At 43.8% G+C, this 144,179-nt stretch overlaps 2 protein-coding genes across 4 annotated transcripts in view; one reads left to right on the plus strand and one right to left on the minus strand.

Moving 5' to 3' along the window:
* Positions 1-14,478: 14,478 nt before the first annotated feature.
* Positions 14,479-91,024, plus strand: PLEKHN1 (pleckstrin homology domain containing N1). The gene is made up of 16 exons (XM_068240723.1): positions 14,479-14,669; positions 20,890-20,989; positions 50,603-50,746; positions 55,198-55,278; positions 58,069-58,162; positions 61,612-61,736; positions 72,266-72,412; positions 77,730-77,810; positions 78,306-78,381; positions 80,062-80,213; positions 81,846-82,040; positions 83,403-83,663; positions 84,957-85,088; positions 86,004-86,234; positions 87,885-87,933; positions 88,927-91,024. Exons 1-16 carry the CDS (start codon positions 14,590-14,592, stop codon positions 89,148-89,150), a joined length of 2,172 nt encoding a protein of 723 aa, XP_068096824.1. The 5' UTR covers positions 14,479-14,589; the 3' UTR covers positions 89,151-91,024.
* A 30,610-nt stretch (positions 91,025-121,634) lies between these two features.
* The window catches only part of PERM1 (PPARGC1 and ESRR induced regulator, muscle 1), a 619,718-nt gene continuing 597,173 nt past the window's right edge, over positions 121,635-144,179 (minus strand). For 2 of the 3 annotated variants that reach the window (XM_068240725.1, XM_068240728.1), the window contains 3 exons: positions 130,616-131,032; positions 130,378-130,494; positions 121,635-122,715 (listed from right to left, as the gene is read on the minus strand). In XM_068240725.1, the coding sequence (XP_068096826.1) occupies positions 122,618-122,715; positions 130,378-130,494; positions 130,616-131,032 (632 nt within the window). In that variant the 3' untranslated portion in view covers positions 121,635-122,617. The remainder of the gene's footprint in view (positions 122,716-130,377; positions 130,495-130,615; positions 131,033-144,179) is intronic. The other variant, XM_068240727.1, reaches the window with a different exon arrangement.

The following is a 144,179-nucleotide window of genomic DNA, read 5'->3' on the forward strand; positions in this document are numbered from 1 at the left end:
AATATAGAAATATTTCATCTTTACATTGATATTTAAAAAGTTTAGACCCTTCGGTAAATATTTACATGTTTTTTTTTATTGTAATGTTTTTTGTTTTTTTATATTAAACATTTTATTTGGGTAGTTTTGGGAGGGTGGGATGTAAACAATAGATTTATAATGTAAATGTGTGTTTGAGTTTTATTTTTTTTACTTTTAGTTGTAGTTTTACTTTTTGGCACAAGATGGCGGCCATGAGTTTGTTTACATGACATTACTCTAAGCGTAACATACGCTTAGAGAGATGCATGGGGGACGCTACAGCCAGAAAAAGCGCATCTTCCGAGAGAAGCTGTTGCTTTTTCAGCGGGGGAGAGGAATCAGTGATCGGGCACCATAGCGCGATTCACTGATTGCCTGGCTAACGAGCCGCGGCCGGGAGCGAGCGTGCACGTGCACGATCGGCCGCGGGAGCGCGCATGGTTCCTGGACGTAGTTTCTATGTCCAGGAACTAAAATAGGTTAAAAAAAAATTGATGGAAAAATTTTTTTTTGCATTTCTTGTTTATTCTTCTTCACTGTCTTCACCTTCACCTTCTTCTTTTTCTTCTCTCCATCTTTTTTGTCACCTCTTCTTTTTGTGCTTTACCATCTTCTTTCTCATCACCATCATCTCCATCATCTTCTTCTTCACTGGCACCTGGTTCTTCTTCTTCTTCACCTGGTTCTTTGTATAATTCTGTGGACCCTGGTGGTGGGAACACAGACAGCAGGAGGTTAAATACAGCAGCAGGAGGAGGAGTGACGTGTGGCAACAGGCAATGTAACGGGCCATGGTACTTATCGGGGGTACCACAGCTGTAAATAAACACCAACAGCAGGAGGTTCCGGACAGCAGTCGTGAAGCCCACATTGTGTCCAATACACAACTGGGACAGCACAGTTTTCAACCCAGACACCTCAGAATTTTTTTTAATTTTTTTTAACAACAAAATGCATAGCTAGTGGTGCATGGCAGCAGCGTATAATTCTGTGGACCTTGGCGGTGGGAACACAGACAGCAGGAGGTTAAATACAGCAGCAGGAGGAGGAGGAGGAGTGACGTGTAGCAGCAGGCAATGTAACGGGCCATGGTACCTAGCGGTGGTAACACGGCTGTAAATAAACACCAACAGCAGGTGGTTCTGGACAGCAGTCGTGAAGCCCACATTGTGTCCAATACACAACTGGGACAGCACAGTTTTTAACCCAGACACCTTAGAATTTTTTTTTTTACAACAAAATGTAGCTATTGTAGTGGCGTAATAGCTAATGGTGGTGGCACCACATAGTGGACAACTGGTGCCGCTGATGCGCCCGAGGATGGACCTGCTGCCTCCTCGCTGGCGCATTCCACCAGGCTGACCCAGTGGGCCATGAAGGACAGGTAGCGGTCTGTCCCAAAACGGCTGCTCCATGAATCCATGGTGATGTGGATCCGCTCACTCACGGCGTGATCGAGCGAGTGGCCCACGTTCGCCATAGCAAAGATGTGCAGTGTTGGGATAGTCGTGTGGGAGAGGTAGTGGCGGCTTGGGATTTGCAACTCCGGGATGCCGTATTTTAGCCTTCTCATGTCACTCCCTTTCTGCACAAAGAAGTATGGCAGGAGCTGGGAGCACATGGCCCGGGCAAGCAACCCGTTCAGAACCCAGATGCGCCTGTTGGTGGGAGGCAGAACCTTGGTTACACCGGGAAAGGACTCGCTGAGTAGGGTCTGGCGGCGTTTGCCTGCATGTGAGGATGAGGAGGCGACTGTGGAGGGAGCAGATGAGGCCACTGAGGACTGGCTGCCTGGGGGGGAGGGTTGGTTGCTGCTGATGCTGCTGAAGTCTGTGCAGTGGCTGCCTGGCTCTAACCACTGCCTGCGCCACAGTCCTTCAGCTTCAGAAACTCACTGTAGTCCTGAAAATGTTTGGTCTCCAAGTGGGTCTGCAGGCACGAGGTACCCAACTTGTTCAGATCGCGACCTCTGCTCAGGCTGGCACCGCAACTGTGGCAAATGGCTTGTCGTCAATGCACACAGTGAAGTACTGCCAGACTGGGGATTTCAACTTGTCCTTCAAGCTTGAGGGCTGGGGAGTTTTTTTGCCTTTGGAGGGCTGTTTTTCTTTCCCTTTGCTTGGAGGAGCTTTGGTGTGGGTGGGGGTAGCGGCTGAAGCAGCAGGCTGTGGCTCCTGCCTTCCACGCCCTGTGCTGGCCACCATGCTGCTGCCGCGCCTCTGTACCAGAGACCCCTCCTCCTCCAATGATGAGCTGCCTTCACCCAACTGTGGTGGTGGCACATAGGGACGGTCCCCCACCTCATCATCATCATCATCCCCAAACATCTCCTCTGAGCCCTCAACCAACTCCTCTGCCCCAACATCCCCTACATCAGGCCCCTCCTCCACCTCATGAAATTTTGGTTGTTGTGCGCCAACAACAAACTCCTCCACCTCCTCCTTGCATGCCCCATCATCTCCTCCTCAAACTGTTCCACAACATCCCTCAAAATGCTGGCGGTCCCTGGGGTGAAGAGCGAGCTCAGTGATGGCAGGCTGGTCGTTGGGGTCGATGTGACCTCAAGCGGTGGTGGAGGCCTGCTGTGGACTGGAGTGCTGGTGGTGGCACTGGTCTCGCTGGTGCTGGAGGTCTGGCTGGAAACGGTGGCTTGCTGCTCCGCCATCATTTCCACGACAGCCTGCGCCTGACTCTCCGCAATGGGCCGGGGGCGACGACCCGTCTCAAAGATGGGCGCAACACGCTGCTGCTGCACCTCTGCTCCCTCCTCCACAACTCTGCGGTCAGTGGCTGGCAGCGGACCAGTCACAGGCCTGCTGGTGCTGCCAGTGGCTGCAGCAATGGCGCTGCCTCTCCTGGTGGTGCCTCGCCCTCTACCTCTGCCAGTCATTGTGCAATAATATACAAACACAATTAAAAAAACAAATATATATATATATTATTTATATATATATATATATATATATATATATATATATATATATATATATATAGCGGGAAAGGATGTAAACTTTAATAAAGAGTATGGGTTGGTGGTGACTGGTGGTGAGTGACAAAAAAAAAAAGAAAGTTTTTTTTTTTTTTTTTTTTAATAGTAGCAGTACTAACAGTAGTGCAGTCTACAGTAGTGGATAACTAACTGGTGTGACAGACAGTGACAAAAGTCTGTCACACACAGACACAATCAATAGGGTCGGGCAGATGACAGTCACAGATCACAACAGATGCTGGCCTGGCCTAGTGGCCACTGGCCTGAGAAGTAACTATTACACAGTAGTAGTGAAACCTGCGGCACTAAATAAACTCACAGACTATAGCAGTACAAATTAAGTAAATTGTACGTAGCTAACAACTAACTATAACCCCTAGTAGTAGTCGATAACTAACGCGTGTGATTGTAGACAAAAAGAGGCAGTCCTCGATATGTTAGGATCAGAGTTGGAATGTATGACATGAGAGCATAAGGCTCCTCATGAAAAACACAACTCTTTTGGGCCCTAAAAACTAAAGTACAAGACTTAGTAAACACAGAGCAAACAAGTTTGAAAACAGGGCCTCAACATGATCCAAGAAAATGCAAAAAACTTTATTATGGACCAATTCACAATAATCAACATACAGTTAAAATCAATTAAAAAATTGAGGCTTTGATAACTAACGCGTGTGACAGACGGTGGCAATAAAAGTCTGTCACACACGCACGCAATCAATAGGGTCGGGCTGATGACTGTCACAGATCACAACAGATGCTGGCCTGGCCTAGTGGCCTGTGAAGTAACTTTTACACAGTAGTAGTGAAGCCTGCGGCACTAAATAAACTCACAGACTATAGCAATAGCAGTACAAATTAAGTAAACTAGAATGTAGGTAACAACTAACTATAACCCCTAGTAGTAGTGCAGTAGTCGATAACTAACTCTGTGACAGACAGTGAGTGACAATAAAAGTCTGTCACACACGCATGCAATCAATAGGGTCGGGCAGATGACAGTCACAGATCACAACAGATGCTGGCCTTTACAGTAACTAACACAGTACTGAAGCTAATAAATTCACAGACTAACAGTACAAATTAACTAAACTAGTACTAGTACACAACTAACTATAATCCCTAACCTACCTAAGCTAGTAGTAGGTGTAACGATTGTGGAACTTTCTCCGTGATCAGTGCACAACGCGTGCGCTGACACGGCGGAAATCCTCCACAAGCGTATATTTGCAGGCACCCAGCAAAAGGTGCTATGCACCTGTAGAGGGAAATTCCTGTCGGCAGATGGCGCTGGGGAGTGCAGAGGAACCAATCCTCTGTACCTCCACAAGTGCCAGACAGGAATTGTACGAAGCGCAGAACGCAATCGCAAGAGAGGCGATTGCGAATGAGATTGAGCAAAGGGACAGGTTGTATGTGTGTGCGCCAATCCAGTCGCCACCCCGCGACCGCGCACACACAACAGCAGATACGAAATAGGAACACGATCGCGAGAGGTGCGATCGCCAGACGTGACACAAGGCAGAACAGAATAGAATACGAGAGTAGCAAAGGCACAGCAAATAATACAATAAGGAGATACGGAAAACAACAAACGCTAGATAACCGCGAACACCGCACTCATTCGCAACAGTGCACGCGGTTATGCGCGATCTCCACGTGATAAGCACAATAGAGACAAGCACGCCTAACTAACCATTAACAGACAAACATGAAACAGAGGACACGAGCGCTTGCTTAACGGTTACCTCACCGAGCCTCCAGCAAGCGTAGCAGACGAGACAGACACACGAAAACAGGGACAAGCGAGAGATAGGATCCACAGCACTAGCGAAAAGTGGCTAGCGCGATCCAGGTACAGAGTAGCAGAACAGAAGGATCCCCAGTGCTAGCGAAAAGTAGCTAGCGCGATCCCAGAAGACAGAACAGAAGGATCCCCAGCGCTAGCGAAAAGTAGTTAGCGCGATCCCAGAAGACAGAACAGAAGGATCCCCAGCGCTAGCGAAAAGTAGCTAGCGCGATCCCAGGAGACAGAACAGAAGAGATAGCTGGTAGCAACCGCTGCACCAGCTACACTCCAAGAACAGAGATCAGAACCATTTCCTGTCGACCACCATTGGGACAGGACAATGGCAACAGGCAAGACAAGACAGAACAGGCAATACAGATAATACAACCTGACTGGGCTAGAAGGGGAGCCTAAAGCAACCCCCAGGAATTAACTATACTAGATAGCAATGGCTGACACTCCAGCAGTGTCCATCAGGAACAGACCATGGAAGGGAAATGACCAGCAAAGCCTTCTGGGAAACATAAAGCTCTTATAGTGCCAGTCATCAAAGAAGGCAGGTAGGGGATTTGCATAACGAATGTATGCAAATTCCCCAGCAAGAGAACAGACCAGAAACTTGCAATGGAAAGACAGGTCTCTGTTCCAGAGACCTGCAGCCCACAGACTAGAGGAATGGACAAACAGCTGTCTGCCTGTGCAGCCAGCTGAGCGGATCATCACAGTAGGCTAAAGCTACCTAGGCTAGCAGGCCTAGCCTGCACACAGACCTAACACTAGCCTAGCACAGTATACAGTATATACACTACACTAGCTGACTGAACTACAACAATCAAATCACTAGCTATCTATAAATGAGTACAATAAAGGTGTTAAGAATGTGTTCAGGAGGTAAAGCGATGTGTTAAACAGTTGAAAAGCATTTGCTAAGACACACAGCAGCACTGGAGATGCTCTCAGGACCGCAGAGTCACAAGCAAGGACGCGCTCCATAAGATGGCCGTCTCCTTATATAGAGGAGGGGAGGGCCAGGCTCCCCTCCTCTGATTGGTTGCAAGGGTCTCGACTGGGGGCCTTCTGATTGGCCCAATGACGTCATCCCCTGGATACTGAAGCCGAATTCGTGATCATGCGTTAACACCCGTGATCACGGCCGAATTCAAGAGTGACTATTCGGGTACATTCAAATTCGGGAGCAGTATCGCTCTTCGAATTCGAGTTCTGCAATCATGAAAATCTACCCGTGATCACGGGTAAATTCGAATTTGCGATCTCTGGCGAGCAACCCTGGTGCTGGTATTTAAAGGGATGAGGTGGCAACCCTGTTCACACAGCATTGTGAGTTTATGCGACATTCAGAGTGCATATGGTGGGATGTGATCCAGTGAATTCCAGTACCACAACATGCATCACGCAGAGTGTTTCAGCATAACACATGTGGTAAAAGTGGCAGGGAAGTATATCTTTCATTGACTGTATGCTTCACTGTATGCAATGTGAAGCAACATTCAATGAGACTTTTCCCCTTCAGGGTAGGAACACACTAGGCAGAAATGCTAGTGTTGCGGAAAACACAGCGCAAAACACACATAATGCAAGTCAATGGGTCGCATGAAAAAACGCATATGCTTGCGATCTGTTTTGTGCGTTTTCAAAAACGCTGGTCTTGCTGCATAGTTTTCCATAACGCATCTAAAACGCACATAATAAAAGTCAATGGTGACACAGAGGCATTGCTTTTTAGTATTTTTTTTTTTTATGCGTTTTATATTGGAAGGTAGGTAAAATGTAACATTTCTCCCATGCCAGGCCCAGGTAGACTTTAAGGCTACTTTAATGTGTACCAGAGATCTGATAAAATGAAGATTTGATACTCACCCGCGGCTTCCTCCAGCAGCATAAAAACACTGTCTTCCCATGGTCTGCCATTCAGCCGCGATCAGCCCCGGTAACAGGCTGAGTCGGGTTCAGTATGGGTCTTCTGTACATGCATGGGAGGTCTGCGCACATCAATTGCGTTCGGATAACCGTCGCAATTGATGTGATGTGGTCTAGTCCTAATTTGGATTAATGTGTTTGTATACTGAATTCTTGTAAGTAGACTTCTTTTTTGTGCAATAAAGTCCCCTGTGATTTTATGCTACGGTGCGCTTTTTTATATTCTAGTATTCACTCCACTCCAAAGCAGAACAGTGCCATCATAGAATACAGGGAGATCCAGCAGGGCACAGCTTAGGGAGCACAGGATGCATTGGTCTCTTCCTTTTTCAAGATTGCACTGTTACATGATCATTCTGAAGACCATTAGTAAAATAAACATGAACCTTGGAGTAATCTGAGCAAGCACTAAGTAGATCTATCATAAAGTTTATCTAAAAATAATAACAATAGCAATCACCTGTACAAATCCATTTTGAATTGTTGTTTTTCTTTCCCCCTCAATAGGAAGTCAATAAAAAAAAAGAAGAGAAGACAAGTGCAATGGATGCATACTGCCCATCCGCACAGGAACACCTGATCTTGTGGTGATATGGCAACAATGCGCACCTAAGGGTCTTACCCAACAACTCATTTAGGGCTGGTGCACACCAAAACCCGCTAGCAGATCCGCAAAACGCTAGCAGATTTTTAAACGCTTTTTTTTATTTTTATGAGGCGTTTTGCTAGCGTTTTGCGGATTGCTGCTGCGGTTTTCAGTATAGTAGATTTCATATATTGTTACAGTAAAGCTGTTACTGAACAGCTTCTGTAACAAAAACGCCTGCAAAACCGCTCTGAAGTGCCGTTTTTCAGAGCGGTTTGCGTTTTTCCTATACTTAACATTGAGGCAGAAACGCATCCGCAATCCAAAAAATGCCTCACCCAGGCATTTTTCGTTTCTGCAAAACGCCTGCCGCTCTGGTGTGCACCACCCCATTGAGATACATTGACCAAGCAGATCCGCAGCCGCAAGCGGATCTGAAAACGCCCAAAAAGCCGCTCGGTGTGCACCAGCCCTAACCTTGCATTCTCACCCTTTGTTACATTTCTTTGGTCAGAGTGTGTGTGTGTGTGTGTGTTACTGATTAGAGAGGCCATTAGAGAGATCATTGCATGCTAAAAGTCAAATCAGCAGGACCATCACTAAAGTATAAAGGGTCAGATTGTTTATTGTCCATAATTTGTTTACAATGGTCTTATTATCTCCTTGGTATAATTAATGAAGAAAATTTGCAAACACCCAGAAATCCTCTCTCGATCGTGTCTGAATAACTAGTGGACAGTAATTATAGCTGATGTGAATGATGGTGTGATTTTGCAACATTCAGCATATGTCATGAATGTGACTAAGCCATCTGCTAAATACTGTAATCAGGTACAGTCAATCAACAGGAAGAATTGACAGTTAAGCAGTGTTGGGCAGAAAATTTTCAGTGATCATGGATTAGCCGTGATTCACAAGCATTTTTTCACTATTCGGCTATGGTATTTGACGCCGTGATCAGTTCTGGATCACGGAAGTCGGCCACGGCAATGCCGTGAATAAGAATATTCACAATGCATTCACAGTCATGATCGTGTTGTATTTAACTACAAAAGTCTGAGGTCCCACCAGTAAGGGGCCATACTCTTCTTCTGTGCTGCCGCAGAGTGCTGCTTAGTCCTCCTGCTGCCGCCTCTCATGTCATATTTAGCGACAACAGCAGTCTGTGTACCCAGCCACCACCAGGGTCCACGGATGCTACAATTTTTGGGCTGATTTATTGTGCTGTGGTGCCACCAATGAGGTGCCATACTCTTCTTCTGTGCTGCTGTAGAGTGCTGCTTAGTCCTCCTGCTGCCGCCTCTCATGTCATATTTAGCGACAACAGCAGTCTGTGTGTACCCACCACCAGGGTCCATGGATGTTACAATTTTTGGGCTAATTTATCGGACAACTTTGCTACATTGCTATCAATGCAAGAAAAAAAAAATTACAAAAACCTCTCTGGGTGTGTTTGTGGCGTCGCCCACTCATTCTCCTCCAGTGGTACCACCACCGCCAGTGCCATTGGGACTGACCATCACCTCTGCGATTGCTTAACCCATTCGCGTTCCGTCATTTTCACGTGAGAAATGTTCACCTCCCATTCATTAGCCTATAACTTTATTACTACTTATCACAATGAACTGATCTATATCTTGTTTTTTCCACCACCAATTAGGCTTTCTTTGGGGGGTACAGTTTGCTAAGAGCCACTTTACTGTAAATGCATTTTAACAGGAAGAATAAGAAAAAAATGGAAAAATTCATTATTTCTCAGTTTTCAGCCATTATAGTTTTAAAATAATACATGCCTCCATAATTAAAACTCACGTATTGTATTTGCCCATATGTCCTGGTTATTACACCATTAAAATTATGTCCCTATCACAATGTATGGCGACAATATTTTATTTGGAAATAAAGGTGCATTTTTTCCATTTTGCATCTATCACTATTTACAAGTTTAAAATAAAAAAATATATAGAAATATTTCATCTTTACATTGATATTTAAAAAGTTTAGACCCTTAGGTAAATATTTACATATTTTTTTTTTTTTTTTATTGTAATGGTTTTTTTTTTTATAGTAAACAATTTATTTGGGTAGTTTTGGGAGGGTGGGAGGTAAACAATAGATTTATAATGTAAATGTATGTTTATTTTTATTTTTTTTTCCTTACAGTTGTAGTTTTACTTTTTGGCCACAAGATGGTGGCCGTGAGTTTGTTTACATGACGTCACTCTAATGCTGGATACACACGGTGCGTTCGTGCACTCGATTTTCCCGTCGATTCCCGTCGATTCCCGTCGATTCGTTTATTTCCAACATGTCCGATTTGGATTTCGATGGATCGTTAGGTCGATTCGCATGCAAAGTATGCCGAATCGACCTAACGATCCATCGAAATCCAAATCGGACATGTTGGAAATAAATGAATCGACGGGAATCGACGGGAAAATCGAGTGCACGAACGCACCGTGTGTATCCAGCATAAGCGTAACACACGCTTAGAGTGACTCATCGGGGAGGGAACAGCCAGAAAAGGCACAGCTTCCGAGAGAAGCTGTCGCTTTTTCAGCGGGGGAGAGGAATCAGTGATCGGGCACCATAGCCCGATACATTGATTCCTTGGCTACCGAATCCGCGGCCGGGAGTGCGCGTGCACCCGCGCGATCGGCCGCGGTAGCGCGCATGGTTCCTGGACGTAGTTTCTACGTCCAGGAACCAAAATAGGTTCAAGTGTATTTCCCTGTTTAAAACCAATTATTACCATGCACACATGCAGGGAATCCCAGACATGGCGGCGGGTCAGCGGTTCATATTGGCGGGCGTTCGGAAGTCGGGATTCCCTGCCTTTGCTGTATAAGACGCAGGGATTTTTTCTCCCCATTTTTGGGGGAGAAAAAGTGTGTCTTATGCAGCGGCAAATACAGTAAGTGAATAAAAAAACCAATGTGGTTGATTCACAAAACTCCAGTAAAATTTCAGCGCACAGACAGTACATGGCAACTCTACTGCTAGTTATGCCATTAACGTTACACCCACTGTACATATAACATAACTTGTGTTATGTATACAATGCGCACGCTGGTTATATAATACGTATTACACAAACAGTGTTGTGCACATTATATGACCAGCACGTGTATTGTATACATAATGTGTGTTGAACTGATCGTTCATGAACAGCCTTATCAGTCCGCCGACAGTGAGTACACGCGCACTACACTCTGCTAAAAGTCTGCCCAGCTGGAGGGTCTGACGGACCCGTCGTTGGCTTCTGTAGTGCGTGTGTACACACCTTTAGGCCTGGAACCCACTGCAAACCGCAAACGCTAAACGCAACCGCTAGCGTTTTGTCTGAGCGGTTTGCAAGCGGATTCATGCGCGTTTTGGGTTGTGTTTTGCAACATTGTATTTTTTTCCCCAGCGGGTGCCTAGCGTTTTGCGTTTTGCGTTTTTATCCTGATTGGTCCTGTGAATTATTTTTCATTTTGTTACAGTGTGCTGAACCGCAAAACGCTAGCAGAACCGCTCAGTTTAGGTTTTGCTGAGCGTTTCTGCTAGCGTTTCAATACTTTACATTGAAGCGCTAACGCTCCCAAAATGCTGCATGTCCTGCGTTTGCGTTTCTGGGAAACGCAAACGCTCCTGTGGAAGTTGCCCCATCCATTAACATCAGCTGAGCGTTTTGGCAAAACGCTAGCGTATCGCAGCGCTGCCAAAATGCTCAAAAAAACGCTCTTGTGGGTTCCAGCCCTTAGACTAAAGGTAGCCATACACTGGTCGATTTGCCATCAGATCGACCAACAGATAGATCCCTCTCTGATCGATTCTGATCAGAGAGGGATGGTATGGCTGCCTTTACTGCAAACAGATTGTGAATCGATTTCAGCCTGAAACCAATCACAATCTGTGAAGCTGCCGCCCACCGTCCCCCCCCCCCCCCCCGACTATTCATTACCTGCTCCGGCTGACGCGACTTCCCCGATCTCTGCTGTCTTCTCCGCGCTGGGCTCCGGGTCCAGCTGGCTTCACTGAACTTCCTGTCAGGGGAAGGTTTAAACAGTAGAGGGCGCTCTACTGTTTAAACTTCCTGCCGGGACAGGAAGTTCAGTGAAGCCAGCCGGACCCGGAGCCCAGCGTGATGGTAAATAACAAACTACACGGACTATCCATGTGCAGCTATAAATTGGGCAGCACAGTGGCATAGTAGTTAGCACACTCGTCTTACAGTGCTGGGTCCCCGATTCATATCCTAACCAGGGCCTTATCTGCACAGAGTTTGTATGTTCTCCCTGTGTCTGCATGGGTTTCCACTGGGCACTCCGGTTTCCTCCCACATCCCAAAAACATACAGATAAGTTAATTGGCTTCCTCCTAAATTGGCCCTAGACTACGATACATACACTACACGATACATACATAGACATATGACTATGGTAGAGATTAGATTGTGAGTCCCTCTGAGGGACAGTTAAGTGACAAGACAATATACTCTATACAGCACTGCAGAAGATGTTGGCACTATATAAATACTAAATAATAATAATTTTGTGTACAACACCGATTGCCTAGTATGCAGGAAATAACGCATGCCGCTGACCGAACGATCACAGCAGTAAATTTGGGCTAAAACACTACTGGCTAGCTTGACTGTGGAATTGCGATCCTGTGAATTTCAGCTATACCGCATGTCCCACAGGGCAGGTGGACGCTCTCAGGAATCTGGCAGCCGCAGGCACCCAAAATTTCTGTGACTTACAATACATTAAAACGATAGTGTTTTTCGTGGCAGTTATCAGCGGCACCATGCGCCATTTTTCAGCCGTGCCATTTTGCACTGGACGTGTGTGTGTGTGTTTTTTTTTTCCAGTGGGACAGGACTTCTTTCCTGGAGTGACAAAAAGGCTAGAAACGTCCATGCCTACCATAGTCAGTCTAATGTGCTTGCACAGGACAGGACTCTTGCACAGGACAGAAGGAAAACGTAGCAAAATGCACCCTGTATGTATTTAGAGAGTTTAGCCTGTTTAATTCCTGCTAATTTGTGCGTAATCACAAGTTGTAATTTGATCCTCTCGTGTCACATGACTGCCTATGGCAGATACACAGTTAACCCCATTTGAAAGCATAGGTTGTAAACAATATGTCTGCTTCCATGAATCAGGAAGTAGAAACTGCAGATTTATTTTAGTATTTGTATCAGCTGTAACAAATAAATGTTCTTTGTTTAAGGGCCCGTTTCCACTAGCCACCGCACGCGGTTGGGAGACGAGCGGCAGCACTTCCGGGTCGGCGGGAACGCAGACGAATCGTAGAAGCTGTACCATGCACGGCTATGGGATTCGTTGCCTCCCGTGCGAAAACTGTGGGCAATGCCGGCCGAAATGCTAGGGCAAGCGATACGGCCGGCGGCGGCATTATTTTTATACTTTTTTCTACCATCCTACAAGTTCCTAAACCTATTTTAATGTGCTCTGGCTTACTGCAGCACTTTCTACTATCACCGTCTCTGTAATAAATCAATATATCTTTCCCCTGTCGGACTTGTCGCCCTGTGTCTGGAAGGCTGCCAACTCTTCTGTGCTGATCTGTTATGCACACCCCTCTCCAGGCCCCTCTATGCACACTCCCATGTGTGTGTGTTATTTACATAAGCCAGCAGCGTCTCTGCTCTCTTATCAGTGAGAGAAGACAGCTGGATAAATCGTCCTCTGTAATGGCCCATACCACGTGGCACGCGCGTTTTGCGGCGACAGGTCGCCCGTGTGTATGACGCGCGCGCCCCGAACTGTCGCCCGTCGGAGCTGTCGCCAGACGATTGGTGCGGTCATTCGCCTGCTACAGCTGTCGCCGCAACATCGCCGCAAGTGTCGCTAGTCCGCCGTGTGTATACGGACTAGCGACAGCAACACACTTACCATCGACTGCGCTTCCGGCAGGGGGAGGAACCTTCGGCGACAGTATCCGCCGCATCTCTTTCCCTCTGTGAGCCGTGTATACGGCTGCAGCACGGAGGGACCTGGTGACGAGCTGTCGCTGCTTTTTTTTGTTTTTTTGTTGCGACTGGCAACATTTGCGCCTCGTGTGTACGAGGGGGTTGTGAAAGGAGCTGGCTGACACATACTGAGGAATTACAGACATGGGCAGAGCTGTCTGCAGGAAGAAACGATCTCAGCCTGTCACTATTCAGTGCATGAGGGCTCTTTCACATCAGATAACGCGTGCAGGAGCCGTTCTCCTGCACGCATTGTCTGCCTGCGGCATGACGTCGGGTATCTGCGGTGCGACGCAATCAGCGGCGGTAGCTGGTAATTAAACCCGACAGAAACCGCCGGCTCGCGGTTGTGTTGGACGAAAAACTGCGCCCGGGTGCGTCGGAACCGCAACGCATCGAAACACAGCGTGGGCTGTGAAAGGTAAAATGAAAGTCTATGGACTTTCATTTTACCTTGGTTAACGCAAACGTTAGCCGTTTGCGTTAACGCACAAAATCTGTGCAGGTGTGAAAGAGCCCTGAGAGCTGCAGGGGGAAGAAGGTAAACACACAAATGACCTCTTGAGATTCAAAACGAAGGGCGTATACAGCCTGCTTGTGTATGGATGTATTTTCTATGTGTGGACATACCGTACATCAACCTACTTCCTGTTTTGGTGGCCATTTTGTTTGCTTATAAACAAACTTGTTAAAACTGTTTTTGACTACTTTTAATGCGGCGGGGAGCAGCGAAATTGTGACAGAGGGGAATAGGAGATGTCCCCTAACGCATTGGTATGTTTACTTTTGTGTGATTTTAACAATACGGATTCTCTTTAATTTACTAGCTTGTCAGCACTATGTCCTGGTATGTCCCATGCAATGGTTGTCATATTTCTACAAGACTATAGTAAAAAAAATAAAAAAAAATCAAGCCTACATTTACTGGATTATCACCGTTTCCCAGCATTACTTTATAATGTTCTCTGCCCTTCCTGAATCAACCCCAATCTCCGTGTATTTGCATAAGGCGGTTATCTGCATTCTTCCTGCAGGCTTTACAGCAAGGGAGGATATTGGGCAAGCGTGAGTAAATGTAGCACGGCAGGGATTCCCCGGTCCTCACCCCTACAGCCGGCCTTCCGGTAGGGGGCGCTGAGGCGCATGCTGCCGGGGGCATTCAGTGATGATTGCTGCTCGCCCAGCACAGGGTGACACCCACATGTGTGAGCGGAAGCGAGGATGAGCTGGGAGCACACTGCAGCCTGTGCTCTCAGATCAGATCAGCAGTGCTAGTGCTTAGGATGGGGAACTTGAGCTGTGTCCCGCAGCCTCACCGCCAGTTCAGATACTCCTTCAGCAGAAAGAACTCCGTGCAAAAAGAGTAAGTGCCGGTGGCCACCATTCATTCACACTTTTCCATTTTTTTAATCTTAAAATATTATGATAATTATTTCATATTTGCTAACGTATATATTTTGTAATCCCTTTTTTTACCTTTGCAATTTTGGTATCAGTTTGCAACTTTGGTGATAGTTTTCTCAGACCCTTTAGCTGCTGGGTCGGAACGTGCCCAGGCAGTGCTCTCTCTGTAAAGTGCTTGGGAACTCTGGGAAGTGGTTTGGATGCTCGCCTGTTCGGTTGGGTGAGCAGTTGCAGACGTTGGGATTTTAGTACCCCCCATTTACATATCCATTGTGTGTGTGGGACGACTGGAGCGAGGAAACTTTTTACAAGAGTCTCACCCAGGAACACTTGTGGAAGAACAAACAGCTGCTGCGGGATGTCTTGGCAAGCAGAGCTGTCACTACTATAGAGAATGGATCCTTTGTGGAGTATTAATGGGACACTTGGTTCTTGCATTCTCCATGTGAGCTCCACTATCTCACACACCTAGTAAACCTCTCATTCACTTTGTGTTACATTTCTTTTAATGATTAGTATCACGCTGCAATAGTAAGTCTATGCGACATTCAGAATGCATCTGGTGCGACGTGAGCCAACAGACTACAGTGTCCGAATGCAGTGTGTTACCACATAAAACACGCATTAACATAGGCAGTGAAGCATACTTTTCATTGATTTGTACATTTATTCATTGTAGGCTTCACTGTTTGCATTGCAATGGCCGCATAGTGTACGATGTGACTTTTCAGCTGCATTTGAGTTTTTACCAGAATCGCAACATAGTTCACAATGTGAACCTAGTTTAAGGCTGGATACACACTGGACATTGCAGAATGCACGTGTTATAATGTGTAAACTGCAATGGAGACTGGACATAAACTTTAATAATGCGATCCGTTACAACACAGAAGAGTGAAAAGACCCATAGAATTGCATGGGCAGTGAGTTGTCATGCAGAATTATTCTGCAATAGAACGTAGTGTGAAAGGGACTTTAACAGACTACACTTTGGATTGGAATTTGTTTGGAACATATTGGTAACCGTACTGTGTGCATGTCCCAAATACCTGTAATTACATTGGAAAATTTCAAGTAGACTTTACATTTTTACCTAAGGGCCCATTCAGACAGATGACTTTTTGTTTTAAAGAATTTATAAGCCCTCTTTATGGGGCAGTTGACAACCTAACAACTGTTGATCAACTGCCTCCCCCAGGCTGTACTCTTGAAATGAATAAGAACGCTCATAGAAGTTGTTTTAAAAGCTGGCTGTCAGGAAGATGCTGTGCTTTCAAACACCTCACGAGAATCTGATGGGCCCACCAAGCTGACACCATATGAATATGGACTGCTGTGGTGTAGTGTGGCGCTTGGGCGAAGTCTCCCTATTTCTGCTACAGCTGACGTTGAAGCGTTTGTGCATGTGTGTCCCAAGCAGTTATCAGTGCCTGGTTACAGGTGCATGTGAAGAGGTAACCATACTGCTCCCTGACCGTGCATCTGAATGGGCCTGTGACATGACCTCTCCTCTGTACTGGTGCATTGCTTTTTATCAGTAATGTATTTGATAGAATAATGCACAGTTGTTTTTTTTTACAGAAGTCCTTCCAGTAATGTAGTAGAGGTCTTTCGGGTTCCCTAAAAGCCTCACAATCTTATGTTCTTGCTCATCATGGTCACAAATTTATGCTAAATCCTATTGGGTGAGCCTTTTGTGCACCTTTTTGAATGTGTTGGCCGGAAGCCATGGAAACATATGGCCAACCTACAAATGCCCATTTGGGGTCTCATATGCAGGATCTCTGCTATGTAGGCAAAAGCATTAACTAAAGTGCTGCTATAGTGAGATCTGTATTTATTCAAAACTCAGTGAACTTTCCATAAGCTTACTATCTTTAGAGAAAAAAAGTTGCTTGTCCATGTTTGGACATTTCAGATATCTGTTCCTGGGACCATGTATGTTTTTTTTTGTAATCTCCATGCCAACCCTTTCAACTCCTTTCTTCTGTAATCTGTGCTGCGGACTGCAGAGCATGCTATACTGATCCCAGCATGTCTTGGGATTACTTCTGTTGAGGTAGTTGGAGACATTGCCTTTGTTGTGGAAGGGGGCAGTTTCGGTGTCAGCATTCCAGGAGGACAATGCTGAGGGCAAAGTCTATGGGTAGTGTGCAGTGAAGGTGTACAGCCTGCGGAAGACCTGCAGGCTAAAAAATGCTTCTAAAATGTAATAGTGTCATCAATTTAGCTATTAAAACACTCCTGTTAATGCATGGACCAGTGAGGAACAAGTGGCAAAAGTCTAATGCCTCTGCACAACATAATGCATTTACCATGCTGACAGTTTGTAATTAGGTTTCAAGCAGTTAGAGTCCAGGGACAATTAACCCCTGGGGGGCATTCCCTTCCCCCTGCAAACTGTTACTGTAAACAGATGATTTATTGGCCCTAATGGTATTTAAGCTTGTTACTCTGTCACATGCAGCTCACAACTCTATTAAGCTTGTGACACACACTAGACCTTTGATGTATGTGACAATAGTTTGCAATCGATGAAAATGTATCCTGAGCGCAGGTGTCCCCTTCGGTGTCTCGCTGCGTTGAATAAATCTTGTGCTCAGTTGTAGTTGTGACAATGGAGCATGTCTGCTCGTCATCCCCTTTTAAAGTGGACCTAAACTGTTGCACAGGACAAAAGGAAAAAGTAGAGATATGCAGCCTGTATGTATTTAGGGGGTTCAGCTTGTCTAATCCCTCCCCCCTACCCCAAATCTGTGACAAAGCACTAGTTGTAATTTGATCCCTCAGCTGTGTCAGCTGACTGCCACAGCAGAGGGTTAATTGCTAAACACAGGATGTTAACAATGTCTGCTTCCAGGAAAGCAGGAAATGGGCAAACTGCAGATTTATGTTCAGATCATTTATTTCCAAAAAGTCTAAACTGATTTCCGATTGATTTTTCATAGAAAATCGATTGGAAAAGAGATTGGACATGTTGTAAATAATGGATCTGACAGTAAATCTGTCAGAAAATTGCATCATGTGTACTTAGCATAACAAAGAAATGTTTTTCTTTAAAGGGTATTATGCTGTTGCAAATCTATTAGAGCAGAGAGGAAGTTCTGAGTTCAGGTCTGCTCTAACAGTTAGCTGGCAGTTGGGCAGAAAGCCGAGCTTGTGGTAAGCAGAAAAAAACAGAAGGCTGTACAATTTCAAAACGCATATTGCAAATCGTGGAGCTATGCGTTTTACTAAGCGGCCCACAGACATTGTATACACATGATTTCTTCATGTGTCTTATGCTGGGAATACATGTTTCGTTTTTGCCTTCGTTTTAGCCTTCGTTTCGATTGTGCCTTTTGTCCTTTTCGTTCCCGAAATAATCGAACGTACGGTTAATATCACCACCCACGGTTTCGTTTTTTTTTTCGATTCTGATGGTTTCGTTTTTCCAATAATCGAAGGCTGCAAAGAAACGAAACGAAAATCCCTTTTTACAGGGACGGACTAACATAAACGAACATATAATCGATCTGAACAGCCATCAAGCCTACCAATGGCTCCATTTAGATGGATAAAGAGAGATAATATCAAACATGTTCGATCACTAGTCGTTCGTTTTTGGGGTCTATTAATCGAAACTATAATGAGATTATGACTATTTTCACATACGTTTTCAACACTCGATTCGTTTACTGAACGAATCGAAGGCTAAAACGAAGGCAAAAACGAAACGTGTATTCCCAGCATTACACTATGCTGCAAAGTGGCAAAAAAGGAGAAAGTTCCACACAAATTCCTTAGTTAAATGGAATCCCAACTTTATTGATACAGGTAAAAGCTGTTTCGGACTCGCAGGTCCTCAATCGTAGCACCATTTAATTAAGAAATTTGTGCGGACTTTTTTGCTGTCTTTATGGGTCAAGTCGCCTAATTCCAGCACTTTCCTAGTGTCTGAGGAGCAGCGGATTTCACCTACTTGTTGGTATGCTGCAAAGTGGTTGCGATTTAAATGTGTGCTCCCTGCCTGAGGGAGGGATCACATTTGCATCTGCGGGAATTGCAGATATCACCGCAAAAGTTTTGCCGCACAATAGTGCATTTTGCAAAGCAGTTTTTTTTCTTACAGTGGCCATTGATTTCAATGTAAAACCACATGCATTCGGGAATGTAGTGCAGGTTGCGTCTCTTTTTAGACACGGACTTGCATGTCTGCTGGGGTATGTGTCTCATGTGCTTCCTCAGTGTGTGAATTCTTATGTAGCCACTTTGGTGTTGTCAGTCTCTGTAGTAGATCTGTAGTATCAGTAGTAGCCATCACTTAAAGGGGAACTGAAGAGAGAGGTATATAGAGGCTGTCATGTTTATTTCCTTTTAGACAATACCAGTTGCCTGGCAGCCTTGCTGATCCTCTGCCTCTAATACTATTAGCCATAGCCCCTGAACAAGCATGCAGCAGATCAGGTGTTTCAGTGGATCAGACTTATAAGTCTGATCTGACAAGACTAGCTGCATGCTTGTTTCTGGTTTTAATCAGATACTACTGCAGAGAAATAGACCAGCAGGGCTGCCCGGCAACTGGTATTGATTAAAAGGAAATAAACATGACAGCCTCCATATAACTCTCTCTTCAGTTCCCCTTTAAAAAGCTCTTGTAGAGCATCTGAGGTTTGCCACATGATACTTAATAGCTAGAAGTGGTAAGAAGTATGGGTATGAAATTCTGTTGAACTAGCAATGACTAACTTGCCTTGGCAAGCATAGAGCCTGAAAGAAGTTGGCTTGTTTTCTGTCTGCATATCCCTACAACCCTACAAGTCGATCTCTCCTATGGGAATTGCTGGATCTTTGCATTTCAGGGCATGGCTGAAGTATGCAATTTTATCTCTGCTTACTCAGTCTGACCTGTCTGTTTGCTACTACCGACAGAGCAGACTATGATATTTGGCTTTGACGTATTCTGTTATAGGTGTGAATAAAATTGCATTGCTAGCTGATCTGTAGTGGTTATTTGTGTAGGGGAAACAAATACATTTGTTTCCGTTCAGATCAACAGGAAATTTTTAATTGTCTGATAATTTCCAGCATGTCTGATCTGCTTCTGACTGAGAAATGGATCAATTTTGAGATCAGTACAGCACAAAATTGATCCCTTTTTAGTTTGGACATTCTAAAAATTATCGAATGAAAGGAGATTTTCTGTCTGACTAGAACATTGCATGGTGTGCACCAAGCATAATACTGCCCGTACAACGGAGTATGCAGGGGTGGGCAATGGCTTCTCTCAGATGGACATCTGCTAGAACAGACGTAAGCAGGGCACACCCTGTAAACTATTGTTGCTCCATAAAAAATTGTTAGAGATTGTTTAGGCCGACTGTAGCAAGTGCTGTGCAGCATACTGTGTTCCATTGAGACGAAACGTTAAATTTGTCTAAGTTTAAGGGAAAGGAGCCACGTTGGATTTTTCTAAGGAATGATGCATTACAGCCTCTTGCCATCATTTGACAAATGTACCTTGAACAGTGTTCTCCTCAGAAGCCCAGGTGGGGTGCGATGGAAAAAAAAGACTGGCATTTCTCTGCGCAGCTCTGCTTACAGCATAGGAGGAGGTGAGCGATGACAGCTGGGTGCTCACCAAAACTAGCCAGGTGGAGCACCCAGCTATAATAGCCTGGGGAGAACACTGCTTGAAGTACAAGACCATAGGCTTATGTCCAGTTCTTTGGAATTTGCCATGTCAAGTCACTCTAGTGTTTGGTTTGACTGGCCTTCTTAATATCCATGAAAAATTAATCAGTTGACTATCCCAACCTTCTCAGATGCATTGGTGGACATTTGTTTGAGCTCCATCTCCATTAAGTCTTCCTCAAATCGGCTGGGTTGTTCTTGTGTGGCCACCATTGCTCTTCTTATAATAATATGCTGTTTTGTCCTCTCAGGTGTAAAGTGAGGCCATTGAATGTCGTATACAGCCAGCCACTTCTTGTGATGAACATATCTTTATTATCGCGGCACTGCTATGATGGTTGTTGATTTACAAGATCATAACACTTCAGCACACTGCAATTAGGTTGTAAAGCGTTAACATTTCTGTTGCTGCCAGTGTCAGGCTGACATTTCATAACATGGCTGATGCATGCTTAGCGGTGAAAGCATTCCATGCTCTTGTTTCATCACTCGCTCTCTCTTCACAGACAGGACAGCAGAACAAAGTGGACCTATTTGTTCGGGAATGAGAGTGGGGCTGGAAGAGCGACACACTCGGACAATATTCTACACTACATCCCGGGGAAGGTAAGCACTTGTCTCCCCATCTCTCAACAGAAAACCACATTGGCCTATGGGCTGTCTGCAATGACTGATATGTTGGTTCCTAGTAACAAGGGTTAAGAATGTTTCTGGATAGCAGGCTTATCAAATGGGCCTGCTGTTATGTACATCTGCACCTTAGGAATTTGGGATCGGCTGCCAGAATATCTCTCGCTCTTCTGTTTTCCCATGGTAGGATCTGCTGAACTGAACAGATGACTGTATTAAAAAGGATACACATGGGCATATACACTAGTGTGCAATTTTAGTATGCCTTAAAGTTGCCAAACATTCCATAGAAATCTGATTTTTTTCCACTTGATTGAGTTATTTGTAAATTGACCCAATACACCATAAACAAATTAAATTTTTTTTCTTTTAAATGATCAAAAAAGATGCAATTATTTTAAATCTTATTTTTCCAATATATTTGATCATATGTGACAATATGATAGTTCCTCTTGATTGGAAAAAATATATTTGATTTCTCTTTCCTATTAATTTTTATTGAAAGGATGGGAAATTTGATTTGAGTTGAATTGTGTATAGTCACCTTCAAGTGACCCAGAGACTAGCGTTCTTAAAGATTTTGACTGACGCAGGGCCTCCTCCAACCCCATAAGCACGGATGCGTCCCTTGCTGTCCTCCCACATGCCTCCGTTAAGCCGCTTTCAGTCGGACCCAGTCTGACTCAGTGACGTGAGGCCCCCCTGCTGACATCACTTAGCCAAATACCGGAGCTGATTGCCAGTCAACGGAGGACTGCGGGATGACGGCAAGGAACAAATCCGTGCTTATGGGGCTGACGGAAGCCCAGGGTAAGTAATAATCTTTAATAACGCTCGTCTCTGGTACACTTTAAGGCTCATACACACGGTACAATTTTCCGTTAGATCGATTAGATCATTTCCGACCAGTCCGATCAGATTCCGATTGATAACGCGACCGATTTTGGGTAGTTATCAATGCAAAATCGATTACATTATTGATAGGGAACATTTTGGATGTCTACACACGATGCAACTGCTTATCAGATCACCTGTTGATCTGATGGAAAATTGTACCATGTCTGAGGCTTTAAAGAGATACTCTGCATGAGCCCGCCCCTTTTTTCTCATCCTTCTGCTCCCAGGAATCAGGGGTGGATGTACCCCTCAGCTCATTTCATTCATGACCCGTTCACACTTGACATTGCAATGCTAGCGCTAATAGCACTGTCGATTTATTATTTTTAAAAAAAATTTCACATGATTAACGTGTGTATTTTACAGCACAATTTTTTTGCTTTTTTTTGAGCGATCGCGATTCATGATTGAATTGAAATGACTATCACTCAATAAAGTGAAAAAATTCTGCATGTAGCATGTTTTCATTTTTGCGCTAATCGCGATTCACTGGTGATCGCGGCAGTGAGATCACTGCCATATACTTAACAATGTGCTAGCGATTAGCGGTAAACGCCTTAGTGTGAAGGTTCCCACACAGAGCATTTATACAGGAGTCATGTTCATGCAACAGTAATAATGATTTATAAGACACCATTGTAAAATTGAATGTAAAGCTGTTGAATTTCACCCTGGTCCCACACTGAAAGTGATTGTCTCAATTCTGCAACGGGCAAAACACTTTTTTATTTTATTATCGCAGTACTACTTTTAGGAGTTTGAGCTCACATGTAGCACAGTCCTTTCTCATGCACACTGCTGCTTTCCCTGCATTGTTCTTTCACTGTGGCATTTGTCATAACAGGGTGGGGATGTACACAAACATGATTCATAAGGCCTGTGACATTGTGATGATTGCCACAAAGCTCCTACAAATTGCAGAATTGCTGCAATTTCACCGCAATTCCTGGACAGAACGCGATTTGGCTACTGTAGCCACTGATGTTATCACTCCGGGATCGCTCCCAAAATGCTGTGATTGCAATGCTGCCAGTGGGACCTCCCAGATAGGGATCCTCTGAAGTAGCATTTTACTGATCGCCAAGCGCTCCTAGTGAGTCACAGGCCTTATACTGTACTTAATGAGGGAAGAATCCCATTCACTTTCATTGGCTGTAGAGCAGCAATAGATGTAGAAAATGGCTACATAGAACTGCAACATAAACTTTGTGAAGTTAATACTTAAAGAGAATGTCCAAGCAAAATAAAAAAATGAGTTTCACTTACCTGGGGCTTCTACCAGCCCCATGCAGCCATCCTGTGCCCTCGTAGTCACTCACTGCTGCTCCAGTCCCCCGCTGGCAGCTTGCCGACCTCGGAGGTCGGCGGGACGCATTGCATACATTTTTACACATTCCCGCTAGTGCAGGAACATTAACACATACATTTTTACGCGTTAGTGGTGCAATGCGTATATTTTTACACGTTGCACCACTAATGCGTATAAATGTATGTCTTAATGTTCCTGCATTAGCGGGAATGCGTAAAAATGTACGCAGTGCGGCCCGCCGACCTCCAAGGTTGGCAAACTGCCAGCAGGGGACTGGAGCAGCAGTGAGTGACTACGAGGGCACAGAATGGCTGCATGGGGCTGGTAGAAGCCCCAGGTAAGTGAAACTCCATTTTTTTATTTTGCTTGGACCTTCCCTTTAAGGATGGAATGGACCAAGTTTTCCTTCAAAATATTCACATTTAGTTGCCTGTTTTGTTGTTGCTTTGCATCCTGAAGGACACATACCTAAAAAAATATTTTAGCTGTATTCACTCAGTGCCCGCTGTACACAAAAGTGGTCATCGTGTTTTTAAAGATCCTTTATTTTTCAAAACAAGACGGACAGGAGGAAGCACTTGCATCATAAGGCATACAGTAATGAGAAAGACAGCTCTAACCAGAGGTGACTATTTCTAATACTTTTAGGCCTTCTTCACAGTGGGACGTTGCATTTGATGCAACGTTAAAGTCGCACAACGTGCCCCTAACACAGTGCATGTAGATTATGAAATTGGACGTTATTTTGCACTGCATTGTCTCTTGGTGCGCCGTTTTTTCGTCGCATACTGATGGAACAAAAATGGCGCATGCGCTACACGTTACACACTAACGCAACGTGTGCACTGTGAATGTCGCACAGACATTGCATTGCTGTGCGTTACTCTGCATTAAAGTATTTTATAACGTGCGACTTTAACGTCGCACTTTGAAAGAGGCCTAAACCACTTCGCGTCCCTGGTCATTTTTACAGTTCATCTTAGTTCTGATTACTTTGGCAATAACTTTATCAATAACTATCACCACTCAATGATCTATATATTGTTTTTTTCAGGACAAATTAGGCTTTTTGTGGCTGATAGTTGTTTTCAGTAATTACCTTATTTTCTATGCATTTAAAATGAAAATAGGGGAAAAAAGTGAAAAAAAAATACTTTATCCACTTTCATACATTATAACTTTAATGTAAACCGTCCTATTGTACATTAAACACACACATTGTATTTGTCTACCTCTCCTGTTTATTTATTTAAACAGTTCTTTTGTTTTGATAATGTATTAGTAACACGTATACATTACCTAATTTAATTGTTACATTTGTCTGCTCCTAAAGGTGTGTACACACGCACTACCAGCGACAAAGACGGGTCCGCCGGACCCTCCCGCTGGTCGGACTTTTAGCCGACAGTAGCGCATGTGTATGCGCTGTCGGTGGACTGATAAGGCTGTTTCTGAACGATCCGCTCAACGAATCGTTCAAAAACAGCCTTATCAGTCCACCGACAGCGTGTACACACACACTACTGTCAGCTGAAAGTCCGCCCAGCGGCGTTGCCGCTGGTAGTGCGTGTGTACGCACCTAAAAATCCACTAGTTAATTCATTAGGCTTGCCATTGAATTCCCTAGGGGAAGGAGAGTGCTTTGCTTTCATTCTGTTACAACTGTATAGCATTTTTATCAGCTCAGAGAGAACTAAACCGTGTTATCTAGGATTTTGTAGGGAAGAGAGTGCAGAGCATTATTTTAATGTCATGGGGCTTCAACTGGTTAAGATACAACATCCACAGCCAAAGAACAGTATCATATTAATACCCAGAGCATCACAAACCACTTTTATGAGTAACATATTCCTAAGATTACACATGGCTTCCCCCATGTGAGCCTATAAGTGCCTCCAGCACCCCACCCAGCTGTGTAATGCTGGGCATACATGGTGCGTTTTTGCAGCTGAATCGAGCCATTAGATTGATAATTTCCGACGTGTCCGATCACCCGCCGGATCGATTTCGCACTCAATACCGCGGGCAGGACAAAGGGAAAAACGAGCCAAAGATAAGAGAAGCGCCCGCGGGGATGAGCGGTAATCAATCCGACGGCATAATCGAGCCGCAGAAACGCACCATGTATGCCCAGCATAAGGGTTACTAAATAGGTTGAGGACCCCAGGGCACCTCAGATCCCCCTCTAAGAATAATTTTTACATCCACTGGAGGTTATAAAATATCTTATCCACAATCGAGTCAGCACCATCTTCCAGTAACAATAGCTCTTTTATTCAATCAATAAAAGCATGATGTAGTCTGTAGTCGACGACAGCTCCATAGTTTCGGGCAGTATGCACTTAATCAAGCCTTACAGCACAACATAAGCTCAAAGACTGAACACGTCTGTCTGTTAAATGGTTCCTGGTTTGGGCGCAGCTAGAGTGTCATTGATGATGCTGTGGAATCGTGAAGGGGTGGGCTGGTGTCAACCATGCTCTGCTCTTAGGATATGAGGCAGTAGTAATTTATAGCGGCTTTGTTTATACGTTTTCTGCATTAGTGAATGGTGGTTTTGCTACTGACCTAGTGGGAGGTGCATACATGCTTTGGCCACATGCATATTTGCATGTTAGGGGAGATAGTTCCCCATCAGTTCAGCCTGTTGCTGTCAGTCATTGATTGGCTAAACAGGCTTACTCCTGATTGGTTGTTCATTCAGACTAGGGTATTTAAACAGACAGCCTGGTTCATGTTACAGCGCATAGATTTCAGGTCACCCTGGAACTACTGCTAAGCTTGCATCACGGTTTTCATTTCTAGAGAGTTTCATGACTTGGATTGGATGTTTGAGGAGTGAAAGTCCCTTTGTACCAGCATAATGCCCCTTGTATCACCCAGTTGGTGATTTCATTCTCCTATATTTCTGCCATTCTTCATCAAGATCATTTTTTTCCCCCCACGTTTACAAAACTCAAACGTTAATGATGCGTAACACTTTATGCGCAGTGACACTGAAATAACCTATTCAGCAGAAATCAACAAAAGGAAGCAATTTCTCAATGCTTTTGGGAAGGTGTGACGAAAACAGGTCTCGTGGTGGTTTCACTAGAATAATGACAGGTGATTAAGCAAGCTGTGAGCACTAATGACAATGCAGGCTCACAATTTATGAGCCCAAAGATGCTACATTCTCAGTCCTATAGAACAGGAAACCTGTGTACTGTATATGCTGGAGGACATAGAGTGCCGGGACAACCAGGGTAGCTTGTGAAAGCTGGTCCGGGGACTTGTGCAGTCTTACTGCACGATGAGTAGAACAGAATGCAATGCATTACGCTTTACTCATCATGTGTACGACAACTGAAGCAAGAGGTACATTATATGGAGGCTGCCATATTTATTTCCTTTTTAAACAATTGTTACCTGGCTGTCCTGCTGACCTTTCTAGCATCAGTAGTGTCTGAATCACAAACAAGCAAGCACGCAGCTAATCTGGTCGGATTTTTCATTTACGGTATATAAGTATTTATATAGTGCCGACATATTACGCAGTGCTGTGCAGAGTATATTGTCTTGTCACTAACTGTTCCTCAGAGGGGCTCACAATCTAGTCCCTACTATAGTCATATGTCTAGGTATGTATCGTGTAGTGCATGTGTCATAGTCTAGGGCCAATTTAGGGGGAAAGCCAATTAAGTTATCTGTCTGTTTTTTGGGATGTGGGAGGAAACCAGAGTCGGGTCCAGTCTGGGTCTACTGTGCATGTGCGGACCTCCGTTCAGCCGCAATCACCCCTGGTTTCTGGCTCAGTCGGGTCCAGTCTGGGTCTGCTGTGCATGCGTGGGAGGTCCGTGCATGCATAGAAGACCCGACTGAGCCAGTTACCAGGCTGATCGCGGCTGAACGGCAGACCGCGGGAGGACGCAGAGGGGCTCACACTTGTTTATGCTGCTGGAGGAAGCCGCGGGTGAGTATCTGCTTTATGACAGCTCTGCTACACTTTAAGCAATACCAGTTCCCTGGCTGTCCTGCTGATCCTGTCTTTAATACTTTTAGCCATAGACCCTGAACAAGCATATGCAGATCAGATGTTTCTGACACTATTGTCAGATTTGACAAGCTTAGCTACATGCTTGTTTCTGGTGTGATTCAGACACTACTGCAGCCAAATAGATCTGCAGTGCTGCCAGGCAGCTGGTATTGTTTAAATGGGAATAAATATGGCAGCCTCCATATTCTTCTCACTTCAGTTGTCCTTTCACACAGTTTTACTGCATACACCCCATTGTAAAGTGTGTTTTGAGTATTGACAGCACATAACTGTACCATTTCGGTTCTGTATATGTTTCTGGGCCAGTTTGTCCAGCGTGGAGAATTAGCATTGATAGTAAGTGCTCACCCCAGCTAGCTGGCTCTGACTGGGTCTGTAAAGCGTGACATTAGATCAGCATGTTTTTCCAGAGGCTGAATTCATTCTTTGTTGTTGTGACTGCTGCTTTGTACAATTCAGCATTTGTTCACAAGGTAAATGGGGCTCCTCCATACAACATCTGTATTAGAGCTTGTAGGTTATTAGCCATACACTGTTAGTGCATGTGATTAGTACACTAATGCTCCCCCCTGTTATTCCGGTCACTGAGCCTGAGGGAGAGGCAGCAGGGTCATCAGGCATCATCAGAGTGTAGCTTCCCATATACAGGCACTTCCAAGGCAAAGATTGCTAACCAAGTAGCCAGTCTTTTCAATGGGTTTAACCGTTTGGTTCTTTGTTGTTCGCTGACTATAGCAATTTTAGAGAAGAGAAACTGAGCATATGATAAAAAAATGACATGATCTGAGGTAACCTTCACACACGGCTGTCTGGAAGAAAGTGGCCTTTTCATCATAATTGCTGGGAAATGCTATCAAGCCATGATCTCATTACGCCTAGAAGTAATTTTTTTTCCACGCAATCTGTTAGTTTTACATCAGTGCGGGCAGATTTTTAGAATGATCATTAGCCAAAAAGATACAGGCTGCCAATAACTCCTTCAAATTAAAGTGAGATAAAGTTCTGAGTTCCTCATAAGCCAGTTAAGCTTCTTGCTTTGAGTCAAAACTCTAGGTAAACTGAAGTGGGTCCTCAATATGTTTAATAAGGACATTAAGGTTCTTCAAGACTCCACACCAAGATATTGCAGTTGCAAAAACTTAATTCACTTTTATTGACACGCAAATACAAAAATGATCCTTTTCATAGTATGCTTCATCCAAAAAATTCAATCTTCTTAAATAGCAAAGCATCGGAGGCTATATTCAGGATAAGACAATCCTTCATGAGGTTGACACAGCATATGATCTGACTTGACGTAATGAGCAATGTCAATAAAAGTGAATTAAGTTTTTGTTGCTGCAATATCTGGATGTGGTGTCTTGAAGTATCATAAGTCCTTATTAAACATATTGGGCGTAGTGGACTGCCCTTTGAAGGACTAAACATTTTTTGCCCTTCCATTTGAAAGGACTTTCCTGATTTTATATATACATAAAAATGGAATTGGGTGATGTACAGTACCCACAAGCAGGCTTGGATGGTGGAAGAATCAGAGAGGAACTCAGTTTTGGAGGCAATGTAAAAATATGCTTACATGCAATCATTCTATGTGTCATTTTCTCTGAAGCCAACTTTTGACCTGTATATTTTTCTTCTTGTGCCTGGCTGCCAAACACGCCCAGGTTTTTGGAAGGTGTACTTTAAAGAGAAGCAGTAATGTATTTATAGTAATTTGAAGCTACACTATAAAATGACTGATTTGCAGAGGTTTACCAGCCTATAACTGTTTTTTGTTTTGTTTTTTTTTGTCCTGTTATTTAGTTATATTCTCCATCTTAGCCACTGTCAGGCAGAGAAGTCCCAAGAAAGGGCTTATGTACTTTAAATGCAATTAAAATATTTGAATTGCTTGTGACAGTAGTTGCTAAATGCATGTGTGGCTGAAATGATTATTCACTTAGGCCTCTTTCACAGTGGGACGTTGCGTTTGATGCGACGTTAGTCGCATAACGTGCCCCTATTGCAGCGCATTTAGATTATGAAATTGGACGTTATTTTGCACTGCGTTGTCTCTTGGTGCGCCGATTTCGTCACATACTGATGGAATGAAAACTGCGCATTCGTTACATTTAAAAAAACAAAACAAAAAAACACATTACTGAGCATGTGCAACACACATAATGCAGCAAATGTATTGCTAAACGCACAGCATGCAGCACTTTCTAAATATTGCTACACGTTACACACAACGCAACGTGTGCACTCTGAATGTCGCACAGACTTTGTATTGCTGTGCGTTACTCTGCGTTATAAGTTTTTATATCGTACGACTTTAACGTCCCACTGTGAAAGAGGCCTTAAAGCCCCATCTACGCCATACAAATTTTTTTTTTGTCAGATTCATTGATTCGATTTAATCCGACATGTCCAATCGGGATTCGATTCAATTTGCCATTGTTTTGCAACGGCAAATTGAATCGAAGAGTAACGCTTAAGACCTGAGTCAGTCTGCTGTACTGCTGCCATCTGAATTCTCATGTTGGTTACTGTCAATAGAGAGGCCTTTATATATTTTCCTAGGTAATGCATACTTGTTATCGGCAATATGCACAGGTGGCAATAATATACCTATCACCCACACCAGGCATATGGAGCAGTGTCTCAGATGCAAAAGGGCAAGAAAACAAGTGTTCAAGGTAAACAGCTGTGCCTGACTGATTAAACTTCACTGTACCTTGAGTGGAGATAACCATTCATTCAGATCTTTCTGTGACAGGTTCTCTTCCATTTGTATGTACATGCCTCAAAAGATGAACAGCAGAGCCATGAGAAAAATATATGATGCTTTCTTTCCCCATATTTTGTACTAACTTCTACTCAAACTTTTTTTGTTTTTGTTTAAATTGATGGCCTTACATATTTAAAAGTACAGAGGTAAAAGAAACCTGAACATTGGACTCTCATTAGGTGAATAAATGGTGTTCCCGTTGGTGTCTGTTTATGCACAAGTCGCTTGCACAGCACACGTCTGGCCACATCTATTTACTCAGTCACCTGTGCACAGGTACAGACCATAAGTGGCAATTGAAATAATTGGAATGCAGCACCTGGACTGGTTTCTGCGTATGAGTCACCCTGTCTGCGCTGTGGTGGTTTATTCCCTATCTGTCACAGCATCGCACATAGCTGTGCTGACCTGGCTGTCTCTGCATTATAAACCATCAGTGCTGGTAGGCACAACAACCTGCCATTAGAAGAACCTGGCGGACTAATAAAGTTTGAAAGATTTGTGTGATGTTGTTGAGCTGCATGCTCTAGTGTTTCCTTTCAGCTTGATGGACAGCTGCTGTCTAGTGGTGTAGCAATAGGGGGTGCAGAACTTGCACCTGCTCCTATAAACCTACATGGTGCCCTTCTGCTGCGTTTGTTCTTCATAGGTGCCTTATGCTGGAATACACCATGAGATTTTTTAACATATAGATGGTTTGATAATTTCCGACAGGTCCGATCTTATTTTCGATCGTTTTTCTGATTGAGTACTCATAGAAGTAAATGAAAAACAATCGGAAAATTGATAGGACAGTAAATCTGCTGAAAAATCTCATCTTGTATTTCCAGCATTAGTGTCAGTAAATGATTCTGTATGTTCTTTGCAGTCATGAACAGTTCCCCTCTCACTCATATGCAGCTCTCACATTGTGGCTTGCAAGGCACAGCAGGCTACCAGTAATCCCCCAAATCTATAAAGATTCCATGTGGCTGCCCGCCACGCATGCTCCCCCTGTTATTGCACAGGCAGTTGTTATATGCGCTTAGCACTGAGTTTAAGCCGTGCATATTACAACTGCCTTTTAGATATATACAGTAGATGGCACGTGTTTATAGTGTTGATGGGGTGGGTAAATTTATACTTGATCCTATGGTGTATCTGCGCCTCTGCTATTGGCAGAGTATGGCAAGACACACAGTGATAAAGTTTTGCTCCTGTTTACTCTTATGGAGACAAGGGATTGGTCAGCGATGGGACACGTTTGATGCTCGCTGGTTCTTGTTGGGCTTTTGTATAAATTGATTTGATTAATTTCTACTGCTTGAATATATTAGGTGCTTATGGCCTCCCTCCCTTCTGTACATTCTGGATCACTGCATTTCCAAAGCAAGACTAATGTCAACCTACAAAGCCGCAGTACATAATTACTGTGGCTTTACTATGTGCAAAGTCCAAACTGGCACTGTGTTTTGTTGTTAACCATAAATATGTTGGACAGCTTTTGAATGAAACTAGTGTCTGGGAGGGACAGGGATGGTGCACAACATAAGCAGAGCTGCACTTTGGAACTGTGATGGGTGCGACAATAAACCCAGTTACAAGCCACTTTTGTCTTTCTTAAAAGGCTGAACTTTAAAGAGGAACTTCACCCTAATAAGGTTTGAACTTTGAAGTTTTGTAGATGTTTAGAACAGTATGATAAATCTGTCAGACCTCTCCCACTAGTAAGATTAATGCTTGGAGTATGTATGGCCAATTTTACCACTTCCATGCGGTATGAGGGCTTACCTACACAATCTGGACATAATATTCAAAAGTTGCTGGCCTTTATACTACATTGGGGTGGAGAAATTGGGCAGTGATTGGCTGTGTGCGTAACCTTGCATGACTACTTCTGTCATCTCTATGGGAGAGGAAGTGAGAAGAAATCTCCCCAGTGAAGCAAGACCGCACTAAAAACCTGATAGAAGTGCCAACCCTATCACATTGTTTGAGCGGTTATTTTTGCTTGTAAATGTGCTGAAAGGTTATATTTATTAATTAGGTGATAAATAAGTCATGTATGAGAAGTTTTGTGAATAGAGCCCATTCCATTCAAAAGTTGAGTAGACTTTTTTTTTTTTTTTCTTTTTGTTTGTTAAATTTCACTTTTCATTATAAAATTGCCTTACATATAAACAAGTGCTTTAGATGTCTTGCTGGCAGTTTAAAATAGAAAGATCACTTTCAATAACATTAATGTACTGTCTGAAACTAAAGGTGCCTAACAATGCAATTTTAGCAAATGATTGACCTTCTGATGCGATGATTGGATTGGAGAGTGTTGATGGTGTCAGTTGACCACAAATGATTGTATTGAAGTTCTGTTTTGCAGATTAATTGTATCTGAAATGATCAGTTTATATTTCATGTTGTTTATATTTTCAGTACCATTAATGAGCCGATCTATGATTTACGATTATTTCCTTCTGATTGCAATTATTGGATATGAATTATTGGTTGAACATTCACAAAAATTGTTTGTGCGGAAGATTTCGCTCAATCGCCGGCGGGTCGGGAGTGCGTCGACAGCCGCATTCGAATGTCCGACCGACGCTAGCGGCAATAAATTACCTGCTCCGCCAGCGCGTATCCCCGCTGTCACCGCTGCTCCTTCTCCGCTGGGCTTCGGCAGGCTTCACTTCTTCCTGTCCTGACAGGAAGTTTAAACGGTAGAGCACCCTCTACTGCTTAAACTTCCCTGGACAGGAAGTACAGTGAAGCTGGAGCCCAGAGCGGAGAAGTGGAGACTGGGGGACTCGCGCCGGCCGGATCAGGTAATGTATGCAGGGGGGGGGGGGGGGCAGCGGCAGTTTCACAGATGGTGAATCGATTTCATTCTGCAATCGATTCACAATCTGTTTGCAGTAAAGGCAGCCATACGATCCCTCTCTGATCAGATTCGATCAGAGAGGGATCTATCTTTTGGTCGATCTGATGGCAAATGGACCAGTGTATGGCCACCTTTAACTGCAGTAAAATCTGTGTGTTTATGGTGTGTAACATTAGTAGTGCAAAACTTCTTAAAACAGAAGCAAGGGCACGTACACACTAAGAGCGTTTTTGCCCTTTTTTCCAGCGCAGGTGATTTTCAAAATCGCCCTAAAAACGCTTGTGCAATGATTCCCTACGAGAGAGTTCAAATCTGAGTGGTTCGTTTCCGCTCAGCGAAGCGGTGGCTGTAACTTTTTTGAGGCGATTCCGCCTCAATGGAAGGTATAGGAAAGATGCAAAATGCTCACAAAATCACTTTGTGCAGCGATTGCATTCGCGTTTGTAAGAATAAATACATTGTATTTATTCTTTTCCGGGTCAAAGTGTTCACTTTCTGACTTGCGCTCTGGAAAAGATCTTAGAAAAGCGCTTTTAGCAAAAACGCACCGCCCAAAAATGTCAAACGTCCAACGCTAACATGATCGGAACGCAATGTGAACAAGGCCTAAGAGGGCTTTTTGGTCCTTTGCAGCCCCTTACACAGGCCCAGTGCACACCAAAACCGCTAGCAGATCCACAAAACATTAGCGGTTTTGGGTGTGGAGTGCAAATATTTGGGGCAGTGCACACCGAGCGGATTTGCATGCGATCCGCCGGCCGCATCCGCCTGAGCATCCGCTTGGGTAAAGTAATTGAATGGGCTGGTGCACATCGGCGGTTTGAGTTTTTTTGTAAACCGCAAACGTGCAGCAAGAGGCACGTTTGCGGTTTGCTAAAAACCTCAAACCGCCGGTGTGCACCAGCCCATTCAGTTACCATTAGCCAAGCGGATTTTCAGGCGGATCGGCTCGGTGTGCACTGAGCCACACTGTTAGAAGTTATTGTTCACCATGAGCTTGGTAGGCAATGTGTAACATTAGTGGTGAAATGCTATTATTACCTTGGTAAATCTAGCAGTTGTGTGGGGTGTTCAGCTAGAACACCCTGGATGTAGACTTTTTACAAGGAGATGAAGGATTAGGTTGAAGGAGAACTTCATAAAGTTAGCATTCATTAGGAATAATTAGATGGTTAATGAGATGCTAGTAATTCCACCTTGCATATAAATGTCATGCAAATTGTTTACAGTTTGGAATTAGGCCAGCCATATGAACGCCTGTGGAATCTGATTGTTAGCCAGTTCCAGGTTACATGCTATTTGAATTACATCTGCAAGCAAGGCAGAATGATTTGACCATTTCAATCATTGACCTTCTCTAGGTTTAACAACTACTCATGTTTTTTTTAATAGAGGGGTTCAGTGAATTCCAATTTTATGCAGAGTTTGTTGCAGTTTAAAAACACTGAAATAGGATCAGTTTAAATAGACAGCGATTGTATTTGATTGGTCCAGTTTCTGTCTGCATACATATTGCAACAAAATGTGCATCAAGTAAGAAAAAAATAGCATCTGATTGATCATCCTACTTGTCAGTAGTAGTAACCAGAGCTCTGCTGAGGCATCTAAAAGTTTTCCTGGTATGTAATTTAAAGCGGACCTGAACTCAGAACTTCCTCTCTGCTCTAAAAGATACGCAACAGCATAATGACCTTTAAACAAAAAACATTTATTTGGTACAGCTGATACAAATAATTCTGCACTGTTCCTCCTTCCTGATTCATGGAAGCAGACCTATTGTTAACATCCTGTGCTTTCAAATGAGCTTATCTGCCATCTCTGCTATTGCAGTCATGTGACACAGGGGAGAGATCAAATTACAACTTGTGATTAGACACAAATAAGGGGGAATTAAACAGGCTAAACTCTCTAAATACATACAGGGTGCATTTCTCTCGGTTTTCCTTTTTGTCCTGTGCAAGAGTTCAGGTCCACTTTTAACTAAACCATTCCCCAATAAATAGGTTTTATCTTGGCATGTTCTGCTGGTCTGAAAACCAGATGAGTGAGTTTATCTTTAATAGAAGGCACTCCTATCTTCATTACAGCCAATTAGCAGATGCTTTCATGGGCGGCCAGAGGCAGACTGATGATGCTTATCATGAGTGTGTTTGTTTTTTAGCAACACACAGTTGCCTGGAGCGTGGGGTGTCAGTATTACCTGCTGCCTCTGACGACATCATCACCATTTTTCACTAGTCATCAAGCTGTCATACAGAGGAGTGGTATGAGAACTTACCTGTGTGTCTGCAGGGGTCACTCACCTCTGCTACACGGAACTGATTCATTGCTCTGGAAAGATCCAGTTTCCATCATATAGTCCCTCTGGGGGATGCAGTATTCCCTGTATTCTATGAAATGTAATCACCGAGGCTTTCAGAAATAAGGGTGTGAACACACAAGTAGGTTACACCCTTTCCCAATAATTCAGCTCTGGAAAATGGGATAGCGAAGGCACATCTAAACTTGAAACGTGGAATATGAGCTGTATTTTGTTTCTGGGACATAAGTGGGATATATCATCACACTGGCCTGGGGCTTGTCCTGGGAGGGAAGTCACTCTATTGATCAGCTGAATGCAACTCAGTCCTCATAAATGATGTAACAGTTTAACAAAACAGTGTCTAGAATTGGGAAATGAAGGGCAGAAGGAAGTATGTCAAAATTGTGATGTGAATAAGTTACATCCAGAAAAGAGAGAAAAGAGCACTTAAAAAGAATGGATTTCTACCCGAGACAGTTTTTGTTAATTTTATATAGCGCTAATATCCCTTGAAGCACTTCACATAGTGTGTATAGTCATGTCAGTAACCGTCCCTCATAGAAGCTACAGTATAATCCCTACAACAGTCATTGTCTTCTGTTCCTATTGTAGTCTAAAGCCATTTTTTTAAAAGGTGAGGGGGGAGGACAGAGGGAGGGTCAGATAACCTATCTGTAAGTTATGGTGTGGGAGGAAACCCTTGGCCCTCATATCACACATGTAACAAGGAAAGATGTGGGGCTATATCAGCTGATTGGTTGTTGCTGTCTTAAAGAACAAGCGACACCCATGCTAACCTAGAAATAAAAAAAAACATATATAAGTAGATAAATACTACTTCTACTTACATAACAGATGTATTGTGCTATCCATGTAATGAGTCCTGTGAATTTTATAAAGGAAAAGCAGAAAATCCTATTCTAGGCAGTGGCCATTTGCCAAGCTAATGCTGACATCATATCCTCCCTGACTCTTCTTTTCCCCCCTTCCTTCTCTTGCTCATTGTGTATTCATTAGCTGCCCTCCTCTCAGTCTTCAGACACTCCCACTGAGGTGTATACTAGGAACTGCACTGTCTTTTTATTTACTCCTCCAATCACGGAGTCACCTCAGCCTTGCTTGTAAACACAAGTGAGCAGAGGGTGTTTCTGATAAGCAGCTAGGCAGGGAAATGGAAGAGAAGGAATATATTATAGATAAAAGACCCCCCCCCCCCCCAACATGCAACTGAATGGCAATGGCTATTAAAGGGCTGGTGCTCCTAAAGTATGTAACTCCAAATCAGTAAGTAAGTAACTCCAAATCATAACAGCAGAAAAAGTTTTGCAAGTTTTTGAATGCAGGATTAGCATCTTTATCACTTAATACACTCAGACCAGTTGCTGTTGAAATTTGATTTTATTTTTTATCAGGCAAAGCTGTTATTGATGCTATACCACAAATAGCAGCAAACTGATTGCGATTGGTTTGATTTTGGTCCGGCTGTAGTGCTCTTTTCTACTCCTTTTTCAAAATATTTGCATATTTTATCAAAACAAGCTTGAAAATGTATACAAGAAACACTGGTTATACTAAAATATGTGATGATGCTTTGAGCTATAGTCTGTGACAAGATTGCAAAATATCTCTACGGTTGACAACTTGACAAAACACTAGTAAAAAGTACTATGATGGCGTATGATGTATAGAGAGACGGTACAAATCTAGCCCCTGTGCCTTCGCTTGTAGAGATGCACTTGACTGTCCATGAAGTAAATCTAATAACATGTACCACAGCTACTTCACCTTATATCTGCCATATTGACACATCACATGCTACAGCTGTGTGAGACCACTGGCAGTGTGGCTTCCACACCTGATAGTCTAGCAGGCTAGCCTGGTTTATTTGAAGTTGGACTTGAGCAGAGTTTAGAGTGGACAAGCAGCACCTTTTGTTTTTCCACTGCCTTTGTCACTCACCAGGTGGCTCCATGCAATGTGTTACCAAGCCAATTTCCTTCCACTTGTCACTTTAATTAAACCTGAAAGAAAAGTGTTACACAGGATCTGTTCTTTCCAGTATGGGCTTTTGCATAATTAGAGCTTGGCTAAAAAATGGAACAAACATGTTTCTGTAAGATGCATTAAGGAAAGGTGATTACCTCTATTGTCCTTAGCCTGTGAGGAGAAGGCTTATGGTAAACTTTTGCAATGCTGCAAAGGAATTATGGCCTGTTGAGTTGACAGTAATTTCCACTGTGTTAACATTTTTACATGCCTTGTACGTATGCTAGATAAAAGTTTTTGGAAACCAGTGATCTACAACTGACAGTTAGTCATTTGGTTGAGAAACAGCCCAAGAACGTGAAGCTGTAATGACCAATGACAGTTCTCTGGCATAAAGCACTGTCAACATGAATCCATTATCATTCACGTGAGACTATTTGTACAAATATCTTTATTTACAGCAGGAAATATGTAGCACACAATGTGAATCCATTTATTTTCTTCACATACCTGTATTGTAAAGTCCTGTACTGCTGTCTTCCAGAGTAATTAGAATACTCCACCACAAATGCCCTGCATTTGTACAGAGTACAGTGAACCAAAGAAATGGTGTCCCAGAAGAGCCATTTTGTTGCTTCTTAATGCTAGTGCTCTCAGGAATGTAATGTACTTGAGTGACACCAGCGTACAAATAAAATGATCATTTTTTTCCCGTCTTCTGTAGAACTGGGAGTGAATCACCAACAGGCATTCTATTGTCTACTATCAGCAGTGGCCACACATATGCTTTAACTGTCTGGCAGTGAATATTGTAGAAGTGTGGTCAAAAGTTAGGCCAGTTGCTACCTTCTGTGCAGACTCAGACCTCTCAACCAAACACTAAAGACCATGGGATTGCCTGAAGACATATTTGCTAGCAATGAGAAGACCACAAGCTGGGTTGCAATCTGCAGTTTCCATAGACAGACTAGTGGGGTATAGCAGAGGGACATAGGAGGAAATAAACTAAAAATGAAGGCATTGTTGTAATGAGAGGTAAAAATGGGTGTAATGTGGCTTTTGTAGCTAATCCACAGGGACTGTAATGGATGCATAACACATTCAGTTGTTTGCTGTCCTTGGAATGCCCTCTGGGACAAGTCAGCTGCAACACTCTGCTACTTTAATTGGCTGCGGCCTATTGTCCACTTTGTAATGGGCTGTGGCCCCATTATGAAAAGTGTAACAAGTGTTAGGAGGAGACAGTCATCCTTCTATTCATGGTCAGCGTTCCGAATGTAACTGCTGCTTCTTGGTAGGTGGCATTCAGTGACACACAATTTCACTCGATTATTTCTGTTGTGTGTTGCTGAAGCAGAGATTAAAACTACATGACTGCTGTGATAGAATTCTTCAAAAGCACACATGTATATAAACCAGCCTTTAGCCTTTTTTGTGTACGGTATTTGCTCAGTATTTCAAGATGGTTGATCAGTTGATATTTGGTTTTTTTTTCATCCCTAAGGCTGCATTTCCACTTGTGCGGTGCGAATCGCCGCGGTAAAAATTCGCATGCGGATGCGAATTTCGCATGCGGGTGTATGCGAATTTTCATGCGAAGTCGCATGCGAATTTGCATGGATGACGATGCATGCGAATTTAACCTTGGCAGTGCTGGTGTGCTTTTTCCATTGTTTCTATGCGAATTCGCATGAAAATTTGCATGAAAATTCGCATACCTAAACCGCATGCGAATTTCCTATTAAATGCATTGTATGCGATTCGCATAGCGGTATGCGAATTCTGATGGCTCTGCCATCCAAATTTTTTCTGCACAGAAAAACGCACAGGAATCCTGACAAGTGGAAACAGTCCCATTCACTTGTATTGCTATGCGAATTTGCATGCGAAAAACGCATGCGAATTCGCAATAGTGGAAATGAGCCCTAACACCAACATAGTCCGCAGCACTTAAATTAATTAATTAAAAAAAAAAAATTCTTTGTGTGATTGCGTTCCAGTGTGTGTATCCAGGATTTCCAGTCCTGTAGTTTAGTCACCCTTGCAGTGTGTTGTATACAATAGAGAGCTGGGCATTCTTTCCTGGGGTGGGCTGATCCTTTCTCCAGGCTGACATTCCATTGCACATTTGATCCGCTAGCTCTTGTCATATCTTTAGCAAAGCTTGGGGAACCAGAAATTTGCAGGCGTGGATGTAGCATGACCTGTGACTGTAGGTAATTGCGCTCTGTGATTAAGGGTGTGTGCGAATCACCCAATTACACATTTCACAAATTTGCAGCTATTGACATCTATTTTTGAGTGTCTGTCCTTTCTGCCTGTCTAGGCAAAACAATTGCTCTCTGCTTCACTTCATTCGTAAAAAGTTAACTTGTGTTGGTAGTTGAGGGTTAGTGAACGAATTGGATTGTAAGTTCCTTTGTGCATGGTGTTTCTCTCCTCCTGTGTCGTGGTTTTGTGGTTGTATCAGGTTAGTTATTCATGCTTTAATAAATAATAATTCTATTAGGTGGCATTCTTTTGCTTTGCAAGGGGATTTTAGGCTTTTTATTGTGTAGACTTCCTCCTATACCCCAAAATACATATTGACATGTTAAATGGTTTCCCCAAAAACTGGCCCCAGTCTGTGCTAGCGATAATAGATTGCAAGTACTACTGAGTGAAGCTGACCATATATACCTATTAATTATCTCATTCAATTCATGGCAGATTTATCACTCTGATCAAATCTGCCAGAAATCTTTTGCTCCAACATGTCTGATCAAATTGTGATCTATTTTTGACTTAAAATTGAAACTATCAATTGGACAGGATGGAATATTGGAGTTGTTTTAGAGGGATGGTTGATCTATGGATGGGTAATTTGCATTGCATTGAAGCAGTGCAACACTGAGGCTAATTTCACACCAGGACGTTGCGTTAGAGGGGGCGTTAAGGTCGCATAACGTCCCCCTAACGCAACGCCTGGTGGTGCTGGATCTGGACGTCAGAGTGAGCCGCGTTGTGCAGCTCACTCTGGCGTCAGTGATGCCGTGATGCGCACCCTTGTGCGCATGCGGCATCACGTGGTCCCGCCGGCCAATTGCCGCACAAAGCGGCCGCTCCAGGAAGTAAACACTGCAAGTCACAACGTGCAGTGCATATTAATTAGCCATGTGCCTGGCCGCTCTCCGCTCCTCCACATGTGCAAGCAGTCTAACGCGGCTCAGCCGCGTCTAAAGTACTGCATGCAGTACGTTGTCTTGTGACGCAGCGTTACAATGTAACACAACGTGGGCACTGTGAACAGCCCCATTGATTTTTCATTACTGTGCGGTGGGCTGCGTTACAGGCTGCTCTAATGTGCGCCTGTAACGTCCCACTGTGAAACCAGCCTGAAGGTTGATCAATTTTCAATAGATTTCCTTCTGAAATTTGTTGAATACCTATGTGCTGTGTGTGGTAGGACTCGATCCCTCTTTGATCAGATTATGATTGGAGAGGAATCGATAATTTTGCCACATTGGATGGCAATCGGCTTGTCCAGCTTAAAGCTACATACACACTTGGAAGAAAGATCAAACGATATCAGTAGAGACATCTGATAATTTTTATGACATTGTCAGTTAGTGTTCTATACTCTCCTGCTTACGCTTGCTCCACCCATTGACCTTCAGGGGAAGTGATCATATATAATGTTGTCTTCTTAAAGCAGAATTATTGCTAAGACCGTCTGTTTTAAAGTGGACCTGAACTCATAACTCCTCTCTGCTCTAAAAGATACACAACAGCATAACCACCTTTAAACAATAAACATTTCTTTGTTACAGCTGATACAGATCCTAAAATAAATTTGCACAGTTTCTACTTCCTGATTCATGGAAGCAAACATATTGTTTACAGCCTGTGCTTTCAAATGGGCTATTCTGCTTATCTGCCATAGGCAGTCATGTGACACGGGAGGATCAAATTACAACTTGTGATTAGACACAAATGAGGGGGAATTAGGGCTGGTTCACACGGGCTTCTGCCGAGCTTTTAGACGCTGGCTTTTAAAGGCTTTTGGGAAGCGTTCAAGGCTAGCAGTTCTGGTCTCTGCTATGGTTTCCTGGCGTTTACCGCCTCTGAAAGCAACATGTTGCTTTCAAGACTAGATGAACGCCGGGATCTACCACTAGGCTTTCATGAAAGCCTGCAAAAGCCAGCTTTAAACGCTCCCATTCACTTGAATGGGACAGCGGTAGATCCCAAAAAACGCTGCTTCTTAAACGCCACAAAAACGCCCGTGTGAACTAGCCCTTAAACAGGCTAAACTTTCTAAATACATACAGGGTGCATTTCTCTGTTTTTCTTCTGTCCTGTGCAAGAGTTTAGGTCCACTTGAACTGAGCAACTGGGGTTTCCTATGATGCATCACTCCTGAATATGCAAATCATCTCTTTACACCCCTAAAGCCAGGCACACACCCAGAGCCACTGATGTATAATGATCCAATAGCTTATACATTTTACAGAGCCACACCAATCCAACATACATACAGCTGTTTTGGACTTTTCTGGACCTCAGTGCATGGCTGGGATTGATATGGCTCTATTGGATTTGGCTTGGACCAGTACAACAGAATACCCAGGTAGCTCATAAGAACCCAGAACTAATAGTAAAGTATAAGGGGCTAAAAGAGATCTAGTGGTTCTGGGTCACCATGAGCTATCTGAGTATTCTGGGAAGTGAATACCGTATGTGCATTTTAAAGCCCTGACCATTTTTTTGCACTGGCGCTGACCAACAACAAATCGGATGTTGTCATTCTCTCTCTTTATTGAAATGGCATCACACAGCTGTTGTCTAAAAATTTCCCTCCAGTGTAATGTATGCCCGGAAAAGCTTCCCATCTAAAGCTACATACACACGGGGGACAACTGTCTCCCGTTGCATGCATACACACGACCAGGGATCTGTCAGGGAGCGACAGCTGTCCACACGTCTCGCCAGAAAGGCAGAGACGCGGCGGAAGCTGTTTGTGAATGGAGCATCCCCCGGCCGGATGCTCCATTCACTCGCGTAGGTCTCCTGTCGCTAGCCCGCATACACACGCGGGACTAGCGACAGTTGCGGCGACAGCTGTAGCCGGCGATTGAACATGTCAATTGCCTGGCGACAGCTCCGATGGGCGACGGTTCGGGGCGCGCGCGTCATACACACGGGCGACCTGTCGCCGCAACACGCGCGTGCCACGTGGTTGCGGCGGCGGCCGTACCCTGTGTGTATGAGCCTTAATAGGAGTAGTGCTAGTTAACAACCCCTGGAGCTATTTAGTGTCCATTGTATTTGGTGCCATTCTTTTCATCTTTTCTGTTTATAAGCAGCCAGTTGAGCAGAGAAACTCTCTTTGTAAAGACTCTGCTATTAATATGTTGTCTTTCTGTTTGCTTTCAAACACATTAGATTTGTTTTTCTTGGTAATCTGTTAACATTTTGACAACCATCTGTCTGTCATCTGGCATAGAGGGAGGATTAGCTGATATTTATACATTGCAGACATGAGGTGTGGTGGGTGCTCGTCTTCCTCCTTCCCATTGTTTTGTTGTGACTGAAGTGCTCAGGTAGATCATTTCCTTCTCACTGCACTATATGGCAGCTGTGTTAACTGACAACCAGTCACAGATTTGGTAGCATTTTCTCTCCAAAAGGATTTAATGAGAATTCTCTCCCTTCCTGGTTCAGTGGAGATCTCCATGTTTGCCGAATTTTTCACCTTGTTCTGTGTTGGTGACCCAGAACAAGTATGTTAGTAGTATGCTGGTTATCTGTTCCGAATTAACTGCAGATGTGTCTCAATTACCAGAGCCACCAAATAATCATGACACCCATAAAACTGGTGTTTGTAAAAAGGGGGATAAAGTTGGCAGCCGCCATGTTCCTTACTAGTGGATTCCTTTCATATTCCACAAGCTTTTTTTTAGTCAACTCTACAATCATTGCTAAGAAAATTAAGCTATGTCTACCTGTTTAGATTCTTCCTGGCCAAAGTAGATTGTTTGTGATCATGTTAGTGAGATATGTGTGCGCCTGGCCCCTGACATCTTTACCTCCCCTCCAGCTGGTTTATCTTTGCCCAACCACTGTTGCAGGTGTAGGCACTCCCTTTTAAGTTGCTCCAACAGGGCACTGCTCTTCCTCCTCCCCTCTCCATATTACAGTACAGGCTGCTTGACCTGTAGCTGAGTCGTGTTTGTACAGAAATCGTTCCCAAACTAGCACCTGAATATATCACTAAAGCTGGCCATACACTAGGCCGATTACGCGCCGATCGACAGCAGATTCGATCACTGGGATCGAATCTGCTGTCACATCGTTCACGCTAAACTTCGATCTATTTCGTCCCGAAATGGATCGATCCCATCGATCGCTCAGTGCGGGAAATTACCGTCGATCGCCCGCGGGTAGGGAGCAGCGTACGATCGACGCAGGTATACATTACCTGAAGCTGGCTCCCGGCATCTTCTCTGCATCACCTCCCGGCTAGCATCTTCTCCGCATCACCTTCCGCATCATGGCATCCGGCATCCGTGTATAACTTCCTGTGTCACTGCAGTGACAGCGGAAGTACAAATGGAGGGCGCTCTATTTGAACTTCCGTTGTCACTGGAGTGACAGAAAGTTATATGCGGATGCCGGATGTAGTGATGCGGAGAAGATGCCAACCGGGAGGTGATGCGGAGAAGATGCCGGGAGCAGGCTTCAGGTAATGTATGCGGGGGGGGACCCAGCACTGCAAGGTGAGAGCACTAACCACTACTCCACTGTGCTGCCCAATAATGAAAACCCATCAGCTTTTCTGTTTGTAGAGAGATCTTCCCACTTTCTGTCTCAGGAATATATGCCACCAAGACCAGGAAGTGAGGTGAAACCCTTCTGAGGTGTACATTTAAAATGGTGACGGCCAAATTTCAGAGCACAGTGAAGCCAAGAGACCGCTTACCCTGCGCCTGCTGAAAGTCCGGAGTGGCAATACAGTCCGGGGGGAAAACATAATTCGGGGACCGGCTATTTCCGGCGGCTGAATTAAATATTTTATTTTTCTATTTTGCGCTTTTGCTGTCAGCAGCGCCTAAATTAGTCACTGAGTGCCAATATAGCTATAATTCTCATTACGGTCTGTGGCGGCGCCCAAAGTGATCCACTGAAATTAGCTGATTTGCTTCTGAGAACTTGCATGCTGGTTTAGCAACACGAGAAAACATTTAAAAACATTTCTGATGTGTTCTCACAAAGTGATTGTGATTACCGTACTTTCTCTCCCAGTAATTGAGAAGAGGAAGTGGATCTTTCCCATGAGGTCACAGACAACAGTAAAACCGTAACCTATGTTATCCCTTCTTTTCTCTATGCAAAACTAATTCAGTGGACCTATAAAAGCTTTGGTAATATCTTTAGGCCCACTATAATGGGTCTGATATAGAAAGAGACCAGTGTTTATATTAACAATGCATCGTTACCTGGCCAAACTGACTCTAGACTGTACCACCATCTTTATTAGCACAGACATACTGGTAACTGTCCCTTGTTGTGCTCTCAGCATGACTGACGGCACCTGGCTCTCTTGCACCCCCGCACAATCACACGCAGTGCAATCTGAGCACCCATACTGTCCTCATATTGCAACGACAAATTCATGGAAAGTGTGAATGGATATTTTAATGCCACTGAAGTCAGGCCAAGCTCAGCCTTGACAGGTTTAGATACGCATATTAATTCAGCAGCTTATATTTCTGGAACTGCTTATTTTGACATGCAGTTCTCCCTGCAGTTAACCCCTAGTTATGTTTGTTGCAATAATAGTCAGTTTCTCATGCAAAACTAAGGCTTTTGGGTGAGATTTACTGAAATGTCTCCTGCTAAATGGTAGCCGATCTTGTCTTATTTTGTTGTCCTTCAGCATTCTTTTTTTTTTTTTTTTTTTTTTTTGGGCCAATTTATATCTGATCTGCTTCCATGGCCAGTTATAGAGGATATTTTCCATTTGCACCCAGTTTCCCCCTAAAAAAAAAAAAAAAAAAAAAAGCAGAACGGTGTAGTTGTTAAACCGAGAATAAACCCAGCTGCCCTTAGAAACCGATACAGCAGATTTAAGATTCCAGTAAGGGGGTTTAGGAAACGGAAGCAGAATTCAATACAGATCAAGAAGCAAGCTAGTTTTCCCCGGATTTCACTTTTCTGTGCCCCATTCCACATGCAACCAGAAACCTGTTGACTTGTGTTGGACGTGTGCTGCCTATTCCCCCACCACTGGAAGACCACCCTTGAGACACTACAAAAATGCCCTTGGATTAGTGGGTCAGCATAAAGGGAAGGCATGTAGGCGAGATCAGCACAGGGATCTGAAACTAAACACTGGGTCAGACAAGTTCAGTCTTTTGAACATTATCCCGCTGACCGTAGAAATATCATCGAGATGTGTTGCTACATATAACCTGGTCATAGCTACACTAGCTAACCTGACACCATAATGGACATGTATCTTTGTTTGCTGCTGTGTAAGAACAGAACTGTGGTGGCTGAATACCACTCACTTATTATTACACCTGAAAATAAGGAGCAAGCTGTTGTTCCTGATTAGTGCAGAAAATACCCCCTTTTTTTTTTAATTTTTTTTTATTTTACAGCAATACAAGCACTCTGACCTCAATTCAATAAGCATTGCCACACTTGGTAATGCAGAAAGCAGCTGATTTTACCAAACACCTTCCCAAATTCCAGTTCACTAAACCTATTTACCGCACAGCAAATTGAAATCACCGACTAGTGAGATAAATTACCGACTTGTGCCGGAAAAACTCAAATGTCAAGAAATTGCAATTCACAAAGATTAACGCATTTTATAAATCAAACGATGTTCAGTATTTTTCTCCAGCTTTTCACAGCCAATAATTCACTCTCTCCATGCGGTAACTTTGACAGACAGCCAATAGAGACAGCCAGGCAGCCAATAGGGAGATCCGCACAGCCCTGCTTCTCACCCTGATTTGGTCCAACACTCTGGGAGACGGAACTTCACTCTCACAGAGCAGGGGAAGGAGCCTCTTTTTGAGGCTTTTCTGCATCCCTTTAGGTGTGCATATCTGTATTCTCCCATACAGAAGAGCTCCCTCTGGTGGCTGCAGCACATCTACAGGGATGATAGGATGCACTGACCATAAAACCCTTGCCTGACCGCTAATCTGCACCACAGCTGGTAAGTGAGACTAAAGGTGCCCATACACTCGTCAGATTGGCAGCAGACAGATAAGAAATGCATCTGATGATCTATCTGATGCGTTTTTAGAACATTTTTTACCAGGATAGAATTCCAATAGATTTCAGTTTGAAATCTGTTGAAATTCGATCTGATGGCATTTTTTTGCCATCAGATTTCCATTAAGGCCAATGCAAACTGATAAGCAATCTCATCAGATCGACCTAAATTTTCCACCCTGCTAGTTCGATGGAAATCCATCGAAATCGATCGAAATCGGCCGTCGATCGGTCGATTGGCCAACCGATTTGCGATCGATCGATCGATCGATCGATCGCGATCGATCGGTCGGCCAGAAAATCGGCTGAGTGTATGGGCTGCTTAACTGAACAGGGCTTAGTGAATTGAAGCATGTTTGTTTAGTAAATTACCAAATTTTTACCGCATGTGAGGAAATCTTAGTGAATTTGGGGAAAAAAAAGTGTAAAATACCGAATGCGTATTATTCGGTGAAATACCAAATGTGGTATTTTACCAAAATTAATTTATCGAACTGCCCTTAGTAAGTTGAGGGTTCTATCTCTGCAGCTACTTTGTCAGTATATGCAGCCCTGGGAGTGGGGTGGCCTGGTGACTATATACTTGCTGTGCAGGGTCTTCTGGAGTTGTTTGTTTGGTCTTACTTGAGGGACTACAGTAAACCTGAAATGCCAGTAAAACAATGTGGGGATGTGTGGGGGAATTTAAAGGAAACCAGAGCTGAATGACCGTAACAGTTTTATACATACCTCGGGCTTCCTCCAGCCCTATGCACACGGATCGCTCCCATACCGCTGTCCTCAGTCTTCTGTACCGGGTTCCGTAACTTCCTCCCTCCAGTCGCGGCCAGTCTGCGCAAGAGAAGTGCACTCTCTTCGTATCTCTCCGCTGGCCCAAAATGCAATACATTTGTGTTTTTATAAGTAACATGATAGATGGACTTCTTGTAGTTCTAGTGACAGCTTGCATGATGTAAAGTCTCCAGTGGTGCAGAAGTTGGCATGGCTGAGTACACTCGGTACCTGCTGTCTACACACTAGTCCAGAATCTGTAATGCTACTTACTTGTACTGATTTCACACTCTCTTCTTTGAGCACCAAAGTAGGAAAAAAAAGGCTTTGTGCTGCAACTATATGTAAACCATGAGCCTGTGCTGTCTTCCTCTGTCTCCTTGCATTGCCTAAACGTAGCCATACATCTAGTGATTCTGATTCAATCGACAAAGCGATTTACTTTTTTAAGGAATTGACTTCAGCATGGTTGATTGAAAGTTGATCGACTCGTGCCCATACACTACAGGTGATATCCTGTGCGATTCACCTTCACTGAAGATCATTGATCTGAATCGAATGACATGTGAACAGTAGCCGATTCCTGTGACCGATATCTTGCATCCTGCTCAATCGACTAAGCTGATCGAATCGACATGAAATCAGCCACTTATCATCGAGTTCTGGAACACTCTCTATTCTATAGAAGGATCGAATTGAATAGTCGATCGTACAGCCAAATCGCTAGATGTATGGCTTCCTTTAATCGGTAAAGGAACACATCTACATCATCTGTTTGCGACTACTTTAAGTGCCCTGACACATTCTCGTGTAGGTCTGTAAAGTAGGTTGCCATGTATTTTATAGAAACAAATGGTGCCTGCATTGCTTTCCATTGCATCGCTGACCCCATTCTGCTGTACTGATAGCGGTATTGCTGTGCTGCGCACATAAATACACGCAGGAGGGGGGCATTGTTAGAATGCACTGTTGCATAGTGCATAAGTGTGCTCATCAGACCATTCTGTCTATGCACACTGTTTGGTGTCTGAGTATTACTGATAATTTGCTTAAAGAGACTCCGTAACAAAAATTGCATCCTGTTTTTTATCATCCTACAAGTTCCAAAAGCTATTCTAATGTGTTCTGGCTTACTGCAGCACTTTGTACTATTACAGTCTCTGCAATAAATCAACTTATCTCTCTCTTGTCAGACTTGTCAGCCTGTGTCTGGAAGGCTGCCAAGTTCTTCAGTGTTGTGGTTCTGCTATGAACTCCCCCTTCCAGGCCCCTATATGCACACTGCCTGTGTGTTATTTAGATTAGAGCAGCTTCTCTCTTCTCTCTTATCTTTTACAAGCTGGATAAATCGTCCTCTGAGCTGGCTGGGCTTTCACATAGTGAGGAATTACAGACAAGGGCAAAGCTGTTTGCAGGAAGAAAAGAGCAGCCTGAAACTTCAGTGCATGAGAGATGCAGGGGGAAAGAAACACACAAATGATCTCTCGAGATTCAAAAGGAAGGCTGTATACAGCCTGCTTGTGTATGGATGTATTTTCTATGTGTGGACATACTGTACATCAACCTACTTCCTGTTTTGGTGGCCATTTTGTTTGTTTATAAACAAACTTTTTAAAACTGTTTTTAACCACTTTTAACGCGGCGGGGAGCAGCGAAATTGTGACAGAGGGTAATAGATGTCCCCTAATGCACTGGTATGTTTACTTTTGTGTGATTTTTAACAATACAGATTCTCTTTAAACACACTCAGCAAAGCGGCTGAGTGCCCAAGACCTTAAAGGTTCTTATTTTAAGAAGTCCAGGATAATAATAATACTCAAAGTTTATCTTATGCTGGATCCACACGGTGCGTTCGCGCACTCTATTTCCCGCTCGATTCCCGTCGATTCGTTTATTTCCAACATGTCCGATTTGGATTTCGATGGATCGTTCGGTCTATTCGGCATACTTTGCATGCGAATCGACCTAACCATGCATCGAAATCCAAATCGGACATGTTGGAAATAAACGAATCGACGGGAATCGAGCGGGAAATCGAGTGCGCGAACGCACCGTGTGGATCCAGCATAAGGCCTCGTTCATTGTCCAACACAGATTGCCATGCGATCTGAAAGCAACACGCACGATTGCATGCCATCTGCATTACAGTGAATGGGTCAGTGCTTTGCCAAAACATTTTGTGCTTTGCCAAAAAATGCGTGCAGCAGTGCAATAGTGCATCACTGAGCAGCACATGTAGTCTGAACTTCAGACAATGTAATCTATGCACTTCTGGTGTTCTTGCTGATCGCACACCATGTGCATTGCCAAAATCGACATGGCAAGATGTATAGTGTGCAGGGCCGGTTCTCTCATGAAGCTAGGTGAAACATTTGCATCAGGTGCAGAGATTTTAGGGGCAGCATATTTTTTTTTTTTTTTTTTTTTTTTTTTTTTTTTAACTGTGTACCTTCCTGAGGAGGAATGGAGTGGCTGAGGGTGAGCAGTTTGTTTGTCACACACTCACAGACAGCCAGTTTGCTATTGTGTTGAGCTGCTGCATGTTATGTGAGAACTTTAAATGAAGCAGAGTAAATTGTCGGGTGCTGTGCGATCATTCCAAATCGGGGGGAGGGGGCACCCTCACAAATTTGCCTCAGACAGCAAAAAGTCTAGAACCGGACCTGATAGTGTGAATGAGGCCTTAGGCTATGTAATAATAGATGGGTAGTATGTGTAAATATCCTGTAAAAGATGGCTTACTGTACGATATATATCTTAGATAAAGCTCCAGTGTTTTCCTGGGGAAAATGTTACTCACAGGACAGAAGAGAACCGGTCACATAACAAATATGGGAGCTACCATCACATTATTGTTCTTAAAAGCAGAAAAATGGTATTCGGACAACCTTCTTCTTGGTTTACTGCTTTGTGATTCAGTGACCCAGAACAATCCTGTAGCAACTGAGTGTTGCTATACTTGTACTGATATTTTTAGCAAAATGTCTGGAAGCCCATGAGCCATGGAAGCCATGAGCAAGGTGTGTTTGTACCATGTCCAGTATCCTCATAAATACTCTGAGGCTGCCTAGGCTTTCAGTGATACAGAGGTGTTCAGTAGGGATGGTCAATGAGACACAAATCATCCACACGGAGTTCATACATGTGTATTCAAATTTGAAATGCAAATATGTGCAGCCTAAAAATGGACCAAGCAAAATCCACCTTAATGGCATTTCATTGGTTCAGTTTCAAGCTGTCTAAATTTGCATAATCCTGTTTGATCTCGGAATGACTTTCATCCAACCTTGTATTCAGCATGAATAAACAAATTCTGACAGAACAGCATGACCAGCTCCTTTTTAATGATCTGGTTTCTGCCAAACTTTGTAACAAAATGTCTTCTTTGCAGGATTTCAACCATGACATACAGAAGGATAATGTCGACCAAAGGTTCCTCAGCATCTTTAGAAAGGGCAAGAAGAAAACTATTGTTCGCAATATGGGGCAAATGATACACTATTCCAAAGTCAAGTTCCGTTTCCAGCATAACCAGGTAAATGTTCTATGATGTTTACTGTTCGTGTGTAGTTTTTTGTTTTCTGTTTTAATACTCGAATTCCCTATAAACTAAACAAGCCACGCTCACAGGTTTTCAGAGAGCCAAGGCACTTTCAGACAACAGCAAGGGCTCATGGGAGCTCAGTCTGGGCAGGAGGAGGGGGAGGTATTACTAGCCAGAGATTTCAGAGGCAGAGGGGAGGAGGAGGGGGGATTTTTTTGCTCAAGATGCAGATAAGCCTGCCTCTGTGTAATGTTTACAAACAACATGGCCGCTGTTATTGTATCACAGGAAGAAATAATCATATTCTATTAAAGCTGTTTGCAGCTAGATTTGCTGTGTAAACTATCTAAACTTTGGATAAGATATATAGACAACTTACTTGTTATAATTAGTTTTTCATAGTTTTTCATCTCGGTTCCGGTTTAACCTCCTGAGCGGTATGGACGAGCTCAGCTCGTCCACCACCGCCGGAGGCTGCCGCTCAGGCCCTGCTGGGCCGATTTTCTTCAAATAAAGTGCAGCACACGCAGCCGGCACTTTGCCAGCCGCGTGTGCTGCCTGATCGCCGCCGCTCTGCGGCGATTCGCCGCGAGCAGCGGCGAAAGAGGGCCCCCCTAGCCGCCTGAGCCCTGCGCAGCCGGAACAAAAAGTTCCGGCCAGCGCTAAGGGCTGGATCGGAGGCGGCTGACGTCAGGACGTCGGCTGACGTCCATGACGTCACTCCGCTCGTCGCTATGGCGACGATCTAAGCAAAACAAGGAAGGCCGCTCATTGCGGCCTTCCTTGTTTATTCTGGGCGCCGGAGGCGATCGGAAGAACGCCTCCGGAGCGCCCTCTAGTGGGCTTTCATGCAGCCAACTTTCAGTTGGCTGCATGAAATAGTTTTTTTTTTATTAAAAAAAAACCCTCCCGCAGCCTCCCTGGCGATCTCAATAGAACGCCGGGGAGGTTAAAGGACCACTATTGTGAAAATCATAAAATTGAAAATGCATATAAACGCATACAAATAAGAAGTTTGTTTCTTCCAGAGTAAAATGAGCTATAATTTTCTTTTCTCTTATGTTACAGTCCCTTACAGTAGGTAGGAGAAATCTGACAGAACTGACAGATTTTGGACTAGCCCATCTCATGGGGGATTCTCAAGGTTTTGTTTATTTTCAAAAGCACTTAGGCCCCATTCACACTAGAGCGTTTTGCCACGATTTTGGAAAAACGCTCAAACGCTAGCGCTTTTTAAAAGCGCTAGCGTAATGAAACCCTATCGGCCCATTCTTACTTGGGCGATTTGCGCTAATCAGCGCAAATCACCCAAAAACGGGAAGAAATGCAAACGCGTCGCCTGCACCATTTTCAGGCGATTTTGTTTCAGTGCTATAGAAGTGTTAAACGCGATCGCGGCAAAATCGCTGCAGTGCTCAGTGATTTTTCTGCGTGAAATTGCAGAAAAATCACTCCTACAAACGCCGGAAAAAAGTGTGAATGGGGCCTGAGTGAATGGCAGTTGCTCTGTCCAACTGCCAAAAAAGTTTGCAGTGAGCAGTGAAGCTGGCCAACATCATTGTATAAATTATTCTCAGGGAATGTCTTTATAAGGAATAAAAGCCTTGCTGAGAATCAACATGAAGAGATGGACTAGTCCAAAACCTGTTGGTTCTGTCAGATTTCTGCTACCTACTGTAAGTGACAGCAACATTGGAGAACAGTGTTTCATTTAACATACTTGTATTTGTATGTTTACACATTTTTATTTTATTTGTGATAGTGGTCCTTCAATGTAATTTTCAGAAAACCCTGACTGATGTCTCCTTCTTTCCTAAAAATAAGGTTCCAGGTCTCACAAAATGCAGAATTATTGATCAGAGCTGCTGCTGAGTTCTGTTGATGTGAGTGACAGGAAGTGAAAGACTTTTTTTTTTTCAGGATAAAACTGGACAGCAGTGCAACTGATCTGCCCAGATATAAAAAAAATAGGTTGCTGGAATTGGGTTTAAAATGATAAGCAAAGTATAGGTCACTTCAGATTGCTGCAAGGTCATGCAGTTTAGCAATGTGTAGTATTTGCCTCCAGGCTGATGTGCAGAGCGCAGGCACCTTGTTTAGAATAAGGAAAAAAATAATCCCTGAGGCAGTCAGTCTGTTTTACATGCAATCTGTTTTTCCTTAATCTCTCTATTGAATGAGATGTGATTTCAACTAGTTTCCTTAAGCAGGAAGAGTTAATAGGATCAGCTGTTTTCCCCAGCCCTGAATAATATACATCACACATATCTTTACTCAGTAGCAGGTCTGCCCTGCTCCCTCTCCCCTGCTACCTGTGACTCATATCCGATCACTGACGTTATCTTGCACCTTGAGCTCACGTCTGTCGGGTTCTGCAGTCATCTCGTTCAGCCCTTGTTTATAGTGAGTCCAGCCTTCCTCTCCTTTATCGCAAGCCTCACTGAATAATTCATTGCATACAGTGAGTGGACATTGTTACATATTTCAGGATGTTTCTGAACTCTGGTGTCACTGTTCTCCTGATGAGTGTTATTGACAATTTTGAAAGAAAACTTTGAGCTTCTCTCAAAAGTACTGGCTTGATCAGATGGAAACTATTGGAATTGTCTGGGTCATATTAGCTTCATGCTTGTTTCAGGTGTGATTCAGACCCTACTGCAGCCAAAAAATCAGCTTGACGGCCAGGCAATTGGTATTGTTTAATAAATATGGCAGCCACCACTTCAGGTGTCCTTTAACGGAAAGAATTGTTCTAGCTGAAGAAACGTGTGTTTTTGTTTACAAAATAATGCAGATCTATTTATTTAACCATTTTGCATCCAGACCTTGTTTCCCCCTCCAGAGCACTTTTGACAGTTTAGCTATGTCCCTGCTACAGTGTGTATTTTTCACTATGAAGATTTTTCACTAAGAAAATAAAAGTATTTTTAATGGTAAAAATCAATCTTACTGGCTCAGGGAACATATATTTGTTTTCACCAATTAGTGCTGCAGCAAATAGTGCCGCAGGTTTTGCAGAGGAGCAAGCCCAATCGTGCACAGCAGTGCTTCAGCTACATGACTTATATCTACGTCCTCTCGGCTTAGATGAAGTCAGAGAGGACGTAGATAAACTGTAGTGGTGGAAAAAGTGGTTAAAGGGCAACTGAAGTGAGAGATATGTGGAGGCTGCCATATGTATTTACTTTTAAGCAATACCAGTTGCCTTGCTATCCTGCTGATCCACTGCCTCTAATACTTTTAGCCATAGCCCCTGAACAAGCATGCAGCAGATCAGGTGTTTCTGATATTATTGTTAGATCTGACAAGGTTAGCTGCATGCTTGTTTCGGGTGTGATTCAGACACTATCGTAGCCAAACAGATCAGCAGGACAGCTGGTATTGTTTAAAAGGAGATAAATATGGCAGCCACCATATCACTCTCCATTCAGTTCCCCTTTAGGCCCTGTTCATACTGTCAGCGTTTACAGAAGCAAAGAAAACACAAGTTGAAAAACGCATGCGTTTATTTGTTTTTCTTGCGTTTTCTATTGCTTTTTTGCATTTTGAAAGGAAGTGCGTCACACAGGAAACGATGAGAAACTGAGAGGGAAACGTACGCTAAAAAACTATAGTACGCGTTTTTGATACGCGTCCAATAGACTTTCATTGTGTCAGTTTCTGTGCATGACACACAGAACTGCATGCAGCAATGCGGATGAGAAATGTATGCGTCTCATACGCATACATGTGAACGAGGCCATTAGAAAACATTAGTAGCCGTTTCTATTCGCAAAGTCTGCCCGTATAGGTTCTGGAAAAACGGCTAGGAACGCACATAGTCTGAACAGGACCTTAATCCTCCCTGTGGTATTGTAAAGCTGGCAGGTTGACACATTATGTGTAATGTGATCTTGTCACATAGGGAAGAAACTTTTCTCATACTGATAGAATTTGTTGGTGTGGTTGCTTCTTCATCTTTCAGAAACTCTGGACACAGATGGAGGTTCTGAACACACCCCCATCTTTTTCTGTAGATGGAGCTTATATTTCTATCTTGTCACTAACTCCTATCACTAGCTTATAACGAATGTAGTTGGGGCAGATAATAATAAAGGTGAGGCATTTGAAAGCGATGATTGTAGATGTAATGTTGATATTGGTAATTAGGGGGTGGGGTAGTAGTATCAGTCTGGAATTCTGCCTGAAGGTTTTTTTTCCTGTAAATTGAGGAACTCCCTTCCTAGGTGGTTTATTTTTCTTTGCTTGCAATGAGGAGTTTCAGAATGTATAGCTTACTTTAGAACAATAGTGGTGACTCCTTCAAACCACTTTGTAACTCAAATATTTTCCTTGGTGGTCCATTTATTTTGGGGCGGATGTCACGTTTTACTAGACCTGTTGGTCCTGTTTTGGAGGTTTTTATAATGACAATGAACTTTTCTTTTTCTCTTTCCTTTCAGGATATTAGTGACTGTTATTTGGAACTCTTTCAATCCCAACTGTACTTTCAGTCCCGTGGTCCCACCGGTCTGACATACCAGGTACGCTGACCCCTAAGCACAGCATTGTCCACCTTGACAATAAAGAATGGTTTTGCACCAGCCAGGAGGGAGTGAATAGGATTTTGTATCACGCTGTAGAAATGAAAAAGAGACTTCTTGAGTTTCCAGACAGGCAAACCTTACACAAATATCTTTTGACCTTTCACCCTTTGTTCACATCCATTACACAAGTTTACACAACACTAATGCTCATCTTTTATCTGTCTCATGAGAAAAAGGCTGACTCTTTCTAGGGACTTTGAAAATGTAAACATATTTTGAGTTTGCTGTTTGTGACACATCTTGGGGTTAGATCATGCTGTCCTTGTTTGTTGCCATTTCGTGATGTAGAGTGCTGATCTCTTTAGACACTTATCTATCATTTATTTATTTAGTGTTTATATAGTGTCGACCTATTTCAGTGCTTTACAGAATACACAGTCTTTTTACCAGTTTTCCCTCAGAGGAGCCCACACTCCAATTCCTACCATAGTCCTATGCTCTATCACAGTCTAAGGTCAATTTCTATAAAAGTACTAAATAATAATAATTTGGGGGTAGCCAGTTCATTTATTTGTATGTTTTTGGGAGATTAAAGATAACCAGAGTGACTGAAGGAAACCCACAAAAATACAGGGAACATGCATACTCCGTGCAGATAGTGTCCAGATCTATTAACATATGTTCTCTTTGGATATCGGAGATGATTATTGGGCTTGCTGTGATGCCACACGCAGCATTTATAAGTCAATCAGATTACCAGTCTTATGATTGAAGCAGAAGAGGCTGTGCAGGTACTATTGTCACCTGTACTCTAAAGGTGCCCATACACTTACTCGATTTCCCGCCGATACACAGCAGATTTGATCACTGTGATCGAATCTGCTGTGAAATGGATGCGCACACGCTGACCGATCGTCCGATTTCCGTTCGAAATCGATCAATCCCGTCGATCTGTCTGTGCGGAAAATTTCACTCGATCACCGGCGGTTCGGGAGTGCGTCGATAGCGGCGTTCGAATGTTCGACTACTGAAGCTAGCGCAATACATTACCTGTTCCGCCGGCTCGTGTCCCCGCTGTCCCTTCTCCGTGCTGGGCTCCGGCTGGTTTCACTTACCTCCTGTCGGGGGACGTTTAAACAGTAGAGTGCCCTCTACTGTTTAAACTTCCCCCGACAGGAAGTAAAGTGAAGCTGAAGCCCAGAGCAGAGAAGAGACAGCAGAGATCGTGCCGGCCGGATCAGGTAATGTATGCAGGGGGCGGCGGCAGCAGCAGTTCCACAGATTGTGAATCTATTTCATAGTGAAATCGAATCAAAATCTGTTTGCATTGTAGGCAGCCAATAGATCCATCTTTGATCAGATTCGATCACAGAGGGATCTATCTGCTGGTTGACCTGGTGGCAATCGACCAGTGTATGGCTGCCTTAATATGGAGTTTCATATATTGATCTGGCTGCATCGTCTAAAGGTAGCCACACATTCATTCTGATCGAATCTGTCAGGAATCTATGCCCCAATGTGTTCTACTGGTCTTAGTTTTGATTGATTTCTTCTGAAATACATTTCAAAATTATCGATTGGACAGAAAATTGATTGTGAGTGAGCACAATGGTAGGCAAGGCCATAGCATTGCAGTGCATCGAGTACTGTTACTCTACGGTTAGAACGATTTTTTTTTTTCAATACAGAAATCTTTTCCAAATCACTGTGTGGTAGGAATAGATCTTTTTCTGATCAGATTGGGATCTATCTTTTTGCCACATTGGGTGGCAATTTACAAGTGTATGGCCACCTTAAAATGTGATTGGCCAGTTCCTCAAAACATATATTTGAAGTTAGTGAGCTGTGAGGTTTAGCAAAGCTACAGACCATCTTAACCTCAGTAAAGTCTCAGTAAATCATTCTGTGGTTTTACATGCATTTCCTGCATGCAGCAGTAAATCTGTGTTTAGGGATGTTGCTAGCCTAATGTGTGAAAGCTATCTGAATCGCTCTAAATATCTGTGGAGCTTTGCCTCCTTTCACATTTGCTGGCACACATCACTTGTCAGCTTCTCTGTTTTCACTGCTCAGAAGACATTCATGATCCCAGCTCTGCACAAGTCACTAAACGGAATTCTGGGCATCGTTCTGCAGTTCAATTCATGTTCTCCCCTTTCATTTATTGTTACTTTTATTGGCCCGTCTCTGGATTTAAAGGGTTACTTAAGCCTTGTAAGGAAAAAAAAATCTGTTTTATTCACCTGGGGCTTCTACCAGCCCCTTGCAGCCGTCCCGTGCCCTCGCAGTCACTCACGGATTCTCCTGTCCCCCGCCGCCAGCTAGTCTCGATTTTCGGATGACAGGCTTACTACGCCTGCACAGGCCTTGCCACGCGCCTCTTTCTTCGCGTTCCTATCTGCAATAGCGTCTTGCGCAGGACGCTATTGCAGACGGAAACGTGAAGAAGATTGCGCATGGTCAGGCCTGTCTGCAAAACAAAAGTCGCTGGCGGCGGGGGACTGGAGGATCCGTGAGTGACCCCAGTCTGACCAACTGGTCGATTATGCCTTCAGGAGTTCTTGGAATGCTTTAGAAGCACTCACATCCCTGAGTACTGAAGCCTTCCTAGGACTCCCGAAGGCTTTCATGGGGGGCAGTGGAGGACTGAGGGCTCCATGGAATTGTAATAAATGGCAAACATTGAATTTTATTGAAATTTTTTTTTTTGTGTCATACGTAACCAACCTTTTAAGAAATGTTTTATGACTGGCCCTGGTCTGATTCTTGCTGTTTGTCATCACTTAGGGACTGGTACCTTTGAAGGAACTGAGTGTATATAAACTAGAACGGTCCAAGGTCTCAGCTCATCCAGAGGAAGAACATGCTTTTCGGATCACAGGTAAAAAAAATCTATACCCGTTAACTATTGTTTTGTAGACTGTTATGGTTATACTTTATTGCGGGCCTTTTACTGACTTGTACCTCAACTAAATGTTCATGACATATAGGACAATTTATGGACTTGCTGCTGTTTGTTTGGTCAGCTTCTGAGGCTCTAGTAAGTCAAATGATTCAGACTAATGAACAGGGGGCATGTTGGGAAGATGAAGCTATGGAGAAGTTCAGTATGGTAGATAGCACCACTTCAGTATGATAGCAGTACTTAAGGTGCCCATATATCTGGCGATTTTGGCATCAGCGGATCGACCAAGAGACAGCTCTCTTTCTGATTAGAGAGTAGGCCCGAAAGATAAATCGAATTTAAACCGAAATCACAATCACCAAGATCACAATTTCGGAATCGTCAAAGTGGCAATTATCGCGATCACGTCATTTCCACATGGGGAAGTTTTGTGGAGGTTTGAAGCCACTTCTTCAAAGTCCCGGCACGTGCGGCCCGCAGCGTTGAACATACCTTCCACACGAGTCCAATGCTGTCCATCCTCTATCGTTGTCTGCTGGCTCTTGTGCTTGGCAAAACTCAGAGTTCCTCTATGTCATGACATACCTGGAAGTATTCCGTGCATTAGAGCCTGCAGGAAGCGACGTGGATAGACGGGCATCGCTGGACTCGTGCTCGAAGATATGTCACTCATGCAACTTGGGGGACAGAGGAGACACAGAGTGGACACAGAGACACAAAGGGGGCAAGAGAGAAACCCAGAGGAGGCATAAAGAGGCAAAGGGGGCACAAAGAGAGACAGGGGGAGAGAGGGGAACAAGCAGGCACAGAGGGGGAACAAAGCTTGATTTGAAGGAAATTGTGAATCGAAATTGCAATTTCAGACAGAAATCGCTCAATTCAATTTTTTCCTACAGTCGTTCAGGCCTATTAGAGAGAGATCTGTTGGCTGCCATAAACAGCAGGCCTATTCCCGATAGATTTCAGCATGAAATGTTTCAGAAATTGGCCTAGTGACTTTGCCTCCCTGCCCCGTGGCACTGTCCCCAGTAGGGTAAAATGTACCCCCCATTGCCTGTGTATGAATAATTTACCTGTCTATGTCTACCGCTGTCTCCATCCTCTTCCTCACACATGGTAGCCCCCCCCCCCCCCCCCCGGGGTTGCTGGCGTAGTGCACGTTGGTGCAAGATTTTACAGCATGTCCGATTAATACATACAACCAATTTTGGCCTGAAATTGGTTGCATCGTCGACCATGCATACTCCTAATCTGGAATAATTATTGTTCATCATGCATACTCCTAATCTGGAATAATAGTTTCTAAGCTGTAAGCAATCTTTTAATTCCATTCAGCCTGCATGCCGTAGCTGCGGTGCTGCATGCAGGGGCCTCCATGTGTTACCGCTCTGCCTCTACCTTTGCTTGTCTGTAGGTTATCAGCCACCACTATAGCAGTAGCAGCCACTGATAAGCACTGTGCCAGCAGCAGTAACTGCCACTGATTAGCAGCTGCCACTGTGCTAACTGCACACGGTATATGTGTTATTTGCCATGGAAATATTTTATATGACAAAATATCAGACATAGTGTACCTAATGACAATGAGCAAAAATTATTTTTAATATTGGTGGTTTGGCCCTCTAGCACTCTAAAGAACCAGTGATATGGCCCTTGGCCTAAAAAGTCTGGACACCCCTGCTGTAAACCAGCTGCAGCTAGAGCTCTGGAAAAATACATTTGTTGGTTTTACTGTTTTCTGTGCTTCCTCTAATATATTTTTTCTCCCTTTGGAGCCCGAGGTGGGTTCATAAAATTAAAAAGAGAGAGAGAGCGGCGGTGTGGGGACACAGAGGCCTGTCATGAAGCAGAGAACATGCCTCTGTATCCCATCTGCCCTCCCCCACAGAACCGTCTCTTTAAAGTGACCCTCTTTGTCTTTTGAAGAGGCATATGTTTTTTGTATTTTTGTGTGAAGAATTTGTGCAATACAGAATTGACTGCATCTTCCTTTTTCTTGGTCCCACTCATATTATATAAATTGAATTGTTTACAGTTAGGATCAGCAGGACAGTTGGGCAATCTCCATTTTTTTTTTTTTTAAAGGATACAAGTATGGTAGATTCCATATCCCTTTCAATACAGGGTCACTTTGAGGCATACATGCAAAAAGGGCGCCAGGAAATTTGGGCGCAGGTTGAAGCTGAAAAATTCTCATCCTGCTATTGCAAATTTCCCAGTGGCATAAATTACTATTCCCCCTCCAGGCCACCATGGACTAAGGGGAAAGAGGCAGTTTGGTTGCTATTGCTGGCGGGTGAATTGCACTGTTGTTTTTGTAATCTGGGCTCAGTCTTTTGCCGGTGCCAAAATTACCCTCAGAGTGCCATAATTCACATTTCAGTCTATGGCAATGCCCTTTTTGCCTGTTCCGCACTTTGAGTGCTACGTGATGGACGTTCACACAAACTGCAACCCTGCAACTGCCATCTGTAGTGTCCGAGGGTTTCCAGGAAACGGGACATTGCAGTTTTAAGGTAGCTGAAGTGGGAACCAACAGCTGGATTAGAACAGTTGCAGGAGGGCAATACAGCTGACCGTGAAGGTGGCCACACACAGCATACAATTTTTTTTTTTTTTTTTTATATCTTTTTAATTCAAGAATTGCAGTCAATATTTCTGACTGACTGTAACAAAAATATGACCAATGTACACCACACACATGTTCAATGTTTCCCCAATTATGAAAAAAAGATTGAAAACTTGGGTCTGTACATCAAGTAATTGATAATCTACCCAACACCACCATGCAATTTTGATAAAAATTGATCAGAAAAATCCAACACACCCAATCTTCTTTTATCCAATAAAAAGGGGAATGTTGATCAGATTTCTTGAACAAATGAAAAAAAAAATGATTTTTCAGGACAGACGGCCGTTATTGGTGTAAGATCGGATCTTTTAATTGTATGGTGTGTGGCCACCTTTAGGCCTGGTGCACACACAAATCTGTACATTTCCAGTACAGTCCGGTCAGTTATGCATCAGCTTTACCTGACCTGACAGGAAATGTACACCTTTTATGTGTGAACACGGCCATAGAAAACATGCAAAACTGATGCCAACTGTCAAAAAACTGGCCAGACTGGACACAGTTTTGTGTGTGAACCAAGCCTAAAGACAATGCAGCTGGCCAGCTTTGTGTTGTACGTTTAGGCCTGTTGCTGCCCTGCAATTCAGCAGGGGCCTAGATCTATATTTCAAGCATGCTTAAATAATGATCAAAGTATTTTCTGAGTAATAGTTTTTTCCCACTGAAGTAAAATTCAGGCAGAGTTATAAACAATACACGTTTAAAGCCAAGACTGTTTAGTCCAGTAATGACTGTAACAGGACATCAGACCCCATGGAAGATATGTTGTTCATTGTTGTTGTTCCTTGCGTAGGTCCTTTGCTCAATCCTATCATTGTTTATTGTGCAACCCAACAAGAGCTGCAGAAATGGCTGTACCACTTGGAGAAACAGATCCAGCTCAACGGAGGAAACCCGGATACATTACCTGTTATGGAGGTGGGTATGACACCATAACATAGCATTTATTTGCTTTGTGTTTTTTTTTTGGGGGGGGGGGGGGGGGGGGTGATGGTGCTAATCTATACTGAGGATCTGTCACACCTAAAGCAAGATGATCCCACAGAAGTGTAATGCTGGGCATACACGGTAAGTTTGTTTCCTTATCGATCGAGCTGTTGATGGCTCGATTGATAATATCCGACAGGTCCGATGACCCGCCGAATAGATTCCCCGCAGGCGGACAATAGCGGGGAATCGAGCGGCTGATAAGGCATGCCCGCGGGGGACGAGCGGGTATCGATCCATGCGCATGGACGAGCGGTGACTCATAATGCTGGGCATACACGGTAAGTTTTTTTTGCGGCGTTATCGAGCCAGCGGCTTGATCCCGGCGTGTCGCCGCTCGTGTGTGCGGATCGAGCGGGGAATCTATCCGGCGGGTCAACGGACCTGTCGGATATTATCAATCGAGCCATCAGCGGCTCGATTGATAAGGAAACAAACTTACCGTGTATGCCCAGCATAAGAGACTACCTGTATATAGTTCTGTTTTTCTGTACAGTTTTGCTGTATGCCTCCTCTATGGATTTACAGAGCACTATCCTGTAGTGGGTGCCGAGCATAGATTCCCACTCAGTAGTGCAAATCCTAATAGTTTACAAGCTGGAACTCTAAACTGTTAACAATGTATATATGTATATGTCCCATCACTCCATAGCAACCGTTCTGATAGTCAAAATAATCTGGCCATTATGTACAGCCGGGTATGCTTAGGACTGGCATCTTCCACAACGCAACCAGTACCATGTGACTCCGTCTTCTTCTACATCCCTAGCATGGAAAGATGTTTCATTATTATACTTTCTCAATTTGGCTCCAAGGATGTGGAGGATACTGTTCAAAAGTATAGTAGAACGCTCCACAGATCTGTGCCTCAGATCTGGTTGTATTTATGTAAAATAGAGTATAGCCGGACTCAAACAAGGTAATTCGTTTGCTGGCAATAGACAGAGTTTGAATAACGTGGCCTCTGATGTCTCTAGGTAGTCCGCAGGGGAATAGTTTCTAATGCGGGCACGAGTTTAGCTAGAGCATGATGAGCCATGTTTCGGTTTCACCCTGCGCCCAAATTTGACTGCGGCGTAATCATTAGAAAGAATAAGCAGAAATGAAAAACCTTCAGGTGTTTTACATGTGTTGTGTTTCAAATGCGGTTGTAAGCTGACAGAAAGTTGGGCTTATGAATGGAATTGCACAGTGTATTTCCCACTTTGCAGTGCTGGGTCCCAGGTTCACATCTCAACCAGGATATGCTGCATGGAGTTTGTATGTTCTCCCCTTCTTTGCATAGGTTTCCTCAGGACAGTCCAGTTTCCTCCCTCATCCCAAAATTGGCCCTAGGCTGTGACATTAAACTTTGGTAGGGATCAGACTGCGCTCACCTGAGGACACATAAGCTAGGCATTCACGAGTCAGTCGCGGGCTGATACCCCAAGCCGATCTATTCCCCCACAATCAGGAATAGATTTGATGGTTATTGATTCCTACTCTGCATTTAAGGCTTAATCTTGGTAGATTTCAGCAGAAATCTATTGAGCTTTGGTTGAACTACAAGACCATGTAGCCAGTCCTCTGCTGCTTCTCCTTAAAGCAAACCTGAACTCAGAACTTCCTCTCTGCTATAAAAGATACGCAACAGCATAACCTTTAAAGGAAAACATTTACAACTGATACAAATCCTTCAATTAATCAGCAGTGTGTCTACTGCTTGCTTTCATGCAAGCAGACATATTGTTAACATCCTGTGCTTATCAGTTAGCTGCTCTGCTGTTGCAGCCAGCTGACACAGCTTAGAGATCAAATTACGGTGGTGATTAGTCACAGATGAGAGGGAATTAGACAGGCTAAACTCACTAAACACATACAGGGTGCATTTCTCTATTTTCCTTCTGTTCTGTGCAAGAGTTCAGGACCACTTTAACCCACTAGCATAGAAATATTCACACTTTCCATCAATAATCTGATCAAAATCAATTGATATTGAATTGTTATGGGCAATGACGTCTGGCTGATTCAGTCCAGGTGATCAATTTGCTCAGAATTGTCTGTGTATGCCTAGCTTTAATGACAGAACTATGTGCTCTGTAAAGCATTGTGGAAGATGTCCACACACTACAAATTCTACATGCTGCAAAGCTGGAGTTTTATTTAGTTTGACTATAAACGCCACTTGCAGCCTCCTCCTAATCACAGTAGGTTTGGTAGCTACAGCTCTGCATTGCTGTGGTTGTTTACCAGGTCAGACTATGGCTTCTGGCAGGGAAAGAAGTCTTGGAAAAAAATCCATCTGGCAGCCGACACATATTTCATAGCCTTAGACAGCCGATTCCACCTGTTCACTATAGCAGTGCAACTGTAGAGAGTACAGAGAGATCACACACTCTCCAGCTGTCACTGTACACAGAGGCCCTCTGATGGCTATTTAATGACCACACTTACATTGCCTGCAAGGGATTAGCTGCTGTTAGTTACATATTCTGCTTAATTTACATTTTTGTAGTGAAACCTTTAAAGGTTTCACCCATTTGCTCCCTTGGTACAGCTGCCACAAGGTGCCTGTATGTATCTCCATCTTACTCCAGATCCAGGATACCTGTTATGAGGTAACATTTTAACACTCTCGACCCTACCGAACTGCTGTGACAGTGACTCTGTCCTTTTTAATGGTCTTATCACTCTAGTTGGCCTGTGTTGTGTGGAGAGGGTGCTCCCCCCCCCCCCCTCATTTATAAAAGCCTTTCCTAAAACTGTCACAACAAAGATTCTGTCAGAAGCAATGCCAACAAAGTTTTAAAGCTCTTATCAGAAAGGGGAGGAAAGGCAGGTAGTACAGAAATCGGGCAACACATTAGGCAGCTTCATTAGGGGCTTTCAGCTTCAGCTTGCACAAACAGCCATCCAAAGCAGGTAAGCAGGTCAGATTATTACTAATACCCATTTCTGATAGCTGTACTTTAGTGGCCTGCTCACACTACCTGTGTTTTATTGTGATTTAACTGCACAATTAAATGCAAAGCATTGCTCCTGTTCATACTGTATATGTTTTCAGGCATTGCATAGCTCAGACACACTTTGTGTTTTACTGCATATTGTGTGCATTATAATGAGCATTGCAGAAGATACATCATGATGATATGCATAACTTGTGCATCATAATGTAGGCATTACCAAAGCATAGTGGTCTGTTTTGCAGTGATGTTTGGTTACACCCTTCCAATACTTAAACAGTATCTGCTTAGATGAATTATAAATAAGAAATGCTAGGGTAGAGTTTACTACACATTCCAATTTGTGATCAATTAAATCTTTCCAGATCCGTGATAAAGTTGTGACTGATAGAAGTATTCATGGCTGTGTGATGCTTTCAACACAGTTCCTCGGTGTAAACCATCGCTCAGATAGCTCAGATCTTGCATCTTCTTTCACCTTGTATGCTCTTTCCCTCTTGGCACCTGTGGCTGCAGAAACTCGAGATATAGCTGCTATGGGAACAGACAGTCCTGAACAGCAGCAACAGCTGTTGAGAGCGGACAGGACTAGCTTGCCTCCCAAGGGAATACCCTGGGTGTTAACACAGCTGCAAGCAGATTGGGTAACTCACCCAGCCTCTCTTCCCCATTAGTGTTGTTATTCCTTGTGGGAATCCTCAAACCACAAATAAAGATGAGAAAATGATTTTTTGCAGTGTTGAGCTGATGCTAAAAGCCGTAATAACTGTGTGATGCAAACAGAAATTAATTTATAGATATGTTTGCTGCTCTCGATCGGTTATATCCTAGTAATGGGCAGTTGCTGGCGTTTTCTGTCTCTCATGTGAGTAATCAGCCCTGTTTTGGCATTTTCTCTTGGCTCATTGAATAAGAGACAGTGGACATCATCCTCACAAGGGCGTAGAATAGTCCGCACCCAAAACTGGATTGTATAAGAGTTTTACTTTTTTAATAATTTGAATCAGCTATGCATGTACTGTGTCTATATCTACATAACAAGCGCACACACTAGCATAGTGTTTTGTTGATCTTGGGTCAGTGTCTGCATGGAGTTTGTATATTCTCCCGCCTGTGCTTGCTTGGGTTTCCTCTTTGTACCCCAACTGAGTATGTATTGCAGCACGAGTTGGGTACTGGGTAGTGCCACTAGAAGTAAAATATCAGTAATTTGGATTACCAATATTTTGCTATTCAGTACTTGGCAGTTGGCACTCATTCCAATTTGAACCCTCCGCTATAGATGCCTAAACCCAACCCCCCTGTAGGTCTCTATCCCTAACCCCGCACCTAATGCCTAATTCTAATCCCACTGTTTTAGTGCCTTTTCAGAGATAGAGGTGTGGCTGAACTACTGCTCAGAACCCCTCCCAGTCTGCATGCAGGATAGGGGCGTGGCCAAATTTCTGCTCCGCTTCTCACTTGTAAATCTTAAAGAGGAGCTGTCAGCTATACTATCTCAGGAAAAAAAACCAAATATATAAGTAGACAAATACTTGCTCTACTTACATATGTATTGCACTGTCCACGTTATGATTCCTGTGAATTTTATAAAGGAAAAGTAGAGAATCCTATTCTAGACAGTTTCCATATTTACTGTGGCTATTTAGAAGCCAATCGTGATGTAATATCCGCCCTTAGTCTCCCCTGCCTGATTTGCCTGGCCTTCACTATAGAAAGTGCATTGTTTCAGCCTGAGAAATTTTGACCAATCAGAGAGGAACAGAGGTGTGGGAGTCGAAAACTGGAGGGAAAGAGGCTTCAGCCAATCGGGCTTCATTAGTTAAGTCTGAGGGGAAGTAGAGAAGCAAAAAAGACAACCCAGCATGCCCTGCAACATCTCTTTTGTGTACCAAATTTTCTGTGTACCAAATAAGTCATGTAAACTGGGGAATGATCATTTATCAACAAGAAAAGTAATAGTGATTTTAACTTTTGGATTGCCTGATTAGCATCCTTATTACTTGATTACCATCCTTATTACTTGATTACCAGATAAAAATAAAGAATTGATTTTTGATTTTATGCCCGACAGTTACTCTTAACTGAGAGCTGTGCCATCATTGCATTGCAAGGAGTCACAGCAGAAGTCGCGTGATTAATGTTTTCAATAAAATCAAGCAATTTAACTGCATTAAGTTATACTGCACTTACATGGCTAAAGGTGGAGGTTTATTGTATTACTTTTATATAGCAGAGCTATAAAGCAAACTTAAAATGAAAATAATCTTATGAGATAAAACAAATGGTATTTGTAGATCTAATTGTAAACAGAACTTTACTGGAGTCCCTGATTTTCATTTTTAGGCCCCTTCACACTTGCGTTTTGGCAAGTAAACGGACCTGATCCTGATCAGAACCGTACGGTTCCGATCCGGTCCGTTTGTATCAGGCATGCATCAGGCTGCCATCTGGATCCGTGGGCAAAAAATAGTGAAATTTAAATAAAAAAATGTTGGGGTCAGCAGAAGGTGCACCTGTAGAATCAGGTTCCTCCGCCGTAGGCCTCACCTCCACCTCCGACATTCTGCCAAACAGCTCCAGCACGTCTGTCACTGCTGCTCCACTCCAGACATGCTTGACCCATGTGTCCCCATCCGAAATGGCTGCTTGGATACGCATAGGAAGTGGGGTAGAACGTCAGGTTTTTGTAGGCAGTGTGTTCTGTGCCTTCCGTTCCCCATTGGTTTCTATGTTCCGGATGGTGCTGTCAGGCTCAGGTCCGGCTCCGGTCCGGGTGCGTGGGCCGGAGATCTGGACCCAAAAAATAGCGCATGTAGGAAAAGTGTCCGGATCCGGTCCGGCTTCGTACTGTACGGAATGGACACGTGTGAACGTCCGCATAGACTTTGCATTGCTATGCGGAACGTACGTTCCGTTTGTACAGTATACTGTCCGGATCAGATCAGGAAAATCCGGACAGGGAACGCTAATGTTAACCGGGCCTAAGGGTTAAAAAGCTAGGTTTGAATTGTAAACAGCAGCCACGTCGGTGTAACGTTAAATCTGGTTCAGTGAGCTCCCACACAGAGCAATGACGACTTCAGTATAGTCAGTCTCAGGCTATCAGGATTGCTTGCACAGCAACACAAAGGTTTGATGGCCTCTAATTTGTTTTTAGGAGAGCTGCCAGCAACTGCACAGAAAGCACTGGTTTATTTGCAATGAAAAAAAAAGGAAGTCAAATTCTAAGTAGGATAGATACTATACTTACATATTCTGTCATCATGTCACTTCAGGTATGCTTTAAAGTGACACTGAAGCGAAAAAAACACCTTATGATATAATAAATATTGTGTAGTATGGATAATTAGTAGCAAACAAGTCTCATATTTTTATTTTCAGTTTTATTGCTTTTTTTTGTATAACATTGCATCATTCTCTAATATTTGCAGTTTACAAACTACACTCTGCATTTTGAACTATAAAACAGAGCAGAGCTAAGGACCCTTTGAACTTTCCTGCAGTAAAAGCTTATCTGAAGTTGTCTTTCACTGTTTCTTTGATGTATAAGTGGTTCAGAAAATAGCACTGTAGCCAACTATATTAGTCAGAGAGCTCAGAGAAGCTCTTTTGCATAGATAAGTGAAGTTTCTTAGCTCTTCCTGTACTGGAAACCATATGAGACTCCTATCATTGCTACTAATGTTCTATTACTTAGCTGTAGTACACAAACAATTCATTATATCATAAGTTTATTTTCACTTCAGATTCCCTTTAACTGTAGGCTTAGTCTGCAGCACAAGTAGTGAGAAGATTGGGCTTCATGCGCATCGGAAACTTCTTATAGCACTGCTGACAAATTACAAATGTTCTTTAAAGGGAAGGTCCAAGCAAAAAAAAAAATGAGTTTCACTTACCTGGGGCTTCTACCAGCTCCATGCAGCCATCCTGTGCCCTCGTAGTCACTCACTTCTGCTCCAGTCCCCCGCTGGCAGCTTTCTGACCTCGGAGGTCAGGGCCACATTGCATACATTTTTACGCATTCCAGCTAGTGCAGGAACAAAAATGTACACGTTGCACCACTAACGCGTATAAATGTATGTGTTAATGTTCCTGCACTAGCGGGAATGTGTAAAAATGTACGCAATTCGGCCCTGACCTCCGAGGTCAGAAAGCTGCCAGCGGGGGACTGGAGCAGCAATGAGCGACTACGAGGGCACAGGATGGCTGTATGGGGCTGGTAGAAGCCCCAGGTAAGTGAAACTCATTTTTTTTTTTTTGCTTGGACCTTCCCTTTAATACTTGTTCAGGGACATTTGTAAGCTTCACCATCTGTTTATGACTATGCCAGTGTGTTGCTAGTAATGTCTCTGTTACCACTTGTAGAAACTCGTATTGTTTTCAGTTTGTTGTGGAAATGTGCTGGTAAAGTATCGCACCATTTTTTTTTATCCCAGAAAACCTGTTATAATTCTGCTGCTTTAAGATTTTCATGCATGTAACAAATACTTCCTTTGGATAAAGTGTAGGCAGTTGAGTGCAAGGTTACCTGTGTACATAGTGGCAATTGCCAGAAATCTAGCCATCTATAATACAATACAATACAATAACATTTCTATAGCGCTTTTCTCCCATAGGACTCAAAGCACTTAGGCTATCTCAGATTCAGTAATTAGTAGGATGAAGTATTCACACAACAAAAGTTATATTTCTGCAAATGCCAAACTGAACAGGTGGGTTTTCAGTCTGGATTTAAACACGTCCAGGGATGGAGCTGTCCTGATCTGTTGAGGTAAGGAGTTCCAAAACGTAGGGGCAGCATGAAAGAAGGCTCTGGGACCAAAAGTTTCCAAGTGGACTCTGGGTATGACTAGATTATTAGAACCTGTTGGTCTGAGAATGCAGGGATTGCTACGCAGCTGCAACATATCTTTCATGTATCCAGGGCCTAGATTATTCAGGGATTTAAATGTCAGTAGGCAAATCTTGAATAGGACCCTCCATTCTATAGGTAGCCAGTGAAGGGAGTGCAGGACTGGCGTTATGTGGCAATGACGGGGTTAGTTGGTTAGCAGTCTGGCAGCAGTATTCTGTATCAGCTGTAGGCGGTTCAAGACCTTTTTTGGAAGGCCAGTGTAGAGAGCATTACAGTAATCCAGTCGGGATGTGATGAAGGCGTGGACTAAGGTTGGCAGATCTTCTGGGGGTATGAGGTGCTTGATTTTTGCAATGTTCTTCAGGTGAAAATAGGATGATTTCACCACAGCAGAGATTTGAGTTCTGAAGTTTAAATCCCCATTAATTAGAACTCCCAGGCTACGCACATGATCAGAGCTGCGTAGATCCGTGCCTCCTATTCCCAGTGGTGAAGACTGCAAGTTAAGTTGTTTTGTTGTCATGCACTGCCCTCCAATCAGAAGGACTTCAGTTTTGTCTGCATTTAGTTTCAGCCAGTTGTCATTCATCCATTTCTGTAGTTCACGTAAGCAGGCGTTTATAGTTAGAGTTGGGTCTGTCACACCAGGCTTGAAGGAAAGATCTAGTTGGGTGTCGTCTGCATAGCAGTGGTATGTCAGGCCATGTTTTTGGATTCGTTTTCCCAGGGGTAATAATGTCACCCATAAGATTCTCTTATAAAAACTGCTGGCTTTCTCAAGAAAGAAAATCTGAAGTGTCCACATTATTCTTCCTGGATTGAGTAAATGCCATTTTTTTTAAAACAAATTAATGTATAGTTTTTTTTTTGTTTTGTTTTTTCTGTAGCCCAAAACTGTAATTTATCAGCAAAACTCAGCCAACTTCAGTTTGGGAGAAGCCTGAGGCAGGGGACACACTAGGCAGAAACGCTCTCGTTGCGGAAAACACACCTAATGCAAGTCAATGGGTCGCATGAACAAATGTACATATACTTGCTTTCTGCAATGTGCCTTTTTAATAATGCTGGTTTTGTTGCATATTTTTCAAAAACGCACATAATGAAAGTCAACAGTGATGCAGAGGTATTGTGTTTTAGTGCGTTTTGTATGCGTTTTGCAAGCGTTTTTATAAGCATTAAAAAAAAAAAGTTTGATGGTGTATTTCCTCTTCCTGTTGACTTCCTAGTGATTTCCATAAAATGCATAAAAAAGCATACAAAACGGATATGCGATTTATATATGCGAACCGCAAACTCGCAAAATGCAAGAAAAACGCATGTGTGGGGAAAAATGCATATGCACAGAAAACGCACGTAGAACACAATAAAAACACACAAATGCATGTGCAGCAAAACGTTATGTTTCCCGCACTGCCTAGTGTTCCCAGCCTTAGCAGTCCTGTACTCTCCAATATCTTGTTTCCTACTCAGCTTTGAGTGCTGCCTCTTTTCATTGTCCCTATTCAGAGGCTAATTAGATAAATTAACTTAGAGGACTCTTCACAGGAATGGTAAATGGAAACCAGAAAAACTTGTTTAGACAACAGAAAACACTGACTAATTCCACTGAGAAGCTATAGAACCCTGATTCTGGGTAAGGCAGGAGGCGAGAGGACACTCATATAGCAATTACTGATAATGGGCTATTGGATTTCAGCATGAGCACACGTAAAGCCCAATCTACATGATACGATTCTTTGTTCAATTCTATTACGATTCTATTTACGATCCGATTAAATACATGTCCGATCGGAATTCGATTCAATTCGATTCGCCATTGCAAAACAATGGCAAATCGAATTGAATCCCGATTGGACATGTCGGATTTAATCGGATCGTGAATAGAATCGTAATCGAATGGCACAAAGAATCGTATTGTGTAGATTAGGCTTAAAGCAACACTGTTTCTGTGATCAGAGATACTTAACAAGGCAGACATTGGAAAGATTATGTTTTATGGAAAACCGACAAGTTCCCATTCCTTTCCTCTCGTTAGATGTATACATGCATTTTGTAATATAAAAGAGTGCTTCATTTTGCACTGTACAATTCTTAAAGAAGAAATCCAACAAATGTAGTTCTGTGGTTGCTGGGGTGTCTAGTGTGGAGGTGTACATAATCTTTGCCGCTGTGTAAAGCAATGGTGTACACCTCTGGTTTATGGTTGCATGCAGGTCTGTGGAGCAAGATGAAGGCGATAGTGATTTTACATCAGAGGTGTGACGGCTCCCAATACCTCTGCCAAGGAGGGGGAGGGGGGGCAGTGGTATAGTGTTATACATTACCTGCTCTCTGCTGCAGTGCTGTGCAGCCAGCCAGTCACCATGTGGTGACTGAAGCCGCATGGTGATTGGCTGGCTGCACAGCACTTGAAAAGTAAATTTGGACTTGTCTCACTACCGGGAGCAGGTAATGTATCTGCTGACGCTCTGCATTATGTACAGGACTGGGACCTCATTAGCTCCAGCCCACCCCCCTGTGATGGGGGGGTTGGGGGTGGCCCAGTGTAGTTCTGCCTGATATTACATCCATTGGTAAGATTCTTTGTCAACAACCATCCACATTGTAAGTTGTTAGATCCCTTTTGCAGTTGGACAGTAACACTTCTTGTGTCTGTGCAGGTAAAGAGTGGCAGTGCGTGGGAGAAGTCTGAGCTGCGGCGGTCTGTGCAGAGTCAGCCGGTGCTGGACTGGGAAGGAACACAGAGAGAGTCGCTGGGCACCATCAGCTGCATCTCCAAAGTGAGGCTGCAGACACTGCCATTCCAGGTTGGTTCACCTCTCTAGGCTAATATTATCCTAACTAAATGATTCACAGAGTGCTCGGTTATGGCTAATGCCTTTTGGTTATGGTTTTTGGGAGTGGCTATATATCTGGTTTCTATGGAAACCGTTTAACTTCAGCCTTTGAAGTCTCAGATTAAGATTAGGTCATTCTAATTAAAGCCCCAGTAAAGCCTATCCGTTTTTAAATACATATAATAGTGCATTTGTATTAGCAATGCAGAGTGTTTTCTGCACTGCACATCTGTACATTTTGCAGTAGATATATTTTTAATACACCTGGCTATCGGAGTCCTGTAACTTCATCTCCTGTTGATACAGCAGTGCAGTTCTACTGTATAGAAAGCTGCCCACATACCTCCTGCTCTCCAAAATTCCATGCACAGAGAGGAGCTGGAAAGAGGCAGCAGCCAGTCTCACTGTCTGCCCACCTCCTCCGTTTGCTGAGAGATTAAAGCAGGGCTGTGGAGTCGGAGTCGGGGCAATTTTGGGTGCCTGGAGTCGGAGTCGGGAAAAAAATGCACCGACTCCTAATGAATTTACAAAAAAATGGAAAGTTGTGACTGGGCACACCATCTGAGGTTGGGTGCTTGGTATTGTGGTATAGGCAAACCATCAAAGCAAGTCCAGTATTCAAGTATACCAGCACTCCAAACGTTTTTTTCAAAAAATCACGCTCTTTTTTTTTTTTAATTGAGCTGACATATCCACAAAAATGACCGACAATTGTTTTGGGGGCCTCGCAGGGTCCCCCTTTCTCAAGGCGTGTGGTTGAATTTAAACTGTAATTAAAATAGAAAATATGATAAAATTTTCTATTTCTCAGATAAGTCATAAATTATTTCTACAAATAGTAATAGCTGTGCTTAGTCCACAAAAATGAAATAAACCAATCAAAATGAGTTACTTGTGCTGCTTCAATAAAGCAGTCCCCATATTTTTAAAGTCAGATATACACATCTGATTGTGACTGTATATATGATGTGTACACAGGAATCCCTTATATATACGAAATAACAACATCTATGCTGTAAGTATAAGGCCTCTTGCACACTGCAAGCGATTCCGATTCAGATTCTGCTTTTTAATCAGTTTTTACATCCGATTCAGATTCCGATTTGCAGTGTGCAGGGAGCAAACTGCAAATCGGAATCGGATGTAAAATCGGAATCGGAATCTGGCCTTAAGCCTGATGTGTAGCCGTGTCACTAATAGAGATGGTCAATGAGATGGAAATAATTCTGCGTTGATTCTGATTTATGCAAATGTCCTTTGCTCATGAAATCAAATCATTTGATATGTTGTTAAAATTTAGTTTGGTGACTACGAATTAAATGGTACCTGTGAAGGATGAAAAGAAAAGTTTTATACATACCTGAGGCTTCTTCCAGCCCCCTTCAGGCTAATCAGTCCCTCGCTGTCCACCTCCACCACCTGGATCTTCTGCTATGAGTCCTGGTAATTCAGCCAGTCAGCACAGTCCGGCCGCATGCCGCTTCCACAGCCAGGAGCGTTGCGCAACAGTGCTGCGCAGGTGTAGTACGCTCCCGGCGGCGGATGCGCACTACGCCAGACTGGCTCAAGTACCTGGACTCATAGCAGAAGATCCAGGTGGTGGAGGAGGACAGCGAGGGACTGATTAGCCTGAAGGGGGCTGGAGGAAGCCCTAGGTATATATAAAACTTTAATTTCATCTGTCTCAGTTTTACTTTGTTACACAGTAGTACTATACATATGCACTCTTCACAGAGCTGCAGGGAGTCCACTGAGAATGTTGTGCACATTGAACACAGAGGTGTTGTCGATCACCCATAAACCTGGTTCAGGTTGTGCATGAAGAATGAGTAATAGAGGAAGAATCTCCTTATTCCTCTGCAGAGTACCTGCACATCACTCTTACATGTACCTACAGTTACATTGCCTAGGGCCTGATAGATGTTTTGTTCCGGCCTGTACCTTTTTACAAGTACTCTTACCAAGGACTAGTTTTAGTGTATGACTAAAGGCAATTAATATGGCAGTCTCCATATCCTTCTCACTTCAGTTGTCTTTTAAAATTCCTAAGCGTTGGCAGTTAAGAGATGAATTTCATGTTACATACTTTCAATCAACAAGATTGTAATATGCAAATTAGAGGGGTCGGAGGAATCTTAAACTGAGGAGTCGGTGGATTTTTGTACCGACTCCACAGCCCTGGATTAAAGCGGATCCGAGATTAAAAACTATAACAAGTAACTTGTCTATATATCTTATCTAAAGTTTAGATAGTTTACACAGCAAATCTAGCTGCAAACAGCTTCAACAGTTTAAGATTATTTATTCCTGTGATACAATTATAGGGCATTCCTCAAGACAAAAAGCATTAAACTATATGAAAGGAACACAATTATGCAATGAGTGAAAGTTTATATCTCGGATCCACTTTAACTCTATGGCCTAATCTGCAGCTTTAGCTCAGTCGTCTCAGCCTCATTATAAGGTGCTGTAGCTCCAGCTGACTCCAGAGTTAATCTGCCAGCAGCAGATGGAGGAGTTATAGACTGACCATTTCTCACTAGTGATGATCAATGAGATGCAAATAGTTTAGTTAATACAAAATTATGCAAATTTTGTATGCAGATTTATACAGCTTTAAAATGTACCAAATTGAATCCCGCCAAGGTGGATTTCAATTTGTGGTCCATTTTCAATTTGCATTCGTCTGCATACAAAATTTGCATAATCCTGCATTCATGATTGTTTGCAGCTCACTGTCCATCCCTCCTGTTTTGTAGCTAGGAACATTCCTCTTCTGCCTGCTCCACAGTTGATTGGAGGAATATATGGGTCACATGACTGATAGGAGTATTGAATGAGGAATGACACAGTCCCCTATCCAGCTTTATCAACAATGAAAGATCAGGGAAGGCGTTAGGACCTTACATATAAATGAATGGTGGTTACTGAGACCAGCTTACTACTGTATTAGGGAAGCTTGGGCAGAACACAAATGTCCGGCTGTGGCTCCCCCTGGTGGTCACTCTGATGAATACAATTTTTCAGTTCTTCCACCTTCTGCTAAATTCTGCATTGGAAAAGATGGAAACAAAGTTAAAGCTACAACAGGGCAATGGCCTGCTGGGTTTGTCCAGGCTTGTCAGTCAGGCATCATTAGTTACATTAGATCTCCACTATCAAACACTAACAAACGTGTACACATTAATGTGCAACTTTTTAGCATAGCCAGGATGTATGCAACAAAGTAACATCAAGTTCTAAAATGTTGACCATACATGTTGAATGTTTGTTTTATGGTGCCCTTGCATGGTACAATTTTTTTCCGATTAGATAATTTTGTTAGATTATTTCTTTAGATCGAATATAAAGATTTTTTCCAACATGTCCGATCTGATTTTTTTATTTAAAAAACAGGATAATCGTTTGTTTTTCTAGATTGAAATTAAAAAAAAAATGTTTTTCGATTCAATCGTTTTGGTAGAATAAACGGGTAAATCAAACATTTTTATTGTATCTTGTGTGGGCACCATTATTGTAACTTTTTGTTTGGGGGTAATGTTCAGTAGATGAAATGTCCTAGAATTCTGGAAAATTATGATTTGGCAAAATGTCAGTTCTGCTTGATGTAATTTTTAACAATGGTGTAGGGCTGGTCACTGTGTAGTATAAATATAGATAAATCTGTATACATATATATTATAGCAATTGATTGATTATTTAGAAAAATCTGATACTTCAAAAAAATGGGGACTCCAAATTGATTTAAAATGAATTTTAAGGGTGGATTACATATCCTTGATTCTTATTGCTTTCCGAGCACTGACGACCATTGAAAGGAATGTCTCTAATGGTGGGCATATACCATTTTTTTTTAATTTTTGACCAGAGAAATCTGATGGATTTTTCCGCTTGATCAGATAATCAGAAAAATGGCTTCTATATACCATGGACATCATTTTTCCCCCAAAAATCTCAAATCAATGATAGAACAAAACCTTCCAGTTTATATTTTTCTATCTTATTTTTTTTAAACACATCTGACCAGATTTTCATGAAAAAAAAAAAATCAATTTTTTTTTCCTCAGTCTAAAAAAAGTGTTTCCACTTCTCATACAATCTATCATTTTCCAAAAATTGGAAAATCTACTAATTGTGTATATATGGCCACTTTTATGGGAACCCAGTCAGCATTAGTTAACCCCCTCCCTTGTCTATCTGAAACTAGTTAAAATATTTTTATCTCCATTTCCTTCATGTGTTCATGTGTATGAGGCTGGTCTAGTCTTTGTGATGAGCTCTTTATATGTAAATGGTGTTTACCAGAAGTGGGTGTGCTGGTGTTTGCCCTCTATGTACAGTGTGGTGTCACTGGCTGAGTCACACATGCTGAGCATACCTGCGAGGCGGCTGTCCTGCACAGTGACTGGCTTTTTCCATGCTACTGAAAGGAAATGTGATAATACTGGCTGCTCGTCACACAGGTATAGCTTGCATTTTTCAGGAAAGTCCTTATAGAGTCATTTTTCCCTTGAAATGGGCTTTATCCGGTCTGTCGTAATCTATTTTTGTAATTGGAAAGGAATGTGTTTCTCAATAGTCACTCCCGGGGACTGGGACTTGATTCCTTGAATGACAGTTTGGGGTAATTGCTATACAGACTCGTCGTTAGGCTGCAGTCCCTATGTGTTGCTATGTAGATGGTAGATGGGACAAGGTCATTGGTGTGGCGCACAATGGAGAGGCTGCTGGTGGACATTGTCATGCTTGCTCCCCCAAGAAGAAGTACTGTGGATTTTTTCGCTATGCATTGGCAGGCTGTACACACTGGATTCTTGTCAGAGACCAGCTTTGACAGGCTGCTTCAGGTTGAGAACACTCTTTCATTTATACCATGCTTTAGGTTTCGAACACACAAATCTAGCACATGTACCAGTGTACCCCAAGGTCTCTTAAAGATGTGGTACACACACATTTCAGCAACGGCTGAGCACTTTATCACCACCTTTACCCTATCTGCCACGTACTGCTCCATCGTGTGCTGCACCGTTGTCCTCCTTCCTCATCCTATAGCAACAGCACATATTACTCATTGTACCCTAGAGATGCATCACTATGAGCTCGTGGGCATAACTGTCACACTACTAATCATAATAGATTAGCAGAGGGGAAACCTTAACATTACACCTGCTTTAAGTCAATTGCAGTACAACACTACTCTGTTCTGTATAGTTATTCACTCCACAGATGTTCTTTAGGAACATTTATTCCCTACTTAATATGTTTTCAATTTACTTTGATCTTATAGGAGCTGAATGAGAGGTTATTGGTTTTGTACCCATCCACACTTGTCATACTTTCCGAAGATGGAAAAAACCTTTGTTTTAAGGTAAGGCATGTTATGTGTTTTTATTACCAGGTACTTGTGCATATTTGGTTTTGTTTGGAGGGTTTTAATAGCCCTGGTGAACATCTTGGATATTCATTTCAAACACATGCATAATTCAAAAAAGTGTCCTACTCCAGGGACTGGGCACTTGTTGAGCAAAGCACCTTTTCATTTCAGGAATGGGTACTGTGGCCTATATTTTATTGTGTGTACAAGTGTGTGGGTACATGTATGTATGTTGTGGAACTGGTTGTGATTCCGTGAGTGAGTGAGCAGCAGACCAGCACTAGGGAGAGGTGTGTGTGAGAACAGGAAGCAGAGTGTAAATTACTAAATTATGCTCATCATGAAGGGGTGACACCCTCGTGATAATTGATGCTAATAATAATCCTTTCACTACCAGACCAACAGCCTTGACTTTTGGTAGGTGGAAACCGGTTTTGAAAAAATTATCAAACCACATACAATTCAAATATTATTATTTTTTATTACCAGGGAGAGCTCCCACTGAAAGCCGTTCGGGTAATTGCAGATGAGAGTGAAAAGAAGAAGTTGTCCTTCTTGTTAGAAGGTAAGAAAAAAATGACTAATTGTCCATATACTGTGAATTTAAATCACAGGGTTCAGCTGAGGAACTTATGTCGCTGATCTCCACTTTCGATTTTTCCCTCATCTCTCCTGTGAGAGAATGAGAAAGCTGCCTTCTATGGGCTTGATTCACAAAACGGTGCTAACTGTTAGCACGCTATGAAAAGTGGTTCACGCGAAATTTCACGTGATAACGGTTTTTGCATTCGTGCGTTAAACGGTCACGTAAATCTGCGCTATCATGCAAACGTTAACACGCAAAAAAATTGCGTTAATGTGCGACAGTGAATTTTTGCGTGCGAAAAATCGTTTTTTTCACATGAAAATGCACAAAAATCCATAATAAAAGCCATGCTAACAGTTAGCACCGTTTTGTGAATCGAGCCCAATGACCGTCAGATGTTATTGGGATAGGAGTCATGCCTCTGAAAACTTGCCCATCCCTGTTCACATCCGCATGAATATGAGGATTTCTCCACCCTGTGGAAAGAATGCGCCAATGCAGTAAACCAGCATGCTGGACCTTTAAATGACAGCAAAAAACAAACCTTTCTTACCACACCCGCAGGAAGCTGTTCCATTGTGCACAACATTGTTGTCCTTCCTCTCTCCTTTCATAGAAGCACTGCATAATATGTATAAAAAAAGCTCATGTTTGGAACTGCCGTCCTAAGTATGTGGCAGGCAATAGTTATTGTGAATTTGTGCACACTTTAGGCGTGTTGAACTGCTTTATGATTTGTTTTATTTCTGTGGGGGTTTCATATCACAAGTACACAAAGATAGAGAAATGAAGCATAAAGTGCTGCAATGGCATGTGGATGTCTGCGACAGTCTAAAACAGCACAAAATTTTAGCTTAAAAATAAAGCATTTGGCACATGTTCCAAAAAGAGGGCTGTCTGCATTATCAGAATCGCATAAACCTTGTGGCTTTCCTTAGCAGGTAACCTTTACCTCAGCTTCCTCTGTAGTCTCCAGTACTGATTGCACCATGTTTCTTCTGCCCTGGTTATAGGTCTTTAAGGTTAACCTCTCAGGTCAGAATGCAAGTAACCTGTGGTACATGCAAGCACTTGTGTTACTCTTCAGATGATATCTGAGCAGCCCAGGGTAACTGCAGAGCCTCAGGTGAACACTGTACAGAACACCTTAGTTGCCTTCACTGATTGGGAAGTAAACGCTGCCTTTTACATTTGTGCAAGGCTCTACTGGCCACTAGAGATTATCAGTAAGATGCTAATAATTTTGAGTTGATACAAATGTAATATTTTATGCAAATGTTTTCAGTTTAGATATGAACCATTCAAGCTCAGTAGCTGACTATTGGTTTGGTCCAGTTGCATACATTTGCATAACATTTAACTTTCCATCAACACTAGCCACTGAGGCTCGCTTAATGTCAGGAATGGGTATTTGCATCTAGAGGGAGGAGCTTAGTTCAATGATAGAAGAAGGTAATACCGTTTTTATGTACTCTAGCCCTACATGTTCAGGGCCTTTGTGGGTGGGTGTTGCTGTAAGAATTAATAAATGTACTTGTGGGTACCACAGGGTGGAAGTTGGGGATTGGCCACTGTTGTGCATTTGTCAATTCCTTGTAATCTTTGTTATGGAAATGCCTAGACTCTGAATTAACATTTATATTTGTTTTGTCCCAACAGGAAGGTACATCAACACAATCCGGGTGGTCTGCTATAGTCAGCAGGATTATGAAGAGTGGCTGGAACACTTGAAGCGTGCGCAACAGAACAGAGACTCCTCACTGTCCGGCTCCAGCAGTTTCTGTGGCTCGCACTCTGCACACCATGAGCAGGTACACAACACATGTGCACTCCTTTCCTGCTTCATTCTGATCTCATTAGCTTGTCAAGTGTAGCTAATTTCAGTGACAGCACTTGGGTAGCAAATAATACACCTGCCATCTATACCAATGCCGCAATAAGCATTTCTGCATATCCCCGGTGCCCGCATTGCTATCGGGTACTGAAATATAGTGTCACTGCTGCCATTTACCATCCTTTGCGCATATTGCGGCCATTGTGATAGATGCGATCTGCGGCAAAGAAGGTAAATTTCAACATTGAGAGGCGCCCGATAGCGGACGCAGCCGTGTGCCCAAACTTCTTTCCTTTGCCGCATGCGTGAGTGGGCCATCGCACTTGATCCAGGAAGAGCTGCGCAGCTCTAAAGTGAAGGGGGGCCGCACTCAGCAATGGGGGGCTTGTGAAAACTGAGGGAAGCGTCAGCAATGGGGGGCTTGTGACAACTGAGGGAAGCGTCAGCAATGGGGGGCTTGTGACAACTGAGGGAAGCGTCATTACTATTTAGAGAGGGAAGCCTCAGAATCTTAAGCAGATTTTGAGCTTTGGCTCGGGTTCACCTTAACAAGCCCTTGATGAGTATTTAATGAGGCATGTATTCCAAAGAAAATGTTTTGCATACTGAAATATATCAGACCAACATATACAAAAGTGTAAAAATGACCTGGTGTTCTATTGATATGGTTGCAGCTCAGTTGAATCTACAGAGATTCCACGGGTGGACTATCCACTGTGTACTTGCCAGTTCCTCCCAGCTTTCTTGGCCATAACAAGGCCAAATGATGTCACATTTTTGCAGCTTGTTCTTCATAAGGTGGAATAAAGAAATGATTGATGAGGCCAGCTGTAAGGGCCTGAGCCCATTGCTGTGTTTTTAAAAACACATAAAATGCATGCGTTTTCATTTTGATGCATTTTCGCGTTTAAACGTGTTAGAATGTATCAAACGGGTTTCAAAAACGCTTGAAAAAGGCATGTGTTTTTAAAAAATGCAGCAGTGGGCTCAGGCCCTCACAGCATGAATCCTTAACCTGCGTAAAAAAATCTCCCTTCTGTGAGAGATGAGAAATCGGTGGGTGATTCATCCCGGAGCTGCTGTATGAAAAGCTTTCAATTTTTCAGGACAACTGATTGTATTTATCAAATTGGTGTAAAATTAGATATTTTAATTGTATGGTGTGTGGCCACCTTAAACCTTTAAAGCGGACCTGAACTCAGAACTTCCTCTCTGCTCTAAAAGATAAGCAACAGCATAATCGCCTTTAAAGAAAAACATTGCTGTTACAGCTGATACAAATCCTGCAATAAATAAATCTGCAGTGTGCCTACTTCCTGCTTTCATGGAAGCAGACATGTTAACATCCTGTGTGTACAAATCAGCTGCTCTGTGGCAGCCAGCTAATTTAGATAAGAGATCAAATTACAGCTTGTGTTTAGTCACAGATGAGGGGGAATTAGAGAGGCTAAATTCTCTAAATGCATACAGGGTACATTTCTGTATCCAGTGCAAGAGTTCAGGTCCACATTAAAATGCCCTGCAGATTTAAAGACTGATTTACTGCTTGTATTATGATGAGTTCCCTATCATTCTGCTCCATTGCTGAATTATCCCCATCATGTTACAGGTGACTGCAAGCTGCAGGAGTTCATTCACATCAGATGGTCGTACCAAGTCCTGGGCATCTTCAGGAAAGCAGCCCAGCTCCAACCACCAGTCCAACAGCACTATTCTGGGCTCTGACCGGCAGTCATACACCATTCTGGGGGAACAAGCTTTACAGGAGGACCCCCTGTCACCTGGATATTCACAGCCTGTTCATGTGAGTATATTACCATTCATCAAATAACACAAATGTAGACCTACTTGCTTAGGACAATAAAAAAAAACTTTTAGAAGGGCGCCTCCACAAAAACTCAATCCAGTTTCCTATTCTGTGAGTTTGGAAAGAGAGATGTATACTCTCCTCCATGGCTTTAGAGAGAAGGGTAAATGCTGCCTTTAGTCTCTATGAAGAGAAGGCTGTATGCTCAGTTTAGTGGCTATGGACAGAAGGGTGCTTACTCTCCTCCATTGCCATAGATAGAGGGGTGCTTCCTGTCCTCGATGGCTATGAGAAGGGTGTATACTTCAGTGGTTATGGAGAGGAGAACGTGCACTCTCCTCCATGGCTATGAGAAGGGCATGTGAAGAGAAGGGTGTATACTCTCCAGTAGCTATGGAGAAGAGAACGTACACTCATCTCCATGGCTATGAGGAGAAGGGATATGAAGAGAAGGGTGTATACTCTACAGTGGCTATGGAGAGGAGAAAGTACTCCTCTATGGCTGACACGAGGGGTGTATAGTCTTCTCTAGTGCTATGTTCGAATTCAGCATATCAAATTCTGAACACCTGAATGCTGCCAAAAACCACACTGCAGCACCAATTCAGCTGAAGAAGCAGACCGGGTCAGTCTGACTTGCGTTTCATGTGACGCCAATGATTCCTCCTTCCGACTTGGGAGTGAGAAAGCATCGGAGTCTCATGAATCGCACCGTAAAGTAATCAAGCAAGTAATTGAACTGACCCTGTCCGCTTCTTCAGCTAAAATGTGAGGCATTGTTTTCTGCAGTATTCGGTGTTCCTAATTCGAACACACACTACTCTTTTCCTTCACAGCTGTGGAGAAACTGGTGTATACTCACCTCCTCTATGATGATGTCACTCAGTCTGATGTGTGCGTATATGGCAAACATGGCAACCAAAACCCCAATTCCATTCATTGGCATTGTCAATGTAGTACAAAGTGAATGGTTCAGTTTTGTGGCAGCCATCTTTCAATGTGCTGGAGCTTGGAGTTTTCGCCAGGAATTTTCTGGATTTGAGCATGGCTGAGGATATGGGTATACACTCTCACAGGCTGTTTATTTTTGACCAGAGTTTTTCCTTAAGAGACACAGAATGTTCCCATTTCAATTGTAATAAAGTTAAGAGTGTTTTCTATTCCTAATATACATCAAATTGTTTATATTTAGTTGATAAGAGTTTTTTTGTCACATGAAAACCTCCTCCTGTCACTGTTGCCTTCAGGAATTTGAACAGAGTTGCAATACTGACACCTGCAGGATGCCAGGAACTTACTACATTATACTAAACATTCCGTTATGACTCACATTTATTTATATTTCTTCCTATTCTAAAGTGTTTGGTGAATCCTAATTGGCCCAGTAAACAGAATGGATCAAGTGATCTGCAGAGAGGTGGCAGTATCCGTGAATCAAAAGGAAAGAAGAACCTTTGTCTTCAGATCCCATCCGTCATGCCCCAGAGTTACGACGTGGAGAACACTCCCTTTGCGCATATCCCAGAGACTCCTAGTGAGGATGTCCTGTCACCTTTGTATAAAGAGCCCTATTCCTACCAGAAATCCCAGATCCACTCCTCTGTGACACCCCAAGAGCTGGTAAGTTATGGACCTCATAGCAATCAAAACTTTACAAACTTGTTTTAAAAGGAAATAAGTGGAGCCTTACCCTCGCCATAAGATGTTTTCTGAATTTGTGGGGAAAAGTTAGATCTTGCTCATAATGTGCCTTAAGGTCAGGGCAATATTTACATTTAGGCTCTTGAGGTTCATTGTCATAGGTAGCAAAGGAGGCAACATGTAAGGCACTTTTCTGTCATTTAGAATTTTTATTTTATATTTTTGGTGCTTATCTGGGGGAGTTTGGAGAGTAGACGATACTGGGGAACAGATGCTAAAAATAAAATGAGGAAGTTGCCCGTTATTGGTACAATCTTGATTTTACAATCTTACCACTCCTGTGTAATATGAGGAACTACCTAAAGTATCCATTCACAGTATATTCACTCAGGGCCCTTTTCCACCAGCGCAAACGAATCGTAAAGTCGCAAACCGCTAGCGATTTTACAATCGTTACGGTTTGCTTTTTAACATAGGAATCGCGGTAGGTCATTTCCACTACCGCGATTCGTTTTTGACGGGAACGCGAACGCGCGGCGGAGCGATATTTGCCGCGATTTTGCTATGCAGTGCATAGCATAGCAAAATCGCGGCCGCAAACGTCGGGAAATCGCCGGAATTGCGATTCAGCAATCGCTAGCGTTCAGCGTGAACGCTAGCGACTGCTAGTGGAAAAGGGCCCTCAGTTTGCTCTTCTACTGCATAGAATTGGTACGTTTGTTTAACCAAGATTGTATCATTGATGGGCACCTTCAGTTTAGATTTAAAGTTGCCCATCTGCATGAAGAGTATATAGCCAGATGATAAGCATTACAGCCAGGAACCAGCATTTTTTATGAAGACTTTAGTATTGCAGCCTCCTTTGTGTGTCGTGTGGAACCTTTTTATCCACATTATATTTGCAGAGTGAAAAGGAATTTATGTGCTGGTGAATGTCAGAGTTTCAAAGGCTTCTTGGTATTTCCACACAGTACAGAATACTTATGTTAGAATGAGGCTTTCATGTTATGTCTTTTTTTTCATTTATTTAGTATATCCTGTTTCTTGACCCTTTATAGTATAATGATTTTAAAAGTGATACAATACCAAATCACAATAGGAGAAAGAGCCCTGCCTTATGGGCACATATAAGTTACAGGCTCATAGAGTGAAGTCGTGTACAGGAGGTGATGTATGTGTGTAGTTTTAGAGCAATCATCCTTTATGTGAGCTAAAAATGAATATTCACTTCTGAAATCTACCTATAGTAATCCATGTATTGTATGTCCTCAGTTGAAAAGATGGAGTCTAGCTGAGAACCAGAAGTCTTCCTCCCATTCTGATGGCCAGGGGTTGTCAAAATCCCCATTATATGCTGATCCATATACACCAACGGGCCCATCAGGCAAAAACTTGGTTGAAGAGGTAAGTCTAATGCGCATCAGCAGGAAAGTGAAACAGTCTGTGTCTGTATCCATGTTTGCATTAATAGTTGTGTGCGAAAACACAGCATACCATAATTGCCGTTATGGTTACGTTATAAATGTGCTATTTGCTAATGTGGGTTCTGGCTGAAGATATAACCTTGCAGACCTAGACAGCGGAGGAAAGGCAGCTTCCAAAGGCCAGACCTCACACAGAGTGACTGTTTTTCCTTCGTGCTGTCACAGTCCAGAGTCCCTTTCATTATCATTAGGTTGCCTGCTCAGCTGAAGGATGGTGAATGGGGCTCAGGATTGCTCCATAGTGTTGCTGTGTGTTGAGGCCAGTGCAGGTTATGGTACAGCGCTTCTATATAGTTGCCCACACTGGTAAAGCTTTTTTCTGAGGGAAGCAACATCTGCAGATAATACTTATTAGATTAAATTGCTAAGCCCTGGCAGCGCCTATGCCACCAGGATATAGATTGGCTTCCTTTGATGTATGTGAATAGAAACTTGTCACATGTCACCCAATAAACACGCCTGTGGGATGCAATACCTTTTGAAGTGAAGATCCCAGGAATTGAGTCAGTTTTATCAGTCAGGACTTCTTTTCATCACTAGAGGGCATTGATCTAATTTGTATAGACTGTGCTTTATTAATTTTATACAGACCCTCTTCACATTTAATATCCGTATACTGTGATGGTGGGAGTAAGTGCAGCTGGGGAAGTGGTAACCATATCATTTGGGTTCTGTGAGCTTTCTAATTGGTTATGCCCTTTTAGTGCCCGCTGGCACTGTTATGTTTGCAGATATAAGCGCTCGTAGAGCTGTGTTCATTGTATATCTTGCAACTTTGTCTTTAGGTTCAAAACACATTTCTACAAAATATGTAATTTTTTGTATTTTTATAAAGATACTACAAAATCTAACGTCCATGCGCACTGACACCCACGTCTCAAATCTGAAGACCAATGGATCATTCCATGTGAACAGCAGTCCCCATGCACCTCTGCAGAAGAAGTATTCCCACCCAGTGACTGGGAGCCAGCATCTGGTGAGGCCTATGGTGCATCGCAACAGTGAGCCAGACACATCCATTCACTCCAGGCTGGTTCCAACCACACAGACACCCTTTTTCAAAAGTGTAAGTCTATATGTGATCACCTTTTATTTTCATTATGTATCAGTATAGTGCTGCCATCTTTTGTGGTGCTTTTACAGAGTGCATTGTTACATCATGCTTACAATTTACAATTGTGTAGGGCTGCTAATAGTACAGACATTACTATTTTTATTTTGGTTCCAACAATATTCTTAGTTGTAAGTTTCTTCTATTCAGCACTGAGCAAGCGGAAACGGTCAAGAGGAATTCACTAACTTGCCTGTCATATTGTTTTTTACATGACATGATGATAGTTCCTCCTGGTTTCGAAGAAACCCATAGACTCTCTTCCATTTTTTTGGCCCCTTGGAGTGCCCTTCCCCCATCCAAAAACCATAGGGTGAAATGGACAGCAGAGCACCTTCTGCCCACCCCCTTCCCTGCTGGTCCCACCAGTGGTTCCCTGCAACAAGAAACACTGGATTTTGCTCTGAGTATTTATATTTGTTATGGAGAGAACTAATAGACTCTAGAACTTCAGCAAGCAAAAAGGAGAGCCCAGTGATATAACACAGGAGAGGTAGCTAAGTCCACACATTCCCCACTGTGTAATGGAGAATGAAGGTGGTGCTCTGCTGATGGTGGAACAGCATCTGTGGAACCATCAGGTGAGGGAATGTGCTACTTGGTGTGCTCTACCCTTTTAGTACAATAGATTGGGATGAAGTTCATGCAGGACTAGCAGTGGGAAGGGGTTGTAAAGTGCTCCCTATGCTCTCTTCCCGTTTTACATCATGGTGATCGAAGTACATTGGTGGCTGTGGGACCGGGGGGGGGGGGGGGGGGGCAAGAAGTGGTAAACAACAATGGCTAAAGGACTAGCCAGGAAACCAGAATAGCTGGTGTGACTGATGGGGGACACACTCAATGTTACCTAATAGGGGGGCCAACCCTCCACCGCACATGCAGAGTGCTAGCAAGTGTGCAGTCTGTGCATGGGACCCATTGATAGTTGGTGAATTCAGCGCCTTCAGCCATCTGTGTAATAAAGGCATATAGGTCCCCTTGGCTTACAATCAATTCAACCATTGTTATCTATTTCAGGTGCAAATGGGGTGGGCTTGGTTTACACTTGGTTTGTAGCCTATAAAACCTAAACGGAAAAGACACAACACTGCCTAAGGGACAGCTTTCAGTAAAATAAGGTCTCAGTTATACTGTACTAACAGTAAAGTTTTTTTGGCAACTGCAATACCAGACTTTGTTGTGCCACTAAGGAGGTTGGCCCTGTTAGCACTGGACAATCACCCTGTTTGACCCTAATGAAGCCCTGACTATTGTCGGTAGTCTCTAAAAAGGAAAAATATAGTCCTCTTCTAGGAGTTGAGCTTATCGAGCATCTGAACAGAAAATGGCAACAGGGTGGCTGCAGTTGAACTGCTCAGACTGAATGAAAATGTAATTTTAAGTGTGTCGGTCAAAGCCAGTGTAATGGGTGCAGCTAATTTCACTGTAAAAGTGGACTGTGTTAATGCACCACACAAATGGGGGTAAAGGTATTGCATCATCTGCAGTTCTGTAATTCACACTTCTTTTACAAACACAATAGTGTACATAACATAGAAACGTATCATTACATAACATACATTTTGCAGTGAGTTATTGTAAACATGCTTTATGATTTCATCCTAGATATCCGCTGTGAAGGAAGAGATTGCTTTATCTCATCGCAACAAAGAAGGTAATGCCATAAATCTGTTAACATGTTTGCTGCGAGGGCAATTGGGTAGAAAGTGTTCAGACATGCAAGTGATAGCTCAGCTCCAATTATCGGGTTAAGTGGTTATAAATTCACTGTGGGGCTGTGAAAATTGCAGTAAGTGCTTTGTAACCAGCTCTGCCTCTCTGACAGCAAGCTGAAACAGGTCTGGGACGTCCAGAACAGATGTGAGCAGCCTAGCAAGAACTGCAGTACACATAGGAAAATAGACCACCTGCTTACATAAGTGGCATACTACGGGGCATCGAGACAACTTCTCACATGAATCTTATTTTGACATTTGAAATGCTTCAGGCCAATGTATCCACTAGAGGCACTGTGGTTCTGGTATCTGTTCATGCCTTTTTTTAAGCCATAGAGGCACATAGTTTATAATTCTTATTTTCTGACAAGTATTCATAATGCCTAGCAATGTATTACATGCATTTTTTTGCCTTTCAGTGAGAGCTGTACAGTTTAAAATACCAGTTGCAAGCTGGGAAATTTTAATTTTATTTTTTTTTTAGTTGGATTTTTAATCCATTCATAACCTTTCAGTGTTTTCGTTACCTATTATGTGCTGTACAGTAGAGTATTTCCTCAATCACTGCTACTTTCTGCACCACATGGTGAGTAACCAATAACTGGACAGAGAGCTCCTGCAGACTTTCCACCCTGTCATTGTTGAAGACCACAACAGGACAGGAAGTCGCCCCCTTGTATCCTCTGCAGTTACTACTTTATGCATTTTGAAGAGGTCATTGGACCTCAGTAATAGTAGACGCCAGGAATTGCTGATATCATTCAGTGGGTTCTAATCCATATCTTTGAAAGATAAGCACCCTCCACAACCATGAAAGTGGCAGTTATTGTTGTGCAACAGAACTTTGCATAGTATACCATGATAAATTGTATTTTACATCTTTAAGAGTTTTATTTAATTAATTCTTTTTTTCTGTGTGTTTCTTCTTACAGTTGAAGACATATTTGACCTCCCCTCCTCTGGAAGTCTGAACCCGAACAATTTAGACCATGATTATGCAGAGCTACAAAGTTTTCAGAGTGACCTCAGTTATGATAATATTTGGGACTATGAAGCCAAAGAGAAAGACCTGAGCTGGTTCCCCCCACCTCCTTACCCAGGACAGTATATTGCTGGTATCCAGCAGGGAAGGGCTGTGCCTAGCCGGTGGTTGTAAAGAAGATGCCTCCAAAGTTAATCTGGATCCCATGCCGTTGTGAAGGACATGGAGCTGCTTTCTGTTGGCCGCCCTACTGGAGTTTATATTTGCCAGCTTTAGAGTTTAATAGCTCAGTTACCCTTCTGTTGTCCTCTGTTTACCGCTTGGAGAAATGTTTTGTACCAAGCCAGGAGCTTCTGAACAAGATGCTTGTACCTCATTTTCCTTTGCTGATTTTACATCTACAAATTGCTGTTTTGTTCAAACATTATAGGGCGCTACGTTACATTTTTTAAAATAGATGTGTTTATTCCCGGCTTAGCACAACCCTGCTGCATTATATTTAACTCCTCACCATTATTGGACCGACAGAACGGGCCTGATTTACTGAGATGCTTCTGGAGCTGGAGAACGTGGGTGATCCTGCAAACTTTCTCTTTAATTTAAAAACTATGAGTTAATAGTTGGCAAAAACCTTACAACCGTACCTGTTATAGTCAACCATAGCAAGGGTTTCTGAGAGGTTAACTACAGTAGTCTCGGTTATACGGCACTGATATAGATTGGCTGATGCAGGATAAGTGTACTTTCTAGTGGCTTGAAAATCTGTTACAAAATAGGCCTAGCTTAATACAGTACTATAACCCAATCTATATACATAGCATGAACTCTAAATTACTGTATTTTAACTTTTAATACAAAGTATATTAACCCTGGGGGAGCCATGGTAGCCAGTTTCGTGTAAAAAACAAAACAAAACGCGCACACTCTCACTCACTCACTCACACTCTCTCACACACACACTCACACACTCTGTTACCTTTCACATCAGGGCTGCACAGCTCCTCTTCCTTTATCATGGCTGTGCGTGCCCATAGTTCTGGCTTACTGCTCGTGTGTGGGTTCAGTCGGCTATTGCACGGCCAGAGGAGCTGCACAGCCCCGATGTGATTAGTGACGATGCCTTGTCATTAATTTCCTAGGGGCCCTGCTCAGCGACAGGGGACAATGGAGTAATGAGGAAAGCCTCAATAGGATCCTGAGGCTTCCCTATCTTAAGGGAAGTATCTGATTTTGTACCGGAGTTTCGGCTCGGGTCCTTTTTTTTTGTTTTGTTTGCACAGCAGAGCCTAGAATCGGCCTGTTGGCCCTTACCTCTGAGTACTGTCGGCAATTTGTGCTGGTTGGTTGAGACTGCTAGTTAGTTGCGTTCCAGATAACTGGGACTCTACTGTATTTGGCTAATTTTCAATTGAATCCATTACTGAGCTGAATTTATTAGTAAATAGTCCTTGCTGCAGGTGAGTGCATTGTGCGCCAGTTATGCAATGTTTTAGCCACTACTTGTCATGGCACCATTTACATAAACACGGGCTAGGTTTATGGGACTGCTTATGTTCTCCAGCTTAGTCAGGTCAGTTCCCTCCTACATAACTGAGCTACTACCTGCTAGAAACTTATGGATAGACTTCTATAGACCTCTCCAGCAGCCTGTGACTATTGCAGGGAGCCTAATATTCACTATGATTTCTAAACTACCCTCATTACACCGTTTTTATTGGTTGATGGTACATCCTTAACATCCAATAGAAGAAAAGAATATCACATATTTGTGCTGTGACTCTTATGCCAAAAAACTGCTAGAATTCAGATGACCTCTTGTCTGTCGTTTTGTTTTCCAACTACCAGTAGCTAAAATGGTGGTTAGTTTACACTGAGAAATTGTTGTTATATAATAAGTATTTAATTAATATTTGGTTTATTATTTCAGCCATAAGAACCTTTTTTTTATACTGGTTTAAAGGGTCATCTTGTTCCTTTTATTTAACGTAAAGTGGTATTTATTAAGAATGATTGCACTGTTTAAGAATATAATGTACATACTTTATAAGGAATGTAAGTTTTGGAGGGTGGAGTTTTTTTTTTTTTTTTTTAGTTTCTTGGAAATGTTATAACTTTTAAAATAAAATCTCACCTTTTCCACTGCTTGTATTTACATTTATACCATAATGTTACAAGTTCAGTTGCATTTTAATTTGCACTACACAGGTCTAATGTAATGCCTTCATTTATTTTTATCTATATATAATGTATTTTATAATGTTTAGAGATAAACCTCAGAAACATTAAAAACAAAAATCAAATTACAGCTTAGGGTGTTCCTTTCATGCTGTAAACAGTGTTGTAAAACCCTCAAAGGACATTTTGGGACACCCAACAGATGGTAACACCATACTTTTTTTTATCTTTCAATAATGTTGCAGCACCCCTAAAATACTTCTTACAAAACATCACATTAAAAGGCTTTTCACTAGGAGTTTGACAGTAATAGACTTGCATTGGTCTGCTCCTCAGTCTGAAATTGCAAGATTCATGGATAGACTCCAGGGCTCTCCATTTCTTGGTTTTCAAACCGTGCTTTGTGAATTTACTGGAATGTTTTTTTTAAGCACTTTCTTAATGCAGAGTCCATTTCTGCTTCAGCTTTAATTGTGATCTCACGTTTCTCAAGCACCCTTTAATACATAGTGTTGGATTCTACGATAGTGAGCTGCCCAGGTTTTGCTATAGCAGGGCATCCCCAAACCATGACACCTTCCACCTCCATGCTCCGCAGTTGGTATGAGCTTTCTTTTGTGGAAATCTGTTTTTGGTTTACGCCACCTCAACTGTCCAAAAGTCCTGGTCTCAATTCTCTCTGGCAGACTTCATTCTCGCCTTGATGTTTCTCTTATGCCTGCCTGGTACACACCATGCAATTTCCCATCAGATAGACGGATCAAATCAATTGTTTCCGAAAGATCTGATCTGATTTCTGATTGTTTTTCTTCTTGATCTTTATAGAAGTGATCAGCAAATCAATCAGAAATCAGATCAGATCTGTCGGAAATAATCAATTTAACCCATGTATCTGACGCTAAATTGCATGGTGTGTACTGGGCATTGGAGCGCAAATCACACACCTCTTATGCAAGTTACATTTTTGCATTCTCCTTCTGATTGTATATGCATGCATTTAAACATCAGCAGTAGAAAGAGCCTGCTGTAGGTCCTGTGATGACATTTTAGGGTTTTTCTAGACCTCTTTTAGCATATCTGGGTGAACTTGCTTGGATGGCCATATCTGGGCATGTTGGCAGTTGTAACTCTTCTTTGTAAACTTTTCTGCACAGTGGAATGGCTGATTTCAAATTCTTTCAATTTAGAGGGAAGCAAATTAACTTTTGGGAGGGGAGAGGAAACCAGAGTGCATGTTCTCCCCTTGTCTCTTCCGGTTTTCTCCAGGCAAACGCTAGAGCAAGAGTGCTATACAACATGCCACTGTGACGCCCATAAATGCTGAGTAATGATGTTGTAATCATGTGCACCTGATGTGTTTGTTTTTTTTTTCTTTTTACGTGACCATTTCTATATCTGCAAGCTCAGTAGCAATTTGCAGAGGATATCAGTGGTTATTAACACAGAACAGAGCTTGGGCCTCAACCAAAGCACAGCCTAGAGTTCTTATCTTGCCGGATTACCATTATCAGCAGGATTACCATTATTAGCAGTGATGTAGCTATGGAGTTTGGGGCTTGCAACCTCTGCATCCCCTATTGTTACGCCATTGTCTGATTCAAAGAAAATAACGGTAAACCCAAAATTAATGCTGCATTCATTATTTAACCCAATAGCAGCTTCAATAGAGTTATCTCGTTTGAGATAGTTCATTGCTTTTGACCTGAGACGGCAAAACTCCTTGTGCTGTAAATTCTTGGAATGCTTTGATCTTCCTCCCTATGTCCTCCAGGACGGCCCCTTATGAGATTGTGTCAGTCTCCCCTCCCAAGTCAGAAACACCTTAAGAGAATTAAAATAATTCAGTTAGTATAAATCCCACCTCCTCACAATCTCCCACAGTTTTTTGTTTGTTTCCCAGACTGCACCACGGAAGCACCAGGGAAGGTTGTTCCTATCAGTAGGGGAGCTTGTGGGCACCTGCTGTATTTTTTCTTGTTTTAAACTATTTTTATATGTTTGAGGAGTGTGATTTAGGTAGAGCGCTGTGGTGCGACCTGGGGTAAAATTAGCAGGGGGTTACCTGGATTTTTAATGGAATGAAGGGGCTTTGAGAAATCCCCTCTCCATCACACTTCTCCCTTTATGGCGGATAGCGGCGATTATCGGGAACGCTGAGTCCTCTTCCACCGAGGTAGGCATTCCGGATGTGACGTACATGCGTCAGTACGTCCGCATTGAGTTCGCGTCATGTGCGTATGACGTCATGCATAGGGGCGTGTGATAGGCCGGAAAAGCGGGGAGTTAAATCCGCGATGGCCGCACTGCACACGCGGATGCCGCATCTCTGTAAGGCCTAGTGCACACCGAGCGGTTTTTGGAGAGATCCGCCGGCCGCATCCGCCTGGAAAAACGCTTGGCTAATGTATTGCAATGGGATGGTGCACATCGGCGGTTTGAGGTTTTTGCCAAGCCGCAAACGCGCCTCCTGCTGCGCGTTTGCGGTTTTCGGAAGCGTTTCGTCCTCAATGTGAAGTATAGGAAAAACTCAAACCGCTCTGAAAAACGCTACTTCAGAGCGGTTTGCCAGGGATTTTTGTTACAGAAGCTGTTCAGTAACAGCTTTTACTGTAACAATATGTGTAATCTGCTACACAAAAACGCACCCAAAACCGCTAGGTATGTTTAGAAAACCTCTCTAAACATACCTAGAATCTCTCTGAAATCAGCTCCCAAAACCGCTAGCGTATTGCGGATCTGCTAGCGGTTTTGGTGTGCACTGGGCCTATGAGGCCATGGAGCAGTCAAGTGGGCCCTTAACAGAGACACAGGAGACTCATACAGCTGGTGAGACTGAGCAGCCAGGAACACAACCAGCGGTGAGAAAACTAATGGCAATATGGATTATTGCAGATGCATGTTATCCTTTTTAGGTGTTAGTAAAACTCTCCTATGGTATGTATTGTGTTTGTTTTACAGAAACCGGCCAAGAGCACTGTAAAGACTAACAAATGTGCCAAATATGGTTGCAAATTGCCTGAGGGAACTTCAAAGACTTTATGTGTAGATTGTTATAACAGATCTAAAGCTAAGTACTCACGGGGGGGACAATTGTAGCTGTCGCTGCGCACGGGAGCGTGTGCGCGACAGTTCGGCGAGAGCTCGTCGCCAAGACCCTCTGCATCCACACGGCAGCAGAGGGATTAGCGATGCGGCGGAAGCTGTCGCCGAGGTTCCTCCCCCCCCCCCCCCGCCGGAAGCTCCGTGTGCCGTGTGTGGGTAGCTGTCGCTAGCCCGCATACACATGCGGGACTAGCGACAGTTCTGGCGAGGTTGCGGCGACGGCTGTAGCCGGCGATTGAACATATCAATTGCCTGGCGACAGCTCCGACGGGCGACGGTTCGGGGCGCGCGCGTCATACACACGGGCGAACCGTCGCCGCAACACGCGCGTGCCACGTGGTTGCGGCGACGGCCGTACCCCGTGTGTATGAGCCTTTAGTCTTATGCTCCTAGACTGGAAAGCACTACAATAGCTTTATTAGACCTCATGAAATCCATGAAACAGGAGTTGGCTTCTACTTTTTTGGCATTTAGAGCAGCTTTGCCTCCCAGTCCAATGCAGGCTACACCTTTTATGCAGGCAGTTCCTCAGCTCCAGGCTTTTGTACCACAGATACCGGTGGCTCAACCGGTTGTTACTACGCAGGCCCAAGTTCCCCAGACAAGTAATTCTGTAGTTCCGGACCTTCGGCACCTCTACCCACTCTCCCTGTTGTACCTTTGGATCAGGGCTCAGGTCAGCAAATTTTAGACACCTCTGCTCCTTTATCCCTTGAGGAGATATCTGATGAGTCTGAAGGACAAGTGTTAGATTCAGATTCCTCTCTGACGCATTCCTCCTTTAAAATTCCTAAATATCTGTTTAGTGCTGATGACACCTCAGAGTTTCTTAAAGCGGTTGAAGAGGCCAAAACAGCTTCTACCCCTCAGAATGATATTTACAGAGGGTTAGAGGACCAAGGTATCAGAGTATTTCCTATACATAGAGCTATTAAATATATTGTTACATCTCAATGGAAAGAATCAGAAAGGAAACTCTTCGTTCCAAGATCTTTTAAACGAAGATTTCCTTTTAAGATAGTAGTAGCAGTAGCAGACCGTCCCACATACCTAAGATATGACAATTTTCATCCCAAGCACATTAAGAACTCTATAATTTACAGCCAAGCAATAAGATACAACCGGATTTGTTCTGACAGGATGGACAGAGACAAGCACCTGGATCGCCTTAGGAACACTTTCATTAAACAAGGTTACAGTCCTCCTATGGCTGAGGCCCAAATCAGGAAAGCCAGCAACATCCCCAGGACTGAACTCCTGAAATATAAGCAAAACCAGAAAGAGGAACGTGTCCCTTTGGTTGTCACCTACAACCCACACCTGGAAATCTTAAGAAGGATTGCTAAGGAACTACATCCCATTTTACACAAGGATCACAGACTGAGAACGATATTCCCTAAACATCCACTCTTGTCATATCGGCAACCACACAATCTAAAACAGATGATTGTCAGGAGTTCTTTGAATAGGCCTCAACAAAACGGAACCTCACCCTGCCGACAAAAAATATGTGGGACCTGCAGACACATTTACTCCACTGACAGGGTAACGATACCAGGTTCACAACAGGAGTACAGAGTACACGGTACATTTTCCTGTGGTTCCACCAATCTGGTATATCTGATCATGTGTGCTAAATGCCCCAATGTTATGTACGTGGGAGAAACTGGACAAACACTGCGCAAACGTATGAATGGACACAGGCACACTATTAATGATACCAAATCTGGACTCCCAGTTGCTACACACTTTTGGTTCAACGGACACAGCATGGATGATCTTCGTGGCACTGCCCTGAAGGGTGGCTTCAAAACGTCAACTAATCGATTAATAGCAGAAACAAAATTTATAAATTGGTTCAAAGCTGTGTAGAACGGTTTGAATAAGGACAACAACTTTCTATATTGGTATGAGACTGATGATATTTGAACTCTCTCAGCCATTATAGCTGAACTTGTGAACTAAGAATTTACTATACCTGTGGGTCAATCCTAATCCCAGGTCTGTGAGCAGGGAGTAAACAAGGATCCTTAGCTCACGACCTCTAACCCCATGTAGATGGTCTGTTTGAATTAAGGCATCTTAATGACATGTATTTATGCTTGAAAAAATATCTGTTTTCCCTTTTGATGTTGCATGTATAAAGCTGTCCGTACCACCAGTTTGCAAACTAACAGGATATAAGCCAGACGAAGGCTGCAAGGCCGAAAGCTTGCTTATTTTTATTCATTTTTAGTTAGCCAATAAATGGTATCATCCTAGTTTAAAACTTCTTGCTTTTAAGATAGAGGATCATGAAGCCTTGTTTAAATGTCCCAGGCTTGATGCACCTCTCTCCCAGTATTCAAAGGATTCAGATCTGTCATTTGAAGATATGGGTTCCTTAAAGGATCCCATGGATAAAAGGCAGATATTTTTACTCAAAAGAGCATGGGACACTAGTTAATTTTCTTTCAAGCCAGTGATGTCATCCAGTGATTGTCAGATAAGTTGCTTTTTTTGGCTGATGCTGCAACAGAGTCTCTCAGAGCAGCGGCTAAGACAGCCACTTTGATAAATTCTTATGACTTGGGAGGGGAGACTGACACAATCTCATGAGGGGCTGTCCTGGAGGACTCGTCAGAACACTGGTACCAGGTAAGCAGCCGGCACTTTCTGCTAGCAGAAAATATAAAAGCTGAAAGCATAAGTCCTCTGTTATTGTCTCACACTGCCCCCTAGTGATACATGGCCATAAATGCACATTACAGCAGTACTAATTATTAGCAGGGAAATTTAACAAATAAAGAAATAAAAAAATGTGCTAAAATAAATTGGCCTGGGGCAGCTTGCAAGCCTCTAAAAAAAAAATGGGGGCTAAAGGGTTAAAGTGAACCTCCGGACTAAAAAATCTACTCAGCAGAACTGAAAAGGCTTGGTGTTTCTTTAACAGTTTCACGGCATCAGAACTTTGTTTTTCTTACCAAAGCATCATTTTAGCTGCATTTTTAGCTAAGCTCCACCCATCAAAGAAAAAAAGCCTGGGCTTTTTTTTTCCTTGATGCTATGCAGAGCATGATGGGATTTCCTATGTTGTTGTTCACGTTGCCTAGCAACAGGGAGAGGTGCTCAGGACACAGGACAGTTGGAACTGTGTCTCATGCTCCCTGTCACCTCCTTTCAACCAAAAAGATGGCTGCCATCATGAATTCAAACATTTGCCTGTTCTTTTAAAACAGTGTGGGTAAGAGATTATATTACCTATCTATTTTAATTAACATAACTAATGTAACTTAATGACAGTATGTTTGTTTAGGCTGGAGTTCCTCTTAAAGGAGAAAGCTGATAACCCTACCTTAGAAAATCACAAAATACCCCAACTGCCACAGATCTCGGAAACAATTGTTTGAAATGTCCTGTTGCTTTTGTCAAACAGTATTTCTCAGCAATGCTGGCTCTGTGCGGGAAGCCTGGCTCAGCATGTCAGGAGCAGGAGGGTGAGATGGGAAGGATAAGGACACTGGCAGTTGGGAAGGATAATGTCAGGAGAGTGGGCGGTATAATGACAAAACAACACACACACTGACAGTGAGCTGAGCAGTAATTCTCCACAGACACCTGTCTGACTTTTTCACTGAGCTGCCAAATGTCAGACTTGCTGTGGGAGAGGAAAGTCTCTGAGGCGAAGAGCTGGTGTAGAGTTTCACCCACATGTTATTCCCAGGAAGCCATGCTTTCCTACAAGGGTCGGCCATGTGGGATATGACAGTGGTGTGTGAAGGTCATAAGCATCTCAAATGAGGAAGACCCTATGGATGATTTAAAGGATACCCGAACTGACATGTGACATGATGAGATAGACATGTGTATGTACAGAGCCTAGCACACAGATAACTATGATGTGTTCCTTTTTTTCTTTCTCTGCCTGAAAGAGTTACATATCAGGTATGCAAGTGGCTGACTCAGTCCTGACTCAGACAGGAAGTGACTACAGTGTGACCCTCACTGATAAGAAATTCCCACTTTTTACCTCTTTCTTGCTCTCATAAGCCATTTTCTGCTAGGAAAATGTTTTACAGTTGGAATTTCTTATCAGTGAGGGTAACACTGTAGTCACTTGCTGTCTGAGTCAGGACTGAGTCAGCCACTTGCATACCTGATATTTAACTCTTTCAGGCAGAGAGAGAGAAAAAAGAACTCGGCATAGTTATTTGTGTGCTAGGCACTGTACATACACATGTCTATCTCGTCATGTCACATTTCAGTTCGGGTATCCTTTAACCACCTTTAGCGGTATGGACGAGCTCAGCTCGTCCATTACCGCCAGAGGGTGCCGCTCAGGCCCTGCTGGGCCGATTTGAATCAAATAAAAAGCAGCACACGCAGCCGGCACTTTGCCAGCCGTGTGTGCTGCCCGATCGCCGCCGCTCTGCGGCAATCCGCCGCGAGCAGCAGCGAAAGAGGGGCCGCCCGAGCCCTGCGCAGCCGGAACAAATAGTTCCGGCCAGCGCTAAGGGCTGGATCGGAGGTGGCTGAAGTCAGGACATCGGCTGACGTCCATGACGTCACTCCGCTCGTCACCATGGCGACGAGGAAAGCCAAACAAGGCTGCTCATTGCAGCCTTCCTTGTTAATTCTGATCGCCGGAGGCGATCGGAATTATGCTCCAGGAGCGCCCTCTAGTGGGCTTTCATGCAGCCAACTTTCAGTTGGCTGCATGAAATAGGTTTTTTTAATTTAAAAAAAAACCTCCCGCAGCCGCCCTGGCGATCTCAATAGAACGCCAGGGTGGTTAAGACATCTTACACAGGTTCCTTATGAGTTTAACCTTTACATAGCAGGGTTAACTCTCACACACACAAACACGTGCTAATATAACTCTTAAAGGGAACAAACTAAGAGAGATATGGATGTCTGACTTCAGTCACAGCGCCCAATCTGCATGCTTGTTCAAGGGCTGTGGCTGAAAGTATTAGAGACACAGGATCAGCAGGAGAGTCAGGCAACAGGTATTATTTTGAAAGGAAAAATCCATATCCTTCTAAGTTTAGGTTCCCTTTAAGCTTTTTTATTCGTTGTAAATACCACATCCATTATACACCCCCAAAACCATTTGCTATACACCTCCAAAACAGTCCATATCCTTGTAAACCTTACTGAAACAATAGTTCATAATCATTACAGGTGACCGTTCTTGGTTGTCTAACAAACCAATAATTTGTAATTGTTTTTGTGACCGCTCTCCATGAAATACACTGAGACGAGGTGGGTAAAAGAATTGATACTTACCTGGGGCTTCCTCCAGCCCCATTACCACCGTAGACTCCCTCGCCGTCTTCCCGAGTGCCTCCCAGTGCAGTTTCTAGGCTAAAATGCACCCAGGGCGAGGGTGTAAAAATTGCGCCCCCCCCCGAGCAAGGTATGGGTGCCCGCAGTATAGGTTAGCCAGGTCTAGTTGCACTTAGTATAGGTCCCCCCAGTATAGGTAGCCAAGAATAGGTACCCCAGTATAGGTAGCCAGGCATAGGTGAGCCAGTATAGTTGCCCCCGCTATAGGTTAGCCAGGTAGGTGCCTCAAGTATAGGTAGCCAGTATAGTTGCCCCCAGTATAGGTTAGATAGGCAGGCGCCCCCAGTATAGGTTAGATAGGCAGGCGCCCCCAGTATAGGTTAGATAGATAGGTGCCCCAGTACAGGTTAGCTAGTTGGGTGCCTCTAATATAGGTAGCCAGAATAGTTGCCCCAGCATAGGTTAGATAGGTAGATGCCCCCAGTATAGGATAGTTAGGTAGGTGCCTGCAATATAGGTAGCCAGTATAGTTGCCACCTGTATAGGCTAGCTAGGTAGGTAGGTGCCCCCAATACAGGTTAGATAAGTGCCCCTAGTATAGGTTAGATTAGGTAGCTGCCCCCCAGTATAGGTTAGATTAGGTAGCTGCCCCCCAGTGTAGGTTAGATAGATAGCTGCCCCCCAGTGTAGGTTAGATTAGGTAGCTGCCCCCCAGTGTAGGTTAGATTAGGTAGCTGCCCCCCAGTGTAGGTTAGATTAGGTAGGTGCCCCCCAGTATAGGTTAGATAGGTAGCTGCCCCCCAGCGTAGGTTAGATTAGGTAGCTGCCCCCCAGCGTAGGTTAGATAGGTAGCTGCCCCCCAGTGTAGGTTAGATTAGGTAGATGCCCCCCAGTGTAGGTTAGATCAGGTAGGTGCCCCCCATCGTAGGTTAGATTAGGTAGCTGCCCCCCAGTGTAGGTTAGATAGGTAGCTGCCCCCAAGTGTATGTTAGATAGGTAGCTGCCCCCAAGTGTAGGTTAGATAGGTAGCTGCCGGGTGGAGGGGGCAGAAATGGAGCAAGTTCTAATGTGGGGGACTGTGTCAAGGCTGTGGGGGACTCGGGGGGCAGAAGAAGGAGTTGTATGGCGGAGGAGGAGACCCTCCTCCCTCCCTGCATACCAGCAGCAGCGGCGGAGGAGACCCGCATCTAGAAGAGCGGCGACGGCGGCAGGCTGTCATGCTTACTATTAGTGGCGGTATCCTCCAGTTCTTCTTCTGCAGCAGCGAGCGGCTCCATGACGTCACTCATCAGCGCCTCCTGCGTCCTCTCCATGGTTACACGCAGAGTCAGGCGCAGTACCCATGGAGAGGACGCAGGGGTCTCTGCTGGGTGACGTCATGGAGCTGCTGCAGAAGAACTGGAGGATACCGCCACTAATAGTAACCGTGACAGCCTGCCGCCGCCGATTTTCTAGATCCGGGTCTCCTCCAGTCAATGCTGCTGGTATGCAGGGAGGGAGGGAGAAAGGGAATGCCCGCCTCTCACAAACGTGCCTAGTTTATTTAATGGTAAATCCGGCCCTGGGCTCCCCCCTCCATTATAGCGCCCCCCTCCCAACAGCGCCCCGGGCGGCGGCACGCCCCTGCCTCCGTTCGACCCTGGTAATTCTCCTACAGTGGCGTCAGTCAAGCTCTTCTCTGTGTGCACCACTGAAGGAGAATTAGCGGTGCCGATAGCAGGTGAACAATCCACTCGGACTCGGAAGGATGGTGGGGGAGGTGCAGCGGTGGCCATGGGGCTGGAGGAAGCCCCAGGTAAGTATCAATTCTTTTAACCCCCCCTCGTCTCAGGTTCTCTTAGGAAGGGAGGAAAAGTATACCTCTAACCTCTCCCAGCCTCCCCAAGATGGCCATTGTGGCTTGCCACACTGGTAATAGCTGAAAGTTTAAGAAAGTCTATAACTATTTATTTATTTATTGTATTTATAAAGCGCCAACATATTATGCAACGCTGGACATTAGTTAAGGTTACAGACAATATTTAGGGGTAACATACAGGAATAAGACAATACAGGAATACATGCAAACCAGATCACGCAGCACAGTATGAGTACAAGGTAATGCTTAGTCAGTCACTGGATGGGAGCATGGAGATTAGGCAAGTCAAGTTCACTCAGATCCATAGGATCGGTGTACAGAAATGGAGGTGCATCAACAGGTAGGAGACATAAGGAAGACCCGGCCCGAAGGCTTACAATTTAGAACAATCTGTATTCTGTAACATCCAGTTCTTTTTTCAGCAGCCAACACTAAATGACATATTTTGGGCCAACACTAAAGTCTGGTGTACTTTAGGTGACAACGCAATGCGATTGCCAATCTCCAGCTATCTGCAAAGTGCTGGTGCAGTTTTACCCTATGAAGATGTTCCTACAGCACCACTGTGATTTGTGTATCATTGCGTTGTATGCAGCGGTTTTTGGAGTAATTGAGCTTGAAAAAATATGCAAAAAAAGTAATGTACTTGACCGATCTGCTGGGCAGATCGGTCAAAACCAGCCTTATCAGCCTGCCGACAGACTGTACACACGGGGAAACTGTCGCCAGAACGGCTGACCCGTCGTTTGAAGAAATCAGGCATGTGTACGTGCATTAAGACCTTGCTGATAGCTTGATGTGCACATACATAAATAAGACACAATTTAGCAATGTAATATTAGGCAGAGACATGATCGTGTGATGTCATGTCTGCTTGAACAGACTATTGTAAATTAACATCTCAGAGGATGTTATTTCATGCATGTTCTGCACAGGAGGGTTGCAATCTGCAATATTGTTGTTACATTGTTGTTCTGCATTATGTAGTTATGATATGCACTATGTTGTTGTTATTTGCACTGCGCCAACTGTCATGTGTCCATAAATAATTCCGGATGCAACGTCTGTTGCAATTGGCGAATGAATTATGCAGATTCTGACATAAGTTGGCCATACACTATCCAGGGCCGGTTTAAGCAACAATGGGGGTCCCCCCAACAGATACCCCGGAACAAAAATCGGCATTAAGGGACCTTTTTTGCAGCTGGTATAGTCAGGGTGTGAAGCCCCAATCGGTCCGAGCTCCACATTCTGGCTACCCCAGCCTGCATGGGGAAAAGGGGTTAAAAAGTTTCAGGAGGGGGGACCCCACATAATTAAAAAAAAAATTCCCATACTCTAAACATAAAAAAAAAAAAAAAAAAATTGGAAAAATAGGGAAAAATGCCAGGGATCTTTATACAGCCATATTGCGGCTGTATAGCGATCCCTGGCCAAAGCGCTGCGGCTGCGTATGGACCCCCTGGAAACCCCGTCAGGAAATTTATTGCTCTTTCTTGTGATGCATGTAAAATTACACTACCGTTAGGTTTGCTACTAAAAGTGACATTTACCTTCGAAACTTTAAAATCGATTTTCTCAAAAACTATAAGGTCTTTTTGAAAAATTGTTTTTTTTCCTCTTATTCCCAATGATCTCCTTAACATATCCTGCAAATTTAGGGTTTCTAGCATTTAAGGTGGATTTGCTATTAACCGTTAAAGTCGGCTGGTTTTTAACCACTTCCCGACCGCCTAACGCACAGAGGCGGCCGGGAAGTGGACCCCGCAAGGACCAGCTCATGCCCAAAGGCGGCGGTCCTTGTAGGGGCACGGATGACGCGATCCTCCGCCGGCGCCTGTCACCGCTCACCCGCCGCAACATCCCGCCGGCCATACGGAAGCGCCGGCGGGATGTTAACCCCGCGATCGCCGCATACAAAGTGTATAATACACTTTGTAATGTTTACAAAGTGTATTATACAGGCTGCCTCCTGCCCTGGTGGTCCCAATGTCCGAGGGACCACCAGGGCAGGCTGCAGCCACCCTAGTCTGCACCCAAGCACACTGATTTCTCCCCCTCCTGCCCCAGATCGCCCACAGCACCCCTCAGACCCCCCCCTGCCCACCCCCAGACCCCTGTTTGCACCCAATCACCCCCCTAATCACCCATCAATCACTCCCTGTCACTATCTGTAAACGCTATTTTTTTTATCCCCCCCCCTGCCCTCTCCTGATCACCCCCCCACCCCTCAGATTCTCCCCAGACCCCCCCCCCTGTGTACTGTATGCATCTATCCCCCTAATCACCTGTCAATCACCCGTCAATCGGCCCCTGTCACTGCCACCCATCAATCAGCCCCTAACCTGCCCCTTGCGGGCAATCTGATCACCCACCCACACCAATAGATCGCCCGCAGATCCGACGTCAGATCACCTCCCAAGTGCAGTGTTTACATCTGTTATCTACCCTAAACACCCACTAATTACAAATCAATCACCCATCAATCACTCCCTATCACCACCTGTCACTGTTACCCATCAGATCAGACCCTAATCTGCCCCTTGCGGGCACCCAATCACCCGCCTACACGCTCAGATTGCCCTCAGACCCCCCTTATCAATTCGCCAGTGCAATATTTACATCTGTGCTTCCCTGTAATAACCCAATGATCACCTGTCAATCACCCATCAATCACCCCCTGTCACTGCCACCCATCAATCACCCCCTGGCACTGCCACCCATCAATCTGCCCCTTGCGGGCAATCTGATCACCCACCCACACCAATAGATCGCCCGCAGATCCGATGTCAGATCACCTCCCAAGTGCAGTGTTTATATCTGTTCTCTACCCTAAACACCCACTAATTACCCATCAATCACCCCCTGTCACTGCTACCTATCAGATTAGACCCCTATCTGCCCCTAGGGCACTCAATCACCCACCCACACCCTCAGAATGTCCTCAGGCCCCAGCCCTGATCACCTCGCCAGTGCATTGCTTGCATCTATTCCCCCCTCTAATCACACCTTGAGACACCCATCAATCACCTCCTGTCACCCCCTAGCACACCTACCCATCAGATCAGGCCCTAATTTGCCCCGTGTGGGCTCCTGATCACTCGGCCAAACCCTCAGATCCCCCTCAAACCCAGGGGCGTAGGAATAGGCCCTGCAGCCCCTGCGCCCGCGGGGGGGCCCGGCCCCCCCCTGGGGCCCGCTTGGGGCCGTTTTGTGGGTGCTGGAGGGGTGGCAGCATGAGGGGAAAGCCTTGCCCACAGTCGGCGGGGAGAGGGGTAGTTCCCCCCTCTCCCTCACCTCGGGGCTCTCCCCTCTGTGCTCCCCTCCAGCTCGTAAGTGTCTGTGGGGCTGTGGTGGGCAGCGAGCGGCGGGCAGATACATACCTGCTTCCGTGCGTTCCATCGGAGACTTCTCCCTCTAGCGGCTGACGTCACTTCCGGAAGTGACGTCAGCCGCTAGAGGGAGAAGTCTCCGATGGAACGCACGGAAGCAGGTATGTATCTGCCCGCCGCTCGCTGCCCACCACAGCCCCACAGACACTTACGAGCTGGAGGGGAGCGCAGAGGGGAGAGCCCCGAGGTGAGGGAGAGGGGGGAACTACCCCTCTCCCCGCCGACTGTGGGCAAGGCTTTCCCCTCATGCTGCCACCCCTCCAGCACCCACAAAACTCCGAGCGGGCCCCAGGGGGGGGGGGGGGGCATATTACGATTTTCAGGTGTCTGCTGCCCACATTGTGATTTTCAGGTGTCTGCTGCCCACATTACGATTTTCTGGTGTCTGCTGCCCACATTGCGATTTTCTGGTCACTGCTGCCCACATTGTGATTTTCAGGTGTCTGCTGCCCACATTATGATTTTCTGTCTGCTGCCCACATTACGATTTTCTGGTCACTGCTGCCCACATTGCGATTTTCTGGTGTCTGCTGCCCACATTACGATTTTCTGGTCACTGCTGCCCACATTGCGATTTTCTGGTCACTGCTGCCCACATTGCGATTTTCTGGTGTCTGCTGCCCACATCATGATTTTCTGGTGTCTGCTGCCCACATTACGATTTTCAGGTGTCTGCTGCCCACATTACGATTTTCAGGTGTCTGCTGCCCTCATTACGATTTTCAGGTGTCTGCTGCCCTCATTACGATTTTCAGGTGTCTGCTGCCCACATTACGATTTTCAGGTGTCTGCTGCCCACATTACGATTTTCAGGTGTCTGCTGCCCACATTGCGATTTTCAGGTGTCTGCTGCCCACATTGCGATTTTCAGGTGTCTGCTGCCCACATTGCGATTTTCTGGTGTCTGCTGCCCACATTGCGATTTTCTGGTGTCTGCTGCCCACATTACGATTTTCTGGTGTATGCTGCCCACATTAGGATTTTCTGGTGACTGCTGCCCACATTGCGATTTTCTGGTGACTGCTGCCCACATTAGGATTTTCTGGTGTCTGCTGCCCACATTACGACATTCTGGTGACTGACTGCTGCCCACATTAGGATTTTCTGGTGACTGCTGCCCACATTACGATATTCTGGTGACTGCTGCCCACATTAGGATTTTCTGGTGACTGATGCCCACATTGCAATTTTCTGGTGACTGCTGCCCACATGGCGATTTTCTGGTGACTGCTGCCCACATTGCGATTTTCTGGCCCACATTACGATTTTCTGGTGAACACTGCCCACGTTACGATTGTCTGGTGAATGCTGTCCACGTTACGATTTTCTGGTGAACGCTGCCCACATTACGATTTTCTGGCCCACATTACGATTTTCTGGTGAACACTGCCCAAGTTACGATTGTCTGGTGAATGCTGTCCATGTTACAATTTTCTGGTGAACTCTGCCCACATTACGATTTTCTGTCCCACATTACGATATTCTGGTGAACGCTGCCCACATTACGATTGTCTGGTAAATGCTGCCCACGTTACAATTTTCTGGTGACTGCTGCTCACGTTACTATTTTCTGGTGACTGGTGCCCACATTACGATTTTCTGGTGAACTCTGCCCACATTATGATTTTCTAAAGGCCCACATTACGATTTTCTGGTGAACTCTGCCCACATTACGATTTTCTGGCCCACATTACGATTGGTAAAATGCTGCCCACTTTACAATTAATTTACAGTGAAACGCTGCCCCATTACGATTATTTGGCACCTATGGGGGGGCCCCATCCAAATATTCGCAGGGGGGCCCAGTGATTTCTAGTTACGCCCCTGCTCAAACCCCCTTCCGATCACCTCCACAGTGCATTGATTGCATCTATTTTCCCCTCTAACCACCCCCTGAGACACCCATCAATCACCTCCTGTCACCCCCCTAGCACTCCTATCCATCAGATCAGGCCCAATACAACCTGTCATCTAAAAGGCCACCCTGCATATGACCGGTTCCACAAAATTCGCCCCCTCATAGACCACCTGTCATCAAAATTTGCAGATGCTTATACCCCTGAACAGTCATTTTTAGACATTTGGTTTCCAGACTACTCACGGTTTTGGGCCCGTAAAATGCCAGGGCGGTATAGGAACCCCACAAACTGACCCCATTTAAGAAAAAGACACCCCAATGTATTCTGTTAGGTGTATGACGAGTTCATAGAAGATTTTATTTTTTGTCAAAAGTTAGCGGAAATTGTTTTTTTTTTTTTTTCACAAAGTGTCATTTTTCACTAACTTGTGACAAAAAATAAAATCTTCTATGAACTCGCCATACACCTAACGGAATACCGTGGGGTGTCTTTTTTCTAAAATGGGGTCACTTGTGGGGTTCCTATACTGCCCTGGCATTTTAGGGGCCCTAAACCGTGAGTAGTCTAGAAAACAAATGCCTCAAAATGACCTGTGATTAGGACGTTGGGCCCCTTAGCGCACCTAGGCTGCAAAAAAGTGTCACACATGTGGTATCGCCGTACTCAGGAGAAGTAGTATAATGTGTTTTGGGGTGTATTTTTACACATACCCATGCTGGGTGGGAGAAATCTCTCTGTAAATGGACAATTGTGTGTAAAAAAAAAACAAACAATTGTCATTTACAGAGATATTTCTCCCACCCAGCATGGGTATGTGTAAAAATACACCCCAAAACACATTATACTACTTCTCCTGAGTACGGCAATACCACATGTGTGGCACTTTTTTGCAGCCTAACTGCGCTAAGGGGCCCAAAGTCCAATGAGCACCTTTAGGCTTTACAGGGGTGCTTACAATTTAGCACCCCCCAAAATGTCAGGACAGTAAACACACCCCACAAATGACCCCATTTTGGAAAGTAGACACTTCAAGGTATTCAGGGAGGAGCATAGTGAGTCTGTGGCAGGTTTCATTTTTTTTTGTCGCAAGTTAGAAGAAATGGAAACTTTTTTTTTTTTGTCACAAAATGTCATTTTCCGCTTACTTGTGACAAAAAATAATATCTTCTATGAACTCACTATGCCTCTCAGTGAATACTTTGGGATGTCTTCTTTCCAAAATGGGGTCATTTGGGGGGTATTTATACTATCCTGGAATTCTAGCCCCTCATGAAACATGACAGGTGGTCAGAAAAGGCAGAGATGCTGGAAAATGGGAAAATTCACTTTTTGCACCATAGTTTGTAAACGCTATAACTTTTACCCAAACCAATAAATATAGGCTGAATGGGTTTTTTTAAATCAAAAACATGTTTGTCCACATTTTTCGCGCTGCATGTATACAGAAATTTTACTTTATTTGAAAAATGTCAGCACAGAAAGTTAAAAAAAATCATTTTTTTGCCAAAATTTTTTTTGATGAATATAATAAAAAGTAAAAATCACATCAGCAATCAAATAGCATCAAAAGAAAGCTTTATTAGTAACAAGAAAAGGAGCCAAAATTCATTTAGGTGGTAGGTTGTATGAGCGAGCAATAAACCGTGAAAGCTGCAGTGGTCTGAATGGAAAAAAAGTGGCCGGTCCTTAAAGAGAATCTGTATTGTTAAAATCGCACAAAAGTAAACATACCAGTGCGTTAGGGGACATCTCCTATTACCCTCTGTCACAATTTCGCCGCTCCTCGCCGCATTAAAAGTGGTTAAAAACAGTTTTAAAAAGTTTGTTTATAAACAAACAAAATGGCCACCAAAACAGGAAGTAGATTGATGTACAGTATGTCCACACATAGAAAATACATCCATACACAAGCAGGCTGTATACAGCCATCCTTTTGAATCTCAAGAGATCATTTGTGTGTTTCTTTCCCCCTGCAGCTATCTTCCACTGAAGTGTCAGGCTGTTTCTTCCTGCAGAGTGCAGACAGCTGTGCCTGTATGTAATTCCTCAGTATGTGAAAGCCCAGCCAGCTCAGAGGAGGATTTATCCAGCTTGTAAAAGATAATAGAACAGAGAGAAGCTGCATTAATCTAAATATCACACAGGCAGTGTGCAGAGAGGGGCCTGGATGGGAGAGTTCATAGCAGAACCACAACACTGAAGAACTTGGCAGCCTTCCAGACACAGGCCTGACAAGTCTGACAAGAGAGAGATAAGTTGATTTATTACAGAGATGGTTATAGTAGAACGTGCTGCAGTAAGCCAGAACACATTAGAATAGCTTTTGGAACTTGTAGGATGATAAAAAACAGGATGCAATTTTTGTTACGGAGTCTCTTTAAGGGTAAAGCCCTAGGTCCTCAAGTGGTTAAATGTGTATTTTTTTTTCCTTTGAAACTTTAAAATCGATTTTCTCAAAAACTATAAGGTCTTTTTGAAAAAAATGTTTTTCCTCTTGTAGCCACTGGGGGCCCCTACAAGCTCTGGGGCAATTGCCCCCTTTGCCTCTATGGTAGCGCCGGCCCTGACACTATCTGTTTGATCTATGTTGCAATTGATGTTTGCATTAATAGATTATAGGTGGTATGTTATCAAAATGTGAGCCACACACAGTTATATCTTGCAGTGTTTTTTTTGTGGGATATCGATCTACATTTTGATCATTCTAGCCTCTTGTTTGGGCCAGTGCACACCAAAAAACGCTAGCGAATCCGCAAATGCCAGTGGGTTTTGAAGCAGTTTTTCTGAGCAATTTTAGGCATGTTTAGAGCGATTTTCTAAACATGTCTAGCATTTTTTGTAGCGTTTTTGTGTAGCAGATTTATATTTTGTTACAGTAAGGCCCCATTCACACTTGAGCAGGAATCGCGCGATTCCCACTCAGCGCAAAACGCTAATGGTTTTTAAAAACCGCTAGCCCATGTAAGCCTATGGCAGTGTTCTCACTGTCACGTTTGTGGTTAGCGTTAACTGCAAATGCCGTAACATGCAGCATTTTGCCGGCGATTAGCGATCACAATTAGCATGCATAGCACCGCTAATTGCGATCGCTCCCAAAACGCTGCTGTGTCCAGTGATTTTTCTGCGTTATTTGCGGAAAAATCATTCCCGCAAAACGCTAGCATTAATAGCCGGTGTTTTGCGCTTTTAGGTGTGAATGGGGCCTAAAGCTGTAACTGAACAGCTTCTGTAACAAAAACTTTTAGAAAACAGTTCTGATCTAGCGTTTTTCAGAGCGGTTTTCCACTTTCCTATACTTAACATTGAGGCAGAAACGCCTCAGAAATCTAAAAAATGCTGCAGGACCAGAGTGTGCAGCAGCCCATTGAAATACATTAGCCAAGCGGTTTTCTACCCCCCGAGCATTTTAAAAAATGCTCAGAACCACTCTTGGTGTGCACCAGCCCTACGATCAGTACTAAAGCGATTGTGTATGAAGCTCCTATTTATCTTCCTACACTAGGCCTGAAGAAAAAAAAACAGGCAACCTAAAGAATTCACACCATTGATTGTAAGAGTGCAAATGCCACTTCATGCTATAGGAGACACCCACCATTATGGATGATTGGAAAGAGCAAATTCCGTTCCGCCAGAATTGCGGAATTCCGCCAGCGCTAAATTCCGTCGCCATTACATTTCAGCAGAATTCCGTATTCCGGCGGAAAAATTAAAGTAATCGCAAATGAAACCTCGTTTATGCTAAATGGTAGCCCATGGGGCCTAGTGGCTGTTCCTCATATATTATTTTTTTTTGCAGCAGGAGATGTCGCGTACGCCATGGGACCTTGCGGTGGTCCCATGGCGGTCGTTTTGGCACCGCAGGTGTCGCTTACGCCATGGGACCTAGCGGTGGTCCCATGGCGGTAATTTTGGCGCCGCAGGAGGTGTCGCTTACGCCATGGGACCTAGCGGTGGTCCCATGGCGGTAATTTTGGCGCCGCAGGAGGTGTCGCTTAAGCCATGGGACCTAGCGGTGGTACCATGGCGGTCATTTTGGCGCCGCAGGAGGTGTCGCTTATGCCATGGGACCTAGCAGTGGTCCCATGGCGGTCATTTTGGCGCCGCAGGAGGTGTCGCTTAAGCCATGAGACCTAGCGGTGGTCCCATGGCGGTCATTTTGGCTCTGCAGGAGGTGTCGCTTATGCCATGGGACCTAGCGGTGGTCCCATGGCGGTCATTTTGGCGCTGCAGGAGGTGTCGCTTACACCATGGGACCTTGCGGTTGTCCCATGGCGGTGGTTTTGGCGCCGCAGGAGGTGTAGCGTAAGCTTTGGGACCTGGGGGATGTCCCATGGCGGTGGTTTTTGCACCGCAGGAGGTGTCGCGTAAGCTTTGGGACCTGGCGGTGGTTCCATGGCGGAGGTTTTGGCGCCGCTGGAGGTATCGCGTAAGGGATAGGTGAGATAGCTAGGGAGCTGGTTGCTAACATAGGATTGATTGGTTTTTGTTAACACTGTAATTGGTGCTGAAATAATTCCGATTTTCATGCAGAAATCCGTTTGGGTGGTTTTTGTAAGCCTCTGATTGGTGCAGAAATTCCTATTTTCATGAAGAAATTGTGTTGGTTTCACTTTAAGCTTCTTCTAGGGGCTTCCTTGTGATTGGCTTACAAAAATCCGCATTTCGCCGGAATTACGCATCGTTCTGCGGAATTTCCGCTATAGCGCTATGGCAATTCCGTTCCGATGCGATGGAACGGAACCACCAAATTCCGGCCGGAATCGCGGAAAAATTACGTGGTGAGCATACAACGTGGTGAACATACAAATATCAATAATGGGAGGTGGTGGTAGTGGGGAACCATGAAACATCCCCTATCATCATAGGCCCTATGATGATAACATACCTGATAACTGGTAGGGAAGTCTTACTAAAGCAGTAAACAACAGGTTTTGTGACTCCAGTCAGCTACTTCAGGTATTCCTGCAGCCCAACCACTATGTCACTATTACTTTTGCTCTGGGCACCTTCTACGACACAGAACACTTCAGTTCTAATTCTAATGGATAAAATTGGTTTTGGCCCATTAGTACCATTATTATTTTTTTTGAAGAGTGCATCCAAGAGGAAGCTGCTTGCTTGAGTAGAGATGGGAATAGATTATCTGCCGCTCTTTTCACTGGTTGCCTTGTGGTGACCTAAGTGTGTTCAACGCTTTAGGTTAAACAACCCCTTCTTTTGGTTAGTACTACCCTCAGAGGCTGCCTGTCCTGTTATCCTAGTTTTATTTTGACGTCACTTCCCAGAGACAAAGCAACCAGTGTCACTTAAACATGCTATAGTGACTGTAATCCTTCCAGCAAAAAGCAGTAGTGCTGCAGTTATAGAAACATCTGCTCATATCTAATGCTGCTCAGACTCCTCAGCCAGTGGATTTCATGGATCCCCAGACATAGCTAATAATCCTGTGTGATCTGTGGCGCACCCCCAAGCATCTCCTCTTGGTGTCACACTTTACTGCAGCACCACCCGAAGGCTGATGCTGATACTGGCTGAGGGAATCTTAATTTCCCGCCTCAAATCTGCTCTTCAAAAAAATGTTGTGCTCTGTGTCTACCAGTTCACTTTTTTATTTGGCTATATGTACAAGGGCACATGGGATCATATAAATGAAAAATGCAGTGGCGTAGCTAAGGAGCTGTGGGCCCCGATGCAAGTTTTACAACGGGGCCCCCCAAGCGTTCTATACTTAATAATTGATACAGCACACCAAAACCTGCCAATGGCACCTACAGTGCAAGAAGGGGATGGGGAACAGCTTGTTAATGATCCCTACTATTCAAAGTATCTATAGAAGTGATTATTATGAGCACAGGACCAATAGAGAGCTAATACTGCAGTTGAGGGAGGGCCCTTCGGGGCCCCTCTGGCCCAAGGGCCCCGATGCGGTCGCTACCTCTGCAACCCCTATTGCTACGCCCCTGGATAAATGATTATACACACACGGGCTTACATTATATTCATAAGCCGTACCACACAGGCATAGGCAATACAAAAACAGCTGGTAATCCATGCTCTGTGCATGGATGACCTTTCAATAAACTTTCTTAGGGCGTCAGCAGCTATTTCATTACCCTCCCTGTCTCAGGAGTTCTTTAAAGCCAGACTCCGTGGAAATAATCTATGTTATGACGACGAGGGTTCAGGTGCTGTAAGGACACAATCTTGCTTTGTCATAGATTTGTTACATCTGCTTCCTCACCTCAGGGCAGAGATGTGCTGCCTGATTTATGACTCCAGGTACAAATACACTGCCAGCCTAGGAGAGGAAAGAGTTATGGCATGTACACAGGCACAATAATATAATGTCCAGTCAGGTTCTGTGGGAAGTAAACTAGACACAATTTATTGTGTTTCACAGCAACACTGGAGGCACAGTAATCACAACACAAACTTGCTTCTGTTTCCACCCAGCTCCCACTGGGACTTCCAGGTGTCTCATCATGAGGAAGTTTACTCACAAGCGGCACAGACATCTACGAGTCCCTTGTTTCTGCCACTAATATATTTAGGTGGTGGGCAGCCCTGATACTCTTGACAAGGCAACGCAAACCTAAGCATAAGTGCAATTATTTCTCACTGGGTATTGTGTGTGGGCTACTCAAACATTAATTAATATTTGCATATAACTGGCAACTTAAAATAGACTCCAGAAGATGGATTTTAAAGAGGAACTTTAACCAAGGATTGAACTTAATTTCAGCCAGTAGCTGATACCCCTTTCCCATGAGAAATCTTTACCTTTTTATAAACTGGAACTCCTGCGCACTCAGCTTAATAAAGCTTTATTAAAAATTATTATGCACAGCATTCAACTAATGCACAATTAAATCCTTATACACAAAGGCCATCCACTAGCCCCACAATCACACATCCAACCAATTCAGCAACAATCTGCACCCAACACTCCATACACTGCAAGATCTTGCCTCAATATGGTTGATGGTCAGTGACCCTGAGATATCTCAATCATCGGTACGCAACAAATGGCCATACATGTATTCAATAAAAAAAACTTCAGCAGACAAACTAGAATTATGTATAAGCATAATTATATGCAAAATACCTTTACCTATTCTCAAATCGATAAAATGTAGGCCATGGCGGCGTCTAGCTGTTGGTTAATTGACCAGTTGCAGACTTTGATGGACAACATTTCATTTTTGTCCTGAGTCTGTGTAAAGAATTTTTTAGTTCTTAGAAAAATGACAAGAAAACAGCAACCTCATGGTAAATTGGATGAATTTGCAGGCTAATTCTACAATATCAATAGGCATCTGACACCCTCCATGAAAGTTGCCTGTCATGCTTACCTGTTGTAATATGGGTCCTAATGTAGATGCTTTCATTGTTTAAACCCTGGATAAAAAAGTAACGTCTTCCCATATGTCTGCAGATATGTGCAACTGATGTCTCTGCCTTTGATTATATTGAAATGGAATTACAATCTGCAATACCATGCAATCAAAATGTGTCTCCTAACTCCTTATTAAATATAGTTATTCAACCTGCCTGTGACCAAAAGTAATGTCATATGTGTAAAAAATCCTAATTTTCTCCTTGCAATTAGCTAGTGTGGTAGCAGGTAAAATAATAAAAATGCCTTTTTTTAAGCCACGAGAAAGCAAGAAAATACTCAGAATAATTGTGACTACAGTACTTTTTTGTCTACTTTTTGCAGTTTTTAAATTGCAGAGTGCTGAAAATGTATTTTAAACAGAAGATGAAAATGATCTCAGGGGGAATACTTTGGAGAAGAAGCAAATTGAATAAGGGCAAATTAGTCTAGGCAGAATTGAAGTTTGAGACAGCACCCATGTATAAGAGATGGTGTGCCCAAGCAGTCGGCCCTCCACACCACCAGAGCCATCAAATGCAGAGAATGGATCTTGCAGGCACCACCGGTATAATTATAGCTTCTTTATTGGTCACATCAGACTGTGCAGAAGATACAACGACAGACCGCTGTTTCGAGCAACATAGATCTTTATCAAGTTGTCAAATACTGCATCGTCTTGATGTACCGAGGGTCACTTTTATGTGTATCTGAAGTAAAGGTGCCAGGAAATTTGGGCACATAGCAAGTAGGAGAATATCGGTAACATTTACCAATACGCTACTAATTTAGTGCTTTAGACTTTGCAAAAGCTTTTGACATTGTTCCCCACAATAGCGTGGTGCAGAAGCTATGGACAAAAGGACTAGCCGAAAATAAGTGTATGTGGATAGAGAACTGGTTAAGGGTTAATAGGCAAAGAGTTGTGGTAAATGGGTCATATTCAAAATGGGAAACTGTTAGCAATAGGGTCCCGCAAGGGTCAGTACTAGTCCCGATGCTTTTCAATCTACTGAATTTATTAATGATCTAGAAAATGTAATAGAGAGTAATGTCAGTGCAGTTCCTTTGCAGTCTCTTGTCTGTTAGTGCACCATGTGGTCAGGAGATGGCTTTTTCTACGGGTGCCTGCACGACTCAGATTTTTGTGTCATGAAGGGAGGCTTTGTTTCTGTGTGTACTTTTCATTCAACACTGGTTTTCTGTGTTCTGCATCGTGCTGTCATCAGACCAACACAGGCTTACTCGCAGGTCAGTAAATAAGTGATTCTTCTGTTCTGTATACAGATCAATATTTCTTACTAGAGATAGCACTTATTAATGTTGGTACCAACTTTGATTGCAAAGCCTTAATGACCGAGATGTTAACCACTTCAGAATCACAGTTTTTTTCCCCTTAAAAACCAAAACAATTTTCACATTTTAGCGCTCCTTCCATTCATTCACCGATAACTTTATTGTTACTTATCGCACTAAAATTATGTATGTTTTTTTTCGCCACAAATTAGGCTTTCTTTGGGTGGTACTTTTTGCTAAGAATTATTTTATTTTATATTCATTGTAAGGGGAATAATAATAAAAAAAAGAAAAAAAATCATTTCTCAGATTTCAGCCATAATAGTTTTAAAATAAAATGTGCTTCTATACATAAAACTCACACATTTTTATTTGTCCTGATTATTAAAACATTTAAATTGTGTCTGTAGTATGGTGATAATAATTTGTCTGAAAATAAAGGTGTATTTTTCTGTGTGGTGATTTTTAATACTATATCACTTATTATTTTAGACTTTAAGACTTTATTTGCAAAATTAACAGTAATATACCCTTGTGACAAACATATATAAAAAAAGTCCCTAATGTAACTATGTAAATGTTTTTAAATGATCTATTTTTTTAACAAGTGTTTTATTTTGGTAATTATAGGGCAGCGGTGGAAGGGGTAAAAAGAATAATAATAATAATAATAATAATAAAAAGTAATGTTTCTATGTAAAAGTGTATAATGGTGTATTTGGGGGTATTTTTACTTTTTGGCTACAAGATGGTGCTACACTAACTGTGTTCTATAAATAGAAACATGGAAGCATTTTTTTTTTTTCCTACTGAGAGCTTGCCTCTGTTGCTGCAGGCTCTGAGTAGAAATGGCTCGTACCTCTGATTTTAGGTTCTCAAACATGGAACGCGGACTTCCGCAAAAGTTCGCGTTCGCGCAACCATGCAAACCACAATAGACTTCTATGGGCATGCAAACTTTTAAAACTACAAACTCCAATTCTGGCCACAAAAGTGATGGAAAAGATGTTTCAAGCGGACTAACACCTGGAGGGGGGAATGGCGGAGTGGGATACACGCTTAAAGTCCCGGGTAAAATTACGGATTTGACGCACAGCAGGGTTTTAAGGGCAGAAATCACATTGCATTGCTAAATTGGAGGCATAATGTGATTTAAAACATCTTGCGTGTGTATACATCAATCAGGTAGTGTAATTAATGTACTGCTTCACACTGACAGACCAAACTCACTGTGTAACGCACCGCAAACAACTGTTTGTGTAGTGATGGCTGTGCTGGACTGGTGCGCACCATGGCGAGAGTGCAGGCGATGGCGGTTTTCAAGCCCATATGGTTGGGCTGAGGTAGTTAATGACAGAACAACAGTGGCTGAGTGTCCAGCTGATCGAATTTGGTCTGTCCACAATGAAGCAACAACCTTATTATCTTGGGTCAGGTGTGCCCCCCAACACACTTATATAGCCGGTCATTGCTTCAATGTGATATGCAAGCCCCTTCACCGCGGCAAGGTAATGATCACGAAGGGGAATTGACACATGTATATGCTTTTTGTTTTGTTGTTACAGCCGCAGTGCAGCCAGAAAAGTTAGGCAGGCATGTACACGCACCAGAAAAATTATAAATTCAGGAATCCACCTGGAGTCCTGGACCCTGTTGGTGGTGGCGGAGAAGGCAGTCAATCGGCCTGCAGGCAGAGATGCTGTGTGGGGACCGAATTAGTCTTAGGGCAGGCAGTCACACGGCATGCAGGCAGAGATGCTGTGTGTGGGGACTGGCTTAGTCTTCGGGCACGCCCGACCGTGCTTTGCAGACCAGGCATCCGTGGTCAGATGGACCCCTGACCCAATGCTGTGTGCCAGAGATGACACCACTTGCCTTTCAACATCAAGGTACAGTTTGGGTATCGCCTTTTTTTGAGAAATAATTGCGGCCTGGTATCTTCCACTGCGGTGTGTGGCTTTGGTTTTGTGTGCTGTTTTTCCTCAGGTGGTCATCCCATTGCAATTTATGCTTTTTCTTCATGTGCCTTCGTAAGGAAGTTGTCCCTACGCGGGTCTTTCCATGGCTCAATTTTCAATGGCAGAGAGTACAGATGGCATCGCTCTCATCTGAAGCAGACACACACAATTTTTTTCAAAGTTTTAAGTTCAGTGCCAGAATCAAAGCAGGAGGAGGAAGATATGTCACGCTTCCGTGCGGAAGCTGAGGTATTCTGTGTTAAATAGTCAACTACGTCCTGAAAATATCGGGGGTTGATGGCACGTGCCTTCTTCTGAACACTTTACTTTGGTCGAGGACGCTGGAAATCACGACAGCACGACCTCAAACAGACCTGCCGGGTGGCCTGTCTCTGTCTGTTGTTTTGTCCATATTTGGGGGGGGGGATGAAGTGAAAGGTATGCACTGACTTGTCTAATACAATATGCAGTCACACAGATGCAGTTAAAAGGTATACACTGACTGCTTTATAATAATAAGACGAATATACTTGAAATTCTATAACGAGAATCTGTTATGGAGGGCAAGTCTGCCATCCATTCAAGTCAAAGGTATGCACTGACTGGTATAATGCAATGTGCAGTCACACAGGTGCAGTGAAAGGTATGCAGTGACTGCTGGTATAACAATGTGCAGTCACACAGGTTCAGTGAAAGCTGGTATAACAATGTGCAGACACACAGGTGCAGTGAAAATGGACTGACTGCTGGTATATAAAACAGCGTGCGGTCACACAGATGCAGTGAAAGGTACGCAGTGGCTGGTATATAAAACAGCGTGCGGTCACACAGGTGCAGTGAACAGGTATGCACGGACTGGTATATAAAACAGCGTGCTGTCACACAGATGCAGTGAAAGGTATGCAGTGACTGGTATTATAATACAATGTGCAGCAGTCACACAGGTGCAGTGAAAAGGTAGGCACTGAATGTACTGGGCCTGGCACAGCAATTAGCAAGGGCCAGCTGCAACAGAAAGGGCTGTATATGTAAGTGTCAGTGGGCCACAAAAAAAAAACAAAAACAAACCACATCACAAGAACATTAGCTCTCAAGAGAGCTGTTTTGGTGGTGCTGTTCAGCAACAAATATCAGCAAGGAGCAATCTAATAACACCTAACTAAGCTTTCCCTATCTCTGCAGCAACCTCTCTCCCTTCTCTCACTAATAAAAGCAGCAGACAGAGTGAGAAAATGGCCGACGCTGCTGTCTTTTATAGAGGAGGGGGGGGGGGGGAGGGGGTCTCCAGGAGGGAGTGCAGCCTCATTGTCTGCCATGTGTCTGCTGACTGTGAGGTAGAGGGTCAAAGTTTAGCCCAGTGATGTAGTATAGGGGGCAGGTCAAACTCGCATCAGGTTCACGTTTCGACGCGAACGTGAACCCGCGTTGTTCACGCGAACAAGTTCGCATGCCATCGGTCATCTTTAGCTCTGAGTCATCACAGACACGGTGATAGGAGTTGGGAACAGCTGTTTCTCATACCCGATCATAGAAGGAGGGTATTGTGATGGTAAGGTGAACGGAAATGGCACAGGGATCTCAAACATAGTGGTAAGTAAACAATACGCATATCTACACCCGTATTCAATGTTAGCAACAACAGCTAAAGCAAATAAAATTCTGGAATGCATAAAACAGGTAATAAAATCACGTGATGCTAGCATACTTCACCCTCTGTATGAATCACTTGTGAGGCCACATCTGAAATATGGAATACAATGTTGGACACCACACTGTAGGAAGGTCATTAACATATTATAGCAGGTACAAAGACTGTCAACTAAATTAATCAGAGGGATGGAAGGTCTCACCAAGAAAGGTTGGATAAACTGGGTTTATTTAGCTTAGAAAAAAGATGGCTAAAGTGCAGAGCCGGGACAAGGTCCTCCAGCACCCAAGGCTGAGACACCAAAGTGCGCCCCTCCATCCCTCCCACCCCAGCCGTCACACACTGATTGCTATTAGACTAAGAGGCGCCCCAGGGCCCCCAACACCTTAATCTCTAGTTATCTGGCTTGCAGTCACTGCCATGTATACCCTTTTCTTATTTCTCTCTGCTTCAAACACAATAATGGAATGAAAGCTGAGTGAATTGTGTGTCCCCTCCTACACTGCGCCCTGAGGCTGGAGCCTCTCTCGCCTCTGGCTTGGCCCGGCCCTGCTAAAGTGTGACCTAATTAACATGTATAAATACATCAGAGGGCAATACAAAAGCTTTTGTCCCTAGGCTTGTTCAGAGGACAAGGAGACATGATTGATGTATGGAGGAGAAAAAGGTTTTGCCATCTATCTAGGAAAGGGTTCTTTACAGTAAGGCTAGGTTCACAGTGGTGCATTGTATAATGCAACATTATAATGTATGTGAACTGCAATGGAGACTGGACATAGACATTACTTCTAAGCCTGCATGCAGCGAGTTAGAATAATGTGATCAGTTACAACACAGAGATTAGACCTGTGTGGAGGTCTTAGTATAGGGTGAGTCTTAGTACAGGGCGAGTCGTTTTCCGATTTGGGTGAGCTGGCGGAGTACCTGTTCATAAAATCTAAAATTGATGATTAGAGGAAGATCTGTGCAAGGGACTGGGATGCGGCATACTGATTACTTAAAGAGACACTGAAGCGAAAAAAAAATTATGAAGTAATGAATGGTTGTGTAGTACTTATAATTACTAGAAGATTAGTAGCAAAGAAAATATTCTCCTATTTTATTTTTCAGTTATATAGTGTTTTTTTTTATAACATTACATCATTCTCTAATATTTGCAGTTTACACACTGCTCTGTAAAATCATTTAGAATGCTGAGTAGCCTACTGAACTTTTGAACCCTTCTCTGCAGAGAAAAAGAAAATACAGTGACAGACAGTTGAGATCAGTGTCGGACTGGGAGGTGGAAAAGCTGAGGAAATCCACCTGCTGGCCAAGCAGCAGTAACCCTTTGTTATCATTCCCAGTAGAAACCTGCAGCAAGTCTTCACTGTGAGCAGCAACACCTGATTACTGCTGCTTAGCCAGCAAGTGGATTTCCTCAGATTTACCACCTCCCAGTCCGACACTGGTTGAGATAACAAGCTTCAGAAGACAGAGCTCTCTGCGACTTTGAAAGTCATGGAGCTCAATGGCTCTTTTGCCTAGATAACAACTAGAGTTTCTTAACGCTTCCTGTACTGGAAACAATATTAGACTTATGTCTCTGCTCCTAATATTTTATTTCTTAGCTGTACTACACATACAAATCATTATATCATAAAAAAAAAATTCGCTTCAGTGTCTCTTTAAGAACTGGACATTATTATATAAACAGATGACGCACTATCTGCATTTGAGTGTTAGGACTGTTAACATATTAGTGCACAGGGATATTCTTGTGTACAAGTGAGAATCAGGGATGGTCAGTGAGATGCAAGTCACTCTAAGCTGATGCAAATGTTATGGTAATTTTATGTAACTTTATGAAGCCTGGAAACAAGATGTAGTCCTTTTTCAAGGTGCATAAAATTTAAATAAAATGTGCATCAACTTGGAATTATCTACATCTCATTGATAGGGATGTAGGCGAACCCCTATGGGTTCCCGAACCGTTTGCCGACATCTATACTCATTGACTATCCCTAGTCAGAATGGGGGTAGCCATGCTAGTTGTGTGAATATGAGTGCGCAATTCATATTATACTTTAATTATTGATTTATCTTAAAGAGAATCTGTACTGTGAAAATCTTACATAAATAAATGTACCAGTCTGTTTGTTGTCTTCTCCTAGCCCCCTCTGTGACATTTTTGCTGTTCCCCGCTGCTTTCTTGGTGATAAAATCACTGTTTTATTCATTGTTTTTGTAAACAATGAAGATGGCTGCCAAACAGGAAATACATCATCAGAGCAGGTGCCCGTTTGCAGTGGCTCCTCTCAAGCCTGAATTGACTGTTGAAATGTTTTATTTCCAGTGTTGCCTTAGCTGCTTGTCTGGGCTTTGAACTGATATTTCTGCACTCACAGCTGTTCACAAGGTCACAGCTTCGTGAGCCTCAGACAAGCTGGCTGGAAGCAGAGACCTTGCCTGTGACTCATGCACACAGCACACAGGAGAGCAGAGGGGGGAGTGGAGGGGGCATGCATAAGTTCTCCCTATCAGCAGAGGCAGCACATTCCTCCCTGGGTGGACAAAGCTTGACAAAGAAAAGAAGATTATATATATTACAGAGACAGTGCAACTAGAAAAGGCTGCAGTAATCCAGACCACCTTAGAACAGGTATAGGAACTTATAGGATAGAAGAAATAAGGCTGAACATTTTGTTACAGTCTCTTTAAGTGATTCTCAAAACACATAGTCAAAACCATGGAGAATTTTTTTTATTTTTAGAATTGGAAAAATAGTTTCAGAATTTTATTCAAAATAATCATTTTTTTTTTCTGTGCATGTTTATCCTACAGCTTTGTCATAAGTATGATGCTCACAGTAGGTTTACCTTAAAAAGCAAAAATCCATATCGATATCAGTTAAGGTTCCCTTTAAAGGAAACTGAGACGGGCTTAATACATACTTGCCTGTGGCTTCCTTCAGACCCATGTGGTCCGTGTGTTCCCTTGCCGTCCTCTCTGACCGCTCCGTTCAGTAGATATCCCTCCTGGTATTCTGGCCGGTCACACTCTTCTGCGCATGCATGGCCTGGCCACGCAAAACACCCCCCCATCGCGCTCCCGCAGCTGGAGCATTGCACAGGCACAGAACATTCCCAGGCACGCATGTGCAGAAGTCCATGACTGGCCAGATTACAGGGAGGGATATCTACTGAACGGAGAGGATGGTGAGTGAACCCATGGACCTCATGGGGCTGGAGGAAGCCCCAGGTAAGTATATATACAGGTATTAAGCCAGTCTGAGGTACACTTTAAGTTTTCAAGACTTTATACCCTGCAGGTATTATCAGTGCAACTCTGAGCTAGGCCTGTTTCCTTAGCACTGGTAATAACCTACATTTCCTTGCAAACATCCAAGCACATGCTTTGAAAACCTCAAAAACATGTCCGTCCCTCACTGCTTGGCTCTTGCCAGGTTCCTCTTATACACATGCTGGTCCTTCAGCGTTGTCCACGTGGCACTCTATAATGAACTGATACATTCAAAGCTGAAGCAGTGAGCTTACTTTGTAGACTAAATGCTACCTTCAGTCACAGGGGAATGGAAGAACTACAAGCTACAGACAAATCTACATACATATTGGAGGCTTCTGTATCCAATCTGCTGCTGTTACTTCAGTGCAATCCTGGTCATTTTTCTTGTCTACAGTTAAGTGACTCCATCTTGTAGGTAGGCAAGATTAGGTTTCTGGTAAAGGTTGCAGCGAAGACTCCCTTCGTTTCCTGTGTCTGCGCAAATATCGAATGGCAGAGATGGCACCAATGTTCGCCAAAAGGACTAAGGAAAACAAAAACAGCTTTGTAAGATTATCTTCACCACTGAAGCATATCCAAATCACATTTTATCAGCAGCCTTTTAGTTAACATTATCATCTTTCTATTTTATAGCAGTTAGGGCCCGTTTCAACTATCGCGAATCCGCATGCGTTATCCGCATGCGGATTCGCATAGCCAATACAAGTGGATGACCCTGTTTCCACTTGTCAGTAATCCTGAGCGTTTTTCTGTGCGGGAGAATTCTGCATGGAAGAGCCGTCAGAATTCGCACGCCGCTATGCGAATCACCATGAATGTATTTAATAGGGAAATCGCATGCGGTTTTGGCATGCGTATTTTACCGCAATTTCACATGCGATTTTGCATAGGAACTAATGTTAAATCACACAGGCAGTGACATGGTTAAAATCGCATCAATACTAACCTATGCAAAATCGCAGTAAAATACGCATGCGGAATCGCACCCGCATGCGATTTCGTCAGCGAGGAATCAGCGGCGATTCCGCACCGCACAAGTGGAAATGGGCCCTTACACATTAGATTCCATTACCCAAAAGCTTTATTCGCTTTGAGGTCTATAGGCGTGGATAAATCACTAATTATATGGAAAAGATCTGGGAGGTCAAAAAATACTTGTAGTTAAACTCTATTTTACAAACTACTTAGCATCATATCTGAGCCAATCTAAACATCATGCAGTTAGTGACAATAAAAACAGCAGCACTTTAGTCACTGCCTAGAGCCCCATCCTAAGTCGGGTACACGCCCATGCTGAACCCCATATACCATGGGTCCCACAGGAGACAAGCTCAGCACACAGCCAACCATCCTATGCTGGACCAATCACACAGCAGGAAGGCAGGGCCCATTGGAAGGAGGCGAGATTAGGTAACTCCACCCTCCAAACTGTGCAGTGCTCTTCGTTGTTGACTACTAGAGCCAGGGAAAAGTAAGTAGGTTGCACCCACTAACTCCATTAGCTCCACCAACATGGCATCCATTAAACCACCCATATCTCCACTCACTTGGCACATAGCAATACTCCTGTATCCCCACTCACACAATAACCAGTACACCCCTACAGGCACCCAGTACATTCCAAGTCCATCTTCATAGGAAACGCAGAACTCTCTTAGCCCGCAACCAGTGCCCAGTATCAGCATCACCATAGCCTGCACCCAGCACCACATGGCACCCAGCACCCACATAGCCCATACCTAGCAATCATGTGGCACCCAGTACGAGCCTTAGCCTTCATCCAGCACCAACATGGCACTCAGTACCCCCATAGCCTGCACTCATCACCTTCATGGCACCCAGTACTTACATGTCACCTAGTTCCTCCCCTAGCTTGCACCTAGCTTCCACATGACATCTAGCACTAACATAGCCTGCATCCAGAACCTACATGGCATCCAGTACCTCCCCTAGTTTGCAACCAGAACCCAAATGGCATCCAGCACCTATGTAGCCCACACCCAGCACCCACAAAGCCCACATCCAGCATCCACACGGAACCCAGTACACCCCACAGCCTTCACCGACGTGGCACCAAATACCTGCCAAAGCCTGCACTTATCACCCAGATACCTAACACCCATATGGCACCCACTACCCTTCCTAGTATTCTGCCGCATGACACCCAGCACTGTTTAGTAGCACTGCCTACAGCTTTGCACCCACACCAGTTTCACACCCAATACTGCTTAGCACTCACTGTACCTCGTCACTTGGTTACTTCTTGTAGCCTCTGATGAGGCGGGAGAGCCTATGATACAGCTGTTAGGCTTAAAGAGAATCTGTATTGTTAAAATCACACAAAAGTAAACATACCAGTGCGTTAGGGGACATCTCCTATTACCCTCTGTCACAATTTCGCCGCTCCCCGCCGCATTAAAAGTGGTTAAAAACAGTTTTTAAAAGTTTGTTTATAAACAAACAAAATGGCCACCAAAACAGGAAGTAAGTTGATGTACAGTATGTCCACACATAGAAAATACATCCATACACAAGCAGGCTGTATACACCCTTCCTTTTGAATCTCAAGAGATCATTTGTGTGTTTCTTTCCCCCTGTATCTCTCATGCACTGAAGTGTCAGGCTGCTCTTTTCTTCCTGCAAACAGCTTTGTCCTTGTCTGTAATTCCTCAGTATGTGAAAGCCCAGCCAGCTCAGATGACGATTTATCCAGCTTGTAAAAGATAAGAGAGAAGAGAGAAGCTGCTCTAATCTAAATAATACACAGGCAGTGTGCATAGAGAGGCCTGGAACGGGGAGTTCATAGCGGAACCACAACACTGAAGAACTTGTCAGCCTTCCAGACACAGGCTGACAAGTCTGACAAGAGAGAGATAAGTTGATTTATTACAGAGACTGTGATAGCAGTAAGTGCTGCAGTTAGCCAGAACACATTAGAATAGCTTTTGGAACTTGTAGGATGATAAAAAACAGGATGCAATTTTTGTTACGGAGTCTCTTTAAGCCTGATTTAACCCTTCACTGATGGATCCTAAATGTGTTTTTACTATTGATTAAAGTGTGGATTGATGCCCTTCTTATGCTTCTTTGGATGTTGTACTGTGCTGGAACCGCAGTGAGCACACCTCTTTATGGCCACTAGTACTCCCTGTCAGTTCATCTGGTGTCTTTCTACTCTGGTAACTTGGCACCCAATACTGCTTAGCACCAGCTGCAACTTGGCACTCAGTACTGCTCACCACTCACTGCAATTTAGCACTCACTGCTACATATTACCCAGTACTGCTTAGCACCCACTACAACAAGGTGCCCAATACTACTCAGCACTCATTGCAACTTGCCAACTGCTCCTACTTAGCACCAAATACCACTTAGCACCCACTGCAGCTTGGCACAGACTGGACATTGGCACCCTAATGCGCTCTAATGCACACAATGGACCTTAGTATCAACTGTGCATCAGTAGTAACTGTATCTTAGCACCCACTGGACCTTGACACCCACCAGGGCTGTTTTTAGGGGTGGGCGAGGTGGGTGTCCACCCAGGGAGCAGATCAGGAGGGGGATGCAGCACAGTAGAGGCGATCAGCAGACACACACAGTCACAAGAAGGGGGCCCGATTCCCCATCCCTCACCTCGGGCCTCCCTTCAGTACTCGCCTCTCCAGAAATTAGCACAGCTGGCACCGCAGGCAGGGAACATGGACTGACCTCTTGCGTGTTCCATAGGATCGAGCTACACATGCCGCCGGTCTTCTTTGTCTCCAGTGCTGCTCACTCTACACAATTTGTACACCCTCCCACTGGGAGGAATATAGCCTAGAAACTGCCCTTACACCCACTGCAGCCTAGCACCCATTGCAACTTAGCAAGCTTTGGACCATAGCACCTTAGCATTCTCTGGGCCTTGGCACCCTCTGCACTTCAGCACCCAGCCACTACCACTTGGCATCTACTATCTACCAAAGCCTGCACTTATCACCCAGATACCTAACAACCCATATGGCACCCAGTACCATTCCTAGCATGCACTTGCATGACACCCAGCACTGTTTAGCACCGCCTACAGCTTTGCACCCACACCAGTTTCACACCCAGTACTGCTTAGCACTCACTGTAACTTGACACTTGGTTACTTTTTGTAGCTTCTGATGAAGCGGGAGAGCCCATGATACAGCTGTTAGGCTGAAGCCTGATTAACCCCTTCCCTGCTGCAGTACCACTTGGCATCTACTGCTTCTTCACACTCACTGCATCTTAGCATCTACTGCTACTTTGCACCTACTACTTGCACATCTCTCACTGTTTGTCACCCAGAAAGACAGACAGACCAGGCACATAATATTTATATCGCACAATTCTGGCAGACTCAAAAACTACCTACCACTTGTCAGCACACTGTCTATCACTGCTTGTAGTAGACCTGTCACCTAATGCGCTGCCCTGAAAAGGCAGCGCTGCGTAATATGTTGGCGCTTTATAAATACAATAAATAAATAATGCCTGACTAACTATCACTGCTTCCCTGCTGCTAGAATGTACTCATCACTACTCGCCTGTTACTAGATTCTACCGATTGCTGCTAGCCTGCCATTAGATTCTACCTAGATTCTAGCTAACTGTCACTACCAGCCTGCCTACCATTAAAATCTAACTATTATTACCTACCTGCCACTAGAATCTACTAACCACTACTTGCCTGACACTAGATTCTACTGATAACTATTACACACTACTAGCATCTACGGCTCACTACTTACTCAACTCTAGAATCTATGTGCCAGCCACTAGAGTCTACCAATCATTACTAGCCTGCTGGTAGTATCTACCAATCACTACCTGCTCGTCCCCAGAATATTCCAGTTATGATGACCTACCACTAGAAACTACTGATTACTACCTACTTGCAGTTAGAATCTATTGATAACTACCAGCCTGCCGCTAGAATCTATTGATACCCACCACAAAAGTCTGTCACTAGCAGCTAGCCACTACAATCTACTGATCACTACCTGCCTACCACTAGATTGTGACTATCACGATCAGCTATTACTTACTTACTGATTAGTACTTACTAATCACTAGCAGAGGCACTGATCACCTTTGGCAGAGATTGTGCTATGACTGATGGCAGATATTGGTATCCATCTATAGCTGATATTAAGGGCCACCTATGACTGCTAACAGAGACTGAGAGGCGACTTGTAACTGCCAATGTGGGGGTAATCCTGTAAGTGCTTTAACATTGAGGGGCTCTGCTAAGAACTGCCATGCCTGGATTGTCATTTGCCTGGCAATACCTCCTGTGTACCTTCCTCTCTAATTAGATGCAATTCCTGAGAATATGACTTTCCCAGCATTCCCTCCCCCAAAGTGTTATCCAATCACTATGAGGGAGTTAACACTGAGAAAGTTGTGTTCTCAGGAGATGCTGCCTAACCTAGAAGAAGCCACATGGAAGTGGCAGCAGAATTAGTAACAGCGAGGCCCTATTGGCATATGCTGATGGTCCATAAACAACCCCTTTTAAAGGAAGAAGAAATGCCTCCCTACCCCCTGAGCCAGTCCTACCCTGGGGTGACCTAAGCCAAAAGATAGCTACAAGCGATCATTTGGCTTTAGTATATCAGGCTCACAGAGAGGTCCATTAGCAGTAAGCAATGACTGCAACAGTCATATTCCACAACAATGTTATAGATAAGATCCACATACAGTCATTTGTATTAATCCAGTTTTAAAGGAAGTTCCCTGCGTATCCTTACTACTATGTCTTTGCCATACACGGTTTTTTTTCGGGGGGGGGGGGGGGTTCTTCAACATTATTCACTGACAAATTCACTCCGTAGTATTATCTAAGCATCTGCATTATTATTTTTGTCATGTTAAGGCAATTTTCTAAGCTGATAGCTAAACAGGGGCATAGTGATAGCCATAGCAGTCATAGCAACTGCTATGGGGTCCTGGAGAGGAGGGGGCCTAGGTGGTACTTGATGTGTTCACCCTCTGACTTAGTCTCAGTGCCCATGGACTATTTGCAGTGTACATTGCAGGGAGATGGAAATTGCCCAACAAACTCATATCCATAGGGTAAGGGGCAGGTGGCATTGCTTAATAGTGCCAAGATTTGATGGCCCTATAAAAATGTTGCTATGGGGCCCCATAGTCTCTAGCTATGCCACTGTGGCTACATATATAGTTAAAATATATTGGGGTTGATTCACTAAGCTGCGCTAATGTCACATTTTAAGACAGGAAGAGGCAGACCTGCTGCCTTGTTTCCTCCTATCACTCTCCCATTCCCTCCTTGTCAGGGTAGTGAATGGGGCAGGGAAGAGGAAGGATCATCGCCACACACCTGTTTCTTCCTGTCTATAAATTTGACTTAAGCCAAAGGTCAGATTTTTTTCAAGGAGTGTTTATGGGGACCGGGGGTACTAGGAGGGGAATGGACAACACACAGAGGTATGCGGATCCAGCATGGACATACCTCTGTGCTTACCTTAGGTAGCTTTGCCTTGGGTCAGGAATCCTTTAAACAAAGCCCTGTCACTTGACAGTCAGCCGATTGGGCCAATCAAAGTGCAGAAATCTCGTCTTTTGAAGCCGCTGGACCTGCCGGGTCTCAGAGCGTGTTCAGTGGAGCGCTCATTAAACTATTATAACATAACGTTATTTAGTCACACGCTATGACTGAAAAGCGTGCTCTGGAGATAATTACCACTCGCTGCTGTCATTAAAGAGGACCTCCATACTAAATACAAAAATCCAGCAGCATGCAAGAAAAAGAGCGGCAAAGCTCACACCAGCTTTATGAGTGGATGGTGTATATCAGCTGACTGAGCTCATCCCCATGATCCACAATACTTCTGTGATTTTTCCATTCCTCTGTTCATTTACCCCAGTCCCCGTAAACATGCCTTGAAAAATCTGATCTTTGGCTAAAGTCAAAATTATACACAGGAAGAAACAGGTGTGTGGCGATGATCCGTCCTCTTCCCTGCCCCATTCACTGCCCTGGAAAGGGAGGGTGATAGGAGGAAACAATGCAGCAGGCCTGCCTCTTTCTGTCTTAAAATTTGACCGTAGCCAAAAGCCACATTTTTCAAGGAGTAATTCTGGGGACTGGGGGAACAAGGAGAGGAAGGAACAATGCACAGCGGTATGTGGATCCAGCACAGACATACCTCTATGTATATCTCTTGCCAAGTCCATGTCTTTCCTCCGGGACAAGAGTTGAGAACCATTCTCCCCACAGGCATCAAAAACAACAGTAAAACACAAGAGAGGTCATAAAACCTTCCTTGTCCATGACTGAAAAAAAGTTTCTCTGAATTTGACTTCAGGTTACACACAGTTGATTATGTGATCAGCAAAATTAAATTATAGTTTCAATTTATATCCCATGCCTAAGACACTGACTGCCCTTTTATGTGTTAAATGACGGGACGTTAGTCACCTACTATAGTAGTATGTTTAATTTTCACAACAAAAAAATTAAACTTTATTTACAAATATACAGAGTATCACAAAAAAATCCAACTTCAAAGCAAAGTTTTTGAGAGGCACACAGTCATAAAAGTCTTTCTCATATAAGAGCAACAGATTGCCCAGCGAGCTCATGGTGAACCGGAACTCCTAGGCGTGTGTAAGGTGCTAAAAATGACCAAAAAGCCATCTTACTAAAATGCTATGTAAAACAAAAGTTTGCCTTCTTGAAACATAAGGTATTTGCGATTATTTAGGCTGGAGTGAGCGTATGATGTCTCCCACGATGCATCACTCCTGAATATGCAAATCATCCTCTGTCGCCCTGGTAAGCTAGCCACACCTCCAAAACCGCTGGAATGCAAAGATGCGTCAGCTTGTTAATTGTACAGAGCCACAATAATCCAACATGCATACAGATTGTTTCATACTGGTTGGTCCTCATTAGTGCATGGCATGGATTAATGTGGCTCTATGGGGTAGGACATGAAACACCCAGCGTTAGAGATTTCCCAACAAACTCATGGTGAACCAGAGCTCCTATGAATGTGTAAGGGGGACCAAAAAGCCCTCTTACTAAAATGCTATGCAAATACCTTCTGTTTTAAGAAGGCAAACTCTTGTTTTGCATACATGAGCAAATACGATTGGGCAACCTTTATTTGATGAACCAGTATAAACTAATATACATTGAACACACCTGTTTTCCATCCATCTGAAGACTGCATGTCCGAAGATTTCACAGCCCAAGATGTAAAAGCAAGAAACACCAAGCATGCGTCACTCCGACTGGGGGACATATATGGAGCAAGAGAGCCTGCAAACAGACAAGTGTGTAAGTAAAGCCTTACAGCATTAACAAAGCTCTTTTTCTTTCAGACCTATTAATGTGTTAATGTGATCATGGGCTTAATTTGAAGTTACATCATCATTGCTACCTGTCGTTGCTATGTTTGTCTCTTCAGATATTCCATGGCTGTGATACCTAATGGGTTTTCCATCTCTGTCAAGACAGCCTCCCTTCACGGTAAATTCTTTCAGCCCATCAGGAACAATGGACTGGAAAATCCTAGAGACGCGTTGAGCCTGGGAAGATGGTATACTCAGCAAAATTCCTCCCCGGTTTTGATCTTGAGGCCCATCAGCAAAGAAAAACTCACAGGCTTCAGGCCAAGAGGCTTCCACAGAAGGTGCCGGAGCCAGCTCTACATTCGTACTAGGTTCTTCTGATGCACAGTCTTTCTTTTTTGTTGTATTGTCATCGTCATCCACAAAGAAATAATCATACATATCCGGAGTATATACAATTCCTTCTGCACCCGCCATGTGGGCTTCAGACTTAATGAGTCCAGGTTCTGAAACATCATCAAAGAAAAAATCATACATTTCAGGAAGCGTTAGGGCTGGGTTGGTATGTGATGCTGACGGGCATTGCATCGATGGACTCCTATCAGGGAAGGTAGGTGTTCCAGTATCTACAGTGGAAAATTCTGAAAACCCATCAAAGAAAAAATCATACATTTCAGACTGGGTGAGGGCTGTGTTCCTATCTGGAGCTGACTGGCTTTGAACTGGTGGGCTCCTATTGGAAAAGGTAAATGTTTCAGTTTTAACATTTACATATTCGGGAACATCATCAAAGAAATAATCGTACATCTCAGGAAGAGTCATTGCTGTGCCTCTGTGTGTTGCTGCCTGCTCCTGTGTTGGTGGATGGATACTGAGCTGAGAATGTCCTCTGATAGTAAAAGGGAGAGGGCTGCATTTAGGAGTTGCACCCTCAGCTCTGGGTTGTCTGGACTGTGTAAAACTGAAATCATGTGATTCTACAGTGATACTGGCTGCATGCTCAGCTATATCTGATCTGGCACTAGATAAATCCCAAATATCCAAAAGAGGGCTTTGGGGGTTTTGCTGCACGGCTGAGGAATTCTTATTGGCTTTGACAGTATTCCGCCGGTTCCAGCCCTGGGTATTATTCCCCATGTTGTCATGGAGAAGGCTGTTGGCGGGATTAGGGTCCTCTTTTTTATTTAAATTAGAATTTATATTTATGGAGTTTACAATTTCTTTTTCAACCACCAACTGTTCATATTGGTCACATTTTCCCAGAGGTCTTTGCAAATTGTTTACACAATAAAGATCACCCCCTTTAAGATCTGTAATTTTCTTGTGAATATCAGGTAGGTTTCCATTTAGCAAGATGCAACTTTGATCATTTTTTGCAATATCGGATGCATCATTAGCATCAAGTAACTGTGCACTGGCCTTAGATAGATCATTAGATGTTATGGAAATTGTCTGACTGTTGATGGTGGGCCCTCTTTCCATATCTTCGTTAGACGTCACAGAGGTGCTGATCCTGTCTGTAAGATGTTCTGTTTCCTTTTTATAATCATTGTTCTTGCTGCAGTTCAGAGTTCCCATCAATCCTACAAGACTTTCACTATCTGGACTGTCTTGTGATTTTTCTAAGGTTAAACTGGCTACATCATTTTCCTTCGGTTTTGAATTTAGTGTATCTGTCACATGGTTTATCTCCATCATCTTGGCCAGTAAAGTGTCCTTCTGACAAAGAAACCTGGTGACTGATCCAAACTCCTCCTCATCCTCGCTGCCCGACAGCACCTCATCCTGCGTACCAATCCACCTACTGGCTGTGTGTGTGGGTGAAGACAAGGCTAACTCTGTGATCTTTGGTTCCCGATGGTCTCCCACTGTTGGACATAAGCTGACTCGGATAAACTTTGGCTTGCCGGATGCAGTGGAACGTGCGGCATCTTCAGGTTCTGTGTCACTCAGAAAAAGTTCCTCCTCTGAGGCCAGAGTCACGTGCGTTAAGCCACATTCCTCAGCCGTGGAGTAAAATTCCTCCCAGTCACGGTCACTGATCTGAATACTATATTCAAAATTATCCATAGCTGTAAATGGGAAAATGTACAATATCAGTATGAAGTGCTAATAAAATCTATTAAGTATTACGAGAAGTAGAGATTCAATGAACTGTACATTTTATGAGACAGTAAAATACTTCAAGGGTCACTCAGCCAAAACTAATATTTTAAATAGCTGATCCACCCAAAACTTATAATTCAGGTTTGGCATATGAGCATGTATAAACAGCCAACTCAAAAAACTGTATCCACCATCTGAAATCTACCCATGAAGTCTGCTTCTCTGTTTCACAGCAAGGTGTTAGGGCCTTTTTCCACTAGCCTGCGATTTGCTTCTGATCGCAAATCGCAAGGTACATTAAACTAATGGAAACTGCAGCAGCAATTTCCATTAGTGCGATCCGATTGCGATGCGATTTTGGTCAAAGCGCAATCGTTGTCCTGCCGCGTTTTGTATGCGATTGAGCTGGACTATAATGAGTATAGTAGCTCAATCGCAAGCGCATGGTGGAAATTAAAACGCGATTGCGATCGCAATCGCATTTCATAGTGGAAAAGAGCCCTTAAGGTGTACAGTGGGAGTTGCAATAATGCAGAGAACTATCTACTTCAATCTGTGCAGCATCTTCTTCACAACTGCAGTGGGCTAACAGGTTCCTGTACTCTGTAGGGTATTTCCAATGGACATAATGGAAAAACAAAATTTTGTAAGATGAGGGACTCCATGCTTGTGTTTTCCCAGGGGATTACATACTGCAAACTTGGGCTCCTTTAAAGAGGAATAATAGTCAAGCAGTACAAAAAGCCTGCTCTCATTGCTGTTCTCCCAATAAACTAAATACTGGGATATGATAAAACTTTTTTTCTGTCACCATGCAGACAAGAATGTCAGTGGAACAGGCACATGACACTGCCTAAGCCAGTGATCTGCAAACTTGGCTCTCCAGCCGTTAAGGAACTACAAGTCCCACAATGCATTGCAGGAGTCTGACAGCCACAGTCATGATTTATAAAGGCAAATGCATTGCATAGCAGGAGAGCCAAGTTTGCAGATTACTGGCCTAAGCTATTGAAAGTCAGTAGAACAGGCACATGACACTGCCTAAGCTTTTGATTGGTTAGTGAGTGGGGGTGTTGTTAAGTGCCTACAAGCTGACTCTTTTTGCTTTTACAGTAATTACTGTTGAGCTTGGCTTCCCATAGGTCCACTTCAAAGGAGAATTGAATCTAACTGGAAATGCAGTTTGAGGCTCTTCAATGTGTTACTACACAAGTCCCCCATTTGTGGTTCACAGGCCTCTCAGCACTAAAATCTGTTATTTGAATGCCAGATTGATTACTATGGCTTCCTGTGGGAATTACTAGTGGTCACACATATCAGTAATAATGCTGCTTATCATTAAGCCAGAAGCTGTGTTCATTACTCAGCTAAACTGACAAGCAAAGTCATAGCATCTGACCTGCATACTTGTTCTAGCAAATGAGATGAAGTATAACATGATCGCCATGACAGAGAGACAGCTACCACTGTTTTAAAGAAATAAAAATTGGCAGTCTTTCTTTCGGTTTTAAATCTATCTAACCATATTTTTTTTTATAGAAACCAGTGATAAGAAGCACTCGAGGACTCAGGTCTGCACACTTGTCACAGGGCAGAGCTGTCTCACTGCTGACCTCTTCAATAACTGTCAGCAGCTGGTGTATGACTTGGCCAATTAGACAACACCACCAGTTATCCTCTATAAAAAAAAACCCTGTGTCTCTGCGTCCCGTGTCCGTGAGTGTGTCCTGCATTTGCACTACTGCACATGTGCCGCAGGGACACACTTTTTAACAGGGAGCAGGACAGCCAGGGGGGGGGGGGCCGGACGTGTGCGCGTGTGGCAAGTGGGCGCGCGCAGCGGACAGGCGGCAGGTGCGCTGGCAGGTGGCGGCGGTGATGGACCTAGCCCGTTTTTAAACGGGCTAAGGTCACTAGTTGATATATAATTTCTGGGAGGAATGACCGTTTAGCCATTTGCCAGTAGAATAGAACTATGTAATACAAACAGCACAGAGATTATGCTGAAAGCATTACATGACTGCTGATGGTACAACCAAGGCTGGATTTACCACTAAACAGTGGACGCCATTTATCAACGTGTCTGACAAACATCTTTTTTTCCTGTCAACAGCAAGCAGCAGGCTCTTATTTTCATTCTACCAGTGCATTGACAGCTTCAGATCAGTCTGAAAACAGTACACAAGCTTGCATGCTGTATCAGTTCAATGATTTGGCAAGGCCATGCCTGTGACCGCTATTTCACGCTGAATGAGTAGTGAACCAAAACATGCAGTTATTATGGACAGCATATGCTATACAAGGCTGCCAAAGCTTTTCAGTGAACACAGTAGTTGTCTACAATAGACGTAACCTATTATAGTCTACCTGAACTGATATGGGACAAGATATGAACTTGTCTGAGATGCCTTATTAATTTTTTTTTATTGCAAGGGTTAATGAACCAGTGCATTTATCTATGCAAATGAGGCCATGGAACAGCAGTGACATACAGTGGGTTGCAAAAGTATTGGGCCCCCTTGAAGTTTTCCACATTTTGTCCTATTACTGCCACAAACATGAATCAATTTTATTGGAATTCCACGTGAAACACCAATACAAAGTGGTGTACACGTGAGAAGTGGAAAGAAATTCATACATGATCCCAAACATTTTTAACAAATAAATAACTGCAAAGTGGGGTGTGCATAATTATTCAGCCCCCTTTGGTCTGAGTGCAGTCAGTTGCCCATAGACATTGCCTGATGAGTGGTAATGACTAAATAGAGTGCACCTGTGTGTAATCTAATGTCAGTACAAATACAGCTGCTCTGTGACGGCCTCAGAGGTTGTCCAAGAGAATATTGGGAGCAACAACACCATGAAGTCCAAAGATGACACCAGACAGGTCAGGGATAAAGTTATTGAGTAATTTAAAGCAGGCTTAGGCTACAAAAAGATTTCCAAAGCCTTGAACATCCCACGGAGCACTGTTCAAGCGATCATTCAGAAATGGAAGGAGTATGGCACAACTGTAAACTTACCAAGAAAAGGCCGTCCACCTAAACTCACAGGCTGAACAAGGAGAGCGCTGATCAGAAATGCAGCCAAGAGGCCCATGGTGACTCTGGATGAGCTGCAGAGATCTACAGCTCAGGTGGGGGAATCTGTCTATAGGACAACTATTAGTCGTGCACTGCACAAAGTTGGCCTTTATGGAAGAGTGGCAAGAAGAAAGCCATTGTTAACAGAAAAGCATAAGAAGTCCCATTTTCAGTTTGCCACAAGCCATGTGGGGGACACAGTAAACATGTGGAAGAAGGTGCTCTGGTCAGATGAGACCAAAATGGAACTTTTTGGACAAAATGCAAAACGCTATGTGTGGCGGAAAATTAACACTGCCCATCACTCTGAACACACCATCCCCACTGTCAAATATGGTGGTGGCAGCATCATGCTCTGGGGTGCTTCTCTTCAGCAGGGACAGGGAAACTGTTCAGAGTTGATGGGAAGATGGATGGAGCCAAATACAGGGCAATCTTGGAAGAAAACCTCATGGAGTCTGCAAAAGACTTGAGACTGGGGCGGAGGTACACCGTCCGGCAGGACAACGACCCTAAAAATAAAACCAGGGCAACAATGGAATGGTTTACAACAAAACATATCTATGTGTTAGAATGGCCCAGTCAAAGTCCAGATCTAAATCTAATCGAGAATCTGTGGCAAGATCTGAAAACTGCTGTTCACAAACGCTGTCCATCTAATCTGACTGAGCTGGAGCTGTTTTGCAAAGAAGAATGGGCAAGGATTTCAGTCTCTAGATGTGCAAAGCTGGTAGAGACATACCCTAAAAGACTGGCAGCTGTAATTGCAGCAAAAGGTGGTTCTACAAAGCATTAACTCAGGGGGCCGAATAATTACGCACACCCCACTTTGCAGTTATTTATTTGTAAAAAATGTTTGGAATGATGTATGATTTTCGATCCACTTCTCACATGTACACCACTTTGTATTGGTCTTTCACGTGGAATTCCAATAAAATTGATGCATGTTTGTGGCAGTAATGTGACAAAATGTGGAAAACTTCAAGGGGGCCGAATACTTTTGCAACCCACTGTATATCCTGGGCTCTTTTGAAAAATAAACACAAGCCAAAACACTTTCATTTGGCTAAGGAAACACTACTTATAAAAGTGATTTGTGTATACACAGGCGTCAGAAAGTGTAAAATATATTAAAAACAGTTTAACCACTAGGCGACCGCGTCCTGGGGTTGTGTTTTGCATGAGATCGCGCGCGCCTATGCGTGCACATCTCTGTTTGGATGACGGAACTCCACTCCGCCATCAGTCTCCCAGTGGCGATTGTATGTATTATATACAGTGGCTTGCAAAAGTATTCGGCCCGCTTGAAGTTTTCCACATTTTGTCATATTACTGCCACAAACATTATTATTATTATTATTTATTGTATTTATAAAGCGCCAACATATTACGCAGCGCTGCACAATAGATAAAAGGGTTAACATACAAGGTAGGACATACAGGAAACTTACAACAAAACAAGATCATGCAAATTATTTGATAATACAGTGTCATAGGTCAAAATAGAGATTGTTCTAGTCCACAAAAGGGGTGATTGTCAGTAACAGAGGCGTCCGAGCCATTAGGCAGCTATAAATTTTCGCCTAAGGCGACAGGAAGAGGCAAGGGCGCTTCTGCACTGAGTAGTGAGAGAAGAAATGCCTCTCAGCTGACTCAGGTGTCAGTTTACACAGCAGCAGCGGGGCTGACTGGACTTCAGCGCAATGATTCAAAGAACCACAGTAATGAATGAGTCAGTGAGAGAAGGCACTCATCCTAGTCAGGGATCCGAGGAGTACAGCATCATCAGCTCCTGAGTCCGACTCCTGAGAATTCAGTCCCTCTCTCTCTGCTACTGCTAACTGCGTGGATGTAGAGACTGTGTAGCAGCCAGGCATTGACTTCCCCCCAGGCCGCCTTTCATTCAATGATTTAGGGTTGGTCCTGTGTCTGCTGTATTCAGGTTTGTTGATGTAAGGCAATGTAAAATACTAGGCTAGCTGATAAAAGTGCAATTAGAGGGCAGGCTAGCTGGTAAATATACACAGCATGATGTAGAACTCGTCTGGAGGGTCAGTGGGAAAAAATCTGTCTGGTCTCTCTCCATTGTTATAATGACTGCATGTGCAGATAAGGTCTTAAACAGGTTGAAAAGTTTTGACAGTCCCTAGACTCCAGGAGGGCTGCTTGCTGACTTGTGTAAGAGATTGGCAGGGACAGCAGTCCTATTACCAGCAACTAGTCTCTGTGTAATGTGGGACTGCAATACAGATAAACTGCTCCATCTCAGGCTATTCTCAGTCTCACTCCACTCCTCCTATCTCTGTATGTGTATAGTGTATGTCTACTGTGTGCTGTGTATAGTGTGCTCTCTTTGTGTGTGTGTGTGTGTGTGTGTGTGTGTGTGTAGTGTGTGTGTGTGTGTACTGTGTATAGTGTGTATGTTGTGTGCAGTGTGTGTGTGTGTGTGTGTGTGTGTGTGTGTGTGTGTGTGTGTGTGTGTGTGTGTGTTGTGTGCAGTGTGTGTACTGTGTGTGTGTGTGTATGTTGTGTGCAGTGTGTGTACTGTGTGTGTGTGTGTGTGTGTACTGTGCTGTGCGTGTCTAAAGTGTGTGTGTGTGTGTACTGTGTATAGTGTGTATGTTGTGTGCAGTGTGTGTACTGTGTGTGTGTGTGTATGTTGTGTGCAGTGTGTGTACTGTGTGTGTGTGTGTGTGTGTGTGTATAGTGTGTGTACTGTGCTGTGCATGTCTAGTGTGTGTGTGTGTGTGTGTGTGTACTGTGTATAGTGTGTATGTTGTGTGCAGTGTGTGTACTGTGTGTGTGTGTACACTGTGTGTGTGTGTGTGTATAGTGTGTGTGTGTGTGTACTGTGTGTGGTGTGTGTGAGTGCATGCCGCAATAAGTATATTTTATGGTGAAACGCTCTGCTGCATAACAACTATTTTCTGGTGAACCCATGCCGCAATAAGTACATTTTCTGGTGAAACGCTGCTGCATTATGATTTTCGGGGGTCTTGGGGGTGGGGTTCACCACAGGAGTGGTGTTCACCATGAGGGGTGCGGGGTATGGGACTGGGGGCAATCACGGGGGGGGGGGGGAGGGTGCCACAGGATTTCTCGCCTGGAGTGACAAAATGGCTAGAGACGCCCCTGGTCAGTAAGATTGCATAATCAAGCTGGAAACACTAAAGCCCCATCTACACCATGGGACATTGCAGCGATCCGGCGGCTCGATTAGCCGCCGGATCGCCTCTTCCGCTTGCCCGCCGCGTCTCCGCTCGCCGCGCGTGCGCCGCATTTGATTCCCTGCTCGTGCCCGCTCGTCCCCGCCGGCGCCGCTTATCTCCCGCACGATTCCCTGCCATTGTCCCCTCGCGGGGATCGAGCAGGGAATCGGCGGTGCGGAGATCCGTCCTGTCGGATCTTATCAATCGAGCCGCATGATAAGGAGCATCGCGGCCGCATCTACTCGTGTAGATGCGGCTTAAGAGAGAGGGCCCTGCCAGAGGCTTACAATCTAAAGGGTGGGGGTGGAGACAATAGGTGTATCTGTTGAGAGGGTGTCTAACAGAACATATTATGGTGCTGGTGTAGGGGGGTATGCGAGCATGAAAGGGTGAGTCTTGAGAGCTTGTGTAAAGGTATTAAAGGTGGGGGCGAGTCTGGTGGCTGGAGGGAGCGAGTTCCAGAGAGCAACTTATTGCGGGTAGACCTGGCATTCCAGAGGCCAAAGGAAACAGGGAGTGAATGCCTAGGGTAGGATGGATAGGAATAAGGTTATGCCAAGGGGGTGTGTGGGTAGAGTGTGGGGGGGGGAGGGAAGGGAGGTGCATGGGGGTTGAGGGCCAAAAGGGAGTCTAAAGACAGAAGGGGAGAGGGTGCGGGGAAACAGAAGGGGGACAAGGTGTAGAAGGAGGTGGAGGTAGAGCATGTGGTGATGGGGGATAGCAAGATGGGGAGGGAGATAGCTGGGAAATGGTGGAGGGGTCAGGGAGTTAATAGGAGGGAAGGGGTACATTTTGCACTGAAGGGATAAGGTAGGATGGGGTGTGGAGAGTGGAAGCATAGACGGGGACAGCAGCTAGACCAAGATGAGATAAATGTCACCAATGATGTGGCTGAAGGGGTTCAGCAAAGTTGCATCAATAATCAATCTGGTAAGGAGCAGTCCATAGGAGATCAGCAGTGAAGTTGGTAGATCATCAATGATGACAAAAAAAAATAAAATCCAGCTGTGTGTGATTGGTACATGGGGTGTCTGGTTGGTAATGACGTAACTTATCTGGAGGTCAGCGATGGATCAGCTGGTGGGGAGTTCAGCACTGGAGCAGCCAGCGAAGATCAGCAGTGGTATGGTTGGTGAGGCACGGTGAAACCATCAGTAATTTGGTAAGCGGGTGTGCAGTGCTTAAATTTAGCTGGCTGTATGTTTAGCTGGTGTATGTTCAATATGGTATTGAAGGTACTTCTATGCAGGGTGTAGAAAATCAGTAGATGAACAACAGCCCAGAGTTTTGTGCTAGTTCACTTCTGTTCCCTTCTGGCTCAATTCTGGTATAATTCGGTTTGTCTAAAGTACCCTTAAAATTAATACCCTTTAAATTTATACCCTTAAATGTATACACTGCTGACCAAGGTTATGCTGACTATATGATCTGCTAATATATCCCTGACTAGATAGATGCTAACAAGCAGACTGATTGCAGCTGTGAATATACTTGAACATGAATCAATTTTATTGGAATTCCACGTGAAACACCAATACAAAGTGGTGTACATGTGAGAAGTGGAAAGAAATTCATACATGATCCCAAACATTTTTAACAAATAAATAACTGCAAAGTGGGGTGTGCATAATTATTCAGCCCCCTTTGGTCTGAGTGCAGTCAGTTGCCCATAGACATTGCCTGATGAGTGGTAATGACTAAATAGAGTGCACCTGTGTGTAATCTAATGTCAGTACAAATACAACTGCTCTGTGACGGCCTCAGAGGTTGTCCAAGAGAATATTGGGAGCAACAACACCATGAAGTCCAAAGATGACACCAGACAGGTCAGGGATAAAGTTATTGAGAAATTTAAAGCAGGCTTAGGCTACAAAAAGATTTCCAAAGCCTTGAACATCCCACGGAGCACTGTTCAAGCGATCATTCAGAAATGGAAGGAGTATGGCACAACTGTATACCTACCAAGACAAGGCCATCCACCTAAACTCACAGGCTGAACAAGGAGAGCGCTGATCAGAAATGCAGCCAAGAGGCCCATGGTGACTCTGGATGAGCTGCAGAGATCTACAGCTCAGGTGGGGGAATCTGTCCATAGGACAACTATTAGTCGTGCACTGCACAAAGTTGGCCTTTATGGAAGAGTGGCAAGAAGAAAGCCATTGTTAACAGAAAAGCATAAGAAGTCCCATTTGCCGTTTGCCACAAGCCATGTGGGGGACACAGTAAACATGTGGAAGAAGGTGCTCTGGTCAGATGAGACCAAAATGGAACTTTTTGGCCAAAATGCAAAACGCTATGTGTGGCGGAAAACTAACACTGCACATCACTCTGAACACACCATCCCCACTGTCAAATATGGTGGTGGCAGCATCATGCTCTGGGGTGCTTCTCTTCAGCAGGGACAGGGAAACTGTTCAGAGTTGATGGGAAGATGGATGGAGCCAAATACAGGGCAATCTTGGAAGAAAACCTCATGGAGTCTGCAAAAGACTTGAGACTGGGGCGGAGGTACACCGTCCGGCAGGACAACGACCCTAAAAATAAAACCAGGGCAACAATGGAATGGTTTACAACAAAACATATTTATGTGTTAGAATGGCCCAGTCAAAGTCCAGATCTAAATCTAATCGAGAATCTGTGGCAAGATCTGAAAACTGCTGTTCACAAACGCTGTCCATCTAATCTGACTGAGCTGGAGCTGTTTTGCAAAGAAGAATGGACAAGGATTTCAGTCTCTAGATGTGCAAAGCTGGTAGAGACATACCCTAAAAGACTGGCAGCTGTAATTGCAGCAAAAGGTGGTTCTACAAAGCATTAACTCAGGGGGACGAATAATTACACACACCCCACTTTGCAGTTATTTATTTGTAAAAAATGTTTGGAATGATGTATGATTTTCGATCCACTTCTCACATGTACACCACTTTGTATTGGTCTTTCACGTGGAATTCCAATAAAATTGATGCATGTTTGTGGCAGTAATGTGACAAAATGTGGAAAACTTCAAGGGGGCCGAATACTTTTGCAACCCACTGTATATCCTGGGCTCTTTTGAAAAATAAACACAAGCCAAAACACTTTTATTTGGCTAAGGAAACACTACTGATAAAAGTGATTTGTGTATACACAGGCGTCAGAAAGTGTAAAATATATTAAAAACAGTTTAACCACTAGGCGACCGCGTCCTGGGGTTGTGTTTTGCATGAGATCGCGCGCGCCTATGCGTGCACATCTCTGTTTGGATGACGGAACTCCACTCCGCCATCAGTCTCCCAGTGGCGATTGTATGTATTATATACAGTGGCTTGCAAAAGTATTCGGCCCGCTTGAAGTTTTCCACATTTTGTCATATTACTGCCACAAACATTATTATTATTATTATTTATTGTATTTATAAAGCGCCAACATATTACGCAGCGCTGCACAATAGATAAAAGGGTTAACATACAAGGTAGGACATACAGGAAACTTACAACAAAACAAGATCATGCAAATTATTTGATAATACAGTGTCATAGGTCAAAATAGAGATTGTTCTAGTCCACAAAAGGGGTGATTGTCAGTAAGATTGCATAATCAAGCTGGAAACACTAAAGCCCCATCTACACCATGGGACATTGCAGCGATCCGGCGGCTCGATTAGCCGCCGGATCGCCTCTTCCGCTTGCCCGCCGCGTCTCCGCTCGCCGCGCGTGCGCCGCATTTGATTCCCTGCTCGTGCCCGCTCGTCCCCGCCGGCGCCGCTTATCTCCCGCACGATTCCCTGCCATTGTCCCCTCGCGGGGATCGAGCAGGGAATCGGCGGTGCGGAGATCCGTCCTGTCGGATCTTATCAATCGAGCCGCATGATAAGGAGCATCGCGGCCGCATCTACTCGTGTAGATGCGGCTTAAGAGAGAGGGCCCTGCCAGAGGCTTACAATCTAAAGGGTGGGGGTGGAGACAATAGGTGTATCTGTTGAGAGGGTGTCTAACAGAACATATTATGGTGCTGGTGTAGGGGGGTATGCGAGCATGAAAGGGTGAGTCTTGAGAGCTTGTGTAAAGGTATTAAAGGTGGGGGCGAGTCTGGTGGCTGGAGGGAGCGAGTTCCAGAGAGCAGCTTATTGCGGGTAGACCTGGCATTCCAGAGGCCAAAGGAAACAGGGAGTGAATGCCTAGGGTAGGATGGATAGGAATAAGGTTATGCCAAGGGGGTGTGTGGGTAGAGTGTGTGGGGGGGGGGGAGGGAAGGGAGGTGCATGGGGGTTGAGGGCCAAAAGGGAGTCTAAAGACAGAAGGGGAGAGGGTGCGGGGAAACAGAAGGGGGACAAGGTGTAGAAGGAGGTGGAGGTAGAGCATGTGGTGATGGGGGATAGCAAGATGGGGAGGGAGATAGCTGGGAAATGGTGGAGGGGTCAGGGAGTTAATAGGAGGGAAGGGGTACATTTTGCACTGAAGGGATAAGGTAGGATGGGGTGTGGAGAGTGGAAGCATAGACAGGGGGACAGCAGCTAGACCAAGATGAGATAAATGTCACCAATGATGTGGCTGAAGGGGTTCAGCAAAGTTGCATCAATAATTAATCTGGTAAGGAGCAGTCCATAGGAGATCAGCAGTGAAGTTGGTAGATCATCAATGATGACAAAAAAAAATAAAAATCCAGCTGTGTGTGATTGGTACATGGGGTGTCTGGTTGGTAATGACGTAACTTATCTGGAGGTCAGCGATGGATCAGCTGGTGGGGAGTTCAGCACTGGAGCAGCCAGCGAAGATCAGCAGTGGTATGGTTGGTGAGGCACGGTGAAACCATCAGTAATTTGGTAAGCGGGTGTGCAGTGCTTAAATTTAGCTGGCTGTATGTTTAGCTGGTGTATGTTCACTATGGTATTGAAGGTACTTCTATGCAGGGTGTAGAAAATCAGTAGATGAACAACAGCCCAGAGTTTTGTGCTAGTTCACTTCTGTTCCCTTCTGGCTCAATTCTGGTATAATTCGGTTTGTCTAAAGTACCCTTAAAATTAATACCCTTTAAATTTATACCCTTAAATGTATACACTGCTGACCAAGGTTATGCTGACTATATGATCTGCTAATATATCCCTGACTAGATAGATGCTAACAAGCAGACTGATTGCAGCTGTGAATATACTTGAACATGAATCAATTTTATTGGAATTCCACGTGAAACACCAATACAAAGTGGTGTACACGTGAGAAGTGGAAAGAAATTCATACATGATCCCAAACATTTTTAACAAATAAATAACTGCAAAG

Source organism: Hyperolius riggenbachi, chromosome 6 (assembly GCF_040937935.1).
Source record: "Hyperolius riggenbachi isolate aHypRig1 chromosome 6, aHypRig1.pri, whole genome shotgun sequence".
In the NCBI taxonomy this organism is placed as follows: domain Eukaryota; kingdom Metazoa; phylum Chordata; class Amphibia; order Anura; family Hyperoliidae; genus Hyperolius; species Hyperolius riggenbachi.

Coding starts and splice junctions, on each gene's coding strand:
- PLEKHN1 (XM_068240723.1), top strand. CDS start 14,590: ATGGGGAACTTGAGCTGTGTCCCGCAGCCTCACCGCCAGTTCAGATAC. Junction 80,214..81,845: donor ACTCTGCACACCATGAGCAG/GTACACAACACA, acceptor ATCATGTTACAG/GTGACTGCAAGCTGCAGGAG. Junction 87,934..88,926: donor ATCTCATCGCAACAAAGAAG/GTAATGCCATAA, acceptor TTCTTCTTACAG/TTGAAGACATATTTGACCTC.